Source organism: Equus quagga, chromosome 14 (genome assembly GCF_021613505.1).
Source record: "Equus quagga isolate Etosha38 chromosome 14, UCLA_HA_Equagga_1.0, whole genome shotgun sequence".
In the NCBI taxonomy this organism is placed as follows: Eukaryota; Metazoa; Chordata; class Mammalia; order Perissodactyla; family Equidae; genus Equus; species Equus quagga.
Window position 1 is genome coordinate 95,436,626 of NC_060280.1, and position 141,774 is coordinate 95,578,399.

Consider the following 141,774-nt stretch of genomic DNA (forward strand, 5'->3'; position numbering starts at 1 on the left):
CAAGTGCTAAGGACACATTATTAACACTTGTAACCGGCTTAGCGAGGGTGCCGGGGAAAAGTCTAACATTCACAGGTCACTTTCAGCTCCGAGTGCAGTGACAGGAGGAAAATGACCTTTTAAAGGAGATGATTTAGTCTGTTTCTCCCACTCTCCCGGGCACCCAACCTGCCGTGGCCACCAACTGTCAGGATGTGACATGTGCTAAGAAGGACCCGCAGATGGAACTGGAAGCCTTACGTGCTATTTCTCAAGGAGAGGGCAGTTTCTGGGAATTCAGTCCAGTTTCCTTTCAATATGGGGTGAAAATGGTGCTCCCAAGGCCTGGGGAACAAGATATTTACTGGGCAGAAACAGCCCAGACGTGCCCACCGCGTGCCGGCAGCGGAGCACAGCGTGGCAGCTCCTCTCGGAACCGACACAACCCAGGGACTGTCTGAGCCGCCAAGGACAGTTCCTGAAGGGCCACCCCACTAATCCTGCGATGCGTACACGCAGCAGCATCTCAGATGCGACTCCTAACGCGGCCCCACCACGTGAGAACAAAGGCAAAAAGAAGAGCTTCTCGAAGTGCAGAATCGTAAGACGGCAGATAGAACCGGGGGAACTGGAAGGACGGCCGGGCTGACGAAGCCTCGTAAGCACAGTTTTTCCTCTTCTGTGTTGGGAACAACCCAGTCCTTCCCTCCTGCGAGTTGTCCTGTGTGTGTCTCCTCCGCCTCCTCAGGGAACACTTCACTGCTGACTTCTGCTCACCCACGTGCGGAGGTTTGCCCCACACGAAGCAGTTCTCTGAGACACCAGCAGAGTGTCCTACACGTTAACTCAGTTCTGACACCATGTACCCGGAGATAGCGTCAGATCCCACAGGTAAGGGCTCAGGACCAGGAGGCCCCCAACCTCCCCAACACACACTTCAGAGGCCAGTCACGAGCCTAGGTTGTCACCTGTGCTTGTGACCAACGGGCTAAAGATCAGAGGTTCCAAGGACCCCTCCTTGGCTTTCATCAATTTGCTAGAGCAGCTCGCAGAACTCCGGGAAACATTACTTACGTGCAGCAGTTTATTAAAGGAAGTGATGAAGGATGCAGACACACATCCAGATGGAGGGCGTGGAGCTTCCATGCCCCGTCCAGGCTCAGCACCCTCCCTCCACCTCCACCCGTCACCAACCTGGAAGCTCCCTGAACCCACACTATTGGGATTTTTATAGCGGTTCATCATGTAGGCAAGATCGATCATTAACTCCATTTTGAGCCCTTCTCCCCTCTTAAGAGAATTGGGAGGGGCAGGGTCAGGGCTGTAAATTCCAAGCTTCGAATCATGGCTTGGTCTTTCTGGTGACCAGACCTCATTAGGGAGCCCACCCAGAGTCCCCACATTAGAACAAGACACTCGTGTCACCCGGGAAATTCCCACGGTGTCAGGAGCTGGGGAGACAACAACACGTATTTCCTACTATCTCATAAGCCTTTAAGCACAATTGGCTCTAAAGGTGACAAATTGTGCTCCAACTTGGAGACGAGGAAAGAGCATCCTTTAAAAAGTAAACTGGGCATGTCTACGGATGGCTAATTTTCAACAAGGGAGCCAAGCACACACAATGGAGAAAGGAGAGTCTCTTCAACAAACGGTGTTAGGAAAACTGGACAGCCACACGCAAAAGGATGAAAGTAGACCATTCTCTTACACCATGCACAAAAATTAACTCAGAATGGATTAAAGACTTGAATGCAAGACCTGAAACCATTACTTCTAGAAGAAAACACAGACAGCACTCTATGACATCCGTCTCAGCAGCATATTTTCAAGTGCCATGTCTGACTAAGCAAGGGAACCAATAGAAAAAATAAACAAATGGGACCACATCAAACTAAAAAGCTTCTGCACAGCAAAGGGAACCATCAACAAAATGAAAAGTCAACCTAACAATTGGGAGAAGATATTCGCAAATCATATGTCTGATAAGAGGTTAATCTCCAAAATATATAAAGAACTAATACACCACAACAACAAAAAAACTAACAACCCAATTAAAAAATGGGCAAAAGATCTGAATAGACATTCCACCAGAAAAGATATACAGATGGCCAACAGGCACATGCAAAGATGCTCAACATCACTAACTATCACAGAAATGCAATCAAAACTAAGATGAGATATCATTCACTCCCGTCAGAATGGCTATAATTAGCAAGACAGGAAAGAACAAGTGTTGGAGAGGATGTGGAGAGAAAGGAACCCTTGTACACTGCTGGTGGGAGTGCAAACTGGTGCAGCCGCTATGGAAAGCAGTATGGAGTATCCTCAGAAAATTAAGAACAGACCTGCTATATGATCCAGCTATTCCACTGCTGGGTATTTATCCAAAGAACTTGAAAATGCAAAGGCATAAAGATACACGCAGCCCTATGTTCATGCAGCATTATTCACAATAGCCAAGACGTGGAAGCTACGTAGCCGCCCATCAAGGGACGAATGGATAAAGAAGAGGTGGTATTTATACACCAGGGATACTACTCAGCCATAAGAAACGATGAAATCCGGCCATTTGTGACAACATGGATGGACCTTGAGGGTATTATGCTGAGTGAAATAAGGCAGAGGGAGAAAGTCAAATACTGTAGGCTCTCACTCACAAATAGAAGATAAAAACAACAACAAACAAACACATGGAGACAGAGATTGGATTGGTGGTCACCAGAGGGGAAGGCTGTGGGGGGAGAGCGAAAGGGGTGATCAGGCATACGGGTGTGGTGATGGATTCTAATTAGTCTTTTGTGATGATCATGATGTAACCTACAAAGAAATCGACATAGAATGAAGCACACCTGAAATGTATATGATGTTACAAACCAGTTACCTCAATTAAAACAATTAAATAATTATTTTTTAAAAAGTAAACTGGGGGGACAGCCCCACAGCACGGTGGTTAACAGAGTGTTCCACTTTGGCAGTCCAGGTTCACAGGTTCGGGTCCAAGGTGTGGACCTACCCACTGGTCAGCCATGCTGTGGCAGCATTCCACATATAACATAGAAGAAGACTGGCTCACAGTTAGCTAAGGGTTAATCTTCCTCAGCAAAAAAAAGAGGAAGATTGGCAACAGATGTTAACTCAGGGCGAATCTTCCTCAGCAAAAAAAAAAAAAAAAAAGTAAACTTGGTCTAAAATCCTTCCTGACTCTCCTGGTAGGCAGCGGCTTTTTATAAAATTCTTGGTATACTTCTCAGGTAAAACTTTTGTCAGGTGACAGTTCACAGAGAGGTGTGGTTGTATTAAATTATTTTCACAAACCTGCCTCCGTCAAAGGTGAACGTGTCATGTGTGAGTGAACTTTATAAAGGCTGCTGAGCTTTGAAAGTGGACAAATATGAGGAATAAATAATAATCAGTGTTAATTTATAAGATCTTATTCTAGCGGATGTGACATTTCTTTAAAGGCATAGGGAGCCCTTTCCAAACTCTCATCCCAATGGAGCAAATTCCGAGTGGACAGTTATCCCACCGCATGGCCGCTGGTGATGGACTCTCATCTTAAGTCAAGTCTCCATCTCGTCTTTCTCTTTATCACGGAAGCAGAAATTGCCCTGAGAAATTTCAATACTGGTGTTGGAACCTTATACATAATCCTCTGAGTTACTTTTTATGTTTCAAAGGTGAAAGTTCCTCCTTAGTAAATAGATATCTGCTTACACTTGTCTCTTGGTGGCGACAAGACATTTGCGGTCATAAGCTCCCTCACTGGCGTGTGGAGGAGGATATCAAGACACATCTGCCCAGTGACTGAGGACAAGTGCTGGTTCCTGTTGGAAGCACGGCTCTGCTGCACGCACCACGACGGGAGGAAAAGAGGCCTGCATTTGTCACTTTTGTCTTGTTGGAGACAATGAATTTAAGAAATCTGTCGTTATCTTCTACTCTGTTTTTAGCTGTTTGATCACTGACGTCTTGTAAATGGATCAACAGAAAACCACATTTCGGTCCGGCCTCTTTTCAGAGTCTTTCCAAGTATCCAAATGCATTCCTCGCCCTGGGCTCTTGGTAACGACAGACACAGAAATCTCTCCAACGCTGAACAGAGGTAGATGCTTGCTTTTTAAAATCATTAATAGAGGAAACTAACGGTGAAACTAATCAAGAAAAAATATTGTAACAGAAGGAAACATTTGCCTTTATTCACAGCTTACGTGATTGTGTGTCACACCCAAAACACGAGGAAGATAATCACAGAATCAGATTTTTACTAAGTTTCTAGAATGCAAACTCATGAGAATAAACCTCAAAGTATTCTCAATCATTAGAATCAACACTGAAAACTAAATTCCTAAAATAGCCTTTTTAAATTGCTATTAAAATTAATTTTCTTTAAGGCCTAAAATAGGTCTAATGAAGGATATCAAATGATTTAATGGAAATATTTCAAAAGGCCATGAAATGACACCAGAGTGCAGTAAGAAATGGAGAGCCGGCGCGTGTCCTCAGGAAGGAGACCTCGACGTCAGCTCTCCCAAAGAGGTCAGGAGTTGCAGGAAAATTCCATTAAATCTACAACAAAGCTTGCTTTGGGATTCGTTTTGAGTTTTTGTTTTGTTTTGTTTTGTTTGAATTTAAGAAAAAGGAGCTACCTGTAAAAACTGAAATGACACACAAATTCTAAGACTAGCTGACATTTCCTATAGAAGGAGATGGGAATTTCCCTAACAGACATCCAAGCTTTTTAAACTCCAAGGGTCAGGACAGGATGGCGACCAGAGGGACGGACAAGGACACCAATGGAGACAATGGACGCCCTGAAACAGGCCCCCGATGTTGGCACGTGGACCTGCCCCAGAGCATGCGCTGCCAGGCGGTGGAGAGATGGGGACACGGTGACACGTGGGGCAGTGACGACTGGTGATCTACAGGCGAATAAGGGACCGTTTTCCTGATCAACCTCACGGACAATAACCAGCTCGCTGCAGATTTAAGAGTGGGAGACGAGAGGAGGACACTGAGAAGAAGTGATAGGTAAATGAATTTATGACTTCAGAGTTGGGAGACTATTCTTATAGAAGAAAAAAACAGTCAGCTACAAGGAAGAGACTGAGAAAGCCGAGTCTGTTCAATTAAGAAGCGTCCATCTAAGTGCAGAGTAGAGTAGACAGAGAGATGATAAACCACAACCTGGGAGGAGATACTTGCAACACCTAGAAATGAAAAAGGATGACTGTCCAGACCATGGAAAGAAAACGTGAGAAATGAGCAAACACACAAATGAATGAGAGGTGAGAAAATATCTGAAATCCATCTGACAGAAGATGAACTGCCACCTGAGACATGCTCATCCCCAACGGGAATCAGTTCAGACCAATTTGGAACCCCAGGAGACCCCGTTTCACACACTCGAGATGGACAACTTAGTGAACTCCAAGTGCTGGAAATGACGCGGAATAAACACACGTGTGACAGTCAGACACTTGATCCCGACACTCCTTCACCAGCATTTCCTAGGAAACTGGGACTTACCCATAATCTACAACTCTGCAATTTTTCCCCAAGATGTGAAACACTGATGACCCATTTGCACTTGGAGATAAAAACAGAGATGCCTGCAGGCGCACTGCCAACAGAAGGAAAAAAACTTGAGACGAGCCAGGCCCTGCAAGGAGTGGAGTGGATGAGGAACCGGGTGAGCCCAGCCTCAGACGCCAGCACGTGTGACACACTGGGGCCGAGGAAGCACAGAGAAGCCTTCCGTGTGACATGGATGCTGTATCCTGGTGACATTCACTCCCTGCAAATTCAGCAGAGGCGGAACCACACAGAGCCCTGCTTGGTGACAGAGAACAGACGGAAAGCCACAAAGAGAAACACAAAGAAGCAGGACGGTGGTCACCCGGGGGGGCAGCACGCAAGGAGATGCCACCACCCAACCAAGAAAATCAAAACCTCACACCTTCACGTAACAGAACAAAAGTCCAAGCGCTCGGGCGCCCTGGGGTCACAGGGCGCAGACCCCGTCAAGGACACACCGGGAGGAGCAGCGCGGTGGGAGCCAGCGCAGGGCAGCACCTGCTCCACAGCGACAGGGACACGGAAGGCACGAGGTGGAACCTGGTCCTGAGCTGGGCGGGGTCCCCCTGCGGGGAGGTGGGCAGGCGGCCCCTCCCAGGGCAGGAGGGACAGAACCCGGGGCTGCGCTCAGGCCGGCTCCCTCCTCAGGGCGGACGCGCCCCTCCTCCCGGGCCTCCTTCTCAGCAAAGAGGAGCCGCTCCGAGCTCCCGCTCCGCCCCGTATAGACGCTCCTTTCACAGACCCTCTCACCAGCAGGGACCCCCGGGAGCCCGCCCCACGTCTGACCCTCACAGACTCACTCAGCGCGCAGCACACTCAGCTCCACCCACTCCATGCACGATGCCGCGCCGAACCCCAGGAAGCAGCCCCAGGGCCGCCCCACGCCCCCAGCACACCCGCAGGGGCATCTCCCCACCCTGCTCTGCGGCTCCTCTCAGCATCTGCAGCTCCTCCCGCCCTGCGTCTGGGGCTGGAGTCACCGCAGGGGGACATCCCGCTGCTCCCTCCGTCCCCTCCCACGCAGGCCCAGCTGTAGGCCAGCGTGTCCCCAGCCCAGGACATGCACCTGCTCCCAGCACCATGGGACTTTCAAATGGGACCGAGACCCCGTCCCAGTGTGTTGACAAATAAAAATGGCAAGCAATAGGATATATTGGAGTATACGAGGAAGCCATTTGGTATAAACCTAATTCGGCCTGACTTTGTTTTTTCCAAAAGGGCCTGACTGTGGCTGTTGACCACACGTTGTATATCTGCTTAGACATTTCCTGTGGCCAGAACAAAGGCCCTTGAGATAAAGGTGCAACTTCCCCCCACATTGGCATTTCCTTAGGGATAAGCATCTTTCCTTAGGCTAGGAACTGATTGCTGCACTCACCTTTGACCACCCAGCTCACCTGTGACCACCCAGCTGGAGACAACAGACCTGCCACCCTGCTGTGTTCACTGAGACAGAAGGCCTACCTGCTGTTTCCATCAATCGCTGCAATGACAGAGCAGTCTCGCGACTATTGTAAAAGGGACATTTCAATCCTATGTGAAACATCCTCTCTGGGGGTACATAACCACTCTGTGCACCCCACTTCTTTGGTGCCCTTTCTTCCTTTGAGAAGAAAGGCCCCGGGTTATAATCCTCAGACTTAAGCTCAGAATAAACTCACCCAAATTTTCATTTATAGATGAAAATATTTTCGTCGACAGTGTGAACGGGAACCGCAGAGTCACTGCTCCCCTGCGTCAAGCACAAAGCAGGGGAGGGAAACTCCGGGGCACTTTATGGTTTAAGTAACTGGTCACTGCTCATCCCTCTCAGAGAACAGACACGAGGTCACTATCGTCCTCATGACGACAAACTAAGTTAAGGAATCAGCACTCGACACGTCTTGGTCACAGATCACATGTCACAGAATCTGCATTAACCTCTGACGACCAGCTATTAACAGGAAGTGGGACAGGATCACAGTGTCACAAACTGCCCCCTGCATGGCAGTTTCTCTACGATTTTCATGAACCTCTTTACCCCGTGACTCCACCGCCCACAGGAAGGAGAGGAACGCATGCACTGTCCCCGCAGTTCTCCTGGAAGAGAGGACGCGCTCTGCACGGACACACTGTCCCCAGCGGTGTCTCTGGTTCAGTCTCAGAACAACACAAGTCAGCAGAACAAGGCAGAGACCTGACCCCTGACGCCCACATGACAAGGAAGAAAGGAGGGAAAACGGGTCCAGTCCCTTCACCGCTGCTGGAGCTGAGGCAGGAACGGGAGAAACTGTGGGTGCTGGAGGGTCACAGAGGCGGAGCCCAAGGGGTCAGGTGGCAACGCTGAATCCTCCCTGAGACATCGGAAAACATCCATCAAAGGTGAATGGAACCCCCCATCTAAGACACACAGACAAGTTGTAACTATGACACAGCCAGAGGGAGCCCTCTAAATCTGCATTCTGTGTCTGTTCAAGGATTAATCGATCCGCTCGTCCCCACCGACGAGCAGAACAAACTGCGTGTCGGCCACGCTGCTTCAGCCTCTCCTCCGCAGACGCCGCCCTGGGCCGCCCGCAGCCCGGGCCCGCAGACGGCCCCTCCGAGGACGGGCTGCGCTCGGGGACCTGCCATCAGCACCACACCCGGCCTCCCGCTCCGTCCGCTCCAGACAAACGCCGCCCAGCTCCTGCGGGTCCTCCGGCCACAGCGCCCCCTCCCGCGGAGCCCCTGCCCCGGGCGCGTCCCTCCTCCCGCCCCTGCGGTCCCTCTCCGGAAGGAAAGTGTGCTCACTGAGCTCGGATGCTTCGTCTCCACCGCCTGACCCCTGCGCACCATCGCCCCCTCCTTCCCAGACGCTCTCGGCCTCCGCGCGCCCCGCAGGCCCGACCCCCGCCCGTCGGAACGAGCGCTCAGATGCAGAAATGGAGTCACTTATGCTAAGCCACACGCCACCAAACTGAGACGACTGCAGTTTCTGCCTCTCCCAGGAATGCAATCTGAAACCAGTCAATCAGGAATTACCTGGCCAGCAGTAGCGAGGTCATCCGCCTGATGGACCTGACCTTGCCACAAATAATGCACTTTCTGCTAACATAACTTCCTTGTTCCCGCTCCCTTCTGCCTGCGAGAGCCTTTCATTTCCTACTGCTCCTCCAGGCTCCTTCCAGCTGCCCGATTCATGAATAAACATTCGTGGGAAAACACTCGTTGGAAAAAACCAATGTGATCTTTAAAATCTACGAGTTGAATTTGGTTTTTTAACAGGATTACAGCCTCTCCTTAACCCAGCAGGATTTGATTTTATCTGTCAGGTCCAAGTCCGGTCCCCCACCGGTCCGCCCCCAGCCCTGATCGCCCGCCCGGGGTCGTCCCGTCCCCCTCGGACCCCCGCCCGGCCAAAGACTCGGGTGGGACCCGGGACCCCCATGCGGCCGAGGGCGGGGACTCGGGTGGGACCCCCGTGGTAGCGGGGAGACCCGGGCCCTCGGCCGCTTCCAGCCGGTTCCGGTCGGTTCGAACCGGCCCGGCCCGCGTACTCACCATCTCCGCCCGCTCCGGACTCTCCGCGCGTCCTCCCCGCGGCCCCGGCAGGTGAGAGCCACCGGACGGGACACCTGGGGCCGCGCGGGGCAGGCGCGCGCGGGGCCGCGGCCGGAAGAGAGGAACGTCCACGCGGTTGCGAGCGCGCCCGCCCCCGGCTCTGATTGGACTGTTCTCCCGGACCCCGCGTGCTGATTGGACGGTGCTCCGGCCCCTTCACTGTCTTGGCCCCTTATTGGACAGTGCTCTTAGACCCTCCCCCCGACGCCCGTGATTGGACAGCGCCTCAGAGCCCGCACCCCTATCCTTTTATTGGCTCATTCCCTTCTGGGTCCCGCCCCAGAGCTCCTGATTGTTTCTCGTCACGGCCCCCCTTATTCCTGATTGGACAGCGTTCCAGTCCCTGTATCCTGAGTGATAGGCGGGGGCGGAGCTCACGTGGCTGAGCCGGGCGGAAGTGCTGTTTCTAGCTCTCAACCCTTCCCTGCCCGACCTCCTCTGTGGACCCGGACCGACCGGCTCGGGTCGTGGGCTCCGAGCGGAATGCGCTTCCAGCCGGACTGATCCGACGTCTGCCTGCAGCTCCGCGGCCCCGCCGGCGTCCTCCTGGACCGCGAAATCCCGACTCAGTTTATCCGCGGAGCGCCCCCTCTCCGGACCCTGGTCAGAGCAAGACGGCTTGGTGACCTCCGGGGTCAGGGGTCGGCCCGGGGACCAGGTCACCATAGATCTGTGCCCTTTGCAAAAGAGCAAAAACACTCAACAGTGAACGTCACCGCCTGCAGGGCAGGGCCCGGGTCAGTTTTGACGTGTGACCTTTGACACCGGCAGGCCCAGCCGCCCTTCCCTGCCCCCACCTTTGGGGCTGACCAAGGTTCACCAGGTCCCATTTCTTACCCAACCTGTCAGTCTTCCCTCCCGACGGGCCCTGCACTTTGGGTCGCCCCCCAATTCTGAGCAAGCCCGGAGATGCTGTCCAAGCCCCTGGTCCGCTTCTGCCGAGAATGGGCTGACCCCAGGAGGCCCCGTGCTGTCCAACCGTGTGATCCTGCAGCCAGCTCATCTGCCCGGTTTCCCCTGCTGCCCCCTTTACATAGAAACGAGAAGCCCTTTTCCGTCTGAGTCGAGATCTTGCACGTTGCTCAGATATGAGCCTTGTCCCTATTGCAAGAATCTTTGCGAATGAAGTTTCTCCGTATCTAAGGGTAGATTTGTTTTTTATTAGGCATGCTTTCAATCAAGAAACCTGCAGCTTCCTGAGAGCTTGGTGCCGGTGGGAAGTTGGAACACTAGCCCAGGGGCGGGAACTCTTGTCAGAACCACCACAACACGTGAGATGTGTTCGTGAAAATTCTCAGGTGTACAATTTACACTGAAAAGAAATTTATTTTAGGTCAGTTTTTGAGGATGTCCCTGGAGAACTTTGAAATGTAAAAGGCTATGATATCTCTAAGGCAACTGAATTCCTATTCAACCAATTCAAGAAAAAAACAGGAAAAGCTCATATGAATTTGGGATGGACCAGACAACTCTTAAAGCACCTACAGAATGGGCTAAAATGCCTAATGCATTGAATAGGCTGCCCATTTCAGAAAAATATTTCCAGAGGCTGGCCCCGTGGCCGAGTGGTTAAGTTCGCGCACTCCACTGCAGGCGGCCCAGTGTTTCATTGGTTCGAATCCTGGGCGCGGACATGGCACTGCTCATCAAACCACGCTGAGGCAGCGTCCCACATGCCACAACTAGAAGGACCCACAATGAAGACTATACAACTATGTACCGGGGGGCTTTGGGGAGAAAAAGGAAAAAAAGAAAATCTTTAAAAAGAAAAATATTTCCAGTTCGAGATGGGATTGGAAGTACTTTCTCCGATATTACGTGTCATTTTATGTATAAACAGTATTTTTAAAATTCATTTTTCTGGGTTGTATTTTATAAGTTTTAAAGATTGTGTTGCTGGTGGGACACAACACAACACTGGAGCAGTTGACAGGCAGATCTCTTTGTTACTTACAGCCCCAGACAAGGGAAAGATGCCAGGCTGGGCCACCGGGGGTTGCACCCAGGGCCAGGGTAACAGCAAGCTGCAGCTGTGTATGGTGTTGATTTCTGCATGGCAAGCAGAGTTGGGGTAAGCTGGCTTTGCGGGCTCCCAGGGGATCAGCTAATTTGAATCACTCTGGGCTTGGGGCGTAAGAGCTGTCCCGAGCTGTGTGGTACCCGGCCCAGGGGCTGTTGGGTGAAGGGGAATTGACAGTTTTTAGGCGGGACTTCAAACAGGCTCAAGACAGCACTTGTGAAATCTCATATTACAATTGGCCCCTTGATGTCTTGACATGAGTTTTGAGCTCAATTATTTGAGTGGCCCAAATAGCAGAGGAGAGCTCCAGAGAGGAGGGCGTGACTGGCCCTAAACAGCCTGAAAAAATTTCATTATGACACAAAAAGGAAAAAAATGAATGGAAGCACGACAGGACCCCGGAAACCGGCTGGTATCCAGGCTGCCACTAATTTGGTGTTAGCCAGGAGAATAAGTCAGTTTTGGCAGAGGCCTCTCGTAATATCGTGGTTAAATTATGGAGTGTGCTCAGGTGGGAGTTAAGTTTTTGATGACGAAGATTTCGTGATCCAGGCTTTTTGGGAGAGTGGCTACCTTATAGTATTGTTATTTCACGTACAAGAAGTATCAATCACATGGCAACACGTCCTTGACCGGTTATTAGCAAATCAAGGACCATTCCATTGTCACGACCGTTTATGCCAGGGTTGCTTGACCAAGGAGGCCTAAGATTTGTTGCACTTGAGAAATAGGAGGGATGAGAGTTTGGGGCATTTGCAGGTTGGCGTCAATGGTTTTCGCTTGTCGCATTAGGATCAGGGTCTCCGCGGCTGTTCCAGGAAGCCCCAAGTGCTGTCGAGTCCCGTATTGTAGGCATGAACCGACACTGAATATGCAGACGGACAGTGGCCAGGCCATGTGTAAAAAGAGAACTCTGACCCACAGCAACCAGCCCAAGAAAACAACCCATTATCTAGAGGAACCAGCCCGGGAAGCCAGCCTGCTATGCTCAGACCTCTATCTCAGGCACACAGTCCTGGAAGCCGAACGAGCTCTGGAACAATTGGCCCCAAATGGCCAGAACTTGATTAATAACTGATTCTTTTTTTTGTCTCTGCTTCCAACTTAGGACAAGCCACAGAAAGCTGAATGTCCCCCCAGCCAATGGCATAGGATGCCCCGCCTCCAGCTAGTTGCCTTCAGCCTCCAATCAGGGCATGAAAAGCCTTCCCTTTTTCCCACCATGTATCTTTCCCACTCTCCTGCCTGTCTTTGGGTCTCTGACAAATGTGAGTGACAGCGACCGACTCCGCTGCTCTAGCAAGCTCTGAATGAGTAGCCCCTGCTTGTTCTCACTTGGGTGGTCTTTGCTCATTTCCGCAGGGCCTGGCAAGTCGATGACGTGTGGCGGTGGGGGCAGAAGGACTAACTTTTCCATAAGCAGAAAGGCTGAGGCAGGCCTGAGCGCATGTGGTGTGTGGCTTGGAGGTGGTGGAAAGCGCCCCTTGGAGAGGGGATAAGTGCCATTTTTTGTCGGGTCACAATAGAGTCCTGTGCATTATCTTTAGATTGCAAAATAAGCAACTGGGAATTATCAAAGATCCAGAGTGGAGGAGGGCAGTGGGTTTTGTTGGGCAGATGGCAGGGGTGTGGGTTGTCCATTAGGTGGCTCATACGTGCTATGTGGTCACTTGTGATGAGGGGGCGCCCCAGTTACAGGGGAGGTGGCCGCCTGGAAGAGATCTTAATTTCCCAATAATTTTCATCTCGGGGAGAGAAATCACCTGGATAAATGTTTGGGGAGGGGTATGTGGGAGCAGGCTGATGGCAAATCCAACAGCTCTGAACAATCAGTGCCCCACAGCCCGGAGCCCGGCTCAGTGAAGCGTTGTGTATGTTGGATCTCATAAATATCCGCGGGGCTGGCAATGGGTTCGGATTTCATTTGCTGTGAAGAGCGAGCAGGTCAGGCTCTGTTAGGATAAGAGAGAGTGAGGTGTGGATGTGGATAATGAGGAAGGGGGAGGAGTGGTTTGAGCACTGGGCAGCTGACAGAATTCTGCTTGCCTAGGAGAGCATATAGCACGGGTGCTTGTGTCAGATGACCCTTTAGGTGGGGTACTGGCGGGCACCCGAATCTTGGTGGCATTGGGAAGGCATTGGACTTGGTCCCCATTGGGCTTAACATGGAATAAGGTAGAATCAGAGAAGGCAGCACTCATGATTTGACAAGTGTCACAAAGCAAGGTTGGGTGGCAGGGCTAGCCAACTGCAGTGTCTGGAAAATGACCCCAGTCTGATGGGTCCTACCTTGTAAAACAGAACTCAACGGTGAGATTAGTCGCTGGAGAGCTGAGGGTGTCTGGGGTCTCCCATGGGTGGCGAGACTTTCCCAGCTCTGGTGTAGTTCGGGCTCCCAGTGTATGGTTAGAAGGTGGCGTCTTGAGCTGGGGTCATGTCATCTGAGGCAATGTCATCTCCAGTGAGGTCTGGGGTTGGCGTGGTGTCATCTCCAGTGAGGTCTTGGACTTAGGCCACGTTGCCTGGGGCAATGTGGGGCTGGAATATCCTTTCCAAGTGGCTCCCCACTTGGGTGGATGTGCAGTACACTTCTGTGGCCTCTGCGATATTGTCATGAGGCTGAGCCGCTCGCAGAATCTGAAGGCAACATTGGGCCTAGGAGCTTGACTTGCAAATACCTTGAAATCAAGGTGCACAGCTAGCTAGGGTGACAGTGGCATCGTGAAACCACCATCCTTGGACCTGACTGGCCCAAGTCAAGCCCCAGGTAAGGGTGGCTGCGTCTAAAAGCTCCCAATGGTCCCGGGTTTTGCCCAGAAGGGTGATGAGCTGGTTCTGGTACAAAGAGATTTTAAATCACATGGTCTGCCTTGGATGTATGTTATTCATAGAGTGTCAGCTGGTTTGCCAGTTAAATACCTATGGCTGAGGCTGGAGCTCCAGCATTAGTCTATAAGGATTTAGTTAATAAGAACACATCAGTATTGGTTCATTATTTGTAACAAATGTACCAGACTAAGATATTAATCACAGGGGGAAACCAGATGTGGGATATATGGGAAATCTGTACTATCTGTACATTTTTTCCTGCATATCTAAAATCATTCTAAAACATAAAGTGAATGTTAAAAAAAAGTTATGACATTGTGATGCTATAACATGGATGAGCTTGGAAGACATTAGGCTGAGGGAGATAAGCCAGACAGAAAAGGACACACACTGCGTGGTCCACTCACAGGAGGTCCCCAGAGGAGCCACATCCACAGAGACAGAAAGTAGATGGGGGGGGCCAGGGGCTGGGGGAGGGGTGGGGAGTCAGTGTTTAATGTGGACATAGTTTCAGTTTGGGAAGATGAGAAAGTTCTGGAAATGGATGGAGGGGATGGTTGCATGACAGTGTGAGTGTACTTAACGCTACTGAGCTGTGCGCTTAAAATGATTCAGATGGTCAATTATATATCATGTTTTACCACAATAAAAACAAAAGTTATGACAAAATGAGACCAAATGTATCATGCATATTAACAAGTGTGAATTGGCCTAACTCACCATTAAGTAGGAAAAGGTTCTCAGTCTGGCTCAGAAAACAAGATGCACTTACAGACGGTAGGCAGAAGACACGTGTAAAATGAAGTGATTCAGGAGGCAAGAAGGAGCGAGAGGTACAAAGATGTATCAGGGAATTGAAAACAAAAATGAGAGGTGGGGTGGGTATAGTGATGTGAGAAAACATAAAATTCAAGACAAGACCATTGGATGAGATAATGAAGGACACTTGTTGATGCTAGAAGTCACAATTCAGGACAAAGATAAAACATTTATGAACAGGATATAGTTCATGGATCTATGGAACGCAACACCGTGACAAAAGACAATATGAATTTGTCTCAGGTGCCACATTCCAAAACACAGATTATAAATTAAGGCATAAAGAAAACATCCACAGTTTCCAGAAAGTAGAAATACTCTCAGATCACAATGCAAAAAATAAATATAAAAAATGAGAAATTGTGAACAAAAACAAAAACCAGAAAGGCCTTTCCACTTGGAAATGTAAAAACCTTCTGTTACACAAATCTTGGGTACAAAGGGAAGTAGAAACTGAAACACAAGAATTTATCCCAAGACACCCAGGAAACCACAGGTGTGGGCTTAGGAGAGACCCCTCTGGCGTGTTAACACGCGCGGGTGCAAAGGGAGTTTCAGCCATCGGCTCACTGAGCCCACTCGTGCTTCCAGACGAGCTCAGGCCTGGACACATACATCCTTTTCCCACTTTGCCAGTTTACAGTCCAGCGGATCAGACAACACCCAGCTGAGGACGCTCATCACGGGTCCTTGTTATGCGGTGGCCTCATAGTCTGGGGGCCACTGGCAAACCAGGCTCTTTTTCAAACTGAGAAGATTTTTCACCAGAAGGGAATGTGACCTTACGCTCAAGTTCCAGGTTTCTGGGCTATGATTTCCCTATCTGGGGTTCCAGAAACCCCATAGATCATCCTCCAACACACCATTTGTTCCGTCGTGTCATAAAACCCAAATGGAAGGGCAGTTGCACTGAAACATGAAGCTGTTTCAGATTTGCCCTTGTTGTGGTTCTCGGCCACACTCAAAATTGGCACTCGCATGTGTCACCTGCTATGAGTCCCAGATAGCAGGCCCAGATATGGTACGTGTGGCCTCCATAACCTGAAGCTCCCCACCAACTTTGGTGCTCCTTAATTTCAGTGAGCGGCACAAAGTGCAGTAATTTATCTCCCACGTGTCATCCTGTTCTTGGACAGCCCAACCCCTAGGAAACTCAGTAATGTGATAGGCTCATGAACTTTCGCTGCATTTCTCTTCCACTGTCCGACGCGTGTTTCCGTCCTCTATTTGGACAAAGGTAGGACTGTTGATCGAGCAGGAAGACAACACTGGAAAATACACCGAGGGGCCTGCCAAACAAAGGGAAATGAATCCTGACTGCATCTCCTGGCAGAACGGGTGGAAGGCATTTGCTAAGCGATAGATGCCCAGCAGATGCTGGAAACCTGGGCTGTCTGCACCAGTAAAGACACACACGTGGAATACAGCTGTGACGAACATCTCAGCCTCATCAAGACTCTGATATCCCAAACTCGCCAACAACCGAAGGTTGTAATGAAAGAGCAAGGTACTTCGACGGCAGTACACGCTAATCTCTGAAATTCCTCCAGGAGCTAGGTGTTCCTTTGGCTTTGCTATCTTAAGGAACAGTTCCAGAAGCATCCCCTTGACCTTTCCCCAACAATAGGCTTCAACAACCAAGTTAGGAAACCAAAATGGCTACTTTGCTAGTTAATACGTACATCTATTCCTACTATCCATCCTGGGCCTGAAGAGCTAACCTATTTTCATATCTTTATTAGGCACATGTTGTTTACAATTTTGTAGGTTTCTGAGCATAGCCTTTGCACATTTTAATGGATTTTTATATTTTGGTTTTGATGTATAACAGCTTTAAAAATATTAACGATACTGCCTTTTTCTCAATACTACTGACATTTCCCACTTGGTGTTTCTTTCACCTTGTATTATTATTTGCGACATTTTAACTTTTTAATTTTTCAAATCTAGTCATGATTTTATATACATTTTTTTCTTTGTCCTGACTTTCACTCACTAAGTATACAGGAATACGGATGTTTTCTTCAGCATTTTTATGTTGTCTTTTTTTTTTATGTTTAAATCTTTAGTCCATTGGGAATTTATTCGGATGTAGCAGAAAGGACGGCTGCAGATTGCAAAGCGTCACATATTTTATTATATTCTTGTGTCTGTTTAAACTCTCACGGGCGTATGTGTTCATTCCAGGATTTCTCAACATAAACACTATTGATATTAGGGGTCAGATAATTCCTTGTTCTGGGGCCACTTCAATTATTTGTACTCATTAATTATTTTAATTGGTGATCTGATCAGAAAGTTCTTCCCCCCACTTCGTTTCCAAGATTTGCCTGGCTATTCCTTGCACTACCTTTCAGAGATTCTTCCAGAGTGATCTTACCAAGAGGCACAAAGCTCCTGATGCAAATTTGGTTGGGAATTTCTCTAAATTTCACGGCTGTGTTTAGAGAGCCCTGCGTCTGCACGGAGTTGTCTTCAATCCAATAAGTTGTCTTCAATCCAATAAGTTGTTTATATGTCCATGAAGATGACACCTCGGGTCCCTTCATCAGGAAACACCTGTAATGGTTCTCACATGGATCCTGCACTTATGTTAATGCACATGATTTTATATGTTTTTATATAAAATGTATATTTTATATAAAATTTTATATATTTTTCCAGAAAGTGCCATTTTAGTTCAATAATACATTTTATGATGTCTATTGCATATACTTAATAACTAGTAAATTGACTGTCATCAGTTCTAACATTTTTACAGTTGTTTGGTGTTTAGTTTCTCAAGAAGGCAATGCTATCACCTCCAATCACATTTCCTTCTTCTGTCCTGTTCTTTCTATCGATCATTGCGTTTTTTTCACATGATCTTATAGATTAAGGCAATGAAGAACAATTGTTTGCTTGTTCCCTTCGGGGGAAGTCTTAGTGGCGCGGGTTCCTCTGCAGGTTCGGCTCTCAAACACCTTCTGGGAGCAGGAGCCTGGCCTAGCAGTCACTGTCTGAAATTGATCAGAGAAACTTTAGCACTTGAATGATAGTAATAATAATAGGGGCACTCCGAATGGTGCTTCAGTGAGGTCAGGGAGACAGACAACAAGCACCTACACGAGCTCATATAAAAACGATGAGTATAAATGCAGAGACTCCTATGAGAGCGATTAACAAAAGGAAAGAATGCGCCACAAACGGCGGAGGGAGGCAGAGCCCTTGAAACCAAGACCAAGGGGCAGAAGAGGAGGCGCCGATCGCGGGGGAGGGAGGAGGGACGAGTACCCTGCAGGGGAAAGGTCACTGATTTTGCCACTGATTAACTGGATCTGGGGTGGGGGGTTAGGAGGGTGGTGCCGGACCCACGCGGACCTGCGGCTGCAGAAGCTCGGGCAGGCGGGGGTGCCGCGTGCAGACACTGTAAACAAAATACCCGAGAGAAGGACAAAGTATAAACGGAAACATTGAGAGGAAAAATTCTGACCACACATTCAGATGATATAAATGAAATCTTAAAGAAGCAAATCTGAATCGGATCTAAGTGCTCTTAATTTTTTAAAAAAATCAACAGATTTTGGGCTGGCCCCGTGGCCGAGTGGTTAAGTTCGCGCGCTCCGCTGCAGGCGGCCCAGTGTTTCGTCGGTTCGAATCCTGGGCGCAGACATGGCACCGCTCGTCAGACCACGCTGAGGCAGCGTCCCACATGCCACAACTAGAGGAACCCACAACGAAGAATACACAACTATGTACCGGGGGGCTTTGGGGAGAAAAAGGAAAAAAAAAAAAAAAAAAAAAAATCAACAGATTTTGAGACCAAACTAGAAAAAATAGGTTTCCCCTGAAAATTCAGGCATGACGATTGCAATTTTCAGTGTCGGTGCGGAAACTCTAGAGGTCGCGGTCCGCAAAGCTCCAGGCCGAACCCTGACCTCGGAGGTCACCAGGCCCTCCTGACCCGCCATGTCTCATCTTGTCCCGGCTCCGCAGGAAGGGGCGTTCCGCGGGGAAACTGAGTCAGGACTTCCCGGTCCAGGGGGAGGACAAGGAGGGGCCGCCGAGGGAGGGGCAGACGCCGGGCTGGCCGGGCAAAACCCGCTTCTGCTCGGACCCCCAGCCGGGCGGGCCGGGCGGGCGGGTCCGAATCCGGGGAGGCGGAGCAGGTAAGGGCTGAGACCGAGAACCGGCACTTCCGCCCGGCTCGGCCGCGTGATGTCAGGCCCCGCCCATCACAAGGGCGTGCAGAGGGGCAAATTGCCCAATCAGCGGCGTCGAGGCCAATAGCCCTGCCCAGTCAGAGTCTCTGGGAGGGGGAGTGGCTGGACTACCGCCCAATCAAGACGTTGAGGGCTGCAGCGCCGTCCAATCAGGCCCGGGGGCGGGCGCGCTCGCAACCGCGTGGACGTCGCTCTCGTCCGGCCGCGTCCCCGCGCGCACCTGCCCCGCGCAGCTCCAGGTGTCCCATCCACGCCGCTGTCACCTGCCGGGGCCGCGGGGAGGACGCTCGGAGAGTCGGAGCGGGCGGAGATGGTGAGTGCGCGGGTCGGGCCGGGACCCGGAGCGGCTGGTTCGAACCGGCGGGAACCGGCCGCGGGCCTGGGTCTCCCCTCGACCCCCGGGGTCCCCGCCCTCGACTGCCGGGTGGGTCCAGGCATTGTGTCCCTGCTCCCGTGGGGGTCCCGGGTCCCCGCGGGTTTTTCCTTACTGCATAACTCACCTCGCTTCCTAGAAATAAAGCTTTAAAATGGGCGATGAAAAAAAAAAAAAGGAGATCACAATTTCTCATTGGTTTCTCGCAGCCGCAGGGGACAGGGTCTGGCACGCATCATGCACCCAAGATATCGTTCCTGAGCTGGGTGGATCTGGTGCCCCTGGGGCGGTTTCTCAAATGTGAAAAGCTGGGATTCGAATCAGCCTTTCAAGTACCAGGAATGAGTGGACATTTCCTGGAACCTGTCGGTGGGCTCGAGGGCGCATGTACATCCTTAGAGGACTGAGCTTTCCAGCACGTGGGCTTGGCCTGTCTCTCCACTAATTTCGATCTTCCCTCATTTCTTTCAATGTCGTATTGTTTTTGTCTTCAATGTTCTACAAAATCTTCCTTAGACTTATCTTAAAATTCTGCTACTGGTACGTAGGAGTACATTCATGTGGGAGCATGATTCTTGTCACTACTGTCCTTGTTAAGTGGAAGTAAGATTTTAGTTATTCATATATAAATTCTTTGAATTTTATATACAGAAGCTCACCTGCCAATAATGGTATTTCAGCTTTTTTCTTCTGCGATCATTTTGCCTTTCGTTTCTTTTTCTTCCCTTAATGACTCACCAGGACCTCCAGTTCCGTGTACAATGAGGTACGCCGTGTCTTGTCTTCCTGAGGAGAGAACTGTTTGACTATTTCAAAATTTTTCCTTTAACATTGCAGTAGGTATTTTTATGCACCGTCTTTCCCAGTCAGCCACGTTCCTTCTAGTTCTGGTGTATTAAATTTTGATTTCCGTTAATGATGGTAATATATCCGTCACTGTTCCGGATCTAAGAACATGAATTATGATTTTCTATTAATGTGGTAAAATGTATTAATTTGTGGATCAATTTTTAAACATTCTTGGAGTAAAATGAGCTTGGGTGACATTATGCACATTATTCATTACTCTATTAGGGTACTAATATTTTTTATAGAATTTTGCACTTGTATTTGTTAATGATATCATATTTCATTTTTTTTTTTCAGTTGTATGGTTCTGGGATGTGGGATTTTTTTCTTTCCTTTGTGTGAATATTTTAAAACACCTTTTTTCTTTAAAATATTTTAAACAACTGAATACTCTGGAAGTACTGAGAATTTAAAAATTTTGGATCATTCCACTTGCCTCGTGTTTAACCCCTAGAACATCCCTAATTATGCCTGCGTCTTCATTCGTAACTTTATTTGCGTGCGCATGCTTTGTTTTTCTTGAAGAAAACTGCGAAAGCTTTGTCAGTTTGATTAGTTTTCAAGAGATGTATTTTTCGCCTCATTTTTGTATTAATTTTGCCCTTCACATTTCTTCCTCCTTTCTTCATTTATGCTACTGCTCTCTTCCACACTCCTGAGTTCACCTTTAGCCCATCGATGGTGTTCTTTCCTTCTTTTCCCGGAGCAGACGGTGTTTCTGCCCTTGGCTGGGGACACTTTGATCCCAGTGTCTCCCAGCTGGGACATGGTGAAGCTGACTAGCAATGGAAACCTTTCCTGAGATTTGGTGAAATCATTCTGTTTCTTATTCTTAGAGCTGAAAAATGCAGTGGCATTTTTAAACCACCAGGCCAAGGTATCCAGTTGCAGTGTCACTCAGAGGGTTATTTTTCTGCTTGGGTTGACCCTGCGCCACTTCCATCTGCTCATTCTGTTTCTCATTCCAAATGCCTTCCCTGTCCTGTATTTTATTTACAGCACTGACATACCCCATCTACTGGATTATATTTCCTTTACCTATTGTCCTCCCCAATGAGAATTTAAGACTCACGTGATTCAGAATTTCTCTCTTAACTGCTGTATCTCTGTGGCTGCACACAGTAGGAACTATCATCTAAATAGATTTTTAGCACATGAAATGGGTCAGAGTTATGGGCAACGGAGAAGCAACTTGGCTGAGACAAAGGGCTTTGCCAGAAGAAGGAGCCCAAGGATGTGGGAAGTGAGGAGGATGTTTCGTTTTCTGGTTTCCACAGTCCTTAGCAGGGTCTGGATCTGCACTGTCCAGAACAGTAGCTCCAGGCCATGTGTGGCTGTTGAGCTCTTGAAATAGCTGTCAAAACCGAGTCGGGCTGTAGGTGTGAAATCCATACCAGATTTGTAGCACTTAGTATGATGTAAAAATATCTCAGTAATTATTTTATGTTCATTACTTATTGAAGTGATATTTGTATTTAGTGGACAAAATAAAACATACTATTAAAATTAACTTCAGGGGCCGGCCCTGTGGCTGAGTGGTTGGCTTTGCATGCTCTGCTTTGGCGGCCTGGGGTTTCACCGGTTCGGATCCTGGGCGCAGACATGGCACCATCACTCATCAGGCCATGCTGAGGCGGCATCCCACATGCCACAACTAGAAGGACCCACAACTAAAAATACATACAACTATGTACTGTGGGGCTTTGGGGAGAAAAACAAAAAATAAAATCTTTAAAAAGAAATTAATTAATTTTAATACTTTGAGTTTTTTAAAGTGGCTACAAGAAAATTCAAAATTAGGTATGTTGTCTGTATTGTCGTCCTATTTGGTGGCACTGCTCTAGATCAGAGGTTGGAAAATTACAGCCCACAGGCCAAAGCTGCTATCTATTTATGTATAAAGTTTTATTGACACACAGCCACGTCCATTCCTTTCTGTGTTGTCTGTGGCTGCTTTTGTGCTACAAAGGCAGAGCTGAGCACGCTGAGCACCTGAATGAAGACCACGTGGCCAGAAAAGCCTGGACAATGTCCTGTCTGACCTTTCTAGACAAAGCTTACTGACCTCTCTGGATCACGTCACTCATGTTGAAGACTCATCGCCATGACCAGACTGTAAGGTGTCTGTCTGTCCAGGAGCGAGGCTTTGAAGGAAAGCTGACTTAGAACATTCTAACTGGGTAACACTGAGTGTGTCATTAATTGACTCTGTCCTCTAAGTCTCCTCTGCTCTGTACTGACTGTAATGCTGTCAACTTAGGACATTTATTATGAGAAATAAATGAGCCAGTGTGTGCAAACTATTTCACACATCATGGGTGTTTGTCTTATTTTAAATAAATTTTTAATAAAAATAGCATTTTATTATTATTATTGTTGTGAGACTGTTAGGGGTTTTGGTGGCTTTAAAATGTCACCTGACACAGCAGTGGAGGAGTTGGTTGAATGCCTCTGGGGCTAGAAGTTTGTTGTGAGACGACACCAGATAGCAGTGTACCCAGCGTAATTAGAGATGCTCGAGGCAGCTGGCTTTACTACTCACCTTATGAGAAGAGCGGTCCAGTTCTGGAGCTTTCCAGTGCTGCAGCTGTTTGTTGTACAGGTTGCAGCACCTGCCTTTGGGTGTGGCAGCCTGTATTCCCACCTCTGCGTGTGGAAGCTGATGGAATGATGTACTTCTCAAAGGCCAGGCTTTCTGGGGACTGCAGGCCGTCAGAGCCATGCTCAGGAGCTGGGCAGTTATGCTGGTCTGCATGCCGAGGTGGGGCAGAAACGATTATTGTGTGTAGAGCCCCCAGGAGGCTGGTGATTAAGTCAGGGCCTCTGGATTTTCAAAGAGTGGGAGTACACGTTCTTTTGGAGGACGGTGCTGCCCGATCCTTTCATGCATTTTATGGTCTTGGCAATTCACAGCCAAGCCCTTCTGGACTTGAGTCAGTTCCCTTCTCCAGCGGGACTCATAACCACCTCTTCACAGGCAGGAAGGACCAGGGCACTCTTTTCTGGGCAAGACAAGGCTGTTCTGGCATCTTGTGACCTCAGTCTGTGTGTGTGTTGAGGGGGAGCTTTCACCCATAATTGGTGGTTCTCAGCACCCAGGCCCCTGAACGCAGGCATTGTGCTGAGGTCTGCAGTCTTACACTTCCTTTCTCTTGCCTGAGCTCCAATTTGTCAATACACTGTTTCTTGGAGAGGATGGAGGGAGAGAAAGAGTTGCTGTTTTATAGGAAAATAAGAGATAAGTAAACATCAATGCTTCTCACAAAGAATATTCGTATTTCACCAGGTGGACCTGCCCGTTTATAATGCATTGGAGCTCTTCAGGGAGGTATATCCATCCTCGTGCCTGGGGGGAAGATTGGGCATAACCAGGCCTCTTGAGAATCAAGTTGTGGGTGACGGGAAAGACAGGAGATGCTCCCAGGCCCTCAGCATGTTGTTATCCATTAACACCTCATCCAGGGCTTACCTTTGCTTCATGTCATGCTGAGGCCTGTCGTGAACAATAAAGGAGATGAAATAATTTTCCTCACATGGAATTGATGTTTTTCAAGAGGCAATAATTGTTTTATTTGTACAGACGGTCCCCAACTCATGATGATTCGACTTAGGGTTTTTCAACTTTACGATGGTGTGAAAATGTTATGCATGCAGTAGAAACCATACTTTGGATTTTGAATTTTGATCTTTTTGCAGGCTAGCAGTATGTGGTGCGATGCTCTCCTGCAATGCTGGATAGTGGCAGCTCTCAGTCAGCTCCGTGATCGTGAGAGTGAACAAGCGATACACTTAGAACCACTCTGTTTCTCACTTTTAGTACAGTGTTCAATAAATTACATGAGATGTTCAACACTTGATTATAAAATGGCCCTGTGTGAGATGATTTTGCCCAACTGTTGGCTAATGTAAGTGTTCTGAGCACATGTAAGGTGGGCTGGGCTAAGCTGTGATGTTCAGTAGGTTAGGTGTATTAAATGCATTTTTGACCTATATTTTCATCTTAACAATGGGTTTATCAGGATGTAATCCCCTTATAAGTTAAGGAAGATCTGTATAGTATTTCTTTCATTTCTCCAATGTATTGCGGACTGTCCTGGATGCTTCAGATGAAGAGGAGGAGTGGATGTTGTCACAAACTGTAGAGAGATGAGTTCATTGGAGATGTTGTTAAGTCTCTGAGGCTGGCTGGGATCACTGAGGAAGTGAGTGCTGAATAGGATAGAAGGGATGGGATCTGATGACTGAGCCCTGGATTGGATGGGAGTCGGCAGAACCATGTGTGAACTTGCTGTGAATCACATCCCAGTTCCTCAGTGCTGTCAGCCTACGTCTTCCTCTTGCACACGCTGGGGGAGAATGGTACTTTGTTGACCCAAAATTTGTTGGATGTTCTAGGACTCGCTGGTCTTTGAGGATGTGGCTGTGAACTTCACCTCGGAGGAGTGGGCTCTGCTGGATGGTGCTCAGAGGAACCTCTACAGAGACGTGATGCTGGAGACCTTCAGGAACCTGGCCTCAGTAGGTAAGGCTGGCTTCGTTCCTTCCCTTACTCTCTAGGGCACAAATATTCCTTAGCTACTGAGCTTGTTCTAAAAGTTGGGCTGAACAATGGGAATTTACTACTGACTAAGACAGACATGGGACATCACTATGGAGCATATGGTCTAATAGCTTTTTCATGTATGTATGAAACCTACTACTGTCTCTCTTAAATGCTTTGTCTTGTTAAGGGTTATAATTCTGTGCTTAAGAGGAACAGCCCCTATCAAGGAGCATTACATTTGGAAATATTAATTTAAAAACTCAATTACTCCTCTTCCTGAGGAAGTTGAATTTTGCTAGATACTCTTGCTTCCTTTTCTTGATTTTTCATCCATCCTCACAAATGTCCCTGTCCACATTGAAAGCCTTTCCATATTTCCTGTTTTAAAGTTAGTGTTCTGGCATGTGCATTTTGTCCGTTTCTTTCCCATGTTGCTTTCCTGATAACAGGGTGTTTATGTCACCATAAGGCTCAGTCTTCATGGAAGTATTTCCAGTAAATCACCCACCGTTTTGACCTTCTTGTCCTCATTATTGTTAAAGTCCTGAAACAGCCAAACTCCTCAAAGTCTTTTTGTGCCCAAGAGTGCATTCTTCCTTATGAAATCTGTAGACTTTTGGGATCACTATTTGAAAAAATATGTACATGTTCCCTACTTCTTTCCTTGTCTTCATCCCACCAGTTCTTTCCAAGGAAAGTAATTTTGTTACTATTTTTCATATTATGACGCTCAACGTAAAATCAATGGGTCAAATCTTCTACAGTGTTACGTTTGGGGAAGAAATATGAAGTGAACAGAATAGAGTAAGATTCAGAAGAAATGATTCCTGGTTCTTCATTTTAGGAGAAAACTGGAAATGCCATGGCGTCAAAGATCAGCACAAGAACCAGGGAACACACTTGAGGTGAGTCACAGACACGTGAGAGACAGCAGGTCTCAGGAGAGGACGAGAGCGCCACAACGTGGATATGTAAGTGTGTGCGTGTATGTGTACATATGAGACAGATATTAGGTATTCACAGAGAATTTTCACGAGACCATTTTATAAAAGTGATGCAGATGTTAACTGTTAGAGGCTCAGTTCAGTTGTAAACAGTTGTCAGGAAACAAAATCCCGTATATATAAAACACTGAAATGATGCCTGGGATTGAGCCCTCTGCCAGCATTCAGCTTACACCACTTGGACACAATTCTAACAGGGCAGAAGACATACCCATTCACTGAAAATGGTAACAATGTAATAATATTAATCATTAAAAGATATCGATGAATCACTAATAAATCATTGATAACATGATCCCTATTTTTAACAGATGTCACGTGGTAGAGATACCCTTGGAAACTAAGGAAAGTAATCAATGTGGAGAAACCAACCAGATTCCAAATCTTATTGTGCATAAGAGACTTTCTACTGGAGTAAAATGCGATGAATACAATAAATTTGAAAAAGCCATCCTGGATACTTCATCCCTGCAGAGTCCCATAGCATCGCCTCAACGTGGACAAAAACCCTATCAATGTAAGGAGTGTGGGAGAACTTTTCTCTGTTACTCATCCTTTAGGGCACACATGAGAGCTCACACTGAAGAGAAACCCTACGCATGTAAAGAGTGTGGAAAAGCCTTTATGTACTTCTCCAAACTCAGAGTCCATGTAAGAACTCACACTGGAGAGAAGCCGTATGAATGTGGAAAATGTGGGAAGACCTTCAGGTCTCCCTCAAACCTTTGGACACACAGAGAAACCCATACTGTGGAGAAACCTTACGCTTGTAAAGAATGTGAGAAATCCTTCCCTTCTTCGTCCTCTCTTAGGAAACATGCGAGGGTTCACAGCGCCGAGAAAGCCTACGAGTGTAAGGAATGTGGAAAAGCCTTCCTTCATTCTTTTTACCTGATCATACACGCAAGGATGCACACCGGAGAGAAAGCCTATAAATGTGCAGAATGTGGGAAGGCCTACAGTTGGCCCTCAGACCTTAGGATTCACGTGAGAACACACTCTGGAGAAAAGCCGTATGAGTGTAAACAATGTGGAAAATCCTTCAGTTCTCCCTCGTCCTTTAAGGGACACTTGCGAACTCACACTGGAGAGAAACCGTACGCGTGTAACCAATGTGGGAAAGCCTTCAGCAGTCCTTCCTACTTTAGAACACACGTACGGATTCACACTGGAGAGAAACCCTACGTATGTCAGCAGTGTGGGAAAGCTTTCAGTTGGTCCTCATCTTTTCGAGGACATTTGGGAACTCACAGCAGAGAGAAACCGCATGAATGTAAGGAGTGTGGGAAAGCCTTCAGTCGGCTCTCATCCTTACAGAGACATGTGAGAATACACACTGCGGAGAAACTGAATGTAAGCAGGGTGGGGAAGCCTTTGGTAGTCCCCTATACTTAAAGAAACACACGCGAACTCTCACAGGAGGAAACACTATGCCAGTAAGCAATGTTGGAAGGCCTTCACGCAGATGCCCTCACTTACTGTGCACAGCAAATCGTGTACCATTAGAAAATCTTTATAAAGGTCTTAAATACAGTCTTGGCCTTATTAGTGCCTTATTCTTAAAGTAGAGCCCTATTGCATTCTTTCTAGTTCTTTCTGAGAAAAACATCTAGGAGAGAATTTTCCTTTAAATATTACTTTGCCAAGGCTGCGCTAACAAAGTGCCACAAAGCTAGTGGCTTAAAAAACAAATTCATTCACTTCCACTTGTAGAGGCCAGAAGCTGGAAATCAAGGTGTCGTTAGGGTTGGTTCCTTCTGAGGGTTCTGAGGGAGCATCTGATCCATGCCACTCTACTAGCTTCTCTTGGTACCAGCAATGCTTGGTGCTCCTTGGCTTGTAGATGCATCCTTCCAGTTTCTGCCTCCATCTTTTTTTTTTTTTTTTAAAGATTGGCACCTGAGCTAACATCTGTTGCCAATCTTCTTTTTTTTCCTCCTTCTCCCCAAAGCCCACCATACATAGTTGTATGTTATAGTTGTGGTGCCTCTGGTTGTACTGTGTGGGATGCTGCCTCAGCGTGGCCTGATCAGTGGTGCCATGTCCGCACCCAACATCTGAACCAGTGAAAGCCTGGACCACTGAAGCAGAGGGCACAAACTTAACCACTTGGCCATGGGGTTGGCCCCTCTGCCTCCATCTTAACATCCCCTTCTCCTCCAAGTGTTTTATCCAGTTCTCCTATAAACACACTTGTCAGTGGATTCAGGGCCCACCCTAATCCAGGATGATCTCATCTCGAGATCCTGCTTCCAAATACCTTCCAACCTGTCATAGTCACAGGTTCTGAGTGGATATATCTTTCGGAGGGCTACCATTCTATCCACTACTTACCCTGTCAGCCAAATTACATACCTTTTTTTCTCATTATTTTAAAGATTGGCAACTGCGCTAACATCTGTTGCCACTCTCCTCCTCCTCTCCCCTCCTCCTGAAGCCTCCCAGTACATAGTTGTATATTCTAGTTGTGGGTCCTTCCACTTGTGCTATGTGGGCCACTGCCTCAGCATGGCTCAATGAGCGGTGCCATGTCGGCGCCCAGAATCCGAAGCCGCGAACCCACAGGTGAACCCAACCACTCAGCCACAGGGCTGGCCCCCAAGTTACATACATTTTGAGATATAGTATTTTAATTGTGAATTGCGTACATAAAAACTATTTAGGGGCTTGCCCGGTGGCACAGCGGTTAAGTGTGCATGTCTGCTTTGGTGGCCCGGGGTTCGCCAGTTCGGATCCTGGGTGCGAATGTGGCACCACTTAGCCAGCCATGCTGTGGTAGACATCCCATGTATAAAGTAGAGGAAGATGGGCACAGATGTGAGCTCAGGGCCAGTCTTCCTCAGCAAAAAGAGAAGGATTGGCAGCAGTTAGCTCAGGGCTAATCTTCCTCAAAAAAAAAAGTTTAAATTTACAGTTTCAGATCTTTTGGCCCCACTGATCTTCTGAAGTGTGTTTTAAAATATGTAACTGTTGGGATTTTAGATAGTTTTATTTATTTCTAATTTTCAGTATGTCATGAACATGTGGTTGTTATGATATTGGTACTTTGGTATCACTGGAATTTTATTTCTGGCCTAATGCTGCACATACTGGAATTTGTATACTTGACCTCTATCCTCTCTTTCCTCCGTTCTAAGAAAAACAGTATTTTTTAAATTCTCAGTCTTTGGTATCAAAAATGTCTGTTTGACATTTTTTTCTAGGTATTGGGCACAGTACTTCATTGTTCTGGCAGAAATTCCTCAGTGTAAAGCTGGTGAATGAGGACACTTCATCTGACTTTCCCCTTTTGCCCATTTCTGTCTATCCTAGCTCCTGGCTGGGAATCAGATACAAGGCTTTGAATTAGAAACAGAGACCTTGTTACTTGAATATATAAAAGCTAGAATAGCTGTGTTGTGCCAGATTGTGATGTGTTGATGTGGGTAAGCCTGGAAGTACATTTTATAGAATCTCTTCCCTAGATTGTTCCAGATTAGAGCTGGCCAGAAGCAAGCCTTGCATGAGATCAGGAAGGCAGAAATGAAGAATCCATCATACTTTGTTTTTGGAGCTCTCATACAGGCAGACAGGTGCATCAGGGCTCGACGGGCACCAATTCCCAGCAGATTTTCCTGCTTTCTGGGCCTATTGATCAAGAGTGTCCACAAACCAAACACCCAGTATTTAACTCTATTCTCTCAAAGTTGGTGCCTTCCACAGGCACCAACTCCAGTAGCCCTCCTGTCACTGGATCCCACTTCCATCCTCACATGTCCACAGTGGATTTTCTTGTCAGCTCCAACATGTCCACCCAGGCCACTGATGTATACTTTCTTGGCTGGTGGCCTCTGACACTCCGTGTTTTCTCCAGTTCTTACCATATTTGTGTTAGGCCTAGTGTAGGGAGCCTCTCTAATATTTCTAGTGGCCCTGACTCAACCCTGAAAGTTACAATTGTGGTGTCAGAAAACACGGAGGACTTTGTTTCCTGATTGCATATTGAGTGGTTGCATTTACCTTCTACTTTTGTTTCTAGATAATTCCATATGAGAAACAGGCACCTTGTAGATATATGAAGCAGACTGTGGGAATTTGGGGGTTATTCACAGCTGAATGCAATCTGTAAACAATAAACTTAATATGTGTTCAATTATTACAATTCTTATGTTTGCAAAATAAGCTACATGTTTTTCAGTTAAACATGAAGTTCTGTATATATTTCATAGAAAAATCCTAGTAAAACTGGTTTTATACTTGCTGTATACTTAAAACATTATCTTTCATGTACTGAGAGGATATGTTAAAATATTCAAAAACAATATGGATTGTCAAATTAATATTGTAATTTTGTCTTTTTAAACATATGTTCTGAGGTTGTAATACATAAATATTTTAATTTTTTAATTTAAATTTTCCTGTTCTTTTTTTTCTTTTTGGGAAAGGTTAGCCCTGAGCTAACATCCACTGCCAATCCTCCTCTTTTTTGCTGAGGAAGACTGGCCCTGAGCTAACATCCATGCCCATCTTCCTCTACTTTATTTGTGGGACGCCTACCATAGCATGGCTTGCTGAGTGGTGCCATGTCTGCACCCCGGAGCCGAACCAGTGAACCCTGGGCCACCAAAGTGGAACATGCGCACTTAACTGCTGCGCGACTGGGCTGAAACAATTCCCCCATTAAAACCACTTATCCATTCTTAAGAATAAAAGCTTGTATATTGGTTATGTCAGTGCCCACCAGCCAAAACCTAGAGAAACACACCTGCACTTGAACAAACCTGGGTTTGTTGACTTATTGCAGTGGGGAGTGGTGACCTCACAGCACGAGGAGCATGGGATGCCTGAGGAGTCGTGCTAGAAAGAACTAAGGGCAGTTAGACTTAGGTGATTCGGAGGCGGCATCAGGGAAGCAGGCTTTGCACAGGGTTGGCTGTTGTCACGAAGTGTGCCGAAGAGTGTTAATTCAGCAGCTTTGGGTGCTCAACCTCTGCCCTTTTCAAAGAAAGCAATGGTCCTTAACGCCTGGAAGATCAATTCTGAGTCCTTGGAATATTCTGCCTGGTAAGAGTGTTGTCTGCCTGAGGCCTTGGGCCACACTGTATGGTTTGACTAGTTTGTGCTAAGCACAACTTAGGATGCACACCTGTTATTGTATGGCTAAAGCCATGGGTGATGCTGGATCAGTCTGACCTCTCCTCTGAGAATGGGAGCTGGGGGCTGAGTAGCTGAGCTCAGTTATGGGACTGCTGCATGGCCACGTGACCCCCCACCCCCGCCACAAGATCCAGCAGACCAAGGCTCAGGTGAGCTGCTGTGACTGGCAATACTTCACAAGCTGTGGGTGCTGTCCGTGTGACTACTGAGAGCAGACAACTGGAAGCTCGTGCCTGATTTCTCCTGGGCTGTACCATGTACACCTTTTCCCTTCACTGACGTCAATATATATTCTTTCGCCATACTCATGAGTATAATGGCCCTTGTGAATCCGGTCAGTCCTCCCAGTGTATCATCAACCCTGAACGTGCTCTTGGGGACTTCTGACACAGGGAGCGAGTGTAACTGTATGAGTGGGAATTTTAATAGTCCTCTTCTGGAAGGCAGAAGGGAGTGGGACTAAAATTGACTTGTAAAGAAGCAGGAGTCCGTTTTAATAGCTAGACTAGGGGAATATTTAATCATTTTTGTGATTTGCATAATTTTCTTTTTACTCTATGTAATGACATGACTAGAGAGTGCTCTTATTTTTGCCTTGCTCCAAAATAATCACCCAGCGGCCTTGTCTGATGACAGTGTTGGGTAAACTTGTTTCTGTTCAACAGAACACCATGGCCCAGGAGTGAAGGCCGGGCCCGGTGGGTCCCAGTTCTCAAGGGCCGATTTTTTTTTCTCACTATGTAAACAATTGAGTATGCTTACTATATATCTGACACTGTCTTATTGTTTTACATAAATTAGCTCAGTTAACCCTCCAAAACTATAATGTAGACACTTGTACCTCCTTTGTGAGTTAACTGATGTCTACCGATTACAAAGCTAACAAGTGGTAAAGACAGGCTCACAATTCAAAATAAGCCCTTTGAGCTCAGAGACCATGTTCTCCACTTCGTGTTAAGTTTTGAACCTTTTCAATCTACCAGCCATTCTAAATTCAAAACAAAATCAGGCTCAAAACTACCCAAGGCATGCATGGTGGGCTCTCCACGTAGAGGCAGAAAACAAGTCCTTGCAGTTCTGGTGCATACATTTTTGTGGGAAAAGCAATGTAAAAAGAGGTGAAGGTTTTTTATGTAAAAAGTAGTGATTTGGTATAAAAATGGAAGTATGGTTCTTGGTGGAAAATAATCCATAACAAGGGAGACAACAGGGAAAGCAGGAGGGCGTAGTCTGTATTTTTTCTATGGAGGGTAGGGGCCTCAGTGAGTGAGGATGTTTCATTAATTTATATTTCCATCATCTACGATGTCTGAAGTGAACAACGTTACACGAACTGCTCAAGGGTGTTTGTGAACATAGTGTGGAGTGATACACAGTCCTGCATTCATGGAGTTAACCGAGTAAGGAGTCTCTATAAAAATAAAATCCTTGTCATGGTTCAGCTTTATTTTTGCAATAGTTAAAAGCTTTCAGTCACATGATGTGTATTTATGAATTGGAATGGGTTTCTGTCACCAGAGTCACACCATTTATTTTGGCCACAAAGAGCAACTGTTTATAAACCTTTTGAAAGAGCTGTAAATCGTGGTATATATTTGGCATTACCATCTTGCTACTACAGTCCAAATGACAGAACTTGTATCCTAAATCATAGAGTTGCCCCTAGTCTAAAAAAGGGCTATACGATCATCCGCACAGTTACACCCCAGCATGTGCCCTTTCCTGTAAGCAAAATGATAGCTACACAAGGTTTCAGTGATCTCCAGGTAGATGCAAGAAGAACTGTGGATGGTGAGTAAAAATTTCCTAGGAATAAGGAAAGTGAGCTGGGGTGTCATTTTGAGTATCATCCTAGTTTAGTATGAAAGAAGGTATATTTGGCATTCTCAAACATGGAACATTTTAATACTCTTATAGGAGAAGGTGGAAGATTTGTTTCGGTGATGTGTAAAGCTTTTCACAGGTGTTAATTCCATCTACCGAGTCTTCCAGTACATTTTAGGGTAAAGAAGAAATATAACATCTCTGCTTAAATAGCAAATGATGTCAAACTTCTGTCTATTTTTTCCAATATTAACGTTTTCATAACATTGCAGATGTTTTAATGTCATTCAATCATTGTTACCTCATTTGATCCCCACCTCCATCTCCACCAACCTCCAAAGAAGAAAATTAAGTACAGGGAGCACAGTTTGCATAAGCTCATGTAACTTATAATAGTAAAGGAATGTCAGTTTTGAAGACTTAATGTGTTTCATGAGCTACATTAGGCAGTGCAGAAATCTAAAACTTGGAACATCACTGAAAGGCAAGTATACTCAATTTTACAAATATGACATCAAACATCTATCTTCTATTATACGGCATTTTGGAAAAAGTTAAGGTCAGGGAGTCTAGAACGGATCAGGGTCTTGGGGGGGGGAAGGGCTTGACTATGGAGGGGCTGCGCTACTGATTCTTTGGGGGTGACGGGCTAGTCTGTATTACGATGGTTGGTACCATGGTACGCATTTGCGAAAACTCAAAGAACTACACCGAAAAGACGGAATTTTACTCTTATAAACAGTATTGCATATTCTTACATCAACTACAGAAAACCCACTCTTCATGCAAATCGAGAGGCAAACACCTGAACCTGGATTTTTATTTATTTTTATTTTTTTCCGATGTACATCATATTTTGAATTCTGTATACATTACATCATGTTCACCACCCAAACACTAATTATAGTGCATCCCCTCACATGTGAGCCTAATCACCCCTTTTGCCCTCCCCCCTCCCCCCTTCCCCAGTGGTAACCACCAGTCCAATCTCCAATGCTATGTGTTTGTTTTTTTTTGTGGTTTTTATCTTCTACTTATGAGTGAGATCACATGGTATTTGACTTTCTCCCTCTGACTTATTTCACTCAGCGTAATACCCTCAAGCTCCATCCATGTTGTCACAAATGGCCGGATTTTGTCATTTTTTATGGCTGAGTACTATTCCATTGTGTATAAATACCACATCTTCTTTATCCATTCGTCCCTTGATGGGCACCTAGGTTGCTTCCAAGTCTTGGCTATTGTAAATAAAGCTGCAATGAACATAGGGGTGCAAGTATCTTTATGCCTTTGTGTTTTCAAGTTCTTTGGACAAATACCCAGCAGTGGAATAGCTGGATTGAACCTGGATTTTTAGATAAGCAAAAACAATTCTTTCCACCTCCTTGAAAACCTTAGTGGCGATATAAGAGAGAGAGAATCTTGAGCCATCAGGCCTTTCTTGGAGCCCAGTAGGAAATAGGGACATGCCCTTACCTCAGAGACTTAGCCAGGGGACGGGAGTGGGCATCTGTCCTCCAAGGTCCTGGGGATCCAAGCTCTGGACACACTGCAGGTCTGAAACATGAAGGTGGACCCTGGTTTTCTCCAAGAGGGCCCTCCTGGGCAGGATCCTAATCTTTGGCCATTGCATCATAACCCATTTCAGCTCTCAAATTCTCATCCCAAGCCCAGTTCTGTGTCTTCTTGTTGGGATGCTTCATTAAGAGACCCGCTCTGTTCTCATCTTGGGAACATTTCCCTGGAGCAGCAGGAAGTGGCATTGAGGCCACAGGGAATAGGAAATGAGGGCAACCAGGCCTCGGGACAGTTACCCACACCCCTTGGGCAGAGGAACCGGCTCTGGCACCATTGGCTCAGCAGCACGTGCCCGGTCGCCACGCCCACATCACAATCTCACACTCCACCCACTGACGCACATGCGCACTCACAGCCCCTGTGTCCCAGCCAATTACATACATTTAATTTCCACATACAGCTCCCGACTCAGGGGCAGAGGTAAACTCTTGGCTCAGCAGACCCATGTTTGTGGCTGAGATGCTCTCAAAAAGTGGGGGTGAAGCTGCCTGGCTGGCTCGGCTCAGATCCACACGCAGAGAGGGGTGCACAAGTGGGACAATTACGATCACAAAGCCAGGTGGCAAGAAGCGGCAGCCTGTTGTCCAAAGATGCTTGGCAGAACCCAAGGGTCATAGGTCGAGGCTTTCACAGAGACACACAGCCCCAAGTGTGTGCAGCGAGGGAGGCCCCTGAGCTGCAGCCTTGGCCTGAGCAGCAGCCTGAAGCCTCCAAAAATGCGCTGCCTGGAAACGCTCGAGGGGGCTCCACTCGCTATTGCAATCTGACCGAGGCGCTCTGCTGCCATCTAGTGTGCCTATTGGTAACACACCCCCACACCCTAGAAAATGACAACCAAAGCAGCTGCTTTACAAGATTGGAAAAGACCACTCACAGCAGTTTTTAGAGTCCCAACCAAGAGAGTATCTTTGTCCTTTTACGGCCTGGTTTTGATTTTGTTTCAGACTAGATAAAGACCAGATTTACCGATGGTGAACTCCAAAGAACGCTTTTGCTAAAAGAGGGGAAAAAAGTTACTGTACTGTTTTATGTGTTAACACTGCCACTCGCTGTAAACTTCCCATCCACAGGATAAAAAGATAGGGTAGGCCCTGGAAAAACTGGGCTAAAAGAACACTCCAACTGGCTCGAGTGGGAGGTGGAGTGGAGAAGAGATGTCTATACCCAGCCCCAGCCAAAGAGCAGATTTGTTAGCAAAATAAACGTTTTAATCTGTAATTTTTGAGGTGATATTGTTATGCAGCAATAGATAGCATATTCCAGCATTAGATGACAAGCCTTTCCCTCCACCGCAGGGATAGACTGGCTACTATTGGATGGATTGGGTTCGGAATTTGAGATAGCTGTATTCGTAAAAATTGTGGTAAAATACACATAACATAAAATTTACCATCTTAACCATTTTTAAGTGTACAGTTCAAGGGCACTAAGTACATTCATGTGGCTGTGTAACTCTCACCACCATCCATCTCCAGAGCTCTTTTCATCTTGCAAAACTGAAACTATATACCCATTAAACTACAGCTCCCATCGTACCCCCTCCCTGCCCCACCACTGGCAACCACCACTCTACTTTCTGTCACTATGTACTCGTCTTTTTCATGTCTGGTTTATTTCACTGAGCATAATATTTGCAAGCTTCATCCACATTGTAGCAGGTGTCAGAATTTCCTTCCTTTTTCATTCTGATTAACATTCCATTGTATGCATATATCACATTTTGCTTATTCATTCATCCATCAGTGGCTACTTGGGTTGTTTCCACTTGTTGGGTACTCTGAATAACGCTGCTACAAGCATGGGTGTACAAAGATCTGAGTCCCTGCTTTCAATTCTTTTGGGTATATACTCAGAAGTGTAACTGCTGGATCATATGGTAATTCTATCTTTAACATCTGAGGTACTGCCATACTGGTTTCCATAGCAATTGTGCAATATTATATCCCCATGAACAGTGCACAAGTGTTCCAATTTCTCCACATTCTCACCAACACTTGCTATTTTCTGGGGGTTTTTTAATAGTAGCCACCCTAATGGGTGTGAAGGGGCTGAAACAGTTGTATCTTTAACCACTTTAAGAATCCTTTCTCCATCAACAAAATGAACACGTGACAAACAGAATGGGAGAAAATATTTGAAAGTCATGTATCTGATGGGTTAATATCAAAAATATATAAAGAACTCACACAACTCAATATGGAAAGAAAACTGTTTAAAAAATGGGCAGAAGGGGCCAGGCCCAGTGGCATAGTGGTTAAGTTTGCAGGGTCCGCTTAGGCAGCCTGGGGTTGGTAGGTTTGGATCCTGGGCGGGACCTAGCACCGCTGGTCAAGGCATGCTGAGGCAGCATCCCACATAGCACAACCAGAGGGACCTACAACTAGAATATACAACCATGTACTGGGGGGGTTGGGAGAGGAGAGAAGGAGGAGGGGGGAAGGCGGGAGGAAAGAGAGGAAGGAGGGGGAGGAGGGGGAGAAGGCGGAGGGAGGGGGAGGAAGGGGAGGGAGGGGAGGAAAAGAAGAATAAAATATTAGCAACAGAGGGTCGGCCGGTGGCTGAGTGGTTAAGTTCACCTGCTCTGCTATGGCAGCCCAGGGTTTTGTGGGTTCGGATCCCGGGCGCGGACATGGCACCACTCATCAGGCCTCGCTGAGGTGGCGTCCCACATGCCACAACTGGAAGGACCCACAACTAAAATATACAACTATATACTTGGGGGCTTTGGGGAGAAAAAAGCAGAAAAAAGAAAAAGATTGACAACAATTGTTAGCTCAGGTGCCAATCTTTAAAAAAAAAAAAAAAGGATTAGCAACAGACATTAGCTCACAGCCAATCTTCCTCACCAAAGAGCATTAAGGGGTGGGGGGGGGGGGGGGGGAGAATGAGTAGAAAAAAAAGGGTGGTGATGCTGGTCATTTGGATATGCCAAAGAGAAGCTGTGAAGTGCTTGGTTTAAGTGAAAGTTCTCGGCTTAATAAGGAAAGAAAAAAATCATATGCTCAGGTTGCAGGATCTACGGTAAAAACAAATCTATCTGTGAAACGGTGAAAAAGGAAAAAGAAATCCGTGTTAGTTTTGCTGCCAGACCTCAAATATGTATGTATAACAAAAAATAGTCTATCTAGGGTTGGGTACTAGCCCTGGCTTCAGGCATCCACTGGGGGGCTTGGACCCTATCCCCGGTGATAAGAGGGGACTCCTGTAAATTCTTATTAAAAGGCCAGGTTCACAGACACCCCCACCCCACCCTGGCTGCCTTTCCCATCTATCCGGACCCACAGGCTCACATCCACTTGGTCTGCCCAGACTGAACGATTATCCTCCCCATTCCAAACACTACAGGGTGCCCGTTTCCCCCAAAGGATCCTTCAGCGGACCTGCTTGGGGAGGGTCACCCTGCAGAACCCGCATCCTCACAAGGCCCGTGTGCACCCACCCTAGCCCCGCGTCTCCATGACAACCTGCGGGGGCGGCGGGGCATCACCCCGCTGTGATCCGAGCCTCAGGCCTGAGAGTCCGGGCCCCCCACGCTCCAGGCCGTCACCTGCTGGAAGGGGGGGGGTCCTCACTCCCTGACATCTCTTGGGGGTTTTATTCGATCCTTTGCTTCCCACCCGGAGCTCGGCCGCGAGGGGCATGCCGCCCGCTCCGCCGCCATGTTCTCCACTGCGGTCCCTCGGCCGCCATCGTCTCGGCTGCGCTCCTCTCGCTTCCTGGAATCCGCACCCCGTCAGCCCTCGGTGGGCTCCCACCATCGGCGCTGCGACCTTTACCGTCTGTCGTCGCAGGATCCCACGCAATCGCTGCACCCCTCCAGGGGAAAAAGTAGGCCTCTTCCGCTCTCCTGGCGACAGGCAGGCGACTTCCGGGGTTGACGAGCCAACCAGAAGCTGGTAAATAGGAGTGGGGGCGGGACAGTAGAGCGGGCTCCACAGCACTTCCGGTTCCTCCCGCAGATCTCCTGCGCATTCTCTGAATCTCTAAAGACCTTCCGTCTCAGCTTCCGCCACAGGAAGAACTCTCCGCAATAGGAACCTGCGCCTGCGCACTCCAGCGAATTCAGAACTCCCAGGTGTCTTCGCGGCACCAATGGGGGTGCGTCCGCGTTGCGTGCTGGGAGCGACCTGAGGAGCTGGATGCTAGGGTCTGAGGAGGCTTTTAGTCTAAACCACATTTCCCCGAGGACTTGAGATCCACTGAGTGGTTCGCACCTAGGAGGTGAGCGTGGTGGCAGCGGGGAGGGCTCTGGAGACCATACGTGGAGCTGGTGGGGTTTGGAAATGAGGAAGCCTGGGGTGTTGACGGCGCATGCGCGGCCCGGCGAGAAGCAGAGGCGGGAGACAGCGGGAACGTCGGTGTGACTGCGCGTGCGCACGGCAGAGGGCGCGTGGTTCTCCCCAGCACGTGGCACACGTGCTAGGTGTTGACACTGTGACAGATGAGAAATCGAGTTTGGCCAGGCGATAAGGTGCTGAGTTCATGTGCGGACGTGTTGCTCTGGATGAAGAATGTGGGTCGCTGTGTCACACGCCTTCCTCCTCGCTGTCTCGTCGCAGCCATGTGAAATTTCTGCAGAGAAATGACTGCTGGAAGGGCTCCAGCGTGCATCTGTAGTGAAGTTGTGCAGCAGTAAGGATGTGGAACTGGGTTAGACCCTGAGCTGGCAGGTAGTCTGGGCTGAGTGGCAGATGGTGTCAGTACAGGACATGGTGTCAATGCCCAAGAATTAGGAACTACCGCCACTTCCACTTCCCCCTGGAGGATCCCCTTGGGCCCTCTCTGGAATTCCTTTTAAGTTTGAAATCACAGCACTCCCAGGGTTCTGGCCCCAGACACATGGTGTAAACCTAGAGACACGATGCTCTCACTTCCCTCGGGTAAAGTGACTGAGGTGAGGGCGGGTGTGACCCTGGAGAGAGTTTCCTAACTTCAGACGGGGTTCCAGTACAGGCCTGCTGGGTCACGAGTCTTTGGGAGGTGGAAGTACAGTTGTTGCACACCTGAAAATCAAGGTTTGGGGGAGTGTAAGTTCTCTCTTAGTTCATAAGAGATTTTTCTGTGTTTTCTACTAATTCACTTTAAAATAGTAAAATTCACAATGGTGCTTGTAGTTCTGTGAGTTTTTATAAATGCATGCATGTACCACCATGATCAGGATACAGAACACTCCATCACTCCCAAGAAAACAACCTCCTAGGGCCCATTTGTAGACACATTGGCCACACTGTTAACCCGTGACCTCTCCTAGTTCCCTATACCTTTGCTTTTTTCCAGGGTGTCATGTAAATGTAGCCATCTTGTTTTACTATGTTTAAAATTTGATGCTATCTTTTGGAAATTGTGTGATTATACTTTTCCTCCAGAGTTGTTTTGAGATTTCAGTTTTGACAGTGCCCAGTACAGGTTGTGGCACATGTTAGGCCTTCAAAATAGAAGGATTCAATTATCATTATTGGGTGCATAAGCTTAGGCAGGACTCTGCTCCCACACTTAACCGTTGTCATCTGTACAGTGGGAAGGGCGTTGCGGAGCGGTGATCAAATGAGGTCATACTGATTATGACATGACACTGATCTCTGCTGTGCTATGAAAACAAGAGTTAACATGGAAAAACGGACAAAGATTGGACTTCATTTGCCCTGTAATTAAACACAGAGCTCTTTTATATTTTTCTCTTTCCAAATATGTGCTGGGAGTCTAAGCATGTGGAAACAATACCTGTGAAAAGCAAAATGGGCACTTGGGGATTTGTGCATCATTAAGACAAAAATTTAATATGTGGTGATGAATGTTAACTGGATTTACCATGGTGATCATTTCACAATATATACAAATATTGAATCATGTTGTACACCTGAAATGAATATAATGTTATATGACAATTACATCTCAATAAAAATGTAGAAGTTTACACCTTCTCCTATAAAAAGGCATTAAAATTTTCCCTATTTGAGTATATCTAATAAATTGGAATGTCACTCAAAATGATACCCCCTGTCTGCAGCTCACTTCACTTATTCCTTGGGTAGTTCCCCTTTTTCCATCCATAGCTCTTCTTGCTTCTACCAGGAAATCATAGCGAACTTGCATAGATATCTCTCTGCTCAAAGGAAAAGACTCATGAGAGCTAGAATGTGCAGATAACCACAAAGCTTCCTCCAACTGTGAGGAACTCAGTTTTCTGCAGAACAAACTTTGTCAGGCAAGGTTTGAGAATAGCAAAATGATAATGCCAAATATATAATGCAACTTCAAATTCTTTCACAAGGATGGTAAACACAAACCCCTACACAGTGGTGCAAATCAGTGTGAAGATTCTGGTCCCGGATACCAAAGTCCAGTCTCATAAACACATATGACATGCCCTAAAATTTTTAATCATTGCAAAAAATGGGCTAAACTATCACTTTATTTTTGTGGGGAATAATTACTGTTAACTCCATGAGCTGAGGATTGTTTCTGTATCACTATCCGTTGTTGACTAACACCCTTGAACAGTTCCAGAAATGATGTTTAAGGCATGTTAGATGGTATAAAAATACGTGAATGATGATATCCTTACTCACTGAGGCCCTGGTCCTTCATTCTGCCTTTCCTATGATCTCCCTTGTCATAGCTTCTATTTTACTACATTTCTGCTTTGGTATTCTCCAATAAAGATTAAAATTTTTGCTCATCGGGGCATTTTTATATCCTTACTAGACTTATTTAGTACTTAATTAAATTGGTAAAATAATTTTTACCATTATGAATGAATAAGAAGTTATATTGATAAAATTGTAACAATATAAGAAACAAAACTTACTAGAAAGAAAAATGCCTAAACTTGTGTGCACCTGGTAATATTGACTCAGCATAGTACTTAAATTCACAAGTTATAAAGTTGATTTGACAACTCATGGTTGCAATATTTTAATATATCTTTCCAGTAAATGAAAAATAGAAATTGACATTTGTTAGTATACAACTCATTTGAAAACACAGTCAATATATTTCTCAGAAACATTTTATATATATAGTATACTTTTTTGAAAACAGTTAATAGGCTATTTCTCAGAAACACAGCTTTTGTCCAACCAAAAAAATACACATTATGTTTAATCACACATAATCAAACTTAATAACTGAACACATACTGAGGAATTGTATTCAGCTCTGAGTAACAGAAAACCCACACAGTCTGCTCAGTATATCAGTAATGTGCTTATTTATCTCAGAGAAGGACTGGCCCAGGGAAGCCTGTCACAATGCAGCAGGGACACACAGTCTCATGTGTTCTTATGGCTGCACCATTACATCTGTTGTGGTGGAATCAGAAACACAGAAGCACTAGAAGTATTAAGAGAATGAGGTGTCCAGTATACAAATTAGACTGTATAAATATGGTAAGATCCAGAGAAAAGGGGAGTCAGAGCATCAGGTGAGATCAACAGCCGTGACATCCTAATCAGTGGTCTGGTGGACGGCATAGGAATTGCAGGAAAATGCAAAGTGGATGTCTGCCCATGGAGGTGCATTCAGATGGGAAAGCTGGTAGGGATGTCTGTGGAAGCCCATACCTCTCATAAAAGGGAAGTCAAGCCGTTGGTGTTTGTTTTGAGGATACTTTGAATCAGCAGGGCCAGCACTCAGGAAAATAGGCTGGAGGCTGATGTCCACAAAGTCCCCATGCAGGTGTCTCTCTCCCTGTGGAGTGGTGGCTTGATGAACTGAATAACTTCTTCTTCCAAATCTCACGCAACTTGAGTTATTACAGAATTCTATCATGGAACCCTATAGAGAAGGTATCCTGGGAAATGTAGTTGCTAGCCTTACCTACATTGATATAACAACAGAACCATCTCCACCTCTAGATTTCACTGTCTCTCTTAATTCAAACCTATCATCCAGTTGCCAGCCAGAAGCAAGACAAAGAACACACAGCAACAGATCAAAATAACAGTTCGTGCAAAACTACACTCTTTCAAGACTTGCATACTTACAAATTTCTGCCAACTTCCATTATTTACAAATTTGCAAGCCAGCAAAATGGAATAATGATCCTCTGGCCAAAAAGATAGCTGTTGATAACACATACTTTATGTAAGTATAAAGTGTTGACGTTAAAAATTGTAGGTTTTTTCAGTAAAATAGTAAGGTAGAATATACGTAATGGGTAAGTGATATCCAGTTCGGAACTCACTGGGCCAGTAAGAAAACCTCAACAAATACCAGTGTCTAATGGCTCCATACTTACAGGACAATTAAAAAAACATATAAAAAGTAAACCTAATGCATATTTAAGATACACTTCAAATCACCCAATGGGTACATCACACTTCAAAATGGAAAAAAAAAAAATTGAATTTAAGAGGGGAAAACTCATTATATATCAAAATTCATGTACTATAGACATATTTAGAGAATTCTTAGGAATTCTAATCTTAATGTCTACTTGAAAAAGAAATAAAAATTCATTAGCTATGGGCCCACTTTAAGGATGAGGTACTGATTAAGGCAATACCATATTTATAGCTTTTATAAAATTTCTGTCCTGGTGTGAATTTTCTAAACTGTTATACTTGAATTAATTTGCATCAGACTTGCCCACATTACTTATATTTACAGGTTTTCTTTCCACTATGGGTTCTCACATGACCTTGAAAGGATTTGGGACAACTGAAATCTTTCCCACATTTTTCACATTTATAAGGTTTCTCTCTAGTCTGCATTCTTACTGTTTGGGAAGGATGTGGGCCGGTTGAAGGCTTTCCCACATTGCTTACATTTATAGGTTTCTCTCCAGTGTGCTTTCTGACATGTTTGTGTAAGGATGAGGGCCAACCAAATGCTTTCCCACATTTTTCACATTTATAGGGTTTCTCTCTAGTCTGCATCCTTGCATTTTTGGAAGGATGGGGGTCAACTGAAGGCTTTCCCACATTGCTCACATTTATACATTTCTCTTCAGTATGCTTTTTGGCATGTTTGTGTAAAGATGAGGACCAACCAAACATTTTCCCACATTTTTCACATTTATAGCGTTTCTCTCCAGTCTGCATTCTTATGTTTTTGGAAGGATGTGGGCCAGTTGAAGGCTTTCCCACATTGCTTACATTTATAGGTTTCTCTTCAGTGTGCATTCTGACATGTTTGTGTAAGGATGAGGGCCAACCGAATGCTTTCGCACACTTTTCACATTTATAGGGTTTCTCTCCATTGTGAATTCTCACATGTCTTTGAAAGGATGTGAGCCAACAGTAGGCTTTCCCACACTGCTTACACTCATAGGGTTTCTCTCCAGTGTGCATTATCATATGTACTCGAAAGGACTTGGGACAACTGAAGCCTTTCCCACACTGCTTACACTCATAGGGTTTCCCTCCAGTGTGCATCATCACATGTACTCGAAAGGATTTAGGACAACTGAAGGCTTTCCCACATTCCTTACATTCATAGGGCTTCTCTCCAGTGTGACTCCTTATATGTCCAGTGAGGGAATGGGAACGAATAAATGTTTTCCCACAAAGTTCACACGCATAAGGTTTCTCTCCACTGTGAGTTTTCACGTGGTTTCTTAGGTATGAAGAACAACTGAAGGCTTTCCCACATTCCTCACATTGATAGAGTTTGCGTCCAGTGTGACTTCTTTTGTGCCTCTTAAGGGACGAACGATGCCTGAAGACTTTTCCACACTGACTGCATTCATACAGCTTTAGTCTAGTAGAAGTTTTTCTGTACAGTTTACGATTTCGAATATGACTGAACATTTCTCTATATTTATTACCTTTACTACTATCACAGAATCTCTCCACCATATGATTTCTGCTAAAAAAGGAGAAGCATGTTATTAATGGTTTATGTATTAATATTTATTAAGGAGTAGTAGGATACATTTTTACTACTTTTGTGTAAATGTAGATTTTCTGTCCTTTTTGAATTACTTCAAAGTGGAGTAGACTAAATACTCTGGAAGAAGGCTTGACCATAGCTCAGTACTACAACAGTGTTTCTCACATATGGGGTTTCCTGATAATTGTTTCCAACTGAATTATCTTTCAACCACTCAATGTCTAAGTCACATTAAGAAAAATAGTTGGGAGGAAAATTATCTGTCAATAAACAAATTTGGAGCTGGGTTTATGGGGTTGTTTTTAATTTCATGAAATACTGAGGTTCTCTCTGGGATTACTGATTTTTCTCCTGTCACTCACCTCAAATGTCTCCCCTGCTTGTTGTGCTTGTCTTCAATGCACTGGTCTTCCCAACTTTCTGTTAAAACGGAGGTCCAGGAATCATTTTTTGTGAACCTTGCTATTTTCTGTTCATTGGATAATTTTTCTTCAAAAATATCCCGCTGAGAAATGGACCCATTGGTTTTAAGTTGAATCTCATTATCTGAAACCAAAAAAGTGAACAAATCTCATGAGGAAGGCACTTGAGAACAAAGAAACACATTCAGGAGCTTAGCTGTTTCAGGACTTCATTATTAACAGGCACAAAAGGTGAAAATGGTAGGAAATGTAATATGCACAGAAAAACCATCACAAGGTTTCAAACAACAAAGCCCTCTGTGCTTGCAAAGCACCCATGGATATATACCCGCACTGATGACACTAAAGGACCATAAGTCTTTTAGACAGAAAGAAAAACACAGGTTAATAGGTAGATCTTTATTATCAGATAAAGTATTAGATTCTACATCCATGACAGCTGTGACAATGTCTGTCTTATTTGCCAATGGAGTTCCCTTCTATATTGCAAATATTGGAATAGGCTTGATGAGTGAGAAGTATTTATTCTCTAAATAACTAAGTGACAGAATGATGCCGTCCTTACCTACTGAGACCAAGTTTCTGAAGGTCTCCAGCATCACGTCTCTGTAGAGCTTCCTCTGAGCACCATCCAGCAAAGCCCACTCCTCCGGGGTGAAGTCCACAGCCACATCCTCAAAGACCAGCAAGTCCTAAAACAGACCACTTAGATGTAGGAGAATGGGTGACACTGACAACACAGGGGAATTGGACTCAACTCACAGGAAGTTCAAGTAAGCTCCTGTGGTCTCCCCACATGCACTCGGTGTCCACACTCGCTTCCTGTGTCAGTTTTAACAGCGCCACTAACTCACTGAACTTCTCTCTCTCTGCATTTCTACTGTGACCCTTCCTATCTGATTCCTTTCTCTTCACAAAGTCTGGAATAGTCCAGAACATGCTGGAGAAATAAGAGAAATGCTCTATAAGTGAAACAGATATTTCCATTTTATGACTACCAATTCCTTGTGACACGGCTCTTTCCTTACTGCCCACTCCCTCACTCAGCACTACACGAACCACAAGTTCAAACCTGGAGGAGGTTCTAATAAGAAAAAACACACTGGATGAGGTTCTAATGAGTAAAAACACACTGGACAAGATTCCAATACGAAAAAACACACTGAAGGACTAGGAGCTTTTCCTCCTTTTCCCCTTAACAACCATGAGAGGCGCAAGGGTCTGTGGAAACCCAACTTGCAAGGTGGGCCAGCTAACCTATGTTTTGATGTACTCCACGCCACCAGAATTAGATCCAGTTGGCTACCTGAAGACATCTTTCTGGAGAAATGTTAATTTTAACTTATATGTGTATTATTTATCATAGAATTGGTTGCTACTCTTCCTTCTTCCATGTCCCTTCAGTTGAGAGAGAAGAGGTATTGAGAAGGAGGAGAAAGGAAAAAGAAGACATGAGAACTTAGACCTTTCCATAATCCCCACATTCACGAACCTTAGTATTCCTGTGCACCAGTTTTGAGTACACACACACACACACACACACACACACACACGCACGCACTCACACTGAGGTTATAAGATGCCAGAACAGCTCTTTCCACCAGAAGCATAACAGAGTAATTACTATTGGTCTTCTTGACCTTGAGGAACAGGTTAAGAGTCCTTATAAAAGGGGCCTGAGAGAGATGCTTCATCTTTTCCACATGTGAGGACACAGTGAGAAGGCACCAGCTATGAACCAGGAAGAGGGCCCAAATAGAAAACGACCATGCTGGTCCCTTGATCTTGGGCTTCTCAGCTTCCAGAGCTGTGAGAAATAAATTTCTGCTGTTTATAAGCTGCTCTGTGGTATTTTGTTATAGCAGCCTGAATGGGCGAAGACACAGAGCCAGAGACTGGGATGACTGGAGCACAGTGAGATGGGGAGTAACAGTCAAGGACAGTGGAGAGTGACGGGAGGGGGCACATCATCTTGTGGGAACTAGTTGGCTTGACTCTGTGAGAAATGCAGAAGTACTTCAGGGTTTTGCACAGAGGAGTGATGTCATCTGATAGCTTTAATGATCCATCAGTTGCTTTGAGACGAGACTGTAGGAGGCAGATGTAGAGGCCAGGACACCTGTTAGGAGGGTAAAGCCATAACCAGCCTGGGTGGCCACAGATGAGTGTGCAGGGTAGACACAGGTAAGAGCTACAGAATCCTGATGGTCTGAAGTTGGGGCAAGACAGGAGAACTGAGGATGACTCTGATGATTTCATGCCAGAAACCTGGAATAAAGGAGTTTTCATCCACTGAGATGTAGGCCATACATGGATTATGTTCTTGGGAAGAGGATGGGGAACCAGCATAGGGCGTACTGAGATGCGGATGCGAACAAGACATCCAAGTGAATACATGTATAAAAGTTTGTAGAAGCACTGACAATAATGGCAAAAATTTGAAAACGCTCAAGTAGCCACTAGCAGTAGAGTTAATACACAGTAATAGGATATCCCTGCAAGTGAGGACAAGAGAGCAATGAAGGTGAATGAACTGTTTTTACTCCATGGAAGACCATGAACAAAAGAAACCTGACATAAAATAGTATACACACTGTGATTTCATTTGCATGCAAAATTAGGGTATCTTTAAGGATGCATACACAGGTGATAAAAGTATAAAGAAAAGCATGGATATTACCATCATATAATTCAAGATATTGGTTACTCCAGGAGAGTGAGGGGCCTGCCACTGGGAATCATTTCCAGTGGGGTGTCTGATGTCAAGCATCGTTCTAGATCTACGGCTGGGTTTTATTTCACAGGTGCTTATTTTTTATTATTTCTATGGACCGTATGTATGTCTTATGCACTTTTCTCCATATATGTTATACTTTACAATGAAACTCTACAGTCAATTAATATAATTTACCTAAAATCATCTTAAGAGTTATAGAAAGCCACTTTATAAAATTCAACAGAAATACATGAAAAAAAAACTCATAGAATTTGCGAACAGATGGTAATATGCACAGGCTGATAAAGGGCATACTGAAAAACACTCTTCAAAAAGGATCATATAAATCGTGTGAAGTCCATTGTTTCCTACCCAAAAAAGTACAGAACTAGCTTCCTATTGCCTTATTCTTAGTCAACATTATACTAAAGATCCAACCCAGTGCCAGCTAAAAATAAACAAATGTACAAGAATTACAAAAGAATCAAAGGTTATTGTTCTACATAGCACTAACAAATGTACCTGTAGGACCCAAACAGAACAAAATGAATGATAGAATAAGAATTTTAGCAAGATTCTAGAATAAAAACACAATATAAAAATGAAATTCATTGCCTTTCTATTTAATAACAAAAGTAAGTTGGAAAACTAATGTTAAAAATCTAACCCAGCTGCATGACAGTATGAGGAGCTCGGTGGATCTGCTCCCCAGTGAAACTGGTGAAAACTGCTTTAAAAACAACCCTTTAAAGCCTCTGGAAATAGTCCTAAGAGCATATTGTAAATGAAGAAACAGCTATTCAAGAAAATCTATGAAAACTCAGGAGGAAAAGTGAGAGTCTGTGGTATTGGAACCAAGACCACTCCCTCTCTCCCTGGATTTCCATTTCAGACTGCAGCCGCGAACACAGGCTCCCTGTCCCCAGAGCTCCCAGTCAGAGGAGGAAGAGGAGATCAGCATTTCCCATCCTGCCCCAGGTAGCTGTTACTGAGATGAAGTTCCACACGAGTGCAGTCAAGAGGTGGGGCCCCCCAACCCCCACTTGTGGAATGGAGGCTCTGTGGTGAGTAGGGGTGCAGAGAATACTGGGGACCCGATTGCTTCTGTTTTGCCTCATAAGGTGTGGGTTCCACACCCAAGAGAGGCAAACTGAGAAGAGCTCAAGCTACTCCCCTTTTCTCAGCTCCTAAAGCGGGGCTGTCACTCAGCTAAGAAGTGTTCCACTGCCCCATCCTGCTCCAGTGCCCAAAGACTTTGACTGGGGAAGAATCCAGCTGTAAGACAGATCGCTCCTAGTCTCTTCCCAAGGAACTAACTTCATTTGCAACAGAGCATGAAGAAGATCAAGCCTAAGGGTGCTCTCAGAAACAGAGGTGGTGGTGAAAGGCAACTGGAAGGAGATTCAAAATACAGGCAAAATTGTAATCCACCTTGTTTGCAGGAGAAAAACAGGGAAAGAGGCAGCTGGGAGGAGCCCTCCTAGCGTCTGAACAATTAACAAACTGACTTATGGAACTATGCCTTCAAAAGAGCCCAAAGTTGACTGGATTAGTCTATAGAGCAAGGAATGCACCAGGGCATGTTCAAAACAATAAAGGAATCAGCCTACAATTAGTGGAGCCTGACAGCTGCCGATGGTCAGGGGAAGAAAGGAAGAAAGCCCTGTCAACACTACTGCCATCCCAGGGTGTCTGTGGGCGTACACAGAGCGGTGCCTCCCTGAGGAGGAACATGAGAGACTGGACACTACAGGAGGTGGGGAGAGGAGTGACATAGACTGGGCTAAGATAATCCGGCCAGTCACCAAGCAAACGCGAATAAAAAAAACCCAGCAAGCCCCAGAGGAGAGGGGCCAGTACCCAAAGTTGCTACTGTATATTATCTATAATGTCCAGTTTCTAATAAAAACTACAAAGCATGCAAAGAAAAAGGAAATTATGACCCTTACAGCAGAAAAATAAGCAGGCAAGAGGAACTGTGAGAGTGAAGAGATGCTGCATTTAACAGAAAAAGCCTCCAAAGTAACCATTATAAATATTCCAAGAACTGAAAGAATGATTAAAGTAATGGAAGGTGTGACGACAATGACGCATCAAATAACATCAATAAAGAAAGAGAAGTTATTTCAAATGAACCAAATGAAAATTCTGGAGTTGAAAAGCACAATAACTGAAATTAAAAAGGGGGACTCGACAGCAGACCTGAACTTGTCCAAGAAAATACTACAAATTATATTATTCCATTCATGGGAAATGTCCAGAATAAGGAAATGTATAGCGACGTTCATGGTTATTTATGGCTCAGAGTGGGGAATGGAAAGTGATAGCTGAAGGGTATGAGGTTTCCTCTGAGGCGATGAAGATGCTCTAAAATTGACTGAAGTGATGGTTGCACGTATCTGAATAAACTGAAACCCACTGAATTGGACACTTTAAATTGGTGAATTGTATGATATGTGAATTACATCTTATCAAACTTTTTTTTTTTTAAAGATTTTATTTTTTCCTTTTTCTCCCCAAAGCCCCCCGGTACATAGTTGTGTATTCTTCGTTGTGGGTTCCTCTAGTTGTGGCATGTGGGACGCTGCCTCAGCGTGGTCTGATGAGCAGTGCCATGTCCGCGCCCAGGATTCGAACCGACGAAACACTGGGCCGCCTGCAGCGGAGCACGCGAACTTAACCACTCGGCCACGGGGCCAGCCCCTCATCAAACTTTTTTTAAAGCTAATACATAAGGAAGGATTCTAAGGAAGGCTATAAAAACATTCTAGTGGGGAAAAAACCTTAACTTTATCGGATAATATCAAAGCAAAATAAAATAAAGGGAAAGATGCCGTACATATGTTCTTAGAAAGAACTCAATGTCACTAAGATTTCAGCCCCCCCAAAAAGAAACCTCTAGTCTCTGTGAAATTACACTAAATCCCCAAACCTGATTTTCTACAAAAATCAGTCAAAACTATTTCTCCAAACCTAATAGGAAGAACGAATGTCCAAAAAAGACAAAATTTCCTGAAGAACAAGGTGGAGGCCTGCCTATCATACCACAAGTACTTTTAAACTATGCTAATCCAGGCTGTATGGTTTTAGCAGAAAGATAAAAAAAATAGACTAATGGAAACAAAATAATTCTGAACAGACCCCAGCTGGAACTTTGCTTAATGACAGAACAGCCATCGCAGGGCAGTGCAGAAATGATGGACACTTTAATACACGAGGCAGGGAGAAATTGGCATCAAATTGAGGAAAATGCATTTTATTCCCATCTATTTCATGGACAATAATCAATATATAGTAGATTTAAATATGAAAGACAAAACTGGAATACTGTCAGAAGTTACAGGCAGATATTTTATAACATAGAAATAGGGAGAATTTGCTCACATAAGAAAAAAAGAGTAGGCTATAAAGGATGAGATTGAGGATTTCAACATTATTAAAATCATGGGACTGAAAAGATAAGCCACAATTTGAGAGAAAGATATTTGCAATACATACAAATATAAAGGGATTAATTTGCAGAGTAAAAATGAATGATGAAACAAATTAATTTTAAAAAGAGGAAAATGAGGCAGAAGATCCAAGATGGAGCCGTGAGTAGTCCTCTTTGTTTCTCGCCCTTCGAGTCTACAATTATTTGGACACTTATCGCTTGACAAAGGATATCCAGACAGCATCTCAGGACGTCTGAGACACCCATGCGACTATACATCGGAAGGCGGATGGACTTTCCTCCGGGAGGATGTGGAAATAGGTGAAAACTCTCCGACCCCGACGGGCAGCCTAGTACCCGCAAGCGGCTTTCTTCCAACGGACGCCCCCAGAGGATCCACACACGTCTAGGGCAGGAGCGAGAACACAACAGAGGAGCGACGGTGGAAACAGGTGACCAGAACCCTACCTAAACCCCCCGAAATTACTCCTAAACGCAGAGGGAAACTTTGGAGTTGCACACCTGAGCCCGCTGGGAGAGTCTCTCCCCGCCATTGGCGGGGAGACCCAGCCTGGTGCTCGGGGCGCCCGGAGGGTCCCAGAGAGAGACACGGAGGGCACGGAGGTCTCCCAGCTGCCGTTGCCCGCCCCGTGGGACTAGGGATTGCCGGAGATCTCGGAGAGGACCGGGGCGGGGGGAACTTTCAAAGGCCGGTTCTGCGACCCGGAGGGGAAGTGCCGGAGCTCTGCCCAGGCAGCAGACAAAACTCTCTGTCTGCCGTTAGCAGAGGGGCCACGCTGAGCATTCACGGCTCCGGGAGAGGCCCGGAGAGAATCCCAGAGGGCGGGGCGACCCCCTAGCTGCCGTTGCCCGCCCCGTGAGGCTAGGGATTGCCGGAGATCTCGGAGAGGACTGGGGCTGGAGAGAGTTCCAGAGACCCAGCTTAGTAGCCTAGGGGGAAACCCTACAGGCTCACAGCAGCCTTAGGGAAAGCCTCTGCACAGCACCAGTAGAAGGCACCCAGCCGCCAGCCACAAGGCTGGAAGACCCCAGGGCAAAAGCAGCATAGCTAGGTGTACTAACCACAGACTGTAGAAGATGCCAATAGCTCTCCTGCGACCCATAGAGGACAAGTGAGATTTGGTGGGTGCCGACAGCAACGGAGTGACAAATATAAGTGATCCCACCCCTGGCCACTGGAAAAACCCATAACACCGTTGCAGACCCCAAGGAGAGAGCACATCTAGGTGGGCTGCAACAGTAGGCACCTGCAGCCTGAAGCCCCCCTGTGACGGCCCCCACGGCAGAGGAGGGAATCCAAAGGGCCACTGTGGCTACGAAGAGGGGCCCAGGCCCAGTTAGCAACTACGGACAGGGTTCCTGGTTGGTGAAGTATAAACAGCTGCTCCCCCCACCGCAGCAGCTGAAACAAGTGAAAGGAGCAACTAAACTCTATCTCCATGCGGAGGCACAAATCAACAACATCAAGCAATATGAAAAAATACATTAAATCTCCAGAACAGAAAGAAAGTAACAAATACACAGAAAACAATCCCAAAGAAAATGAGATACATAACCTAAATGATGATGACTTCAAAACAGCCATCATTAAGATTCTCAATGAGTTAAGAGAGAACTCTGACCGACAACTCAACGAGTTCAGGAGCTATGTCACAAAAGAGTTTGATACGATAAAGAAGAACCAAACAGAAATATTGGAAATGAAGAACACAATAGAGGAGATTAAGAAAAATCTAGATGCTCTGAACAGTAGGGCCGATAATATGGAGGAAAGAATTAGCAATTTGGAAGATGGCAATATAGAATTGTTGCAGGCAGAGGAGGAGAGAGAAGCAAGACTTAAAAGAAATGAAGAAACTCTCCGAGAATTATCAGACACAATTAGGAGATGCAACGTAAGGATTATAGGTATACCAGAGGGAGAAGAGAAGGAGAAAGGGGCAGAAAACCTATTCAAAGAAATAATGGCTGAGAACTTCCCAATTCTGGTGAGGGAGATGGATCTTCAGGTGACAGAAGCCAATAGATCTCCAAACTTTATCAATGCAAGAAGCCCAACTCCACGGCATATAGTAGTGAAGCTAGCAAAAGTCAACGACAAGGAGAAAATATTAAGGACAGCCAGGCAAAAGAAACTAACCTACAAAGGAACCCCCATCAGGCTATCAGCAGATTTCTCAGCAGAAACTTTACAGGCTAGAAGAGAGTGGAATGATATATTCAAAAATCTGAAGGACAAAAATCTACAGCCGAGAATTCTCTACCCAGCAAAAATATCCTTCAAATACGATGGAGAAATAAAAACTTTCCCAGATAAACAAAAATTAAGGGAGTTCATTGCCACAAAACCTCCTCTTCAGGAAATCCTCAGGAAAACCCTCATTCCTGAAAAATCCAAAAAAGGAAAGGGGCTACAAAACCAAGAGCAGAGGAGATAAGTAGAAGGACAACAACAGAGAGTAGCAGCTCTACATCAGAACAGATTAAACCATGGGACGAGAAGCAAAGGAAACTGAATAAAACCGGAAAACAAGACACAAAATGGGAGTGGTAGGCCCCCACGTCTCAATAATCACTCTAAATGTAAATGGATTGAACTCCCCAATCAAAAGACACAGAGTGGCAGGATGGATCAAAGAACAAGATCCAACAATATGCTGCCTCCAGGAAACACACCTCAGCCCCAAAGACAAACACAGACTCAGAGTGAAGGGATGGAGAACAATACTCCAAGCTAATAATGAACAAAAGAAAGCAGGTGTTGCTATACTAATATCAGACAAGGTAGACTTCAAAGCAAAACAGATAAAGAAAGATAAAGAGGGACAGTATATAATCATAAAAGGGACTCTCCACCAAGAAGACATAACACTTATAAATATATACGCACCCAACACAGGAGCACCAAAATTTGTAAAGCAACTCTTAACAGAACTAAAAGAAGACATCAACAACAATACAATAATAGTAGGGGACCTCAACACACCATTAACACCAATGGACAGAACATCCAGACAGAAAATCAACAAGGAAATAATAGAATTAAATGAAAAATTAGACCAGATGGACTTAATAGATATATATAGAACACTTCATCCAAAAACAGCAGGTTACACATTCTTCTCAAGTGCACATGGAACATTCTCAAGGATTGACCATATTTTGGGAACCAAAGCAAACATCAATAAATACAAGAGAGTTGAAATAATATCAAGCATCTTTTCTGATCATAACGCTATTAAACTAGAAATCAACTACAAGAAAAAAGCAGAGAAAGGTGCAAAAATGTGGAGACTAAACAACACGCTTCTCAACAAACAATGGGTCATTGAAGAAATTAAAGAAGAAATCAAATATTATCTGGAGACAATTGAAAATGAGAACACGACATACCAAATCATTTGGGATGCAGCAAAAGCAGTCCTAAGAGGGAAATTCATTGCAATACAGGCTCACCTCACTAAACAAGAAAAAGCTCACGTAAGCAACCTCAAACGACACCTAACAGAACTTGAAAAAGAAGAACAAACAAAGCCCAGGGTCAGTAGAAGGAGGGAAATAATAAAAATAAGAGCAGAAATAAACGATATTGAAACAAAAAAGACAATAGAAAGGATCAATGAAACAAAGAGTTGGTTCTTCGAAAGAATTAACAAAATTGACAAACCCCTAGCCAGACTCACCAAGAAAAGAAGAGAGAAATCGCAAATTAATAAAATCAGGAATGACAGAGGAGAAATCACAACAGATACCAATGAAATACAAGAGATCATAAGAGAATACTATGAAAAACTATATGCCAACAAATTGAACAACCTGGAAGAAATGGACAAATTCCTAGACTCCTACAATCTCCCCAAACTGAATCAGGAAGAAATGGAGAATCTGAATAGACCAATCACAAGTAAGGAAATAGAAACGGTAATCAAAAACCTCCCCAAAAACAAGAGTCCAGGACCAGACGGCTTCTCTGGAGAATTCTACCAAACATTCAAAGAAGACTTAATACCTATTCTCCTCAAACTGTTCCAGAAAATTGAGAAAGATGGAGAACTCCCTAACACATTCTATGAAGCCAACATCACTCTGATCCCCAAACCTGACAAGGACAACACAAAGAAGGAGAACTACAGGCCGATATCACTGATGAACATAGATGCAAAAATCCTCAACAAAATTTTGGCAAACCGATTACAGCAATACATCAAAAAGATTATACACCATGATCAAGTGGGATTTATACCAGGGACACAGGGATGGTTCAACATCCGCAAGTCAATCAACGTGATACACTACATCAACAAAATGAAAAACAAAAACCACAGGATCATCTCAATAGATGCAGAGAAAGCATTCGACAAGATCCAACACCCATTTATGATAAAAACCCTCAGTAAAATGGGTATAGAAGGAAAGTACCTCAACATAATAAAGGCCATATATGATAGACCCACAGCCAACATCATACTCAATGGACAAAAGCTGAAAGCCATCCCTCTGGGGACAGGAACAAGACAAGGGTGCCCACTTTCACCACTCCTATTCAACATAGTACTGGAGGTGCTGGCCAGAGCAATTCGGCAGGAAAAAGAAATAAAAGGAATCCAAATAGGTAACGAAGAAGTAAAACTCTCGTTGTTTGCAGACGACATGATCCTATACATAGAAAACCCCAAAGAATCCACAGAAAAACTATTAGAAATAATCAACAACTACAGCAAAGTAGCAGGGTATAAAATTAACGTGCATAAATCAGTAGCATTTCTATACACTAACAATAAACTAACAGAAAAAGAACTCAAGAACTCTATCCCATTCACAATCGCAACGAAAAGAATAAAATACCTTGGGATAAACTTAACCAAGGAAGTGAAGGATCTATACAATGAAAACTACAAGACTTTCTTGAAAGAAATAGGCGATGACATAAAGAGATGGAAAAACATTCCTTGCACATGGATTGGAAGAATAAACATAGTTAAAATGTCCATACTACCTAAAGCAATATACAGATTCAATGCTATCCCAATCAGAATCCCAAGAACATTCTTCACAGAAATTGAACAAACAATCCTAAAATTCATATGGGGGAACAAAAGACCGCGAATTGCTAAAGCAATCCTGAGCAAGAAAAACAAAGCCGGCGGAATCACAATCCCCGATTTCAAAACATACTACAAAGCTACAGTGATCAAAACAGCATGGTACTGGTACAAAAACAGGTCCACAGATCAATGGAACAGAATTGAAAGCCCAGAGATAAAACCACACATCTATGGACAGCTAATCTTCGACAAAGGAGCAGAGGGCCTACAATGGAGAAAAGAAAGTCTCTTCAACAAATGGTGCTGGGAAAACTGGACAGCCACATGCAAAAGATTGAAAATCGACCATTCTTTTTCACCACACACCAAAATAAACTCAAAATGGATCAAAGACCTAAAGATTAGGCCTGAGACAATAAGTCTTTTGGAAGAGAATATAGGCAGTACACTCTTTGACATCAGTTTCAAAAGAATCTTTTCAGACACTGTAACTCCTCAGTTGAGGGAAACAATAGAAAGAATAAACAAATGGGACTTCATCAGACTAAAGAGCTTCTTCAAGGCAAGGGAAAACAGAATTGAAACAAAAAAACAGCTCACTAATTGGGAAAAAATATTTACAAGCCACTTATCCGACAAAGGGTTAATCTCCATAATATACAAAGAACTCACACTGCTTAACAACAAAAAAACAAACAACCCGATCAAAAAATGGGCAGAGGACATGAACAGACATTTCTCAAAAGAAGATATGAATATGGCCAATAGACACATGAAAAGATGTTCATCATCGCTAATCATCAGGGAAATGCAAATCAAAACTACACTAAGATATCACCTTACCCCCGTTAGATTGGCAAAAACATCCAAAACCAAGAACGACAAATGTTGGAGAGGTTGTGGAGAAAGAGGAACCCTCATACACTGTTGGTGGGAATGCAAACTGGTACAGCCACTATGGAAAACAGTATGGAGATTTCTCAAAAAGTTAAAAATAGAAATACCCTATGACCCAGCCATCCCATTACTGGGTATCTATCCTAAGAACCTGATATCAGATATCTCAAGAGTCCGTTGCACCCCTATGTTCATCGCAGCATTATTTACAATAGCCAAGACGTGGAACCAGCCTACATGCCCAGAAACTGATGATTGGATAAGGAAGATGTGGTATATATACACAATGGAATACTACTCAGCCAAAAAAAAAGATGAAATTGGCCCATTCACAACAACGTGGATGGACCTCGAGGGCATTATGTTAAGCGAAATAAGTCAGTCAGAGAAAGACGAACTCTATATGACTCCACTCATAGGTGGAAATTAGTATATTGAGAAGGAGATCTGATCGGTGGTTACCAGGGAAAAGGGGGGGTGGGGGGAGGGTACGGAGGGGGAAGTGGTGTACCCACAACATGACTAACAAAAATGTACAACTGAAATCTCACAAGGTTGTAATCTATCATAACATTAATAAAAAAAAATAAAAAAAAGAGGAAAATGACCAAAACATATCACCAAAGATGAAAGACTACATATTAAAAAGAAATGCAGGGGCCGGCCCAGTGGCGCAGTGGTTAAGTGCGCACGTTCTGCTTCGGCAGCCAGGGGTTCACCGGTTCGGATCCCGGGTGTGGACATGGCACCGCTTGGCAAGCCATGCTGTGGCAGGCGTCCCACATATAAAGTGGAGGAAGATGGGCACGGATGTGAGCTCAGGGCCAGTCTTCCTCAGCAGAAAGAGGAGGATTGGCCACAGAGGTTAGCTGAGGGCTAATTTGCCTCAAAAAAAAAAAAAAAAGCAACCTCATTGGTATTGAGCAAATAGGAAAATAAAACCTCAAAGAGATCCCATTTCAAACCAAGAAAGGCAAACAAACCTAGACAATCCCATGTGTTGATGATCCTATGGAATAAATAAGCAGTGATGCACAGATGTTTGGAGAATCTATTGGTATACTCCCTTGGAATTTCCTAGTAAATCTAAACTTAGCCATGATCTAAAACCCAGCAATTTTTCTCCATTATGTGGAAAATTTACTGTGTATTTGCACTTGGACACTGAAACAAGAATCTAGGAGCAGCATTTTTCACAAGAGGAAAAACAGACTTGAAAAACCCAAACCCCGAAAGCAGTGGAGTGGAAGAATAAACTGGATGGTCTGCGGCCACAGACACCAGCATGTAAGCAGCAGACTGATGTAAAGACTCCTCAGAAAAGCCTGTTCACTGCAACTCCATGAGTAGTTACTTATTGAAAGTTCTGAAGAGTTAAAACTAAATAGAACACTGCTTAGTGGAAAATCCTAGATGGTAAAGGCATGAAAGTTAAACAAAGAAACAGTGATCATCAAGGTGGCAAGATGGTGGTGAGTTCAAGGAGGGGCACGTCAGGAGAGTGTAACAGCTACCCAAGACCCATTTATAAATCTAGATGGTGCGTCCGTGGATATTTACCTTGTTAGCTTTAAATCTTCCCATAAAACTTTTTACGCGTTCTGAACATGGTAGATTTCACAATAACAAGTAAAAGCTTCAGTTAAGGTTGGAAAATAATATGCTTTTTGTATGCTCGTTTATATGTAATGTGAAAATGGCAGTTTTGATTCATAGCCTTTGGTTGTGAAATATTAGAAACGGACCAAGTGACTATGCAGACAGAACTGACTGCATAAATTGATTGCATGAGAATCAAAGGCATCAAGTATTGATATGAAAAGATTGCAGGACTATCAATAGAACAAATAAGAAAAGCGTGTTGCCATGTGTACACTGTGTTACCTTTACTATAACAAAGGAAGAAAAACTAATAACATCTGCTGCCAATCCTCCTCTTTTTGCTGAGGAAGACTGGCCCTGAGCTCACATCTGTGCCCATCTTCCTCTACTTTATACGTGGGACGCCTACCACAGCATGGCTTGACAAGTGGTGCCGTGTCCGTACCTGGGATGATCTGAACCAGTGAACCCCAGGCCACCCAAGTGGAACGTGTGCACTTAACTGCTGCACCACCAGCCCGGCCCCTAAAATAATGTATTTTTAATTGCTTGTTTTTAGATAACCACTGATAGAATGCACAAGAAATTATTACACCTGGTTGTCTGAGGGTGGCTGTGGTAAGAGGACTGGAGTAGACCAGAATATGCTGGCACAGAGTCTTCTTAAGTTAAATTTTCAGTATTTTACAGATCTTTTTTTACCTTTGCATGCATTATATATTTTACATAAAGAGAAATATATACAAATCATATTTTGCTTTTTAATAATTTTGTTTGGTGAGGAAGATTGGCCCTGAGCTAACATCTGTTGCCAATCTTCCTCATTTTTGCTTGAGGAAGACTGTCCCTGAGCTAACATTGGTGCCCATCTTCCTCTATTTTGTATATGGGACGCTGCCACAGGATGGCTTGATGAGCAGTGTGTAGGTCCCAGGCCCAGGATCTGAACCCACAAACCCCAGGATGCCCAAAGCGTGTGAACCACTATGCCACTGGGCTGGCCCGCTTTTTATTAATTTTTATTTGGAAGGCGCTTTTCTATGCAGGAAACCATTTTAATATTTAATCTCCTGAACACTAAAGTTCATGAAAGTGCAAATCAAAAACTGAAATATCTCAAACCTCTTTATAACTGAGATGACAAGTGACAGCCGAGTCATTTGTTCTTCCACTCTGTCTCAAACTGGGGAGTATTGTCAAGAATGAGTAGAATATTTAATACATTAGGGGTTTGGGCCTAACCTATTAAATGTACTGTGATTTTCAAGAATTTACATATCCTTTTAGTTGTTTTCCTTGTATCAGTTAAAATAGGAATTGTCTTAGGAACTGAACAATCTTTTAAATTTCAAAATTCTCTAGAGACAATAACTAATGTAAAAAAAAAAATGTAGAAAGTGAAAAATGAACCTGAGAATTTAAATACACCCACCCCATATCTGGAAGATCTCTTGCCAAAAAAGGAAGAAAAATTCTGTGTGCTTCCAGAATTCTCTTGTCTTACATTTTCTCTCTCAATTCACTTACATTCACCTGTGGAAATTAATAAGAGAATCTTTAACTAAATTGGAGTCAGGAAGGCCTGTAGGAGGAGCTCTCACACCCTATCATGTGTCAATTAACATCATACAGGAAGAGACATACACTTTCATCTCCGACGGGAAGTGGAACTACTTTGCTACTGAAGGAAGATTTCTCTCCCCGCCTGGCAACAGCCCAGCCAATGAGAAGCCTCCACAGCTCAATGAACTCTGGGGCTCCACACATCGTCCTCACGCCTCCTCACAGGGTGGAAATGCTCCCTCTCCAGGCTTCAATTCTCACTATCGAGGAAACTCTCAGCTGGAATCTGTTTCAGCTTTTAGCCCAAAGAAATCCCCAAATTCATAAACTCTTTCTCCAGGAGATGGTCTCCAGAAGAGTCTTTCTCTAAGTCTGACCTTCATACACTTTCTCAGTTTTCCTAGTGCACCGCCTCTGTGCATGCCCAAGCGAAACCTACTATCTGGAGACAACCCTAAGACAACGAATGGCAAGCAGAACCTCCGAAAGGGCATCACCCCCAACACACACACTTTCCACTGCCCTGCAGCTTCTCTCGAAGCACACAGCTCCCCCCCCGGGATGGTGTGGGCACGCTGGGACCCAGGCAGAGGGAACAACCCTCAGGAAGAAACCACGTCCTTTTCTCTCTTTGCAGGCTCATGATTGGCCTTAGTTTGGTGTCCCTGGGCAAAGCCCCACCCCCAACTCCAGCTTATTCACTCCTGCTGAACCCCACTGATTTAAATGAAACAAACCCAGAGTTTGAAGAATCCAGCAAAATCACTGAAACCCAATGTTTACGGACAAAGGAGGGAAGAAAACTTTTCAGCGCATTTTGTAGCTCAGAGGAAAACTCACAAGTCTCTACTCCTTTCAGAAAATAAAGATGTCACTTTATTATTTTCATGGGAACAGAACGTTTTCTAAACCATTAATCATATTTCAACACTTCTAGGTGGCACAAGATTCAGGAGAGGATTTAGCATTAATCTCTGAAGCCCAGATAATATGAGACAGAACAGAATTATCCATTGTCAAAAACTCCCCACCCTGCCAGAGGAGAATAACTGACATTTTGGCGAGTCTTTGTAATTCACCGATTAATACATCAAACATTTTTTGTGTGGAAGTGTATTAATTCTTCTGCGGTCCATAATGGGAGAAAGGTTTTCTCTATTTCTCTCAGATTCTTTTTCCCAGTAGCATTCTCAGGGCTAAGCCCTGGAATTCCATTTGTCATCACCGAAGAGAAAACAACAGATGTGAGAAACTCAACCACACATGCTCCAGGAGAGAAAAAAGGCACAGAAGAGTTTTTCACAAATGGAATGTAAGATTAGAGCGATTTTTATTTCTGAAATTCACGTCTTTCTTGTTTCTTTGGGAATACATTATCTTCTTTTTCAAAGTCTATTAGTTGTGGATTTTATATTTACTGAAAAATTGGAGGCGTGAATAGCCAAATAAGTCTTTCCAAGGTGACAAATGCAGGGAGGGGCCGTGCTGAACTGGAACACTGACATAGATGACTCAAGGGTCAAGCGTGGCCATCCTACCACGTGGGACATCCACCCCCCGCCACCTGTTCACTGAAATGCTCCCTGAACAGCCTCCCAAAGGACACCGGCCCCTCCCCTCGCTGTGTCTCAAGTGCATTCTGCTTTGCAGGTTGTGGCACCACCTCACCAGCTGGGCTTTGTCTTTTGGGCTAGTTTCTCTCCCTCCGCTGTGAGAACCCGGGGAGCAGGAACCATTTCTGTCTGTTCCCCTCAATACCAGGGTCTGGTCAGCTGACAACTATGGTCCCTCCAGGGAATGAGAACTGGGGTGGGGGGAAAGAAACTCTCCGCAGTGCCAGGGGGTCGGTTAGGGACCCAAGACCTATCAAGAGACCCCTCCCAGCCCCGGGCACCCAAGCCCGTCTCCCCAGACTCCCCGCCCGCCCCGCAGGCTGTCCTCTGGGAGGAGCCGACCAGGGGCTGATATTCCCAGACACCCGAGAGGATGGCAGCTGTGCGCATCTGGGTCACTCCAGACGAGGCCGGGACAGGACGCGGGGACCCCCACCCCGCGGCGGAAGGCGGAGACTCGGGTGGGACCCCGGGGGACGTGGGGAGACCCGACCCCAAGCACTCACCATCTCCCGGTCCGATCCGGACTCTCCGGGCGTCCTACCTGCAGCCCTGCGGCCCAAGAAGATGAGAGCGACCTGGACGCAACACCTGCGACCGTGCAGGGCGGATGTGCAGGGCGGATGCTCCCCGGCACCGAGGAGGGCGGAGAACGGCGTCCACGCGGGCTGGGAGCGCTGCCCGCCCCCGGTCCTGATTGGACAGTGCTCCAGACACTCCTCCCCCCACCACGGCTCCTGATTGGACAGTGCTCCAGGCCCCGCCCCAGCTGTCCTAACTGGATGGTTAGGCAGCGCACCCCACTGCCGCTGATTGGACAGTTCCCACGACCGGAACACTCGTGGGGCTGACGTCTTCCGGTTGGCCAGACTAGGGGCGTTTGCGTCGAAGTGGAATGGGCTGTGGGTTCCCAGGGTGAACTCTGGAGTCTTCCCGCAGCTTGGCGGCGCCTCCTGCATCCAGATTCCGTTTCCGAAGGGAGCGATCGCCCTTGTCCAGAAAAGGAAGGGTGCCCAGGCTGGGCCGGAACAGGGCAGGATGGGAGGGCCTGGTGTCCTCCCGGGGTCAGGGGTGGCCTGGAGCCGCGAGGTCACCCATGGATCTGTGCTCTTTGTTTACGGACACATTTAACAGTGATGTCACCACGTGCAGTGCAGGGGCTGATACGTTTGATGTTTGACCGTTGATGGTGTTAAGGCCTCACGCATCCTTCCCCACCCCACTCATCTGGTGCTTCAGATCAAGAAACTCCAGCCTGCAGTTGCTGAGGGCCGGTGGGAAGTTTGAGCCCCCGCAGCCTGAGCCTGTGCACAGGAACTCTTCTCAGAAACACAAGTTATGAGATGTGTTCATTAAAATTGTCAGGTTCACGTTTTACACTGGAAGGAAATTTATTGTAGATCCATTTTTTAGTATATCCCTAGAGAACTCTGAAATGGAAAAGGCTGTGATAACCGGAAGGCAATTAAACTGAGAGAAGAAAATAACAAAAGCGTATATAAATTTGGAGTGGAGCCAGAAACATAATATACTTAACAGATGGGGTCAAAACTCCTGGTGCATTTAACATGCTTCCCTTTTCAGAGAATACTTTCCAGTTTAGGAGCCACTGGAAGTAAAAACTCTGATGTCACTTAATTTACTTACAAACAAAATAGAAAAAAATTCACGTTTTATAGTTGGCTAAAAGTATTGTCCACTTTCATAAAAAGTAGTGCTTAGAGGATTAGCATGTAGAAAAGAGGCTTTCCCTTCAAAATATATTACTCATTTGCTTTATAAAGTATTTAAAAATAAAATTTAGCTAATTATTTTTGTTACTTACTTAGAAGTGAGTGCCAAGTTTAAAAAAATCAGCCTGAGATTTAGAAGTCTGAAAACTCGCTACAAGCATGTCCTCTGACATTCATGTCCACTTGCCCCATGCCCCACTAAATCCAATTTTATTAGTTTTTTGTCCCTATGGTCAGTGTTGATGGAGAGAAGCATTTTCAACTATGTATTATTCTTTATTCCCTTTGACATACCAAGGTAACATGGTTTACACATTGATATACACTTTGATTTTTTTGCTCAGAAATAAATCCTGCAGTTCTTTTCACATCAGTAAGTGACTTCCTTAATTTTTATAAAGGTGAATGTAAGTTTTTGTAACCAGTTCTCTCTAAATAAACACTGGGCTCAGTCCCAATCTTTTTCTACTCAAATCCTGCTCAAATGAATATGAAAGTAAATTTAGGGGCAGGCCCGGTGGCACAGCAGTTAAGTGCACACGTTCCGCTTCAGCAGCCCAGGGCTCGCTGGTTCGGATCCCAGGTTCAGACATGGCCCCGCTTGGCAAGCCATGCTGTGGCAGGCGTCCCACGTATAAAGTAGGGGAAGATGGGCACGGATGTTAGCTCAGGGCCAGTCTTCCTCAGCAAAAAGAGGAGGATTGGCAGCAGATGTTAGCTCAGGGCTAATCTTCCTCAAAAAAAAAAAAAAAAAGGTAAATTTAAATGGACCCAGTATCAAAGACTTGAGAATCCCTTCCAAACTGAGACTGAAGTCAAAACTGGGCAGGCGGTTGAATAATATGGCAAAATAAATATTTTTAAATTGTAATTTTTTCATAAGCAAATAATTTACATTTTCGTAGTGAAGTATATCATACTTAGAAAAGAGTGCATAAAATGTTTTTATTTAAATATTAATATTGTATGAACTTTGTAGACCGAACACAAACAATACGAACAGACTTTGGGCAGATGATAGACCCCCAGAGCATCCACCTTGCTTCCATTTCCCTCCTACTCCCGGACGTGCCCACTGTGGGGAATCTTATGGGTAGTCTTCATAGCTTTACCGCCTATTATTTATCACTAAGTAGTGTTTCGTTTACCGTGCCTCTTTTGAGATTTTTACGAAAGGATGTTAATAAAATTATCCTTAACGTGGCCATCACTGGTTCCTTTACCTCAGTCCGTTTCACATATGCTGGTGTCAGGTCGTGGGCCACCCAGTTTACTCATCCATTCCCGTCTTTATGGTCTTTGGGCTGTTCCACCCAGTTTACTCATCCATTCCCGTCTTTATGGTCTTTGGGCTGTTTCAAGCTTATTTTTTGCTTTTGTGAAAAATGCTGCTCCTATCATTCCTGTTTTTTCAGTTTCCAAGTGCCAATGCATAACAAATTCTCTACATATTGGAGAAAAATTACTGAGTTGTAGACTATGGATAATTTCAAATTTACTGAAAATGCCAATGGAGTGTGAGTTTACCTTCCAAACATTTTTTGCATAAATTTACTCCACATGATTGACATTGGAATTGCTGAACTTATTGATTTTTGCCTATCTAGTAAGTGTGAAACAGGATTACCTAGTTATTATATATTACTTTCTACTAATTACTGATGATATTGAGCATTTTATATATTTCATCTCCTATGAAATATTTATCAGTCATTCTCTTGTAACTCATTTGCATGTTTGTTGGTTTCTTCTGATTTCTTTATATACTGTAGACATGACTCTTTTTCATTTGTAGGTATTGCAAACATTTTCTCCCAGACTGTGGTTTATCTTTGTACTCCCTTTATTCTACGATCCAATGGACTGTTCTCAGTTTCAAGAGTTGAATTTGTCACTCTCCCTTTGTAACATACTGTTGTTTCTTATATTAAAAAAAAAAAAACTCTTGCTATTCTGAAGTCATAAAAACACTTGCTGTAACTTCTCCTAAGAATGTTCTAGTTTCCTCCTTCACATGTCAATGTTCAGTAGGTTGATTATTATATGTGAAATTGACAGGAAGAAGATTCCTTATTCCTCTGTAGAAAACCACTTGTTACTGTCCATGTGTTAACGTCTCCATCATTTCTACCACTGTGCAGCAATGCCTGCTGCATCTTTTTGGTGAAATATGATGACATTTGTATTTTACAATATAGAAACATTTTTATCCCTATAACGAGCTCTACTCCTTAATAGGTATCTAATATATTGGGAATTCTACCATCCAATATTCCATTTATGATTTATTCTTCATTCAAAAATGAGTTTGGTGGTTCATTTATTATGATCACAGGGATGGGTTCGTGAACCTATACATGTGCCAAAACTTACATATCTGCATTTTATTTCAGTTATTACTCAACAAACCTAAGAATTTAGCTTGATTCCAACTTTTCTATTTCATGCAGCATCAAACTTATACAAACAACCAAAAATAATTGTGAAGCTTTCAAGTTTTTTCAGACACTGGAGAAATTTCATAATGCGATAATTATGCACCTCTTAAAGGGTAAATGCAACTCAACTGTAAATCTGAGCCTTTATATTTATAAAGACCTGAGACTGTACATCAGGTCTTTATATTTCATTACACATAGACTGGGAAACACCACAGCCACCCAGTGAAACACACACAGACGCTCAGACACTCCTGGCCGGACACAGGGACCACCACGTGGAACCTCCCAGGCATACTAATGTGGCCCCACAGACAGACCTGCAGAATCACCCACTTGGTCACTAGGAGAGACAGGGGGACACACCCTGAGAGATAATGGACGCAGAGGCAGTAGCTGACTCTCCCACAGACACACATTGCCCAGGCCCTCGGCACACCCCTACTCCCACCTGTTACTATCCATAGGAATTACCGCCATCCGCACAATGTACATTTTACTTATATCCCTTGTTTTTTTGAGTCCTAGAATGTCAGTTTCAAGGGAATAGTGACATTTTGCCTATTCTGTTCACTGCACAACCTGGAACATAATCTCTTACACAGGAGAACATCGAGAAATACTTACTGAGATGTCTGGGATCACAATACATGCATACAGAGGGTTTGTCCACAAATATCCCCATAGGGCCACATCCCCTGGAACTTCAGAGAATGAAGTGTTCTCATGCCCAACCGTTGTGGCAGAAGGACAGTCCCCAGCCCCCAAACAAAGGTCCTTCAGCCATTCTGGCAGGGGAGGTCCTTCCCGAGCCATCGCCGGCCATATAAGAACTAGAGAAGGGGGATCTTGAGCCCCCGAGTCAGGATCAGACACAAGAGGAATTATGCTCCAGCCCCTCCCAGTACTTTAGCATTCTTCCAGAAACGGGCCCTTCACTACCACACCCAGAATGCTCAGTTAGGGCATTATTGGTTGTCTGTCCCCTGCCCGGCCATCATGTCCTCCTCTGCGGTCACCTCCGACGCCATCATCTCCGCTGTGGTCTCACCTTCCCACCGTGGAAGCTCCGTTAGACCGTCAGGGCCCTCCCTGTCAGTCGCTGTTGCCCAAAAGTGGGAAGATGGGAAAGGATGAAGAGGATGTAGGCCTTAGAAGCTTGGCCCACCCGTCCAACCGCCACAAACACGCAGCAAACAGAACCCAGCCCACCGGAAGCTGGGATGGGGAAGAGGCGGGGCTTCCACCACTTCCGTTACACCTTGGGTAGGTACGCCTGCGCACTTCAGCAAGGCAGAAACTCCCGGACGTCTCCCCCGCACAGCTATTTTCAACGCAGGCCCCTGTTGCATGCTGGGAACAATCTGAGGGACGAAACGCCCGGCTGTCTGAGGGGCTTCTTTTCAGAACTACATTTCCCACAGGCCAATGGGAGGGGCTCAGTGCAGCGGCGGTGGGAGGGTGGAATGGGGGTGTTCCACCCAGAAAGAAATGCGCATGCGTCACAGTTGGCCATTCCCAAGACCCTCCCTGGAGTGGGCAGATGAGGAAGACGCTGAGATGCAGAATCTGGCGCGTGGTCGGCGTTTGAGGGGCTCAGAGCTTCAGACCTGAGAGTGTGGGGAAGTCGCGTCGGGTGACTGCGGAAGAGTGGGTATCAGTGACTACAGGCGTCTTTGTGACGTCACACGCGGTTTAAAGACTCTTGGGGTGTGTGATTGTGCTCGTGGGCGCTGGGCAGACGCATATGCGGCAGCGGGAGTTGGTCCAGGGCCACGTGTCCCCATGACATGGCTTCTGGCCCTGCTGCTTCGGAGCTCTCACCTCCCAGCCACGTGGGCTGCCACAGCGTTCCCAACGGCAGAAGGGGTGTCGGAACCCATAACGGCGTTTCCCACCAAGAAGGCCCGGGACTGGCCTGATGGGAAGTTTAGAGGTGGACACGTTCTCAAGACAGGCCCTGGAAAGACACGATGCCGATGCCCGAGGATTAGGACGCCTCCAGGCAGGGTCCCTCTTGGGGGACGACACCGGGGTCCACCTTTAGGTTTCAGAACCAGAGCGTTGCGAAAGGTCTGACCCAGAGAAGCTGGTGTCAAGTCACAGGTGGATTCCAGGAGACGTCTCGCTTCCCTCCAGGTAAGTGTGTGAGGTGCGTGTCCCAGAGGGTGTTTTCTAACTACTGACTCGCTTCCAGGAAGGGCCTGATGGGACACGGGTCCTTCCCAAGTCCAGTAATTCTTCCCAAGAAGGATCCCCGCGTGCTGGAAAGACCGCGTGTTGCACACGATACACCCAGGTTCAGGGGAGTTTGGAATTTCCTCTTCGCATATGAAAGCAGGTTTTTCGGCGGTTAATTCTGTTTTTATTGTACATATATCAACATCGTTATTTTAAGTGTAGTTCTATTAGTTTTCACAAATTCGTAATTGTACCACCACAATCAAGATACAGAACACTTGATCACCCCCAAAAAACGTTCATGGTGCCCATCTGTAGTCAACCCCCCTTCACCCCTAATCTGTTCTGAATCTATCTTTGCCTTTTCCCAAAGAACATCATGTAAATGGAACACTACGCTGTCTTTTGAGTCCTATGTGTAAATTTTGATGCCACATTTGTAAAATCATGTCTATTTACTTTGCAGTGCTAATCGGACTTTTAAAATTTTCGACAATGCCCAAGGCTGGTGGTGGCCCATGTTAGGCTTTCAATCTTAAAAAAAAAGAAATGGACTGGGGCTGCCGCATGGCCGAGTGGTTAAAGTTCTGTGCGCTCGGCTTCAGTGGCCTGGGTTCCTGGGTTCAGATCCCCAGTGCAGGCCTGCTCCACTGGCAGCCATGCGCTGGAGGCATCCCACATACAAAGTAGAGGGGGACTGGCAAGATGTTAGCTCAGGGTGAATCTTCCTCACACACACAAATAAATAACATAAATGGAGAGATTCCATAATTATTTTGAGCCACATGAGCTTAGAAAGGCTCTGTGCTCCCTTTGCTTAACTTTCTTCATTTGTATGATGAGAGGGATGACGGGGAGGGTGATCGAATGAGATTCTAATGACTATCCAGTCGCCTTGATTTCTACAGCACTAAGAAAACGGAGTTAACATGGGGAGAACGGACAAGGATTAGGCTTTATTTGTTCCTTAATTAAGCAAAATGCTGTTACATTTTTTTCACTTCCCAGCACGTACCGTGAATCCACAAATATGGAAATGATACCCGTGGAAAGTAAAATGAGGCTTTTGGACCTCGTGGATCATTAAAACAAAAAGCTGCCACCTTCTTCTCCTATAAAAGGCATTAAAATTTTTCCTGTTTGAGAATGTCAGGTATATCTATTTTTTACTAAATTGGGGTGATACTCAAAATGGTACCCTCTTGTGCAGCTCATCTCATTTATTCCTTAGATAACTGCTCCCGCCCACTATAACTCACCTTGCTTGGACCAGAAGATTACAATTGGCTTGAATTAATTCACTACGCTTATAAGAAAAGTCCATGATGGGGCAGAACTATGCAGATGACCATAACACTTTATCAAATTAGGTGCAAACCTATGGTTTTTTGGGGTACAAATTGTGTCAGTCTATCGTAGTAGCAAAAATATAATGTCAAATATAATATAATTTACCATTTTTTCACAAGAATGTTAAACACTTACACCCTATAGTCCGAATCACTGGAAAGGATCTGGTCCCAGATACCCATGTCCAGATTGATGGAAGCATATCACATGCCCTGAGACATTAACTACTACAAACATTAAGCTGAGCCATGCCTATACCTTTATTTTTATGAATAATCATTACTATTAACTCCATGAATGCAGCATTGTCTGTATCACTTCCCACTATCTACAAACACCCTTGAGCAGCTCCTAAAACAGTGCTCATTAAAGACAAATTATATGGTGGAAGTATAAATAAATTAATGATGACAGCTTCACCCAATGAGTTCCCTGTGTTCCACCGGAAAAATATACACCAGACTCCCTGCATTCTCAGTTATTTCCTTGGTCATAGTTTACTTTACTTCAAAAGCCTTATTTCCATCTTATAAGCCTAAGTTTACCATTTGTTAACCATTACTTTTTTTCCCACAAAAACATAAGCACCAGGACTGCAGTGACCTGTGTGTTTCATGCCTCTCCATTCAACATAATACAACATAGAGTACATTTGAGCATATTTTGAGCCTAGAGTGCACAGCATATAACAATGCTCAAAATTAGCATCAAGTAAATAGTATGGCCTCTGACAATAAGGGCTTGATTTGAAACCTGATTGCATTTATCTCTTGCTATCGTTGTGATCTCTGCAATTTATGTAGACATATACTTCTCAGTTAACTCATAAAAGGATATAATAAATTCCCTTCCTTATAGGATTTGCTGAGGATTCAATGGAATTATATATGTAAAATGACTCACTCCAAGAAAAACACTAAAACCAGTGTTTGATGAGTATTTCAGTATATACATAAGCAGCCCCAGACAATGCAGAATTAGCCTGCCAATCATTGCTAGGCCTAGTCTTCCACTGGTGAAAAGAAACAATTTCACACAACACCATCATTAGATAGTGCTACTCGGTGACCAGGATGGATCAAGACAAAAACAAGGGTGCTCTAAACAGATCTGTAAAAAGGCTAGGAAGAAAAAGGGGGTGGGGGAGCCGGCCCCAGTGGCCTAATCTTTAAGTTTGGCACGCTCCATTTTGGCAGTCAGGGTTCAGTTCCTGGGCATGGACCTAGACCACTTGTCAGTGGTCATGCTGTGGCAGCGACCCACATACAAAACAGAAAGACTGGCAACAGATGTTAGCTCAAGGCAAATCTTCCTCAGCAAAAAAAAAAAAAAAAAAAAAGTCCCAACAAGTCCCCTTTTCTTGCTAATACAACTGACTGTTGCTTCTTTGACAATTAGAATTATTGATACTCCATTCTTCTTGCCTTCTAGATAAAAACTATTAAGGTTACATTCAGTTCCTGATCGCATCCTATAGAGAGCAAACCTCAACTTCCTGAACACAACCCAAATCAACTAACACAAGCACAAATCATATTATAAGTCTTTTTGAACACTGATTTAACCCCAGTCATTAATGGTGTGTCGCTAGAACTTGGAACACTCAACATCTTTGACTACAGGTATGATATTGGTTGTCTTTTTCTAGAGGGTACTGACAAAGTCATTAAGTTTTTATTGTTATTAATGAATAAGAGGTTATCTTAATGACAAAAACTTGAAATACATAAAAATAAAGTCTACCTGAAAAAAATGCCTAAACTTGTATGAACCTGGTAATATTGACTAAGACTTTATAATGCTTAATTTGACAAAGTTACAAAAACCTTCAAAAACTGCTAACAAACTAAATCTAGCAAGATCTAAAAATGATTATACACCATTACCAAGAAGGACTTATCCTAGGAATGCAAGATTGGTTTACATTGAAAATTAATTAATGTAATACACCATATCAAAAGAATAGAGAAATTAATTAATGTACTATGCCATATCAACAGGTTATAAGAAACCACATGATAGTCTTAATCGACAAGGAAAAGCACATTTGATAAAAATCTAACACCCTTCATGATAAAACACCCAGCGAACTAAGACTAGAAGGGAACTTCCTCAACCTGATCAAGAAAAATCCCAAACTTAACATCATACCTAATGCTGGGAGACTGAACGATTTCTCCCTAACATCAGACACAAGACAAGTAAGTCTGCTTTTGCCACTTCTATTCATCACTATAATGGAGGTTTTAGCCAGGGAAGATAGGCAAGAAAGTAAAAGACATCAGATTAGAAAGGAAGAATTAAAACTATGTCTCGGGGCCGGCCCCGTGCCCGAGTGGTTAAGTTCGCGCACTCTGCTGCGCTGGCCCAGGGTTTCGCTGGTTTGGATCCTGGGTGCAGACATGGCACCGCTCGTCAGGCCATGGTGAGGCAGAGACCCACATGCCACAACTAGAAGGACCTGCAGCTAAGACATACAACTATGTACCAGGGGGCATTTGGGGAGATAAAACAGGGGGAAAAAAAAGATTGGCAACAGTTGTTAGCTCAGGTGCCAATCTTTAAAAAAAATAAAAAACAAAACTATGTCTCTTTGTGCATGGTATGATCTTATAGGTAGAAAATCTTGTACACCAAAGTAATTACAGTTGATAAACCACTTCAGCAAGGTTGCGGGGTACAAGATTGAAAAGCAAAAGTCAATTGTGTTTCTATACCCTTCTAAATCGCATAAACCAATGGAAAAGGATACTCTGGAAATAAACCCATATATTTAAAGTCAACTGATATTTTACAAAGGTGTCAAACTAATTCATGAAAGCAAGCATAGGGGCCGGCCCCGTGGCCGAGTGGTTAAGTTTGCACGCGCCACTTCAGTGGCCCAGGGTTTCGCTGGTTCGGATCCTGAGCGTGGACACGGCACTGCTTATCAGGCCACATTGAGGTGGCGTCCCACATGCCACAACTAGAAGGACCCACAACTGAAGTGTACAACTGTGTACTGGGGGGATTTAGGGAGAAAAAGCAGGGAAAAAAAAGAACATTGGTAACAGTTGTTAGCTCAGGTGCCAATCTTTAAGGGGAAAAAAACAAAAGAAAGTAAAGCCTTTTCAACAAATGGTGCTGTATCAAGCAGACATCCGTTTATGAAAACAAAACAAAGCAAAAAACTCTCACTCCCTTCCTCACACTATTCACAAAAATTAACTCAAGATTTATAATAGACCTAAATGTACGATAAAAACAATGAAACTTCCAGATAAAACAAAGAGAAGAATTTCTTTGTGACCTCGGTTAGGCAAAGATTTTTAACAGATAACACCAAAAGCAAGATGGAACAAAATTGATAAGTTGAGATTCATCCAAATTAAAAACTACTTTCCTAAAGACACCAATAGGAATATAAAAAGACAAGCCACAGGGCCCAAGAAAATATTCTCAAATCATATGTCTCACAAGACACTTGTGTCCAGAATGCATGAAGAACTTTGACAAAACCATAATGACAAAGGCCCCAGTAAAAAGTATGACCTTATTTGGAAATAGCGTCTTTACAGATGTGATCAGGTTAAGATGAGGTCACAATAGTGGGTCCTAATTCAATACGAATTGTGTCCTTTTAAGGAGAGAATGATGCCATGTGAGTCTGGACACACACGGAGGATGGCTAGTGATGACAGAGGCAGAGACTGGAGTGATGCAGCTCAAGCCAAGGAATGCCAAGGATTTAGGGCCCCCACCAGAGGCTAGGAAGTGGCAAGCAAGGATTCTATCCAGAGTCTCAGAGGGAGCATGGCCCTGCTAACACACTCATTTCAGCCATCTAGTCTCCGAAACTGAGAGAATAAATTTCAGCCACCTAGTTCAACAGTCCCGCCCCACACTCTGGAAATATATGCCTTCTTTTTCAAGTAACCCTTCACAAGAGTTTTAAATGCTCCAGGTAATGGTCATCAAGGTTACCTGCTTTACAAAAGGGTAAGTCACCTCCTTTTTGAGGTTTTTGAAGCTGATCCAGGAGCATAGTTGGAAGTAGCGTACAGGAGCTTTTTCAGGCACAGGTTTGCATCTGGAGGAAGTCCATCATAGCATGAGACCATCCAGAGACAAAGGCAAGGAGGGCAAGGGAACTCCCAAGGGAGAGGGGAACCAGAGAGACACTTAGGTGTTTAGATGACATCGCTCTGCAGCCCAGCGCAGAGGGAAGTCTGGATGAGAGAGCTCCAAAGGGTGGCAGCAGCCCGGGTCCTTTATAGCAACAGGGATTATCTTATTTATGGCTAGCAGCTGTTGGGCACAGTTTCACAGGGTATGAAAAGCAAGCAGCCTCTTAATAGCTAAAAACCTGCTTATTTGGGCAATGTTTAAAATAATTGGATCTGTAAGCATTTTAGGTTGGGGCCAGGGGGCTTTTGGGCCAATGGTTTGCCATAAAGAAAGAAACCACATGGGGCCAGTGTACAGAGGCCATCTTTGTCTCAAGTATATAACACCTAAAGATTATTTGTGCCTCTTGCTGGAAGTAACAAACAGTCTCTGAAATATTCTTATCAAATTATCAGAGGTGGATATGGTCACACCTCTCCTGCAAATATAGGAACAAAAGGAGATGCTGAATAACAGCATGGACATGCAATTAGAAAATCCATCCTATCAAAATATCTTTGTGATTTATTCAACAGTTACATTACAAAGGAAAACATATGATAATGTAACTATAGATTAAATAAATATAAATGAGATAAATTGAAATGTGTGGATCTTATTGGATCCCAAAACAAAAATCTAACGGCAAAAGTTTTAAAATTATGTAAAATTAAGGAAATTGGCCAATGCCTATCTATTTGAGTATATTAAGGAATAATTGTTCACTGTTAGGTATGACAGTGGCATTTTATGGTTATGTTAAGCGAATAGATACATTCCAAAATATTCAAGGATGAAATGATATGCGAAGAACTGCTTCAAAACTATCCAGAGGGACATGGGTGTGACAGAGAAGAAAACTGATGGAAGCCAAGGCAGGTAATGAGTATATGAGATTTTCTTAAACCATTCTCTCCACTTTTACAAAGTTTTAATTTTCCCAAAATGAAATACTTAAACAATGGAGACCTACTTATGAAAGAAATCTTATGTTCTCTATAATATGCCGTGTAATGCAGTCTCTTCCCTAACAGGATATTCAGATGGTGCGGTAGATTGCATTATCGATTCCAATTTTTCATCCCTGTGAAACAGACTAGCGATGTCCTCATGGTAGCAAGATTGCAATTCTTCTCCCCTTTCATTTTGAGCCACGTGACTTGCTTAAGTCAATGCTATGTGAGCAAATGTGATGGGAGAACCCCTGCAATGTGTTTGTGCATTTGGCTTTCCTCTATTCCTCAAGCGATCCATCATGAGGAACCTTCCTAAGGTGACTGCTCTCCATTCAGCTTCAGCCCCAGGATGGACATGCTTGGATGAGAGCCAGTCGGCGACCAGAATGGACTTGAAGACCCGCCCCTTGTAGCAACCTACCCAGGCCAACAGCTAGACCCGTGAGCATGAAAATAAACATATAAGCAAAGTCTGACTAATACAGTTTTTTACACAATTCCAATAAATTACAAAATTTACACAATTAACAAGTTAATGTCAGACAAAGCATGCCATTATTATTAAGTAGAAATGGTAGGTCCGAGAAGGAAGAAAATTTAGACTGACAAAGGATCAAGTAAATCTTCACGCAGGAATGCTTAGTGGGTGCTTGCATTTCCTCATGCTTTGCAAACAAGATTAGGTGAATCTGAAGTATTTGGAAACAAAATGTTACTGAAATAATGATACAAAATTAAACTGATTTTTCAAAGATTGAATGAATTCAAACTGAAATGTAAATTGTGTTTATACTCTTGCCGTGGAGCAGTCTGTCTCTGGCGTTCTAGAACTAACAACACGGCACTGGGTCAACCACATTACCTTATGTACACTTTGGAGAGTCATGTTGGTGTCATCTGTTCTATTACTTTAACGACAATTATCACAATCTAAAATATCTCATCAGACGACAATTATCATTCAAGAGTTTATCTGATGGAACCACTGTTGGTGTTAGAAAACTAGAGTAAAAGTCAATATATTTGGGAAAAAATTAGACGTGAGAAATTCTACAGAGAGGTCCACATTACTGCCAGCGTGTGCCATGCTGTTAATGTAGAAGTACGCCCTCTGTGAAATGTTGGGGCTCATGAAAACCTACTGAAAATGACTGCGAAGCCGTCTCTTTTTATATATTTTGTTAGAATTTAATATTACAATAACTATTTGCCTCTTCAAAGTTAAATATAAGCCATTTGTAAATCCGTATGGGCTTATTGTGTGTTTAAACGGGTCTCAGTACGCACCCAGGGGCAAACCCAGAGAGACAGACAAACACTACAGCCACTCAGTGAGACACACGGACAATCAGACACTCCTGCCAGGACACAGGAACCACCAGACACCTGAACTCTCCCAGACATACAAAATCACACAAACTTACTGGGACATATAGGTGGACACAGACACACAATTCAGACACATTGGCAAAGATGATGTCTCGAGAGAAACTAATACATTCCCAGAGACACAGCCCAGGCCCTCTGCAAACCTCCGCGCGCCACCCACAGCTCTATCTACTTACAGCTAAGCGACATCAGATGCACTGTGTACTTCTCTCTCTCCTCCTGGAAAGGGGACCTCACACTTCCCGAAGCTGCACGGTACAAACAGCCTCTCTCCAGAAGAACCACAGAGGGGATCCCGAGGAAGCAGCGTCAGGGGCCCGACGCGGCTGGGGTTAAGATACTCCAGCCCCCCACGCTGCTTTAGGATTCTTCCAGAAACGCACTCATCACGACTTTGATCCTGTGTCACTTCGCTTTTCCGATTGAAAGCTCAGTGAGGGCAGCCACGACGTCATCTCATCGGCTGGCAGCCACCGTGTCCTGCCCTGCGGTCCCCTCGGCAGCCCGCTGCTCTGCTGGCCCCACGTGCCCGCAGACCCCGCTCTGTCCGCCTCGGCGGCCCCAAAGTCCTCACGGAGACCCGAGGGTGGACGCCTCGGGAGCCCGGGCCACAGAGACGGCTCCTGCAGGACCCAGGGGAGGACAGGAAGCTGAGGAGAGAGCCGCACAGCCAGGCCTCCACCTTTCCCCGCGCATCCTCTTCTCTGAGGCTCCGCCCACCCGCGTGCGCCTGCGTACTTCCCCGCAGGCCCAGAGCGCAGGCGTCCCCGGGCACGTTTCCTCACCGGGCGCGTTGCATGCCGGGAGGAGTCTGAGGGCGGGGCTCCGAGCGTCTGCGGGTCTCCCTTCGAGATCTCCATTTCCCACAGGCCACCGGGGCTGAGACCGCGCAGAGAGCAGGCGTCGGTAGAAGTGCGCATGCACGGCGGCGGGGTGGCTCTGGGGACCCGGATGGGCCGTGGGGAGGAGGCGGGAGCTGAGGTGAGGCGTTGGGCCTGTTAAGTCCTGAGGCCCGGGCGGGCGGTCGAGACAGCGCGGGGCGGCGGAGGGAGGGCGAGTGGGCGGGAGTGCGCGTGCGCGCCCACACGAAGGCGGTGGCGGGAGGTCCCTTTGTGACGTCCCTGGAGGTCTGAGACTGGCGGGCGCGACTGGGCTGGGGGCCTGAGCTGATGCTCTGCTTCTGTCACCTCCCAGCCCGCTGGGCACGGCCCGCCACAGTGCTCCCCCAGCGGAGCGTGGACCCCTAAGGACGTCTCCCGGCGCGAAGGCACAGGATGGGCCGGATGCCGCTGTAGAGCCGGGGGCCCTCGCGACAGGCCCCGGGAAGTCCCGATGCTGATGCCAAGGCCTAGGATGCCCCCCCAGGCAGCCTCCTTGGGCAGGACTGTGGGGGCACCTGTATGTTTAAGGCCACATCTTCCCCAAAGATCCGACTGCAGGGCCCTGGCGTAAACTCGAAGGCGGATCCTAGGAGCCCTGCCCCGTCCCTCCAGGTCTGCGTGGCCCTGGGGGCGTTTCCTAACCTCAGGCCGGGTTCCGAAAGAGGTGTTTGGCCAGGAGTCCTTCATCCCCAGTCCTTTACTTCTTGAGCATCCCAAGATGGTGCGGGGAAGTATTCAAGGTTCAGGAGTTTGAATTTCCCCTTAGCAGATGAAAGCTTTCTTCGTTGATTTTCTATTATTTTTCATATACGTGCAGTAAATCCACTATTTTAAGTGTAGTTCGATGACTTCCCATACGGACGTAATTATACCAACACAATCAAGATAAAGAACACTCCGTCACCCAGGAAAGAACACAGGTGCCCATTTTTTCTAAAATCCCCCAGCCCTAGCCACTGATCTGTTCGTTTCCTGTACCCTTGTCTTTTTCACGTTCCATAAAAGGAAGGCCATTCAGCCTTAGGACTCTTTTGGCAAAATTCAATGCCGTAGTTCTAAAATTCAGAAATTACCCTTGTTTTCCAGTGTTCTGGGTTTCCAGTGGTTCCCAGGAAAGATCACGCACAGATCAAGCCTTCACACCTGACATCCCGTCTTTATGAGCTACGTGAGTTTGAGCACCTTTGCGCTCCCTGCGTTTAACATCTTCACCTGCATGATGAGGGAATGATGAGGGGGTGTAAAATGAGATACAAAGGACTGTCAAATCACGTTAAACTGTGGCATTTTATGAAAACATGTTAGCATGCAAAAAATGGAGAAAGACTAGATATCATCTGCTCTTAAATAAAACACCGAGGTGTTACATTTTGTCCTTTTCCTGGCGGAAGTCTACAGAGATGGATTTGAGAACTGTGAAAAGTAAAATGGGTGTTTGGAGCTCTGTGGATCATTAAAACAAAAAGCTTCCAGCTTTTCCTATAAAACATTAAAATTTCTCCTGTTTGAGGATGTCAAAAACAACTTCTTTTCTACTACATGTTACTCAGATGATCCTTTATGTTCTGGAGCTCAGCTCCAAACCACAGAAGTGATTAACATTCCCCTCTCTCAGTAATATCACTGACTGCGACTGCGTTGACCAGTTTTAGCTCAGCTCAATTATTTCTGCCTTCTAAAATCACTGACACAAGCCAAAATTTGAAAATATATCCTTTTAAACACTCTGATACACCCCACAGTCCTTTGTGTGTTCATTCAAATTGCTGTAACCTAACACACGAAATTTTCTTTGATTTACCAGCGTGATCTTGGTGAGTTTTGGCTAGAGTGCAGTGACAAAACCATTATTTAAGCTTTTATTATTAACAATGAATAAGCAATCCATTTAATAACAAATGTTCATGTAATAAAAAAAAATTTACATGCAGAAAAATACCTTGTGTACACCAGGTAATATTGATTCAGAATGTATAATGCTAAAAGTACAGTTGATTTGAAGTCCATAATTGCAATGGAATACTTTAATATATTCTTGCAAATGAAAAAGAGAATAACATTTGCTAGTGTTATGGGTTGAATTATGTCCCCCAAAAATCCACGTTGAAGTTCTAACCCCGTACTTCAGAATGTGACCTTATTTGGAAATAGGGTTGTTGCAGATGTAATTAAGATGAGGCCCTGACCCAGTATGTGTGATCTCCTTATAAAAAGAATGCCATATGAAGGACAGACATGCACCCAGGGAGAAGGTCATGTGAAGATGACAGTTATGCTTGCCACCAGCCAACCAACTACCAGAAGCTAGGAGAAGGCAGGCACAGACCCTTCCCTCGCACTTTCAGAGGAAGCGTGGTCCAGCCAGTACCTTCATTTTGGACTGCAATTTGTGAGACAAAAACTTCTGTTGTCCTACGTCACCCAGTTGTGGTACTTTGTTACAGCAGTCCTAGAAAACTAATACTATACAAGTGATTTAAAAGCGGTAAATGAGATATCTCTAAGAAATGTCTACAGGTGATTTTCTTTGAAAATAAAATACACAGAGTTTTTACTGACACATAATCAAACATAATAATTATACCCTTATCAAGGAAGGGCATTCAGCTCTGAGTAACAGAAATCTCCCAAAGTCTAATATTTGAGGAAGATGTTTGTTCTCACATAGAAAGCCTAGGTCAGCAGACTTCAAAATGCAGTGGATCAGCAAAGGTCCATGGGGTGGTTTGTTTTGCTGCAACGCTGTAGCTTTTGTGGTGGAATCAGGATCAGAGCCATTAGAAGTATTGAGAACAAAGAGTTCACTATACAAATTAGTCCTCGTAAGAGACCTTAACATCTAGAGAAGAGGGGAAACATAGCATTAGAGATCACTGACCGGGAGTCTGAATTAGTGGTCTGCAGGACACGTTAGGGTTTGTAGAAAAATCCAAATTGTCAGTGCCTGACACCCAAGTGGATCCTAGATACTGAGCTCATGGAGGCATTTGTGGAAAGTTATGCTTCCAAGAGAAATGGAAATCAATCATTTGGCATTTCTTTTGAGGGTACGCTTGATTGGCAGGGCTGAAAATCAGAAAAATAGGCTAAAAGCTGGTGTCCAAGAAGCCCCTATGCATCTGTCACATGCTAATGTGGCTCCAAAAACTTAGTTACAGCTTCTTCAGTTCTGCCTTCGAAACCTCATGCCAATTTAGGGTACTGGCGAATTCAAACATGGAATCATAAAGGGAAGGGATTCTGGGAAACGTAGTTCCCAACACTAGCAATGTTGACATAACACGATCCAAGAGAACTAGCTCAAACTCTGTCTCAGGGTCACATCACAAGTATCTCCTAAGTAAAAGCCTACTGTTCAATTCCCAATCACAAGCAAGGGCAAACAGCAATGGGGAAAAGTTGAAAATAACAATTCACATGAGACTATACGCTTTGAACAACTCTGCATAATTACACATTTCGGCCAACTATTTATAAGGAAAATGGAATAAGGCTCCTCTGCCCAAAAATAAATAACAACTCTTGATAAGTGGAAAATATATATGGGTGATATCCAGTGAGAAAATCCCAACCAATACCAAAGTATCATGGTGCCAATAACCTCTTCTTAAAGAACAATTTAAAGAACTAAGACATTAAGACTATTTACATATTGAAAATACACTTCAAATCACCCATAAGTCCAACAAACTGTAAAGGTAAGTTTTATTTACTGAAATGTAAGAAAAAATAATACCTGCAAAGTTTATGTACTATAGTTGTAATACTTGGAGCGTTATCTTTCACCTAAAGGTTTCTTTGCAAAAGAACTGGAAATATGCTCCCTGTGGGTCCATTTTATTGATCAAGTACTCATAAAGGCAATACCATATCTATAACTTTTATAAGATTTCTCTCCTGGTGTGAATTTTCTGAAGTGCTGTGCATGAATTCATCTGCAGGAGAATTCCCCACATTACACATGTAGTGTTTTTCTGTAGTGTGTATCCTCACATGTCTTCTTAAGGATGAGGAACAACTGAAGGCTTTGCCACATTGCTTGCATTCATAAGGTTTCTCTCCAGTGTGCATTCTCATATGTATTGGTAAAGATGACGGCCATTTGAAGACTTTCCCACATTCCTTACATTCATAGGGTTTCTCTGCAGAGTGGGTTCTTACATGCTGCTGCAATAGTTCGGGCCAACTGAAAGCTTTCCCGCACTGCTTGCATTCATAGAGTTTCTCTGCAGTGTGCCTCCTCATGTGTTTTTGTAAGGATATGTGGCAATAGAAAGCTTTCCCACATAGCTTACATTCATACGATTTGTCTCCAGGATGCATTCTCACATGTTCTCGAAAGCAAGCAGACAGATTGAAGGCTTTCCCACACTGTTTACATTCGTAGGGTTTCTCTCGTGTGTGTGTCCTCATATGTTTCCGTAAGGATATGGGCCAGTTGAAAGTTTTTCCACACTGACTGCACTCATAAGGTTTCTCTCCAGTGTGCACTCTCATATGTCCCCTAAAAGATGAGGGATGGCTGAAGGCTTTCCCACACTGGTTACACTCATAGGGTTTCTCTCCACCATGAGTCCTTTCATGTCTTCGAAAAGACTGGGGATAGATGAAGGTTTTCCCACATTGTTTGCATTCGTAGGGCTTTTCTCCAGTGTGAATCCTTTCATGTCTTCGAAAGGACTGTAGATAAATGAAGGTTTTCCCACACTGTTTACATTCATAGGGTTTCTCACCAGTGTGTGCTATCATGTGCCTTCGAAAAGCTGAGGAATAACTGAAGGCTTCGCCACATTCCTTACATTTGTGTGGTGTCTCCCCTGTGTGTGAAATCATGTGTCTTCGAAAAGTGGAGGAATAACTGAAGGCTTCACCACATTCCTTACATTTATAGGGCTTCTCTCCAGTGTGTGTTATCATGTGCCTTCGAAAAGTTGAGGAGTAACTGAAGGCTTTCCCACACTCCTTACATTTATATGGCTTCTCTCCAGTGTGAGTCCTCACATGACTAGTCAGACTTGAAAAGTCAATGAAGGCTTTCCCACACTGCTGACATTCATAGGTTTTCTCAGCAGTGTGAATCCTTATATGCCGATTGAGAGAAGAAGTACGAGGAAAAGTCTTTCCACATAATTTACACGCATAGGGTCTCTCTCCATTGTGGGTTCTCACGTGCGATCTGAGGTGGGAACGGCAGCTGTAGGTCTGCCCACATTCCTGACATTGATATGGTTTGTGTCCAGTGTGAATGGCGACGTGACTCCTGAGGGATGAATGATGCACGAAGCCTTTTCCATATGCACTACATTCGTACCGTTTTACTCCAGCAAGAGTGTTCTGGTAAAGATGATGATTTGGAGTCTGACTGAAGCCTTCCCCACACTGGTCATTACTTTCACAGAGTCTCTCCACCACAAGATTTCTGTTAAAAACAAGAAGTATGTTATCAATGATTTGATTAATAATGATTTATTATTTATTAGTAAGTATTAGGATTACATTTTTCACCAGTTTCAGTGAATGGGTAGGTTTTATACCCTATCTGACTTGTTTTAAAGTGGAATGAACTGAATATTATGGAAGGGAGCTCAACCACAGCCATTACTGAAACAATGTTCCTTAAACATGAGCTTTCTTCCTAATTGTTTTCAACTGAATTGTTTCTAACACTCAACATCGATGTCACTTTTTTTTTTTCCTTCTTCTCCACAAAGCCCCCCAGTACATAGCTGTATAATCTAGTTGTGAGTGCCTCTGGCTGCACTAAGTGGGACGCTGCCCCAGCATGGCCCGATGAGCGGTGCCATGTCCATGCCCAGGATCCGAACTGGTGAAAGCCCAGGCCACTGAAGCGGAGTGCAAACCCAGCCACTCGGCCATGGGGCCAGGCCCCTCAATGTCACATTTTAAGGAGAATTTTTTTTGTGTGAAAAACAATCTGATCTAGGCTTATGTGGGTTTTTTGTTTGTTTGCTTTTTAAATTTCAGGACAAACTAAGATTCTCTCCTGGAATGCTGCTTTCTCTTGTGAGTGCAACTCACCTCAGGTGTTTCCCCTGGTTTGTGCGCTGATCTTCAATGCTAAGTTCTTCGCAAACTTTTCCTAAGATGGAGGCCCAGGAATCATTTCTGGTGAACTTTGCTATTTTATGTTCCTTGGATATTTTATTTCCATAATTATCCTGCTGAGAAACTGACCCATTGGCCTTAAACTGAGTTTCATCATCTGAAAGCAAAAGGAAAACAAATCTTACAAGAAAAAGGTACCCGTTAGCCAAAAGACACTGAGGACTTTAGCTGTGTCAGGACTTCATCAAAAACAAGTACGAGGGGTCAAATGGTAAGCAATTTAATAAACGCAGTAAAATTCTCACAAGGTTACATAAACAAACCTCAATGGGCCTCCTAATAACCAATGAAACACATTCACCAGTGACAGTAAGAGAGCTTTCTTTACAGAAAGAAAAACCAAGTTTAATACATAGATTCTTCTTCTCATGGAGAAACAGACTCCAGCTCTATGATGGCTGTGACCACATCTGTCCTATTAATTAATGTGTTCCCTTTCCACACTCCAAATCTTGGAACAGCTTGATATGCAAGCTATGCTTGTTCTCTAAATGACTAAGTGAAGGAATGAGTCATCCTTACCCACTGAGGCCAGGTTTCTGAAGTTTTCCAGCATCACGTCTCTGTAGAGCTCTCTCTGAGCAGAATCCAGCAGAGCCCACTCCTCCACGGTGAAGTCCACAGCCACGTCCTCAAAGACCACTGAGTCCTGAAACAGCCAACACGTGCAGGAGGATGCGAGAGATTCGCAGCACTCAGCAACTGGACTCACTTCACCGGAAGTTCCAACACGATTCTGTGTCACCCAACACCCACTCCATGACTCGGTCATCAGACCTCTTACTCTACGTCCACACTCACGTCCTCAAAGGTTTAACAGCACCACTAACACACTGATTGTATCTCTACATTTTTACTGTGCCCACTTCAAGTCCTGTTCTTCTCTGTGCAAAGGGCTCAGACCACATTGGAGGATTCGAAGACATGCTACACGCATGAAACAAATATTTGCATTTTAAGACCCACCAATCCCTTATGACACAAACTACTTCAGCTCCTTCCAGTGGCGCACCACATCCCTCAGCCCTACATGAAGCACAAGGTCACACCTGGATGAGGTTTTCAGGGAATAAAAGCACAGTGAAGGACTTGGAACTGTTCCTTCTCACCAAACACGAGAGGCCAACAGCCTGCTGGAAGCCAACTTGCAGCAAAGGCCAAGCAGTCATATTGTCTTAAAGAACTTCTGGCTGTAAATAGGTCCAACTGGTGGAATGAAAAATTTCTTTTAAAGAATATTAATTTTACCTTATTTGTGTAATACTGGGCACAGGCTTAATTTCTACTCTTCCTCTCTGTGCATCTTCATGAAGTTGGAGCTCAGGAAAGAGGAAAGAGAAACGGGAACCTAGGCCTCCATACATTCCACACACTCCTGAGTCTGAGTGCTGCTGCCCACCAGTTCTGAGGACTCTCTCACACTCACTCACTCACACACACACACACACACGCACACATACAGAGTGAGGTTATATGATGCCAAAATGGCCCCTTCCACCAGAGCCATCAAAGAGAACTCTTGCTGAATTTGAGTATAAGGTTAAGAGCCCAACTTTGCTAAGGCGTTAACTGAAGACAAAAACATCCAACAGTGAATTTGCACTTGATTATAAAATACATAAAGGATTCGGCAGTTCCTTCCTACAAAGGAAACACTCCACATCTCAAACTCCAGGAGAAAGTGATTCCCCACAAACCATCCTGGAGGCTGCCCTCTCAGCGTCTCTCAGCTGCACGTCCCTCCTCCGTTGGGCACGTGAGCATGTCAGGCCAACCCCTAAGCTTATGATCTGCATGCCTCCCTTAAGCCCTGGTCTTTTAAAAAGACCATCAATGCACTGACACCCATGAGCAGGGACAGAGCAAATACTCTCATGCACAATTCTGGTGCCAGCATTTACCTATTCGACAAGCAGCAGAAGAGGAATAACCCTATTGTTGCTAAAGGAGCGACAGGAGTGTCCCGAGTCAGCTGAACTGCTGTCAGTCCCGTTATCTGTAGTGTTTCCTCTAATACAGTCCCCTCACCTAGTGGGCAGAAAACGAGCTGACCGTGCAGGCCTTAACTTAGCCTTAGAGACGAGCACTGGAAGGCTGGCCTCCGGGAACTGGGATTTCGGGAGCTTTCACACCACCCTAACTGAAGTGACTCGCTGAACGTGCAGCCTCGCTGTGAATGCCGCACCTGCGTTCCTCCTAGGAGTCTGGAGTCCCGGCACCTGCGAGGCAGCGGGTGCTCACAGGATCCGCTGTCGATGAAATGCTGGCCACTGTGTCTCTAATGAGCTCCCGGCAGATGATTTTACATGTTGTCACAACTCGCAGCTGGTATCAGGGACATTCTGTGCGGCTCCCGTGGGAGGGGACTCTTGGAAAGCATACACATGGTTTCCCTCAGATTTCTCCCCCGCCGCCTTTTCCCTCTGCCGATCTGGCTCTAACAAAGCGTAGTGGATTTGGTATACGCTTGTAATTTGGTAAAAGCTAGAGGGGTCACCCTAATAAGTAGAGAGAAAAAGTGTCCTTACAGGAGGAAAACGCCTTGTGGAGACAGAGACACACAGGCCAGACGGCCACGTGAAGAGGGAGGCAGAGACTGGAATTATGCTGCCACAAGCACAGGAAGGCCTGGGGCTCCCCGAAGCTGAGAGACAAGGAAGGGTCCCAGAGCCCCCGAGGGCTCCAAGGGCGCGGGACGCTGCCAACACCTTGATTTCCGCTCCCAGCCTCCAGAATGGTGAGAGGATGAATTTGTGAGCCACTCGCATTGTGGTCCTTGGTTACGGCAGCCCTAGGAAACGGATCCAGGGTGAGAGTGAATTTGCAGTGAGGAACAAAGAGGGGAAGGGGTTTTTCTACTTAAAATGGTTTTGTTCTGCGGCTGTTGCACCAGCATGTATCATAAAAACTGATGCAAAATGGCACGTGCTTGTAATCTGATAAATACTAGAGGGACCGTCCCCATCAGGACAGAGAAACAGTGTCTGCGAGACACGACCTCCTTGCTTTCTGCCACAGCACATGGCTGGAGTTTAAACTCTAAGCTTTAGAAAAAACCAGATTACGTCTCCACCTCTGATAATTTTTTACTATGAAGTTTACCCACTGGAGGTTCAAAAAAAGAAGGAAACAAAATGGAAAAACAGGCAAGCTCTAAATAGAGATTTACTTTTGGAATTTTAGGTAGAAGTTTCCAGATGGCTCACGAGCTCTTAGGAAAGCCTATTTCTGATGACCTCGAGGCCGCCGGCTGCCCAGCAGTCTAAGCCATCTTCGGAGCTGGACTCAAGGGCACAGAGGACAGCAGGGCTTACCACAGGTGGCACACAGCAGCGTCTCAGCTTTCTGCTGTGAGGAAGCCCCCAGCATTTTCCAGAATTCTGAGTCCGCAGATCCTAACTACCTGAACTTGACTGCAAGCTCAAACCCGAGAGGATCCAGGGGGCCGCTGCGGCCTCAGTGTGCACCGTGCCGCCCTGAGCAGGCATCAGCTCCACCAAAAGGACTCGACTCAGGGGACACAGGCATGCTGCGCTTTATTGCACTTTGCAGATACTGCATTTCATACAAGATCCTCCACCAGCAAAACAATTACAACTCGCTGAAGACTCAGATGATGGTCAGCATTTTGCAGCAATAAAGTATTTTTTAATTAAGGTGTATACATTGTTTTTTTAGACATAATGCTATCGCACATTTAACAGACAACAGTATGGTGTAAGCATAACTCTTATATGCAGTGGAAGCCAAAAAATTCGTGTGACTCCCTTTACTGCATGGTCAGGAACTGAACCCATAATCCCGGAGGCCTGCCGGCCCTGCAGATTTACAGACTTCTCTGTGAGGCCCTAAACTCTGGAACCTTCCCAGGTGCTGCTGGCCTGTCTAGGTCACATGCAGCTGCCCACGAGGAAGGCCTGTGTTCTGATGGGACCTTCTGCAATCGTGCTGCTCATTCTGGAATGGTTACTATCCACACAGATGGCCTCCGGACGGCGGCCACACCGGGGAGGTGGACGAATAGCACCGCAGATTACAAAACCGAAAGTGCCCGCCTCAGGCAGTCCTGATATGAGGATGGGACTGAACTACTCGGGCTGCACAGAGAACTCTGAGACCGGAGGGCCCCAGGGAGGCCCCAGTGGGGGCCCTGTTGGCCAGGCTGTCTGACTAACGCCTGTCCTGCTGGGGGGCCCCCAACAACTGTAAACTGGGTCTCGGGGGCCACAAGTGCCCTGTGCGATTCCATTTCTCGGGTGTGCGTCCTGTCAGCACACGGCCTTACCCCCGGAAGCCACTCAGCTCAGCTGCAGGCTCCTGGCCCAGGCTGTGCTCTGCGGGAATGAACTGAGGCCAGGCAAAAAGAATACAGAAACAACCAAAAGGCAGAGAACACAGAAGCTTGAGGGAGAAGCCCCCTGGCTACCAGGGTTTACCTGAACTGGTAAGTCCGGGACCCCCAAAGGACAGAACGGATCCCAGTACCGCAGGATGGTGTCGCCCCACTGCCCAGGGTCCCACTGAGAATAAACCTGCTGTGAAGGTGCCCTGTCCAAGGGCCCAGGGCCTGAGCGCGCAGAAAGGGTCCACCGAGCAGGCCTGAGGGTCCTCTCCTTAGTCAGGCCTGCCGGCAAGCTGCCTCAGCTGGCGCAGGGGAACCTGGACTCCGGGAGCTCCCACCCCCTGACGGCAGTGGCTCCCTCTGCCTTTTTGGGCAAATAATCTGGTTTACGCAGAAGAGCGGTTTTCCTTCCAGAAGGCTGGAATCTCGGCTCGCTGAGGCAGAGGGTGTCCACACAACCAGCCCCGGTACCCGCGTCTCTCATCAGCCTCCCGGGTAGACAACACTTCTCACGTTGTCACGGCTGGCTGCTGGGGAATGAAGCGCGTCCCATGTGATTTCACTGGAGGGGACCTCCGAATCCTGCTCCTGTCTGCTCAGGACTCGTCCCAGGGCCCCCTCCCCTCTGCTAACGTCACTCTACTCTTGCACTGTAGTAGTCACAGCTGTGACTGCAACCACAGGCGGAACCCAGGAGTCCTCCCAGTGAATCCGTGAACCTGGGGGTTGGCTTGGAGACTGCTACAGACCGACGGTTGTGTCCCCAAAGTTCATGTTCACACCTAAGCCCCAGCGTGATGGTATCAGGAGCTGGGGCCTGTGGGAGGGCACTAGGTCATGAGGGCAGAGGCCGCGTGATGGGACTAGAGTCACTGTAACAGAGACGCCGGAGAGCTCCCTGCCCCTTCCCCCACGTGAGGACACGGCGAGAAGACGGCGTCTACTGACCAGGAAGCGGCCTCACGAGACACCGAATCTGCCGGCAGCCTGGTCCTGGACTCACCAACCTCCAGCACGGTGAGGCATAAACTTCTGCTGTTTAGAAGCCCCCGTCTCCAGGATTTTTGCTTTAGCAGCCCCCGCCGACGAACACAGGGACCCCCAGCACACCTCCTGAAACCATCGCACAGCTGAACCCCCTGTGCAACACTAACTTTTACAATGTGCCACTGAGCATCCATTACATGAGAAAGACTTTGCAGAGAGCTTCGTACACATTAGCTCAAATATTCTAACGATAACTGCAAAGCAGACGTCAAAACTGGTTCACAGCAGAGGAATGCAGACAGTCGGCAATGTCACGCCAACTCCTGACACCTGCCCTTCTTCCACATCCACCTTCCAGCTGGTTCCCTGTAGTGACTTATTCCCCAGTGTGATAAGGAGATAAGCTCATGGTTGCCGGGCACGATGGAGAGTGGCCGCCAGGAACCTCCGACTCCACTCTGACATGCTCACGCTCCTTCTCCCGGCCAAGCCCTGCATCTCACGAGAGACTGCTCGCCAGAAGGATCTCACCTCTGGCTCTGCCATCTCGTCAAATCTATTCAGCTTCCGGCTACACAGGTCCTAGGATGACAGGCATTGGGGCTACAGACTGAACAAAACAAAAACTCTGAACACGTGGGTCTGAAACTCTTTCAGCGGAAAACAATAAATACGCAAAGCCAATATAAGTCCTAAGGAAGATGTGTCACAGCGAGGGGATCAGGAAGGAGACAGACATATTTACACATGTGCGTACGTATTTATCCATATTGATAGACAGATAGGAATGACTGGTTGCAGGGCAGAGGAAAAGAAAACAGGAAAATAACCATTTGAGACAACAGTGCAAATTGATAACTAAATTGCTTAAAAAATATATATATGTCTACACAGCTAACAATATACATATACACACACACACACACACACGTATCTTCACGGAATTGAACATGCTGCAGAGTAAGGGGGCCTGCCGTGGGGATTCACTGCCAGTGGGGTGTCTGGCGTGAAAGCTTATTCAACACTTAGGGCTGAACTTCATTTCACAGAGGATTATTTTTTAGCATTTCTGTCAAGTGTACATATGGCATATGCATTTTCCTGCACTGATGTTATATTATACAATAGAAAACTCCAAAATCAATCAATATGATTTACCTGTACTCATCTTAAGTGCTGCCTAAAACTATTTTATAACTCTCAGCACACGCACAGAAAAGACTCACCACTGGGACGAGAAGGTAACGTGCACAACCTGATAAGCAAACGCTGATACGAGGCTGCTCAAAAAAGAACAAAAAACATAGAAATGGCATGAAGTTCACTGTTTTCTCCAAAACAATTGCGTACAAACGAAGTACGCCTAGTACCTCGCTTAGTCCACATTATCCTAGAGAGCCAATCCAGAACCACCAGAAAATAAACAAATGTACAAGAAATGGAAAAGAAAAACACGTGTCTTAGTGCGTAACTCTAACAACTGTACCTGTAGGACACCAACAGAACACAAGGATAATCACAGAATAAGATTGTTAACAAGATTCCAGGATAAAAATGCAGTATACAAAGAAATTCCATTACCTTTCTAATTAAAAATGACAGCAAGTTGGGAAAATTCATCTTGAAAAGATAACACATATCATGGTAAAAACCAAATTAGTACTAAATAATTCTAATGAAGGCTATAAAAAGAAGTGAACGGAAAAATTAAAAAGTCTAAGGATGGTAACAAAATGAAATCAAAGGAAAGACAGCACACGTTCTTAAAAAGAACTCGGCGTTACCAAGACAGCAACCCTCCCAAGAGAGATCTCTGATCTTCAAAAAATTCCACTGAATTCCCAAACCAGGTATGTTTCTTCGGACTGGACAAATACTAATTTTACATTCCTAATAAGAACAGATGTCCGAAACAGCCAGAATGTTCTGAAGAACCGGGGCGGGGGAGAGCTTGCCTATCACACAGCAAGGACTTTAAAGCAACAGGCGCTGTTGCTGTGATCCTGACGTGATGGACAGCTGGACTGGACGACTAGATCCCGGACAGGAACAAAGCCGTGTAGGACGAAACTTCATCGCAACAGGGCAGCCGCTGCAGAGCAGGGGCAGAAATGACAGGCACTTCAATAGACGGGACGGCGAGAGACTCTTGTCTAAATAAGAAAGAAGCCTGTACTCCCACCGCTTCCATGGACAATAATCAATTTATTGTGGGTTAAAGCAAAGTGTATTACAGACAATAGCAAACAGTATTACCTACTGTCACAGATTCCCCACGCTGCCAAGGAAAATAACTGGTATCTTGGTGAATCTTTATAATTCACCAATTCACCTGCCACACTTCGTGGGAACGTCTTCATTTCTCTAGAGCCACAGTGAAAGGGAGAGTTTCTCTATTTCTTTGACATCCTTTTCCCCAGGAGGATTTTCAAGGCTAAACCCTGGAATTCCATGTGTTATCAAAGAAATAGACCTGAGAAACTCACTACCCCATGGGAGGCATTTAAAAATGCATGCTTGAACGGACTGTAACACACATTTTTCCTGAAATTCGTCCCTCTAGAAATATTTTATCTTCTGTTTCCCCACTCTATTAATTAACTGTTTTTACATTGGCTGAAAAACTGAGGTTCAATGAGTGAACACAGCTTTTCGAGGGGACAAACCCAGGGAGGGGCGGTGCTGAACTGCAACAGACAAATGGCCGTCCTCCCACGTGGACCCTCGCCCATCGCTCACTGGAGCGCCCAGAACAAAGGCCACCGGCTCCTGTCCCCGCCGGGTCTCAAGTGCGTTTGGCTCTGGGGCTGGGGCGCCACCTCCCCGGGTGGGCGGTCCTTGTCCTGCGGGCTGGTTCTCTCCCTCCACCGGGAGAACCCGGGGGCCAGGAATCATTTCTTTTCCCCTCAAACCAGCGTCCGGGGAGCTGACAGCTAACCATCCAGGCCGTAACCGGGGCGGGGGGTCAATTAGGGACCGAAGACGGTTCAGGAGCCCCTCCCGGCCCAGGGCCCCCAAGTCGGTCTCCCCAGACTCCCCGCCCGCCCCCCAAGGCCCCGACCCGGGGCTGAGAGTCCCAGATCCCCGGACGGATGGCAGCTGTGCGCATCTGGGTCACCGCAGGCGGGGACGGGACGCCGGGACCCACCCCGCGGCCGAGGGCGGGGACTCGGGGGGTCCCGGGGGGCGAGGGGAGACCCAGTCCCGCGGCCGGTTCCCGCCGGTTCGAACCAGCCGCTCCGCGTCTCGGCCCGGCCCGCGCACTCACCATCTCCGCCCGCTCCGACTCTCCGCGCGTCCTCCCCGCGGCCCCGGCAGGTGACAGCGACGGGACGGGACACCTGGGGCCGCGCGGGGCAGGTGCGCGCGGGGACGCGGCGGGACGAGAGCGACGTCCACGCGGATACGAGCACGCCCGCCCCTGGGCCTGATTGGACGGGGCTCTGGGCCCCCGCGTCCTGATTGGATAGTACTCCTGACTCTGACGTCTTGATTGGGTGGTGCTCCGGGCACTCCCACTCCAAGGCTCCCTGATTGGACAGTTTCCCGAGACCCGCCCCTGGCACCCCTGAGTGGACAGTTCTCTGGGTCACGCTCGTGCGTCCCTGATTGTTTCCCGGGCCACGCCCCTCTCATCCCTGATTGGACAGTTCTCCCAGACCCGCGTCTCCCGCAGCCTGAGTGACAGGCCGCTGGGACTCACGTGGGTCCCGGCCGCTGCCCGCAGCGGTGGCCCCTCCTCGTCCTCCTCCTGGGCCAGGATGTTCTGACTCAGTTTACCTGCTGAGCGACCCTAGTCTGAAGCCGAGACAGGACAGGACGGGAGGGCCTGGTGACCTCCGATGTCAGGGGGCCGATGTCACCGTGGATGTGTGCCCTTTGTTTAAGAACAGAGGCAACAGTGACGTCACCGCGGGCAAGGCGGGGTCCGGCTCCGTTTTGACGTGTGACCCTTGACACCAGAAGCCCCTCCTTCCTCCCCGCCCCGACGTTGGGGCTTGAGGTCAGCCGACCACCGCCCTGGGTCCTTTAGCTCTGGGAATGCGACCCCGCGGCCCCAGCCTGCGCGCAGAACAACCACTGGACAGACACGTGTGTACTAAAATCCTCAGGGGTACACTTTACACGGCGAGGAAATTCACGTCAGATCAGGCTTTTAGTGTCTCCCCAGAGAATTCTGAAAATGAAAAGCCCCTGTATCCCACAAAGGTATGAACGTACCTGATTCTACTGAAAATGCATACTTAAAAATGCTTAAGATGGTAACGTTTCTCAGGATTTTGCCACAATATTTTTTAAAAAGTTTTATTTTTTAAAAAGAGTATTATATCCCTAAGGCAATTGAATTCCTGTTTGAACTGATATAAAACAACAACAAGCTTATATAAATGTGGGATGGACTGGAAAACTCTTAATACACTTAATAGACGGGGGTGAAAAACCTAATGCATTTAATATGCCTGCTCCTTTTAGAAAACATTCTCTCCCAAGAGATTAAGGGGACGTCCAAACTCATATCACTTGTCATTTTATTTACAAACAGAATTTTAAAAATTTACTTTTTACGGCTTGCCGAAAGATTCTAGGCTTTCATAAAAATTAGTGTTTAGAGGATTAACACATAAAAAAGCAGATTTGGGTTAAAAATAAATTACTCATTGGATTTATAAACCACTAAAAATAAAATACGGTTATATGCATTTTTTTGGTTTAATATGAATAATGAATGCCAAGTTTTAAAAAATCAGCATGGAATTTGGAACTCTGCCTTAAGACTGGTGCTGGCAGGTACCCCCAGCACAGCTGTCTGCTTGCCGTAATGTGTTCAGACAGAGACCCCGTGGGCAACGCTCCTGAAGAACAAGTCATTTCATGCATTAGGGTGAAAAATGAGGCCGGTCTCTGAATTCTTCAAAAGATACTCATCGCCACAGGGGAGAAAAGCAACAAGTAGGACAATCTGAGGGAAAAGAAGTGTGACTCAAGATATTTAGACGATGCTGGGATGTCATTCATGTCTAGAGGTAACAAAGACAGTCTCAAACACGCAACGAGTGACAGGGAAAGGAAGGAGCAAATTCTTCTCCCGTCTTCCTCCTCCAGCCTCCCACCCTCCCTGCAAAGACTTGTGAGCAGGGCCCAACGGGAAGCCGCTGGCAAAGCAGAAAGGTGGTTTACGGCATTTCCAGCAAAGGATGAAAGGGTAGGGGTGGGCAGCGGAGTGACAGCCCCCATAAAGGCGTGTACATCCTCATCAGCGGAACCTGTGACTATGTCACCTTACAAGGCAAAGGGACTCTGCAGATGGGCTAAGTCGAGGCCCTTGGGATGGGGGTGACCCTGGATTCCCGGGGCCCAGGGTCAGCCCAGGGTCCTGAGCAGAGGGAGGCGGGAGGGTCAGAGGCCGAGATGGAGACGCTGCGCTGCTGGCCCTGCGGATGGAGGAAGGGGCCCCGAGCACAGGACGCGGCGCCTCTGGAAGCTGGAGGAGGCGGGACACGCTCCTCCCCTGGGGCCTCCGGGGGGACCCGCCCTGCCCGCCCTGGGTTTAGGACTCCCAACCTCCAGAAGTGTTACAAGAATAAATTGGTGGTTTCAAGTCAGTAAATCTGTGGCAATGTGTTACCGCAGTCCCGGGGAACTCACACAGTGGGTCTGGAGCGAAGATACCATTGCTTGGTGAGGGGCACAAATAATTCCTGTTCCCATCCCACCTCGCATGAGATAATTCTGAGCTTTCCACGTGCTCCTTCAGCATGGCTCTGCTCCTACTATCATACATCTCGACAGTTTTTCAGAGAACATCTTTGCGTCTTTCTGTTTGAAATACAGTCGTGTCACTTAACGGGGATGCGTTCTGAGAAATGCATTGTTAGCTGATTTTGTCATTATGCAAAGATCATAGAGTGTATTTACAGGAAATAGCCTGCTACACACCTAGTGTCTAGGATACTAGTCTTACGGGACCACCATCATGCATGCGGTCCACTGTGGACTGAAACATCGCTATGCGGCACGCGCCTCTCTAGCTCTTCGGGACTGAGGATGTTCTGACCGGAAATTTTATCCCAAAACATTTGGAAAATAGCAGAACGTTAGATTTCTGCATTCCTCATGAAGGCATATATTAATAATAACCACAACATAGGGAGAGGGGGGACACTTAAAACTACTATGAAACATTTCAATCATACAGAACAGGCAGGAAATAACATCTTGAATACTCATACATCTACCACTAAGCTTTCCTAAATTCTATCGGTTTACTATATCTATCAGATTTTTTCTTTTTTTTTTTTGAGGAAGATTAGCCCTAAGCTAACATCTGCTGCCAATCCTCCTCTTTTTGCTGAGGAAGACTGGCCCTGAGCTCACATCCGTGCCCATCTTCCTCTACTTTATATGTGGGATGCCCGCCACAGCATGGCGTGCCAAGCGGTGCCATGTCCACACCCGGGATCTGAAGTGGTGAACCCCAGGCCGAGGAGAAGCGGAACGTGCGCACTTAACCGCTGAGCCACCGGGCCAGCCCCCAGATTTCTTGAAAGAAAGAAAATATTATAGATAGAGTTGAAATGTCTTGTGTGTCACCTCCAGGATCCCATTCCCCTCCATCTCCTCCCAGGGGGAAACCATAATCACAAGCTTGTGTTTATTATTGCCATGCCAGACATACAGATCCATAAACTGTATATAACATTATTGTCCCAGTTTTCAAATTTTATAGAAATGCCATTATGGTATACATACTCTGCTTTTGACTTCTCCATCCCTCAAAAATGGCTTAATGTTGATAAATCACAATATATGTTTAATTATAATGTTTACTGTAACAAAATAAAATGCCAAAGAAATTAAAACAGGAAATACACCTTCTAAAATTACCAGAAATATACTCCTCCAATACAAATAAAAGATAAGGTTTCAAAAATGACATAAAATACATTAGCAGAACTAAAGTCAACATCATTTATCACAGCAATAATTGGCATAAATGTATTCATTTAAAAAAAAAAAAGAATCCTAAAATAAAATCCAACTATATGGTAAAGATGAGACACAGGAGATTTAAAAAGTTGAAATTCAAAGGAGGTGAAAATTTATACCAGAAACAAACAGATTACTTTTGTTTAAAAAGCAGAGGTGGGGGCCGGCCTGGTGGCGCAGCGGTTAAGTTTGCACATTCTGCTTCGGCGGCCCGGGATTCGCCGGTTTGGATCCTGGGTGCAGACATGGCACCTCTTGGCAAGCCATGCTGTGGTAGGCGTCCCACATATAAAGTAGAGGAAGATGGGCACGGATGTTAGCTCAGGGCCAGTCTTCCTCAGCAAAAAAGAGGATTGGCAGCAGATGTTAGCTCAGGGCTAATCTTCCTCAAAAAAAAAAAAAAATCCAGAGGTGGAAAGTAGACAAAAAGATCACTTCAAAATGATACACGGTATAATTCACAATGAAATGCTGTCACAAAATAGTTACCCCAAGACAAGTGCTGGCGTGGGACCTGGAATATGGTATGCACCCAAAAAATGTTGATGGTGATGATGCCGATGCATATCAGGGCTCTTGCTCCCTACTCTGGCAAGTACATCTCACACTTGGGACTTTTCCCAGGCCACCAAAGGTCGCTCCACCGCTGCCTGTCCCAAGTTCTACCCACCATCTTGGTACACATAAGCCTCCCTGACTGGTTGATGAAACTCGAGATCCCTTGAGGTTGTTTTTTAGTCACAGTCAGAGTGATTATAGCATAACCAAACAAAACAGAAAAATGCAGAAAATCACAAATAACCAGATAACCCTGACGAATAAACTCTGTTCACGTCTCCACACCTCTGTCTGGCCTTTGTCCATTTACGTGGATATTTTGACTTCACTTGATAGAACTGCACATTCCAGTTTGCACTCTTTCTTTTTCACCGCGCAGCCAAGGCACTTTCCATCTTCGCGTACGCCCTGCGTTTCCACTGTAGTGCGCGAGACGAGTCAGAACCTAGCTAAGCGACCAACAGGGACGGACGGATTAAGTAAAATATTGAAACAGGACATTGAAACGAAAATATTGATTTTTGAAACAAAAAGTGCAAACAGAATGCCTTTTGTTTCAACCACTAAATTCATGTGATAATTCTCAGCAAAACCCCATTCCACGTTTGTGTTCGCATTTCCCGATCTTTTCCTAGAGGATGGCGCTCATCGGGTACCGCTCAATGGCAATTTCCCCCATTAAAAGGCCCTTCTCAGATCTGGGCCTCAGTGCTTTCCTTCGAGAGCGTGGCATAAACCTACTGCTTTTCCAGAAGTACACCAGAATGAAGTCTAATCATATTTATGTGGTAGAGCGCTAAAAGATGCTTTCCGGGGGAGCGAGCAAGCTCTAAAATCCAATAAGGTGGCTGCTCTGATAGAAAGCTTTCCCACAATCAATCATTTTGTAGGTCTTCTGACTAGTGTGAGTTTTCTGATGGGTGACAAGGGACGAGCTCTGGCTGAACGCTTTTCCGCATTCGTTACAGCTATACGGCTTCTCTCCAGTGTGCGTCCTCTCGTGCCTAACCAGGGAGGACCTCTGGCTGAAGGCTCTCCCACACTGACGACAGTCATAGGGGTTCTCGCCCGTGTGAGTTCGCTCGTGCTGGTTAAGAGACGACCGGTCGCTGAAGGCCTTTCCACACTCGTGACACTCGTAGGGCTTCTCGCCCGTGTGCGTCCTCCTGTGTAAGATCAGGTAAGAACTCTGGCAGAAGGATTTCCCGCAGTCTTCGCATTTATAGGGCTTCTCCCCCGTGTGGATCCTCTGATGTTGGGTAAGAGACGAGATCCTGTTGAAAGCTTTCCCACACTCACTGCACGCGTACGGCTTCTCTCCCGTGTGAGTCCTCAGATGTCGGGTGAGGGTGGAGCTGTGCGTGAAGGCCCTCCCACACTCCTGACACTCGTACGGTCTCTCGCCCGTATGAATTCTCTGGTGCTCACTCAGAGAATGCCTCCGGTTGAACACTTTCCCACACTGGCGACATTCAAAGGGCTTCTCCACTGTGTTAATTTTGTTGTGTATCGTAAGAGCCATGCCGCGATTAAATGATTTCCCACTTTCCTCGTATGCCGACGTTTTCTCCCCTCTTTGAGTTCTTTTGTGTTGAACGATGGGACCATTTTGGCCGAGGTCTTTTCCACATTCGTTACTTTCACAGGATCTCCGGTCTGTATATCCCCTCTGAGGATGGTTTAAGAATGGATCAGCTACCAGATTCTCAATATCTAGGTCACAGTTTTGGAAATGTTTTCCTACAGAACCTCCCTGGGATAAAACAGGGTCTGAGCTCCGATTATAGTTTTCCCCAAATTCGTACTGCGCAGTAGCGCTCTCCTGAGCAAATGCCTTCACGTGGATGTACGCCATTCGCCTCAAAAGCCTCTGGGGGTCTTCCTGATTCTCCTCAAGTCGACCACATCCCCAGCCTTCTCTGGGGAGCTTTATGATGTTCATACCACCAGGCGGTTCTTCCCGCCAAACCACCTTCTTGTAAATTGACTCATGGTTTTCCGGTCTGTTCTCCCAACCTGAAATAAATTGAGGGGGGAATAAAAGGAATGAAACTTCTAACTTAAGAATGGTGGGACAAAAGTATTTCCAATGTATACAAGGCACATGTGAATTCATTTGCAAATATCAGCTTTCAGCATGGAATAAGGATAGGAAAAGAGAGATGGATCAGTATGCTGGTGTGCCGAGGAGAGGATGCAGCCGAAGAAGTTTGACGACGATGGGAAATGGGAAAAAACATAAATGTAGAAGGAACCACTCTACAAATAGGGGAATAAGAATGGCAGAGAGATGGGGGCCGGCCCAGTGGCGTAGTGATTAAGTTCACGCACTCCACTTGTCGGCCCAGGATTCAAGGGTTCAGATCCCAGGCACGGACCTATGCACCACTCATCAAGCTGTGGCAGTGTCCCACATACAAAATAGAGGAAGACTAGCACAGATATCAGCTCCGCAACAATCTTCCTCAATCAAAAAGAGGAAGATTGGCAACAGATGTTAGCTCAATGCCAATCTTCCTCACCAAAAAAAAAAAGAAGAAGAAGAAGAAGGAAATGGGATGTTCTTTTCTCTGCACCCAAAGAGAGGGAGTAGAAGCAAGTACATAAAAGGAGAAGTTGCTGGAGGATGAACTGAAGGCATCTGGGAAAGTGCCACCAAGGACCTCGGCTTTCTCCTTATACAATTGGTGCCTCTGTGGAGAAATCTCTGACCAACAGTCCCCATGACGCTGCTCCCATCCCAATGGCTCATATCTGCCTACTTCTCACCTGGACAAGAAGCTTGGGGAATCCCTTTTTCTCCCATCCACATGGCTTCTCCTTGTTCCAAGTGGAAAGATACCACTGGTTGAAAGAGTGAATATGCAGTCCACGGAGAGAGAGGGGTGACTCGAGAGGTTTGTACTGGGGAAGAGGTACCATCCTCAGCACCTGATTCAGGAATCAGGTTCTTCAAGTCTTCTGAGAGAGAAAAAGTACACTGGAGTGGTAGCACACTGACCAAGCTAAAGATTTTATTTTCCTAATTAAAAAATTGTGGATCTTACATTTTCCCCAAAGAAGACATACAAACGGCCAATGATGCTCGACATCATTACTCATTAGGGAAAGGCAAATCAAAGCCCCAGTGAGATGCCACTTCACACCTATTAGGGTGGCTAGAATTTTTTTAAAAAGCAAAAAGAAAATAAGCATTGGAGAGGATGTGGAGAAACTGGAACCCTTGTGCACGGCTGGTGGGAATGTAAAATGGAGCAGCCGCTGTGGAAAACAGTTGGAAGTTCCTGAAAAGTTAAACATAGAATGACCATACGATCCAGCAATCCCACTTCCAGGTATAGACCCCAAAGAATTGCAAACAGGGTCCCAAAAAGATGTTTGCACACCTGTGTTCACAGCAGCATGATTCACAATTGCCAAAAGGTGGAAGCAACCCGAGTGTCCATCAACAGGGGAATGGATGAACACAATTCGGTCCATCCACACACTGGAATATTAGGCAGCCTTAAAGAGGAAGGAGATCCTGCCACCTGCTCCAACGTGGATGGACCTGAGGACGTGATGCTCAGTGACATGAACCAGACACAGAAGGACACACACTGTGTGGTCCACTCACAGGAGGTCCCCAGAGGAGCCACATCCACAGAGACAGAAAGTGGACGGGGGGCCAGGGGCTGGGGGAGGGGTGGGAGTCAGTGTTTCATGGGGACAGAGTTTCAGTTTGAGGTGATGAAAAGGTTTTGAAATGATGCTGCTGGTTGTACAACACTGTGAATGTAATTAATGCCACCAAATTGCACACTTACAAATGGTTAAAAAAGGCAAATTTTATGTTATATATACTTTATCATGATAAAAAAATGTTTTTTAATTACAGCTCTTCTCCTGGGCAGAGAGAGTCCAAATGCCCAGACTCTGTCCCCACCAGGAATCAGCGATGCCATCTACGCCCTAGCTAAGATCAGCATTTCACCAGGAGCTCCAGCTATCACAGACCGAAGAAATCAGGTTATTCACTGTGTTGGAGAAAGCAGCAGACCGTGAGCCCCATGGGGGCAGGGACCATGCCGTCTTGTTCACCCACAAACCCCCACTTCCTACCATCACTCTTGACACCCAGCGCATGCTATGAAGCGTGAACTGAGCAGCACAGGAAGGACGGCGCCGGCCTTACCCAGGGAGGCCAGGTTCCTGCAGGTCTCCAGCATGACCTCTCTGTAGAGTGTCCTCTGAGCCGGGGCCAGCAGCTCCCACTCTTCCTGCGAGAAGTCTACGGCCACATCCTGGAAGGTCACCAGCTCCTAAAAGGCCACATGGGTTCTGCTCAAGAAGGGCCACCCCACCCACGCTCGCAGGAGGGGGCTGAGGGTGGTGGCACCGGGCACTTCAGACAGAGCAGGGAGCACGTTCAGAAGTCAGATGCCACTAGCACCTGGGGGGGTACCTGTCATCGGCTTACTGTCAGAGGATGTCCAGACCCTGGGCCCGCCGTAAACACAGCAAGGACGCCTGCACACAGGTCTGACGGGATTTCGCCCATTTCTTCTTGAACTGGTGATTCTAACTTTTGGATCTGTGAGTATGACACTCGCACTTGGGAACCTCCCCCAGCTGACACTGAAAATTGATAGACCCGCGGCTCTGCCATTGCACGGTCATGAGATGGATGGCAGGTCTCTTACTGACCCTTCTGGGGTCTGGCCTCACGTTTAATGGAGAGGAGATCTCAACCTCACAGGGTTGGAGCGAGGGCTAATGAGTTCACGTCGGCCACGGCACCCGCCACTGATCCGGTCAGAGAACCGAGAAGCCGCAGCCAGCATCCATGTGACCAGGGGGGTCATCGTCCCCGACTTGAGCTCAGTGGGGACTGGTTCTCGGCCGCCATGACTCGGAGGGGCATGTCAGAAGGCACAGATGGAGTAACAGGCGGGATCTGCCACTCCACCCCCGACTCGCTGAAATGTGGCGAGAGCATCCTTTGGGATCAGGCAGGCGGAGGGGGCGTGTGGATGTTTGCTGCCTGGCCGGCTCCTGCAGCATCCTCGTTCTGAACCAGAGGCCAGGCTGCTGTCTGTCACGAGGGCTGAAAGTTACCCACGGAATCTGAAAATGACAGATCCACTCCAGGGGAACGGGCCTGCCAGGTCCCCCCCCCCCCCCCCCCCCCCCCCCGCCCGCTGGTTTGGGCCAGCCTGGCTGAAGTGAGGGTTTTTTTTTTTAAATAAAAGCTCATTTCTGGTGATGCCTTTGGTCTCTTTCCCCTCCCCTCAGGAGGAGAAAGGGCTGGAACATTCCCAAAGGTGAGCTTTGAGGTGGACCAAAAATATTCAACGTTTCTGTCGCTCATTCCTTCCAGCGGGAGAACAGGTTAAATTAGTTCCCAAATTTTAGACGAAGCAGAAAAAAACAGCCTTTCTCCAGCCAGCTGCAGCTGCGGCTCCTCCTCCTCTGCCCCCGCATTCCAGCTGGTTCTTCCCAGAGGTTTCAGGTTAACCCTATGATTGCTAAGCTCGCTGCAAGGGTTTGAGTAACTTCGCAGTTAAAAGAAAAAGGCACAAAAATGACGGCTTTGTATTTTGTGACAATTACATATGGATGTATAGTAAAAAGTTAGCATGAAATATTATTGTTTTTCTATTTATTAAATATAATAATATACTCACATTATTATAATATATAATTATATTAAAATTATTATTATGCAAATATATTATTATAATTTCACAATAGAGAGATCATCTCAATCAAGGAAAGCTGGGGGAAAAAAGTCCTAGTGGGACACAGCTTCTTTGCTTTTTGCTGTCCTGCTGGGCAGGTTAAAATGTAGACTCTTTAAATATTAAAAACCAAACAGGGGCCAGCCCGGTGGTGCAGTGGTTAAGTGCGCATGTTCCGCTTCAGCGGCTCGGGGTTCACGGGTTCGGATCCCGGGTGCGGACATGGCACCGCTTGGCAAACGCCATGCTGTGGTAGGCGTCCCATGTGTAAAGTAGAGGAAGATGGGCACGGATGTTAGCTCAGGGCCAGTCTTCCTCAGCAAAAAAAAAGGGGAGGATTGGCAGCAGTTAGCTCAGGGCTAATCTTCCTCAAAAAACAAACAAAGAAACAAGTCTCCACAGCTCGTGATTTTTCCTGCGGTCCGTCTCTATGTGGACGCTGAGACAGACAAGGGCCCAGCGGTCTGGCCTTGAGGCGTCTCTGCTTTGCTGCCGGGAAGACAAGCTGCGGGCTCCCTCTGGAATCGTGCACTCACAGATCTTCTCTGCCTGCACGGGCGCCGGGCTGAGACCTGACTGTCCCCCAGGCTCACCTGGAAGCTGGTCCAGGTGCAATGACCAGGGCTTTGACTTGGGGACCACTGCAGATCCAGGGGCCCTAACCATGACAACATCATGGATGCTGGCTGAAATGTCCACAGAAAAGGGCTGGACCATCTGGAACCGAACAGTCGATCAGCTCTATATTTCTGACGCAGAGACCAACTGCCTTCCGAAACTTGCGGCTGCCACCCAAAGCCTCGAGGTAGGGGGGTGGGACCCCGTCACCCACTTCTGACGCATCTGATGTCCCAAGTATCTGATGGCTGCCTCTGCTTCGCTCAGCTTTCTCCTGATACACACACCTTACCGAGGAAAGCAGTTTCACTATTAAACACAGTCGTCTCCAGCCTTAAAAAGGAAGGAGATCCTGACACCTGCTCCCACGTGGAGGGACCTGGAGGACGTGATGCTCAGTGACGTGAGCCAGACACAGAAGGACACACACTGTGTGGTCCACTCACAGGAGGTCCCCAGAGGAGCCACATCCACAGAGACAGAAAGTGGATGGGGGGCCAGGGGCTGGGGGAGGGGTGGGAGTCAGTGTTTCCTGGGGACAGAGCTGCAGTTTGGGGAGATGGAAAGTTCTGGAGACGGATGGAGGGGATGGTGGCACAGCAACGTGAATGTGCTTCATGCCGCTGAGCTGGGCACTGAAAAACGGTTACGATGGTACATTTTATGTTACGTGTATTTCACCACAATTTAAAAAAAATTTAAGTAAAGAGGATGGCACCTTCCGGGGTGGCCCCTCTGGCTCTAGCGGCGAAAGTGTGGGGTCTCAGGCTGCGTGGATGCCCCAAGCCCTAGGAAGGAGGCACAGCTCCCCTGTCTGGAGAGATGCCTGCTGGATGCAGTGGGCGTCTTTGCTACACTTACGAGAAGCGTGAGGACCTGGACGCAGACGCTCACAGGGAGGTCCCCCTAGGCCCCGGCATAGCAAGGGGGCTGCCTTCCCTCTGGACACATGGACGCCTCCTGGGGGAGGAGGAAGTCCCCACTCACCTGGGGCCAGGGGGGCAGGTGCTCAGCCATCCTCTCCTCTCGGAGGGGAAGAAGCAGGTTTCTGGGCAGGCAGAGCTGTGGGGGAAGAAAGGCCGAGTGAAGAACAGACCCAGGTCGGTCCCCAAGCCCGGAATCTGGCCTGGCGACCCCTCCAACTGCCCGAGGTGACTCTCACACACAGATCGTGGTCAACGGCCGCCAGGACAGAGGCCAGGAGTCTTAATGGCTCCAATTCATGGATGAAGACACTGACGGTCTTGGAAGCAACCAATTCAGCTGAGTTTACAAAGTGCACGAGTTCTATCGTGAAGCACCCGTGCTAGGGTCCTGGGGCCACGAAACAAAGGACCACACACAAGGGCCTTAAAACAACAGAAACTTGTCCTCTCTGTTCTGGAGGCCAGATGTCTGAGGCCAAAGTGTTGCAGGGCCGCGCACCCTCTGGAGGCTCCAGGAAGGAGGGTCCTTCCTGCCTCTTTCAGCTTCCAGGGGCTCCAGGCATCCCTGGGCTTATGGTCATGTCATCACCCGTCACTGCCTCATCATCACGTGGCCGTCTTCTCTCTCTGTCCCTCTTCTTCTTATAAGGACACCAGTCCCTGGATTAGGGCCCACCCTACGCCACGGTGACCTCATCCTAATTTAAACCAGTTATCTCCGCAAAGACCCCATTTCCAAATAAGGTCAAGTTTTGAGGTTCTGGGCGGATGCGAATTTGGGGTATACCATTCAACCCAGTCTGACCTCCCAGAAGCAAACTCTGGAAGGCTCTGTCCTGATGCCGGCAGGTGGCCCACCCCCTCGCCCGTCTCAGGGTCACCCCTCCCTCCCCACAGCGGGTCCCCAGACTCCGCCTCTCCTGGACTCCTCTCTTTTCTGCTGGACTCCTCTGCCAAACCCCGCCGGCACGGCAGCAGGAAGGATGGAGACGGGTCTGTCCCCACCCACAATCCTGGCTCCATGTCCCCTAGATTTGGGTGTCACCGTGGAAGCAAAGAAAGGAGAGTTGACCCAGGGTGGCGAGCCCATCAGTGGCTGTTACCGGAACGCGTCAGCTTGAAATGACGGCAGGGCAGCGGGCGTTTATTGAGTGCCTTCTGTGTGCGAGGCTCGGTGTGTGAGGTCCCACCTGTTCGTCCTCACCGTGAGAAGCAGGAACACGTGCCCCTTAGGCCTGGGGGGGGATTCTGAGCTCCCCACACACCCACGGGGCCCCCTGCTCTTCCGGGGGATCGGGGCTGTGTCCATTCTGACGCCTCTGCACAGTGACAGGCCTTTCTCCTGGACCAACTTCAGTCGGGCCCTCGGAGCCCTCGTCTCAGCTGGGCCTCAACCTCCGGGCTTCCCAGGGCCTCTGTGCATCACTCAGTCTTAGCAAGAACCCTGCTAAGTCACGTTAGCCAGAACCCCCCGCCCTCCCTGGTATATGATCGCCCTGGACATTTGATTAGACCCCTCACCCCCACCCAGGCCAGGTCGGATGGCCGGCCTGTCTGCAGCGGGAATCAGGCCAGGTGGGTGAGGCTCAAAGGAGAAGCAGGACATTTGCACAGCCCCAAGGAACGCCCCCACGATATTTATTAATTACCATCACGGTTTTCAGATATGTCTGTACAGTCGTCAGTATTTCTCCTTCCGGGAGGCGGCGCAAACGTCCCTCCCCTTCAGCGTGGGCCGACTGACCCGCTTCCAACAAACAGAGCACAAAAAGGGAGAAAGAGTGACTTCCGGGTGGGGAAGCTCCACAGACCCCACCTTCACCAGGTGATCGAGGTTCGGATCACCGGGGATGAGGGGTGGGCATCAGGGACCCTGGACATGACACGAGGAGGACGCCTCGTCCCTGGGGTGTCTTCCCCCAAAATCACGACACGACGTCAGACACACCCCACCTGCAGGCAGGCCGTTCTACCGAAGCCCAGCCCGGAGCTCTCGAGTGTCAAGGCCATGGACCACAAGGAAAGTCTGAGGAAGCATCACAGACGGGGGCAGACAAGGACTACACGTCACATGGGATCCCGGATGGGGTCCGGGGCCAGAAAAAGGACATGAGCGGAAAATCGGGGGAAATCTGAATAAAGTTTGCGTCTAGCTAATAGCGCAGAAGCAATGTTAATGTCTTAGTGGGTTTTTTAAAAAAAATTGTATTGTGGTGACAACACCTGACACGAGCTCCATCCTTGGAACAAATGTAAGCGTACAATGCAGTGTCGTATTGACTGTAGGCGCAACGTTGTCCTACCTCCCTGGACTCGTGCATCCTGCTAAACCGAAACTTTACACCTGTCGATGAAGAACGCCCCGCTCCCCTCCCCCAGCCGCTGGGAAGCACATTCCGGCTAATGCCTCAGTTTTAATAAACGTTCCACGATAAGATATTAACATTAGCGGATGCGTTCCACCAGGGCGGTGTCACCCCTGAGATGGTGCAAATCTGTTCTTAGAGGGGTGGGGAAGAGGAAAAACAGAGTTCTTTTTATATATAAAGCACAGCTCTCCATATAGCGCATAAGCTGATATACAGCATGTCTGTCTGTCGTTACGGCCTCAATCGTGTCCCTCCAGGGTTCCTACGCTGACGCCCTAATCCCCAGGACCTCAGAACGTGACTATATTTGGAGACAGGGCCTTTGAAGAGGTAAAATGAGGTCCTTAGGGTGGGCCCTAATCTGATCTGGCTCGGGTCCTTTAAGAGGAAGAGATGAAGACACAGACACACACAGAGGGACGACCACGTGAGGACACAGGGAGACAGCGGCCGCCCACGCGGCAGGGAGAGAGGCCTCAGGGGGAACCAGCCCTGCCGACACCTGGACCCCAGACTCCAGCCTCCAGCGCCAGGAGAGAACCAAGGTCTGTGGTTTAAGCTGTCCACCTGTGGGGCTTTATGGCAGCCCCGGTGAATTAACACATCCTTGGTGTTAAAACGTCATGGGGGAGATGGCGTCCATATCGGCGTGCTCTGGCTGTGTGAGACGCCACCACGGGGGAAGCTGGCGATGCATCCATGAGACTCTATCCTGTTTTTGCAACATCTCATGAGTCTACACTTAATTAAAAATTAAAAGTTAAAAAAAAAAGGTAGCCCCGCCCCCAGTAAAGAATTTCATGGAAAAGGGTAATTAAGAAAAACGTGTCTACAAAGGCTCCTTGGGGGTGATAATGGGGAAAAAAAAAAAGAGAGAGAGAGAGAACAGTGCCAGAGGGAGCTGGGGAAAGGGACACAGGAAGGCTCCGGGCCACCTCGGCAATTCTTCTGTGATCTAAAATGATTTCTAAACAAAAAGTTCACTTAAAGAAGAGACATTTCTCCAAATGGCCGATAAGCACATGAAAGGATGCTAGACTTCAGGAGTCGTTAGGAAATGCAAATCAAACCCACAGTGGGACAGCAGCTTACCCCAGCCAGGATGGCTAAAACCAAAAAGACAGACAATAACAAGTGCTGACAAGGACGCGGAGAAACCAGAGCCCCGTGCACGGCCGGCGGGAATGGAAAACGGTGCAGCCACTGTGGAGAACAATCGAGAGGTCTCTCAAAAGGTTAAACATCGTTTCCATCTGACCCAGCAACGCCACTCCGAGGTGTCCACTCGGAAGAAATGAGAATACACGTCCACACAAAACCTGTTCACAAACATTCACGGCAGCATTATCACAATCGCCAAAAGGTGCAAACAACCCCAGTGCCCATCAGCGTCCAACAATGTGTCCATCCGCACAGTGGAATATGACTCAGCCATGAAAAGGAACGAAGCGCTGACACACGCTACGACGTGGATGGACCTTGAAGACGTCATGCTAAGTGCAGGAAGGCAGACACAAAAGGCCACATATTGTAGGATTCCATTTATACGATGTCCCCCAAAAAGATATGTTCAAGTCCTAACCTCCAGACCCTGTGAATAGGACGTTATTTGGAAATAGAGTCTTTGCAGATGGAATTAGTTAAGATGAGGTCATACCGGAGTAGAGTGAACCCTAATGCAATATGACTGGTGTCCTTTAAAAAAAGGGACACAGACACACAGGGAGAAGGCCACACGACAATGGAGGCAGAGATGGTGGTGATGCAGCTACAAGTCAAGGGGCACCACGGGTTGACAGTCACCACCAGAAGCTGGGAGAGGCAGGAAGTGTCCTCCCTGAAGCCTTCGCTGGGGAACTCGGCCCTGATACACTTTGATCTCGGATTTCGGGCCTCCAGAACTGGGAGAGAATAAAATTCTGTTGTTTTAAACCCCTAGTCTGTGGTAGCCCGTTACGGCGGCCCCAGGACACTTGTACGAACACTGAAGGCACAGAGAGGCCACGCTCCTTGCCCACCCCGTAGCCTGGGTGCCAAAGGGATTCTCTGCAAGTGCCCGGGGGGTTGACAACCCTGCCCCCACACTGCCTGGGGTTCCCTCTCTGCTCTTAGGACTTTAAATTGCAGTTCATGGCCATGGGTCCGAGACCCAGTCTAGGGCCTTCCTGGCTCTTCCAGAGCCATGCTCTCCCACCCATCCTCCTCCCTCAGCGGTGGATGTCAGCCACCCCTTTAGGCCCCCTCACCCACCCAGGCCTGCGGCACCTGCCTCAGGATCCTCCCTCTCAATGCTCAAACCACCAAAATTCACCCTTTTTTCACAAGAAAGGCCCGATGGGGACTTCCTCGCAGGGAAAATGGAATCAACTCCAGGGAAGGGGGGAGGCCAGTGGGCTTGGTGCTGGGACATTGGGAGAACGGCCAGCTCCTCCCTCATTCCTTGGCAGGTGTGCCTGGGCATGAATGCAGGGGACCCGTATAGCTCCTGGCTAGAATCACATTGCTAAAGTGTAAGCCAGGGTCTCCCCATCGCACTCTGGACACTGGGCCGGGTTGTCTCTGGGGGCCGTCCTGGGGGTTGTAGGGGGATGAGCAGCATCCCTGGGCCCACCCACTGATACCAGGAGCATCCCCATTGTGACAGCCACAGATGTCCCCGACACCGCCCAGTGTCGCCTGGGGGAGGGAAGCAGAATCGCCCAGGTGAGACCCCCTGGCCAGCCCAAGAAGGAGCCCGAGTGGGTCTCCATTCAGAAGTCCAGGCGTTCCAGCCCCTCTGCCTTTACCAGCAAACGGCTTTGCCCCATTCTCCTTTCAGATGCCTGGGAGCTCTATTCCGCACAGAACAGGTTTGCTCCCGCGGGTCTCTCATCCAGGGGCTTTCCCACAGGGTAAAGGTCACACTTTGTCATTCTGGGTGCTGGGCGGCCGTGGCAAGCTGCTCGGCCTCTCTGACTCTCCTGTTGCATCCAGAGTGACAGGTGGCGCAAACCCGCAGGGGAACGCCCAAGGCCACCCCCCACCCCGCCCCCCGCCCGGGCCCCCGCCCCCGCCCCCTGTCCACCTAACGTCCCCGCCGGGGCCAGGCTCGGGGTGGCGCCGCGGCCCGGACCAGGGGGTCCCCAGCGCTCCGGCCCCAGGTGTGGAGGCAGGTGGCACTCAGGGCGCAGCGCTGGGGCGCCACCGGGTCCTGCCGGGGTCCGCCGCTGCAGAGGTGCTCCGTGCACCCCGTTTTGGGGACCCCCCCCACCTCCGGCTCGGCCCCACCGCGGCCGGAGCAGACGCCCCTCGCCCGGGCCCCGCATTAACTCACGCCGCCGCCGCCGCCCCGGACGCGCGCCCAGGACGGCTCGGCATTGCGCCTGCGCACCCCGAGGCCGCGAACTACAAGTCCCAGAAGGCGCCGGGAGCCGGACTGAGTTCCTGATTCAAGGGGGAGGGGAGGGGGATGCGAGTTGAGCCACAGCGCCCTCTCAGGGCGGGCGGTGTCTCTGCAGGACTTTAATGTGTCCGGCGGCTGCGCACATCCTCCGACCCAAGAGCCCACACGCGCTCCCGAGGCAGTTCTGGCGCATGCGCGGCCTGTCCAAGGAGGGAAATCTATTCAGTACGGTGTCTGAGAGAGAAATATTTGCCATTAAAATAATTATTACTGCTATTTGTTAACAAATTATATAAATATATAACCCATTATATACTTAGTAAAATTGTTTTAATAATATTTATTATTAATATGTTGACATTAATATTCCATTAAAATAAAACTACTACAATTAATATATTGATATGGTATAAATAACATATTCTTACTATACTATAATGTATAATATGATAATTAAATATAATTATCTTTGTAATGCCATCACATTGGGCATTAGAATTTCAACATACAAATTGGGGGGGACACAAAACATTCAGCCCACAGCAGATTCATCCTGCATATCCATAAGAGAACAGAGCCTTTATCGGAGAACAACTCTACACTATTTAAACTCACCACAAGGTCTAATTAAATTAATCTAATGTCTCATCTTTCTACTTAAGTAATTGTCTTTAGTCCTTGTCTCCTTTACTCATTGATGGAGAGCAAACCTGCGATTCCAAATGTGGATAAATGTGAAATTACGCAGTGATTCAAAGTTAATTGAATATTTTGAACTTTTAAATCACATTTGGTGTGCACAGCTTCATTGAAGGCCATGTGGTGTCCTATGCCTCAGAAATGTGCTGTTTTGGGGGTCGGCTCTGTGGCCGAGTGGTTAAGTTCGCGCGCTCCGCTGCAGGCAGCCAGTGTTTCGTTGGTTCGAATCCTGGGCGCGGACATGGCAGTGCTCATCGAGCCACGCTGAGGCAGCGTCCCACATGCCACAGCTAGAAGGATTCACAACGAAGAATATACAACTATGTACGGGGGCGGGGAGGGGCTTTGGGGAGAAAAAGGAAAAAAGTAAAATCTTAAAAAAAAAAAAGAAATGTACTGTTTTGGTAATGACCATATCAACTGTCTTTTCGTCATCTGTCTTTCATTCAGCGGATAAATGGCGTTCTGCGTAGCTTTTATCAAATCGGAGACCCTGATTTTTTCTAACCCTCTTTGGATGCATCATTCTGGGGCAATTCCTTTAGGTGATGGATAAAACATTCAAGATCGTTTGTTTGATTGCAGTTTGCAACAAGGAACAGGATGCCCAGCTCAAATTACCTTCATAAGGAGGAAATTTTTTATCGCTTAACAAAAAACGGAGAGAAGTCGTGGTCCCAGGGTCATTTGTTTCAAGCGTTCATCAACACCATCCATGCGACAAGTTCATCCGGTCTGTCGTCCATCTCGGCGACTTGGTGAGGTCACGTGGGGGGAGCCCACTAAAAATGGGTCATATTACAGGGGACCTCTCCAACACTTTGGGCTGGAGACACAGGTGTTATCATCAGATCCACGTTATAACAGGGGAAGTGGGCACAGAGAGGCCTCACTGGGAGCGACTAGCAGATTTCTGTGTGTCCTAGCGCGGCCCAGCATCAGCACAGACAGCCTTCACGCCCGAGGTTTCCTTTGCCATCTTCTGGTCCAGTAACGCGCTGTCCCATACAGTGGGCGCTATTGCATCTTGAAAGGTAGCTATTCCACGCTGAGATACGCTGTGAGTGTTATAAAATGGATACCAGATTCTCAAGACTTTGTTCGAAAAAAAAGACTATAAAATATCTCATGAAGAGCTTTTTCTATCAATGACATATTGAAATAATATTTTGGATACATTGGGTTAAATAAAATATATTATTAACATTAATTTCACCTGTTTCCTTTTACATGGCTACTGGAAGATTTAAAACAACACACGGCCTATATTGTATTTTTTCTGGACTGGTGTAGGAGAGCAAGACACCTGTCATCCATCTTAGAATGGCTTCCATCCGGGGACCTTCTCTTAGCGTGAGCCTTGAATGGCTACATGTGGGAAGGTTTTGCCACCCGCTGGACACACCCAGTACTGCTGTCTGCCTCCTCTATTCACTGATTCTGCAAGTCTTGATTGGATCCCTCCTAGGGGCTGCCAATGGGCTCGGTGGGAGAGTGAGCTCTGAATATGCATGTCCAAAGGAAGAGCCAGTGCAAAGGCCCTGGGATATTTCCAAAACCCTTTCCTCTTCCTTTTCTTGCTGAGGCCTGGGGAAGCGGGACAGAGAGCTTCTGTAACTGCATTGGACAGTGGAGGAAACTGAGGCCCAGAAAGATGGCGGCCAAGACTACTCAGCCCTCCTTCTCTCCCCTTCTTCGGCTCGAGCTAACTGTGCTTCCCATGGCGAACAGACTTCCCTCCTCATGTCTTGCTGAAACTGCCCCACAGTGGCCACTGGGGACATCCCTGTCACTGAATCAGTCTCATGCACAGACCCCGCCACTGAGGAGCTGACATTGCCCAGTTCCGGCCAACGCTGAGTCAGCAGATGCCTCATGGGTGGTGCTTCTGGGAAAGCGATGGTTTTCCTGATTTTTCTTTTTTTAAAAAAAAGGAGAGACAAATCTGGCACGTGCATGTTGCCTGTGTCCTTCCATCCTCCTCCTCCCTGGAATGCGGCTGCAATACCGGAATGCAACCATGAGGACAAACGCCACCCAGAGCTGGGGCGTTGGCACCACCAGCCCATCTTGAGATCTCTTGCTATTTGACGGGAAAAATGCTCTCAATTCTTTTGGGTATATATTCAGAAGTGGAATTGCTAGGTCTTATGGTAATTCTATGTTTAACTTTTGGGCGAACCTATAAATGAGTCTTTTCGCCTGATCTTGAACTTCATAGAAATGTAAGCCTATGGTACCTACTCTTTTTGGTCCAGCTTCTTTCGCCTAATGTCGTCTGTGAGATTCATCTGTGTTGACAGCCCAGCGGAGATGAGTTCCATTACTGCTGTGTAGACTTCCATTGTATAAACAGAACAGTATCTTTGGTAGATGTGGCCAGAGTTTTGCAAAATGGTGGCACCGATTTACATTCCTGCCAGGAGTGTATAATTATTCCCTTAGCACATAGTCTTGTCTAGTTTTAGACATCCCGGTGGATGTGTAGGAGTATTCCATTGTGGGGTTTCTTGGGGTTTTTTTGTTTTTGTTTTTGAGGAAGATTAGCCCTGAGCTAACATCCTCCACCAATTCTCCTCTTTTTTGCTGAGGAAGATTGGCCCTGAGTTAACATCCGTGCCCATCTTCCTCTATTTTATATGTGGGATGCCTGCCACGGCATGGCTTGACAAGCAGTGCATAGGTCCACGCCCTGGATCCGAACTGGCGAACCCCAGGCCGCCAAAGTGGAACACGTGAACTTAACTGCCGCGCTACCGGGCCAGCCCCTCCGCTGTGGTTTTAATTTTCATTTCTCTAACGACAGCTGATGTTGAATACCACTTTATATGGCTGTTGGCAGTGTGGTCTGGTTCTTTGGTGAAGCATCTTTTGCCCGTTAAAAAAGGTCTTTTTCTTATTGGCGTGTCTGGTGTTTTTCTAAGCGTCAAGGCGGCGAGTCCTTTGCTGGTGAATATTTCAAAAATCTTCTCCACCCTCTGGCTTGCATTTTCTCTCTTAATATTTGGGTGAAAGCAGGTTCTTAATGTTTACAAGTCCGGTCTGGCCATCTTCTTTCAACGTTGACTGCTCCTTGTTCCTCACTTAAAGGAAGAAAACGTTGCCAACTTCCAGGGTCTTGAGGACCGTCCTCTTCATGTTTCTAAAAGCTTTAGGGTTTTGCTTTTCACATTTGGATTTGTGACCCATTTAAATTAATTTTTGTGGATGGCGTGAGGTAGGGATCAGAGATCGATATTCTCCATTGACAGGTCCATTTGCTGAAGAGGTCGTCCTTCCCCACCAATCTGTGCTGATGCCTCTGGTGCAGATCAGGGGGTCTTTCACGTGGGGCCTGTTTCTGGGCGCCTCTTTGTTTTCCTCCATCGGTAAACCCATCCATCCTTGTGCCAGAACCAAACTTTCTTAATTACTGTAGCTTTACGAAATTCTTGATGTCTAACAGTGTACGTACTCCAAATTCATGTTCTTCTTCAAGATTGCCTTGGCTCTCCTAGGTTATTTGCATTTTAATACAAATTTTAGAATCACCTAGTCGGTTCCTACAAAAAAAAAAAAAAAAAAGTCCGCAGGGATTTTAATTGGCATTGTGCTAAATCTGTAGATCCACTTGGGTGGGAACAGGACCTATGAACCTTCCACCTCCGTGGACATGTTACATCCCTCTGTTCACTCAGGTCATCTCTCATTTCCCTCCACAATATTTTGAGTTCCCGTGTAGAGCAGTTGTATATCCTACGTCCAACTTATTGCTGGGTGTCTGATGCTATTATAAATGGTGTCTTCTAAACACGTAAATACTTCCTTTTCCAAGTACTGACTGCTAGTATATCGAAATGGGTAAGAGGGGCCGGCCCCGTGGCCGAGTGGTTAAGTTGGCGTGCTCCGCTTCAGCGGCCCGGGGTTTCTCCGGTTTGGATCCTGGGCACGGACATGGCACCGCTCGTCAGGCCATGCTGAGGTGGCGTCCCACATGCTACAACTAGAGGGACCCACAGCTAAAAATATACAACTATATACCGGGGGGGCTTTGGGGAGAAGAATAAAGAAAAAAGAAGAAGATTGGCAACAGTTATTAGCTCAGGAGCCAAACTTAAAAAAAAAGAAACGGGTAAGAGATGCCAAGACTTCGCCAAAGGCATGTGGATGGCAAACAGGCACAGGAAAAGAGGCTCAACATCCTTAGGGAAAAGCAAAGTCAACCCGCAAGGAGATGTCACGTCGCACCTCTTAGAAAAGCTATAATCCACTTCTAGGTGTTTCCCCCAGAAAGATGAAACCAGGAACCAGCCTAGAGCCGATCAATCAATGAAGAGGCCGTCCTGGGTGGTTTCATTTATATAAAATTTTAGAAAGTTCACAGCATCGATAGTGACAGAAGCAGATGAACGGATGTGCGGGGAGGGTGGTGGGAGGGACTGCACAGGCCCCGGGGGACTTCGGGGTGGTGAGCACGTCGTGGGCAAGTCCTGCCTCTCTCCCTCCCCTGCCCCGTCTCCTGTGGCTACAGGGACGTGAGGACCGCTAGGTTCCCCCCAGGCAAGAACCTTGGGTCTGGACCTCCACTCAGGACCAGCACAGGGTTGCAGGTGACAAATGGCCACTCAGAGTGACTCAAGCAGAAAAGGGCATGCAATGGCTCCTAAGTGCGAAGTCTGGGGGGCTGGGACCGGGTGCACAGACGGTGTCCTGGGGAGGCGGCCCTTGCAGCTCTGGTGTCCTCGGGGCTGCCTCTTCGAGAGGCTGCATTTGCCCAACTGCTTATATTCTCCAAGTTTCAAGTCTGCACGGTTTCAGCAAGACACAGGCCTGTCAGCACCAGCCCCAGTTGGGCTCTTTGTCCATCCGTGAGCTGGCCTCTGGCCGGGGAGATGGCCCACACTGCCTGCCTTAACCAGGGGCCCACGACCTTTGAGACAGAGCTGACCCCAGCTTCATGGGCTGCAGGGGGCTGCACGGAGCGCCCACAGGAGCTTGGTGGGGTGTGAACATGGGAGCATGGCACTGGCCTGTGGCACTGTGCCTGGAGCCACGGTGAGCTGGGTGACCCTCCTGGCCCAGGCCGTGCTGGAAGCTCTCCCCACGGCCCCACCACCCGACAGTCCAACCCTGGGACTTGAACCCAGTCCCCCGCCGGCCAGCCCAGGCTGGAGCCGCTCCCCGGGCCGTCCAGCAACGTCTGCATTGAACTCAAGTTTAGGAGACGACGTTGCTTATTCCCGGGCCAAGAGAGAGGCGTCCTCGCCAGTGAGGCCCCACGCGGACCACCTCTTGCCAGGTTGCTGCTGGATGAGGACACCGGGAAGGAGTGGACACTTGCCTTGATCCGAAGATGCCCAGCCTGTGACAAGCCCGTGGGGAGGCAGCCAAACCCAAGCCTTCTGTGAGGAGTCCTACGATGTCCCCTGGCACCATGGGCCCCTTCGGGGGTGGCGAGTGGGGCTGCTGGAGGCCGCCAGCTAGAGAGGCCCCACGGCTCTTCCCAGAGTCTCGTGTGTGACGGGGCTCCTCGAGATCCTGGCTGAAGTTTCCAGACGGCAAGAGCAGCCGTGAAGCCTGGGGTGCGGGCAGGGATGGGAAGCCGCGGGCCAACTTCTCAGGCCCGACCCAGCCGGAGGCGGCCCGCCAGGGTGCACAGGGGCCCCCTTTAGTGTCCAGGTCTCATCAAAATCCAACAAGCAAGTCTGTACGGAAATGTTACAAGGATGGCAGAACACACAGGCTCCATTCTTGTTTTTATTTCCCTTTTTCCCTCGTAGGGGCGAGGCAGGGGTTGGCGCGGATCCTGACTCCAGGCTGTCCTTGGAGTCCTGTGGGAACCCCGGGAGGGGACGGGGCAGAGGAGCAGACACTGCGCGGCACCGGGGCCTCCTGGAGCGCCCGCAGGTTCCCAGCCCCAGGCCCCCGGCCCCTGGTGACAGGTGCCAGCTGTGCTGCTGCTCCAGGGGTCAGAGCCGTCACTTCAGCCTCAGGGACCAACCACCTACAGGTCCCAGAGCGGCTGGGAGAAACACGGACACTTCCGGTGAGGCCTCCCTCAAGCGCACCGCGGCTGTCCTGGATGCACCCAGCAGCCACGCTCTCTGCTGGCATCCTGACCTGCCCGCGTGGGGACCCTGCGGCCCACGAGCCTGAGGTCTGTGGCTCCACCTCCCACTGCCCCCAACTGTCTAGCACACAACTGGGGGTGCTGACCCCACGGCTGGACTTTGCATGGGGACCAGAGGGAGGCCATGCGGGCGCTCAGTGCAGGAGAAGGCGAGGAGAGCCCCCAGCCCCCTGACACGGCACCTCCATCCATTAGGAGGTGCCCAGATGGCTGCCTGGGTGTGGTCTCTGCTGTATATTTTTTTCCCTCTTTTGAGACCCAGGTAATTCAAGCATAAGCCACAGCTGCCTCGAATCCCGCTATCAACTTCCGCCTCTTGGCACAGCCCTCCCGGCCACAGGGCGCCCACCAGCTCTGGACAAGTGACCGGCCAACAACACTCACCCCCCTGCCCCAGTTTAAAAGGTACAGAAGTGGGTGCAGGAAGCTGAGCAAGCCCCCATGAGGCTCCACAGCTGGACTGGCCCAGGGCTGGTGAGGATGGATGGTCAGGGGCAGACAGATTGTCCCCAGGGAGGTGCAGCCAGTCACCTGAGCCTGGGGGAGATGGGTCAGGGCGCTGTCTGGTCCCTCACTCCACTGACCCTTTGCAGGGACGAAGGACGCGAGGGGAGGACGCAGGGGCAGGAGGCAGGCTCTGGAGGAGCTCAAAGGCCAGGGAAGAAGACACGGGGCGGTCTGGACCAAACGAGCCAGGGGTACAGCCACCCGCCTGCTCAAGTGAAGGACCAAAAAATACCACCAAGGTCTTTCTGAAGACTCGCCAGAGGCCCTGGGAGGCCGCTCTCCCACAGCCCAGACTTTGCCACGCTGCCAACAGCCTCACGGCCAGAGGGAGCCGAGCCCTGAGCGGGAGGACAGGGCCACGTCTGCCTCTGGTCTTCAGGGTCACGTGGACAAGAAAGGTCACGGCCGGGCTCCAACAGCTGTGCTCATTAATCAGAAACCAGCCCCTGTCAAAGCCCTCCCAGAGCCTCCGGCCCGGAGCCAGGAGGCCTGCCCGGTGACTCACATCCGGGCCGAGGGCGGGCGGCTGTCGCGTCCTGGTCGCCGGTGCGCAGGCTTCTCGGAGGAGCTGGGCCTGCCCTACATGGGTCAGTGCGGCACTGGGGGCAGGCGGGGGATGTCCCCAGACACGTGCTAGGTGGGAGGCTGGCAGGAAACAAACCTCTCTGGGTGAGCGATCCCAGCACCCCAGCCCCACAGCCCACGGCCCCTGGCTGCAGTCGCTCCGACAGCTCAGCCGTCTCCCAGCGACCCAAGTGTGTCACAGTCCAGAATGTTCCAGCGCACAGAGAGTAGCCTTCAACTGCCCAGCGTTTCCAGCAGGAGGGCTGACCGCCAAGTTTAGGGCTTAACAGAAACCAAACAACTGGATCCCAAGTGTGACAACCAATGTCCGCTATTCTGTGCAGGAGGATGGGCGTGAGACACAGGCCAGGAGCCCCTCTTTTCTTTCTTTCTTTTTTAATGCCTGCATTTGAAAGAGGTGCCATCCCTTGACCAGGAGAACTCCCCAGGAAGGGGCTGCATTGGCGCCGCCTGGGGCAGGCCCTGAGCGGGCCCGGGAGCCCGCAGCCGCCTGGAGGACGAGGTCGTTCTGGCCCAGGCCGGCCACTGAGCGGGGCTGCAGAGACCACACGTGGGAACGAACAGGCAGAGCCAGCAGCCCGCTCCTCGCCCGGCTGCCCTGTGTCCCGGCGGGAGCCTGGCGGGGCCGAGTCCCCTAGTCCAGGGCCGGCAGGAGGCCCATGTGTCAGCAGGCCGGGGACTCGCTGCCCTCCACCTGCAGCCCTTTGCTCAGGAGGAAGGCGTCCTGCTTGGGGTCGCGACCCAGGAAGAGCTTCAACATGGCGCTGGCGTCCTGAGAGCCGCCGGGTCTGAGGATGCAGCTTCTGTAGTCCATGCCGACCTGCCGAGGGGCATAGGGGCGGGGCTGGGCGCGGGTCTTCACGCCCCTCCATACCGGTCCTTGCTCATCCCCTCCCCGCTCCAGGCAGGCCCGCAGGTGCCTGCATCAGCACCAGGAGGGCTCGTGCGTGCAGACACCAAGCACAGGGGTCTCCCAGCAGGCATGAGCGCGTGTGCACGCAACTGTGCACGACTGCTCGTGTGCAGGAGCCCCCTCCTCCAGAAACTTCCCGGGGGCCTTCGCCTGCACAGAGGTCGAAGCCCCAGGCTGAGCCTCGGGCCCAGGAGGGTCCCCGGTGGAGCGGAGGGCAGCCCAGCCCCGGCACCCCGAGAAGACGGGCAGGTGCCCCTTCTGCCTGGGCGCACACTCAGGCCCGAGGCCAAGGACGGCTGTTTGGTCCTGGGCCGCAGGGAGCACGCTCACAGGTCACCCACCTGCTCCGCACGCTGGCCCCTCCCGTTGGGCCAGGGCCCCTCACCTTGCCGTTCAGGACACCCTCCTGCTTGAAGCGCGTGTGGAACATGTCCATGGAGTACACCTCGCTCCACAGGTAGCCGTAGTACTGCGCGTCGTAGCCGCCTGCCAGGTGGCCGAAGGTCGCGGGCATGTTGGTCCCTGGGACAGACCGGGGAGGCTCTCACTGCAGCCCCGTCGGGACCCCCAGCCCCCTCAGCACCCCTTCCCTGGAGAGGGGCCCTCAAGGCAGCCTGTAGGAGACCCCCCGCCTGGAAGAGGGGGGCCTGACATGTCTGGAAAGCAGGGCCAGGCAATTGGCGGAAGGAGAGAAGTGAATCTTTGCCCACTATCTGCCGAAGCTCGAAAGGGTTCGCACCAAAGCATTTAACGATGTCAGCTGCCATGCACCGAGGCTCGACACCGGGAGGGCACAGGGCAAGTCAAGGCTCGTCCACGCAATGGAGAGCATGCGCAGGCTAAAGCGCCTTTTGACTGCTTATGAGATAGTAAATCAACACACCACCACCTCCATTAAAATCCCAATTATCTTCACCCATGTGTCCGTGGGTCAAGCGTTTGAGCCGACGTGTGTATACATATGCACGCACGCACGCTCGGAAGGACATGCACCCAGACCTTATCTACTCATTATCTCCAGGGCACGAAAGCACCTGTCTGCTCCGCGCCTTCCAGGCTTTCTAGAGAGCAACGTGCAGGAGGGTGCCCGCGGGAGGAGTGAGGGTGTGGAGACGATGGCAGCGGCCCGCAGTGCGAGCAGAAGGCGAGTGGGTGGGTAAGGACGGACCCTCGGGTGCCGACAGCTGCCCCCACTCTCCCGGCGGCAGCACACGCCCAGGGATGCAGAGCAGAAACGAGGCCAGAGGCCACCTGCTTCCCTCCAGGCCTCAGCCGAAGCCCAGACTGGCCCGACCCCCCTGACCCGTTATCAGATCTTTCTGACCCGGGATGGCCGAGACCCCGAACTCTAAGCAGGGCATGGCTCTCGAGCGGCTACCTGGCGTGGCTGGGACCCCAAGGATCTCCTGGCAGAGGCGGGCGTACTCCTCGGCTGGGTCTGCGGCCGTCTGCGTGTGCAGGGCCTGGTCCACCTTGGCCAGGACGATCTGGCGCAAGTTGAAGAGGCCTGGGCGGGAGGAAGGAGACGGGGGGCTGGCTCTGTGCCCGCCCTGGCCGCTGTGGCCCAGGCGGGGCAGAAACCCCCGAGGGCACACGCGGGCCTGGCTGGGTGCCACAGGAGGACCAGGGACGCCCCTCCCTTCCCGGGCCTCGGGGTCTGGAGAACGGGGACTGGGCGGGAGGGCGGTCCCCGAGCAGAGGGCCCCCGGCGGGGTGCAGCGCGCACCTGTGTTGGCCTGCCGGGACTTGATGAGCTTCTCGAGCAGCTCCGGGGGGATGGCGCTGCCCGTCCGGTAGTGCTGGGACATCCTGAGCAGCGGCTCCTTCTCCCATACCCAGTTCTCCAGCATCTGCGAAGGCGCCTCCACGAAGTCGCGCTCCACGTGCGTGCCGCTGAACATGGCGAACTCCGCCTGCGGGGACGGGGCAGGGCTGCAGGAGGGCCCCGACCCCGCCGGCCCGTGCCCTCCGCCTGGCCTTCCCTGGGCGCCCTCCTGAGCGCAGCTCGGCAGGCGGGTCACATGCTGGGCTGCCTCCCCCCGACCTGGAAGCCTGGCTGCCGATGGGGACAGTTGAGGCTCCCGATGGGGACAGTTCAGGCTCCCGGAGCAGCCCAGCACACAGGGAGGCGGAGAGCAGCCTGTCCTGCTGGTCACCCACGTCCCGCTCTCCCATCCACGAGGCCAACGCTCTCAACAGACCCTGCACCCAAACGGCAGAGGCCTGGAAACACTGAATCTGGACGGTACACTGTGTTCTCTCCACTTCTGAGTGGCTGAGATTTTTCTGGAAAAACACAGCGCCAGACCCAGTCCAGCTAGAACCCAGGTCTGGCGGCTGATTGGTCACACAAGCCGCCGAGGGGTCCTGGGCAGGTTCCTTCAAGGGCCGGAGGGAGGCAGGGAAAGCGGGAGAGGACGCGGGGGCCCTCCTTGGATTCCGTATTTGTGAACCTGTGACACGCTGAACTTTATTTGCAACCCCGACTCGACCCCTGCAGAGCCTGCCAGGTCATTCGATGCACCGCCTTGGGGGTTGAGCTCTGACTGTGACAAGTCTCCTTTGCATGATCTGCTGAGTGCCCCATTCTTTGCATTTTTGCGGACGACTTTGCTGTTTCAAATGGCCCCTAAATGTCGTGCTCAAGTGCTGCCCGGCATTCCCGGTGTGAAGGCTGAGATGTGCCCCAGGAGGAAGCACGTGTGCCATGAGCTTGGATGGGGGTGAGCCACGGGCTGCTGGCCCAGAGTCCGTGTTAATGAACCAACAGCGCGTGTTAAGTGAGGCGTCTTCAAACAGAATCACACGTGACACAAGATGACGTACTGATCGGCTGATGACAATGTCGTGGCCTGACACCCACAGGAACCTAGCCCTGCGCCCCCCAGGAACAGGGGCTCCATATTTACGCGAGCTTTAGGGAACAGAACTGCCATGAAGAAGGGGAGTCAGACGTGTGTGTCAGGAAGGACCTGAAGGAGCTGAGGGAGCTGTGAGGGTCGCTGGAGGAAGAATGTTCCAGATATGAGAAATCATCCATGAGTGGATTGTGCAGAGAGAGACAGGAAATAGCAAGAGGGGACGCACATGCCCCGGGTGCTGCAGAGACGGTGGCTTTGCCGTGGGGACTGTTGGCGGGCGAGCAGGTGACCCTCACACCACAGACATCACAGACAACATCAACTCACAATGGACAACAGGCCAACTCGAAGAGCTAAACCTATAAAACTTCTAGAAAAAACAATAAGGAGAAAGTCTTAGTGCTTTGGGTGAGCAAACGATTTCTTCAACAGAACATAAAAAAGGGCAAACTGATAGGCCGGCCCAGTGGCACAGCGGTTAAGTGCGCATGTTCCACTTCCGCGGCCCGGGGTTCGCCAGTTCGGATCCCGGGTGCGGACATGGCACCGCTTGTCAAGCCATGCTGTGGCAGGCGTCCCACGTATAAAATAGAGGAAGATTGGCATGGATGTGAGCTCAGGGCCAGTCTTCCTCAGCAAAAAGAGGAGGATTGGCAGCACATGTTAGCTCAGGGCTAATCTTCCTCAAAAAAAACCCAAAAAACAAAAAAAGGCAAACTGAAAGAAAAAAGCTTAATAGACTGAACTTCACCAAAGTCAAATCTTCTGCTTATCTAAAGATAAGTAGTCCATCCACACGCTGGAATATTACGCAGCCGTGAAGAGGAGCGAGGCCCTGACACAGCCACACGTGGACGGACCTGCACACATGACGCTCAGGGAGAGAAGCAGACACAGAAGGACACACGGTGTGTGACCCCATTGACGGGAAACGTCCAGAACAGGCAGATCCATAGACAGCGGGCTCGTGGGGGCCAGGGGCTGGGAGTGGGGCAGGGAGGGTAGAGGGAGGGGTGGTGAATGAAAACATTCCAAAACTGGACAGCGGTGATGCACAATTTGGAGAACTGACTAAAAATCACGGAGCGCCCCGTTCCCACACACTCCGGTTCAGCCCCTAAGAACACTCCTGCTCAGGAGAAAGCACTGACTACGTGAGAGGCAGAGAGCGAATGCACTTGGACAGCTGGGGTCCTGGGGCACGGACACCAGGCTGGGGGCCCAGAAAACCCGGGGTGAGCCCTGTGCTTGCTGCTGAGGGCCCATTTGGGGCAATCACTTCAACTCTCTGAGCCTCCGGGCTTCCAGCAAGAGCCCAGCACCCCGACCTCCTCGCGGGGCCCGGGGGAGCTCACCGGATCCGGAGCCTTCTCCGGTTTTCATTGCCAGCTTTCGCTGGACCGTTCCAGCCACACTTCTTCATGTCAGCTGACGGGATGGGGCCTGAGGCGCCAAGCACCGTCCCAAGCAAGTCACACACGTGCACCATTTTCCCTAATCCTCCCAGCAGCTCTGAGCGCTGCCACGGGCTCAGATGCGCCCCCCGCACATTCCCGTGCTGAAGCTGTGACCCCAGGACCTCAGAAGGTGACAGCATCTGAGGACTGGGTCATTAAAAAGACGGAAACCAAGTCACATGGGTGGGCCCACCGTGGCTGTGGGACTTTGTGATGGAAACTGATACAAAAGGGTGTCACCCCATCTGTGGTGACGTCAGATGGAGGATCCGACAGGGGGGACCTGCCTCTGGCCCCTGCACCCACCTGAGAGCAGAGCTGGTGCATCACGTGCCCGAACTCGTGGAAGTAGGTCTCCACCTCGTCGTGCTGCAGCAGCGAGGGGGCGTCGGGGGTGGGCTTGGTGAAGTTGGCCACCATGGCCGCGATGGCGATCTGGCGGCTGCCGTCCTCCCGCAGGCAGCCGGGCTGCAGGCCGAAGCAGGCTGCGTGCCCGTACTTGCCTTCCCTGCAGAGGGGGCAGGGTCAGGCTCCGCCGGGGGGCTGCTCCGCCCACAGCCTGGCCCCAGAACGGTCCCCAGTGCTGCCACTCGCTGACTCTGCGTCCCTCGGGCAACCCGTCTGCCCACTGGGGCGAGTGGACACACTGAGCGGCTTAACTTCCTTCTCAGCAGAGAAGCGAGCACCCAGGGGCAGGGCTCCTGCCACCTGGCCCACCCACCTCCCCTGAACGGTGCCCCCGGCGCCCCTCAGCCCGGCCCTGTCCAGCTCGCACCCACCGCGGGTAGAGATCCAGGTAGAACTTGCCGATGACCTGCCCGGAGCCTGCGTCCCTCACGGAGTACAGCTTCACGTCCTCATGCCACACGGTGGCGCTCTCCTCCAGGTCAAAGGTCAGGCCCAGCAGCTCCTGGTAGATGCCCAGCAGCCCCCGCGTGACCACCTGCATGGGGAAGTACTCCTTGAGCAGGTTCTGGTCCACACTGTAGCGCGTCTCCTCCACCTGGTTCATGTAGTAGCGCATGTCCCAGGCGTTGATCTGCCCGTCGAACTCCAGGCCGCGCTGCTCGCACTCGGCCTTCTTCAGCTCCAGGATCACCGCCCGCTCCTGCTCCCCGAGGGGCTTCAGCTTCTGGGCCAGCTCATCTGGGGGGCGGGGGGAGAGGCGCGGCTACCTCCCTGTGACGGGCTCCCCACGCCGCCCAGCTCCCCCCACCCCGGCCGCCCCCGACACGCCCAGGGTTCCAGCCCGCGGGCCTCGGCTTTCTCAGGCGTCACGAGGAGCAGGGGACAGCTGGACGGGGGGACACGTATCCAGGGCCTCACGCCAGGGCCCCAACTCAGCTGTCAGATTAGGGTCCCTCAAGACCAAAGAAAAGGGTCAGGGGAGGCAGCTAGGCTCCCACCTCAAGGGCCTCAGAGGCAGCATCATGTTGCGGTCAAGGACAGCCCCGAACCCCACTCCCGGAATGCGGGGTGGGAGGCTGGGGGAGGCCAGGGGTTACCTAAGAAAGTGGCCACCACCTGGCTGGTCTTCGCCATGTTCATCTCCAGCACGTAGTCGGCGTGCGTGCTGAATCCCAGGAGGCTGGACTTCTGCGCCCGCAGGGCCACCAGCTCCCTGAGGATCGCGCAGTTCTCCTGGAATGACAAACGACCAGCTCTGTGGGCGCCGGGCGCCGCTGCCTCCCCACCGAGGGCTCCCGGGCCAGCCTCCCCGCTCTGTGGGGCTCAGCAGCTGCAGGGGCTGCCCGGGCCCCCTGGTGGGCACATCTGAGAACATGCGGACTCAGCCAGCTGCGTCTGGCCTTCCTTCCCTTTCCTGTCGGCCCGGATTTCTAGGCACTTGGTCCTGTCGTAACACGTAGTCTTCAAAAGCCCTCAGGTCCCTTCCAGAACCATGAACGGCTCTAAGGCTGTGCGTGGAGGCAATGCGAGGCCTGGTGCTCTGGGAGAGGCCCTGGGGGCGCTGTGAACCTGCGCGCTCCCCACTGCGCAGGGGTACAAGGGCCTGGTCGCGTCTCTGCCAGTACTTGAGGGGTCGACCCAGCCAACCAAGCTCATGGACCGACACAAAACGAAACACCTCTGATTCATTCACAAGGAGAAACAGAGGCCAGGGCAGAATGGAACAGAACTCCCGCCAGCCCGATCCATCCGCAGGAAACCAAGTTACAAGTGAGAAGGTGAGCAGAGACCCTCACATAGGAGGGGGCTCGGGCTGGCGGCCAGCAGGGCTGTCTCCACAGCGCCGGTCCACACGCCAGGACCCTGGGACCCAGAACTCCATCTGCCCCGCGCTCTGCCTCGGTCGGGTCTGGGGGCCAGGATGGGAGGATGAGGTGATGCCAACCACCCCCCAGTCCTGATCAGCCTGCATCCTGCCACCTCGGGGCCTCCTCAGTATCACTTCACTGCTGACGTCCAGTGGGACCCGAACTGCTGCCGCCTCATCACTGAGCCACCCACCTCCACAGGAGGGCACCTGTGGGCGCTGCCTTCTCCAGGGCCACATCTCAAATTCTGCGGTGGGGGAGCCCCCACGTTACCTTCAGACCAACGTGGTCTGTCATCAGCCCAAGAAAGTGCAGAGAGCCAGACCTCAGGTTTTTCCTGCCGCCCCACAAGGGAATGGCTCAGACCTCCCGCTGGTGGCTCGTCGTTGCCGGCCACACGAGCACCAGGCGCGTCCACAGGGAGGGGAAGGGCACCCTCCCACAGCCCCACCTGTTCGAGATGCTCCATGGGAGAAGCGCGGACAGAGGCCACAGGGCCACATGTCGGGGTGTGGACACGAGCACAAGCGCCATATGGGAACGGACGCCTGGGCACAGAGGCCACGCCCAGGGCTGAGCTGGAGGCCCGGGGCACGGCACGAGACGCAGAGCAGCAAAGGGCACTTGTGCAAACCCAGGCTCGAGTCCGGGCAGCGCCACCGAAGAGAGGGCGCTCTCAAGTGAAGGCGCACGGGGACAGCTGAGGAAGAGGGCATCGTGATGTATGCAGAGCAAGTGCCCACCAGAGCAGGACGAGCTCAGGAAAGAGGCCTCAGACACTGTTGCGGCCGGGGACAGAGCCAGACCCATATGGAAACCTCCACAGGGCAGACCAAGCTCACTGAGGGGGCCTCTGCCCGTCACGACAGCTGGCCTGGCCGACACGGGTGACGCTCTGCGGGCCCAGTGGCACCGGCCACCCAGGACAGGTCGGCGAAGGGGCAGGCGTGCCCCGGCGCTGCCTCTCACCTCCTTGCAGCGACAGTTGAAGGCCGCCTCCACCTTCCTCCGGGTCTCGGGCACGTGGCACTTCTTCAGGAGTGGGAAGTAATGCGGGTACTTGAGGGTGACCTTCAGCTTCTCACCCCCGGCCTTTTCCAGCGAGTTCAGAAAGTCCTCGGGGAGCCCTCCTGTGGGGACACCGTTGGGGGCTGTGAAGGACCACCGAGCTGCTGGGACGGTGCACAGACGTGGCAGGGGAGCAGGCCTGCTCCTTCGGGAGGCCGGCGCGGGAGTCAGTGGGGGCAGCAGCACCAGGCCGGCCTCCCCTCGGAGCTCTGTGACTCCAGCCCGCGCCTTTCCTGCTCCGCCCCAGAGGGAAGACGTCGAGGACGCGCCCCCTTGGAATCGCGCTGCCGCCCCATGAGGACTCCCCCAGGAAGGCAAGGCCACACCCGGCCTGATGCGGGCTTTCAGGGGCCGCAGCCTCCTCCTGTGGCCGTTCTCTGTAAGTGGCACCAATGGGAGACAGAACCCGCCGTGTCCCATGTGTCCCCCCCGGGCAGCGTCTCCGCCCCGTCCCCGGGCCCACAGTGCTGTGACAGTTCCCGCCTGGTCTCCTGCACCGGCACCATCCTGCTGAGACAGAGATCCAGGGACACTGCCTCTTTCAGGGGCTCCCGCCTCACAGCTTAGGAGACGCCATGGCCACACCTCACGCCCTGGCTGCGCCCTGGCCCATGGCCCCCCAGAGGCCTGCTGGCCCGGGACCCTCCCCCCAGTACAGTGAGCAGGGATGAGCTGGGTTAGGGTGCAGTGATGGACGGGGCACCACTGGGGAGGTCCTGAGCGGCCGGGCTCAGCCCTGGGGGCGTGGGAGGCGACGGAGGCCTTGAGGATTCCTGCGAGGCTGCGGCTCGGGGCGGGCCCCACGGCAGGCAAAGCTTCTGTCCTTCCCGGCTGGGCTCCGGCACTTGCGCAGGCCTGACAAACGTCTGCTGGGCGAGTGAACTGCGCCAAGCCCAGCTGAGGACATCGAGCTGGTGTCCGTGGACCCAGGGCCCAACAGGCAGCACAAAACAGGCCAGAGAGCTGCCCTCGCGCCGGAACAGGGCCCCTGCCCTCCTAGGATCGTGAGAGCCCCAAATACCCTCTCAATGGCTTTCTCCCTGCTGGAGACAGCGGTGAAAACGCGGACAGGGTGACACCAGACAAGCCGGGGGTACCGTGCTGGAACTGACAGCATCAACATGCGCTCAGGGCGTGTGCGTGCGTGCGCCTGCGTGGACCGTATCTATTTCTTGTCTGCCAAGAAACACCAGCCACCAGCAGCAGCGAGCACACCAGCATCCAGATCTTAGTTTCTAAGCATCAGGCCCGGGCCCAGGTGGGCAAAGGACGAAATGAGCCCGGGGCATCCTGTGTCAAAAAGAGGGTGCTCAAAGGATAACGGACACGTCAAGCCTGAAGGGACTCCTTGAAGTCACACTGGGACAATCTGAGCATTAAAACACAGGATGACAGCACGGACTCTACCTCAGGGAACAAGCTAGGATCCGCAAGCCCACCGATACAGACACAGATCATCGGTGAGCAGGCGGAGGGGATGTCCTGACCTCAGGAGAGAGGACGTGCACGGAGGACGCTGTCCTTAGAGCATCATGCAGGGACGCCTCGGCTAGTGGGCAAAACGTGACGAGCAGCGGCCTCAGAGCACCGCTGGAAAAATCACTGACCACGAAGGGAAAGTGGCAATGCTATAGTGGGCACACACGGTGGAGGGTTAGGTTCAGCAAGCGGTGCAGACTCAGGAAAAGAGAAAAGGGGACAGAGAAACAGCCTCCGCATTTCGGTAACATAACACCAAGAATCCCTTTCGCAATCGGGAGAAAATAAACAAACGCCACGCTCTTGCTCAGCTGGACCTGCGACAGGGCCAGACCCTGCCAGGCAGGCCGGACACGTCCTGGCCTGGCCACCAACCCCGCCCCCAAGGGACAGCGTCTGAGGCCAGCCTGAGACAGCAGGGCCCCCCAGACTGTGCAAATAGGTGGGTGAGAGGGCTTGTCTGCTCATTCCAGAGGCCCCGGGCCCCCTTTGCCCAGGAAACACAGCCCTAAATGTCGCTGTCCTTGCCCAGGAAACACTGTCCTTAAATGTCAGGAGCCACAGGGTGGGACTGAATGAGAACAAAGGGCAGCGAAGTTTGGTGGCAAGTGGCCCATAAGCACTTGTTGAGGAAAATTGTGTCTGTGGGCACGTCTGTGATCGAGCCCCCCCGTGGAGGCCTCGGGCAACGAGGTCCCTGCGTCACGGGCCACGTCGGGTGGGGGCAGACGCTGCCGGAATACAGGCTCCACTCTCACGTAACCTTACACTCCACCGCAGTGGACAGGATGGGTCAGAAGACCCAGGGTCACCTGAGTCCCCTGGCAGAGCCCTGAGGCTGCGGCACCACAGCTGGCCCGGCGTTTTCACAACTGTCAATGCCAGGAAAGATGGAAACACATTTTCGAAAGGCTGAGGAACCGTTCGACAGGAAAGAGCCTGAAGGGACACGAAGACTGGACGGCATGAGTGCTCCCCGGCTGGACCCGGTTGAGGAAAGAGTCCAGGGAGCGTGGTCGGGACGGCTGGGCAGGGACACCTGCATTCGCAACACTGCTGTCTGCTGCTCGGTCTCCCGAGCGTGAACCGCAGGAGGTGACATGGGAGGACGTCGCCATTCTCGGTGATGTGTCGTGAGGCCTACAGACAACTTCTGGAGGGTTCAGAAGCCACACCTACATGGGGATCCACACAGAGGAGGGCAGGAGCAGTGGCCAGGGCCCAGTCTAAGTGAGGCACACGGGTTCTCCGTTGTGCTATCATCACCAATTTCCTACGGGCGTGAAACATTTGAAATAAAGCATTTGGGGAAGAGAGGGAGAGAAGAGAGTGGAAACTAGAAAGGAGGGCCAGGCCCCACCCCCTCACAATTCCCACACACAGTAGGTCAGAACAGGACCCTGTCAGTCCCCTTCACTTTGTAAAACTAAGAAGATGAGCATCACAGAGAGCGGCAGGTGGGCGGGGCCTGGCTCTCAGAGGGCACCCCCGGCTAACCTGGAGAGGCTGAGACCGGTGGGCTCCTGCCGCTGCCCTGGGTGCTTCCTGGCCAGGAGGAATCTTGGTAGGCAGACCACGGCCCTCCCCAAGGAAGGATCTAGAAGCTCAGGTTCCAAACCACTGAGGGGGGTGGTATTAGATCCAAACGCATGGGCCTCCCACCATCCTCAACCTCAGAAGCCCGCGGGAGGAGGCGGAGGCCCCCATGGGTCCCAGAAGTGCCTCCTACCCAGCTCGTCCCGCGTGAAGGGCAGGAAGGTCGTGTCCTCGTTCAGGTTCTTATTAAAGTCGATGCACAGGAGGCTCAGCTTCTTCTTGATGTTCTTGATTTTCTGAAGGAGAGAAGAGCCGTGAGAGGAGGCGGCGGTGGGGGGACGAGCAAGAGGAGGGGGGACGGGGACAGAAACAGAGGCTGCCAGACGCAAACACAAAGGCCTGAGACTGGTTCGCGGCGGCGTGAACTGAAACTGAATTTCTGTCCTTTCAGGGTCAAGCTGGATTTTAGAGGCAGTGGAAAATGGACCGGATTCTAACTGGGTGGGGGCCCAGGTCCTGAGGCTTTGACGCCTCGGCCTCGCTGACCTGGAGGGACAGCCCCTCCTTCCCAGGGGTGCCAATCGCTAGAGACAGGAAACCTGCCCGAGCGCGGGGAACGCAGACCCCGCCTACGAGCCGCAGGAACCAGGCAGGCGCAGCCCTCCCAGCGCCGGGGCCAGGACGCGCAGGGGATGCCACCTGGGACATTACAACAAGAAATGTATGTCGGGTCTTTGTCCCCACTCCTGGTGCACTAAAACCCTTAGAATTTCTTAAGCGATAAGAAAAAACTGAAGTAGCTCCTGAGCGACAAAGGCGAGGCAGCACCTTGTTCTCCTGAAGAGCCCGTCAACCACGCCTGAGTGTACGCAGACGCAGGGACTTCTGGAAAGCACCGAAGAATGGGGACTGGTGGGGGCAACCAGCCACACCTAGAGGACAGTGGCTACGTCAGCTGCTCTGGGAGGGGAGCAGGGCCGGAGGCTGCATCCAATCTGTCATGCCAACGTTATGAGGCTGCCATGAAAACCCCAACCAGGGGATGGGGGGCCAGGCGGAGGCGCGGGGAGGCCGAGGGGCCATCTGGCTGTTTCTGAGTTGCATCTTTTAAACAGTAATCTAGCAAGTAAACTGGTTTCCTGAGTCCTGCGAGCCGCTCTAGCAAATTAAATGAACCCGAGGGGGTCGTGGGAACCCCGATTTACAGCCAACTGGACAGAAGCACAGGTGACAACCTGGACTTTCGATTGGCATCTGAAATGAGCACAGTCTCATGGGACTGAGCCCTTAACCTGGGGGACTGATGCCATCTCTGGGTAGACAGTGTCAGAACTGAGTTAAATCATAGGTCAGAGTCACCTATGTGGGAACCCCACACGTGTGGGGTCAGAAGGGAAGCCATGGGGCCGGCCAGTGGGCAAGTGGTTAAGTTCTCGAGCTCCGCTGTGGCGGCCCAGGGTTTTGCTGGTTCGGATCCTGGGCGCGGACATGGCACTGCTCATCAGGCCATGCTGAGGCGGCGTCCCACATGCCACAACTAGAAGGACCCACAACTAGAATATACAACTATGTACTGGTGGAATTTGGGGAGAAAAAGCAGAAAGGAAAAAAAAAAAGATGGACAACAGTTGTTAGCTCAGGTGCCAATGTTTAAAAAAAAAAGAAGGGAAGCCGTGTTGTTGCAGGGCACTGAGACTACAGCAGGCCCACGGGGAAGTGACTTCTTCCTTAACACCTCCGCACCAAAGCCACGGGGAGGACCGAACGAAGTGCGATGTGCGACCGTGCAGAAGCGGGGGCAGAGGGACCATCCTTCCCGGGGTTCAGGCCTGAGGCCAGGCCCCCAGACGGGCACAGGAACGTGAGGGCCCCCCGCGCCCCCGAGAGCCGGGCCCTTACCTCCTGAGTCTCCGCAGGCAGGTGCAGGCCGTTCCTCCTGCCCAGCTTGATCAGGCGCTCCAGGTACCGCGAGGCCTCTGGCCGCAGCGAGTCCTTCTGAACTTTTTCCTAGAAGAAGAAAATCCAAGTCCTGTTCACACGAAATACCGTGACGCTGCCAAACGCTGGCAAGGCAGCAAGAAAACGGACCTCTCGGATGTCAGGGGAGGGAATGTGAAATGGCGCGGCCGCTCTGGAGAGCACGTTGGCAGTTTCTGAAAAAGCAAAATGTGCCACTGCCACACGACTCAGCAAGCACACGTGGGCGTTTATCCAAGAGAAACGAAGACTTCGGTCCACACAAAACCTGCACAGGGAGGCTCCCTTATGGGAACAGCCCCAAACTGGAACCAGCCCAGAGGGCCTCGGACAGGCGAGCGGTCACCCAGGAACGGGGCGCTGTGTCAAGGTCAGTGTCCCGGTTGTGATACCGACTTTAGTTTTGCAAAATGTTACAGTGGGGAGAAATGGGCAGAGTGTAGACGGGACCTTACTGAATCATTTCTTACAAGGCATGTGAAGCTACAGTTGTCTCAGAAATTTCAAATAAGAGAAACGCTGCTTGTGCTTTTCACAGGCCACCTGCCTATGTCGCCCCAAGGCACGCGGTGCGTTTTCCTGATCCTGAGGGAGACATGGCAGCAGAAAGCTCTAAGAGAATGAGCAAGAAGCGACAGGAGAAGGGCCTCTGGTCCACCTCTGCGGTCCCTCCGACGTCAGCAGCAAAGGTTCCGGGCCGGTGTGCCGCGAGGAGCGTCGACCGAGGCAGGTCACCCTGCGTGTGTCAGTCGACCCCCCTCATCACCCACAGGAGACAGGACGTCATCCCTAAGTCACGCCCAGTGGGGCCGGGAAGGTGAAACGACATGGCAGACGTGGCAAAGGAGGAAGGAGGCCCAGGTGTTCCAGACCTTTCTCTCGTGCTTCTGCATTTGCCTCTGTCGTTGTCTTAGGTTTTTCATTATGGTGAGACAGACACAACGTGACGCTGACACCTTAGCCGTTCTGCAGCGCACAGCCCAGGAGCGTTAATCCACTGGCAGCGCTGTGCAGCCACCCACCACCCACCCAGTCTCTTCGGCTTTCCGCCTCTGGCACTCGAGGAAGCAGGGTGATGGGTCTGAAGAGGCTCCGAGCAGCAGGTGCCCGTGGGGAGACCGCTGTGCCCCGGGTTCTCTAGCTCCAGCGTGCTGGGGCTGCGTCCCCAGGGGCCGAGTGGACGCTGCGCCCTCACCGCCCCCTCACCTGCAGCCAGACGATCCTCTGGTACACGTCCTGCCGCATGCTCATCTCCACGTCAAACTCCGACAGCTTCTTGTCCGCCTCCGTGCTGGCCGTCCGGATGGCCTTGGAGGGGGAAACGTGCTGGGGGAAGTCGAGGATATTCCTCTGGACTGAAACCGGAGACAATGGGAGACGGGGTGAAAACGGGCCCCGATGGACACCGGCAAGCGCCTGCCTCACTCCCTGGGCGTGGAACTCATCGGGTTTCCCGATTCACTCAGCGAACACTCCCCACGCAGGGCCCCGGGGTCAAGAGATGGGCGCTGGTATCCACGTCCTCAGGGACCGCACAGGCCAGAGAGAAACAGGCTCAATCATGACACTCCAAGGCAAGAAGGACCGTAACAGAGAAGGATGACAAGCCCAGGAGAGGCCAAAGGGACGAGATTCTAGAAAAGGAGCCACGGCTGCTGATGACCATATTTTAAATTCATAAACGAAGTCAAAGTTTACAGAGCACGTCCACACTTCATTGAACAGAGGCGGTGTGGTGGCTGTGAGGGCATAAGCTTGAACAGAGTGACCACACGACCCAACAACCCCACTCCTTGGTGTCTGCCCAGAGAAATGACGTCCGTCCACCCAGGACATCACAGCACCCATGCACATCACAGCAGCGTGGTTTGTAATAACCAAATAGTGGACACAACGCAAATGTCCATCATGGAATCATGGATCCACACATGTCCATCCACACGCTGGAGCACGATGCAGCCATGAAAAGAAGCGAGGCCCTGACACAGCCGCACGTGGATGGACCTTGAACACACGACGCTCAGGAAGAGAAGCAGACACAGAAGGACACATGGTGTGTGACCCCATGGACGTGAAACGTCCAGAACAGGCAGATCCACAGACAGAGAGCAGGCTCGTGGGGGCCAGGGGCTGGGGAGTGACTGCTGACGGGGACAGGGGTTTCTTTGGGGGAGAGGGAATGTTCTGGAATTAGTGGTGATAGTTGGACAACAGTGTGAGTATACTAAAAACCACTAAAAGGTACGCTTTAAATGGGCAGATTATATGGTGTGTGTATTAAATCTCAATAGTGTGGCTGAAAAAAAAACATATACTTTGCATCACGGAGAACTGAATTTACACCACGGTTTGGTCACTTCCGCAGTCCTTGGCCGTCCCCAGGTCTGGGTGCACTTGGCTGCCCCACAGGGATCTCTGTAAAGGTGGCGACAGGACTGCCCGCCCGGCTGACTCCCATGGAGCACGTAGGGCTGCAGGACGGCCCGACACTGGCTGCCCGAGAGGTGACAGTGACCAGGACAGGACAGCTTCTGTGCGTCTGGGCTGACAAGCCACCGCGACGGCACTGAGTCAAACAGCTAAACAGTATGGAGAGGGAACGGGGGCGCGGGAAGGGGCTCCCGGGGGAAGAGCTCGTCTGTGACCGGCAGGAGGAAAGGACTCCAGGCTGCATCTGAAGCCCGGAGACGGGCGAGCATGAGAAGGGCAAGGAGGCCGCGAGGCCGGACACGACGGCCCGGCGGCGGGTGAGAGGGGACAGACAGCAGGGCTCTGAGAGCCACCTTGAGGACTCTGGCCTCCAGCGAGGGGGCCGTGGAAAGGCACTGAATGGCTGGCCAAGGGGGTACCAAGATTCAGTTTTAGTTTCTTTAAAATGACTCAGCCTCCCGGGTGGGGACAGAAATAAAAGGCCGAAGGGGCAGGGGTGGAGACCAAGTAATGCCGGCGGGACCGCACCTGTAAGTGGGAACTGGCACTCCTCAATCCTCAGAGGCTCCCGTGAGACGAGATGGGGAGACTGAGGCCCATCCTGAGGCCGGAGGGGTGGGAGGCAAAGCCAGGCCTGCAGGCTCTCGACCTGCTTCCCGTGTGGCCCTCACCCCGCGGCCCACAGCGCACCAAGCCACTCAGCAGCAGCAACCATCTGGTGTCTGAGCAGCGCAGCTGGGGGTCGGCACACCCGACATGGTGGGGCCTCAGGGACACGCGAGAACCCCGAGCTGGAATTCAGCGATTCCTGATGCGGCCTCGAAAAACAACTTCTGCTAGAGACCCAGGGGCAGGGGTTTCCTGGGCTCGGGGTCCAGACTCTGGGTCTTTCATCCCCACACTGTCAGCCGCTACAGAGGGGGCTCCGGGAAGCGGGCTTTGTATCTGTTTCCCGAGCACCTCGCTGCTCAAAAAGGAGCAGGAGTGAAGGAGCCAGCCAGGTGGTGACGAGGACACCAGGCGGCATCAGGTTACCCTAAGGCAGGGAAGGACGACAACCCAGGACGAAGGGGCCAAGTTCAGTCGCTCAGAGAGCAAACACCCCCGGGACACGGGAGGGCTGAGCAGGGCTTCAGCTTCAGGGCCAACACCTGAGTTGGCTCCTGGAGGTGTCCTGTTAGACACGTGCAGTCTCGGCCCTCAGATGACACAGCCCTTGGGGACTGAGTGTGCCAGGCGGCGCAGTGGCGTAGGACCTTCAGGGACTTGCCAGCCAGCACCTGCCACATGCCTGTACCCCGTCAGCACCTTACCCAGCACGGCCCCGGGGAGCAGGGGCCTCACCACGAGCTGGTCCAGGAGCTCACGGCCCGAGCCACCCCTGGCTCCCCGCTGGAGCCTCGCGCGGACTCACCCGTGTAGGACACCTCCACGTCAGCCAGCGCCTTGAGCGTGCTCTCGTAGGACACGTCCTCGAACGCCTGCGCGCCCACCTGGTCGTACACCCGCTTGGTCTGCTCGATGAGCTCCGCCGTGCGCTCCCCGATCTGCTGGGCGCTCAGGTCCCATCGCAGGTAGTTCACCACGGAGCACGCGGCCGCCGTGGCCAGGCCGTCTCCCGCACAGGCTGGACAGAGGAGACAGAAGCCCGCACCCCGCACGTCTGCTTGGAGCCCGGAATTAGGGGCAGTCACTGGGGGTGGAGGGACAGGAGAGGACCACCGCTTCCCCGGGCAGATGGGCGAGGCCCACGGGCGTGGTGGGGACAACAGGCTGAGCAGTCTTCTAGAGCAGAAGGTGACTCTGCCCACCAGGGGACGTTCGTGGTTGTCACAACTGGGGAGTGAAGCTACTGCCTCAAGTGGGTGGGGCCAGGGATGCTGCTCCACACCCCCCAGTGCCAGGACAGTCCCCAAGAGAGTGACCCGGCCCCAGTGTCAGCAGTGCCGGGGTGACATTTGGTGTACACGTGCCTTTCACTGAAACAGTCACTGTGTAATGACAGGGTGCTGCCCCCGAGCTCCTCGGATGTGACACGTGACACGCATACTGTGTTACGGTCCTAAAGCTGGGGAAATCCTGACTCTGAAACACCCCTGGCCCAGGAGTTTCTGGGTGAGGCGGTGGTCTTACCAACAGCCAGCCCTTCCCAGCTTCCCCGTGGGCTGCAGGATAAGCTGCTTGCTTTCGTGCCCTCGCTGAGCCCTCCGACGGCCCTGGACTCTGCGTCCCGGGCTGGCCCCATCTTCCAGACGGGGATGCTGAGATGAGGAGAGCTCAGGGCTCTTGCCAGGACCCCGCAGCCAGCAGGGCAGAGGCGGGCTTCATGCCGCAGTCTGACCCCGGCTCCTCCGCGGTGCGCCAGGGTGCTGCCCTCACAGCCACCTTTGTCCGCCTGCACCTCTGGCGGGCAGGGCTTCCTGTCCCCTTTCCAGGGCTCACCCCACACTAAGAACTGAAGTCCAAACCCCTCTCAGAGTCCACACCACCGGTCAGCAAACCTATTTTTGTACAGCCCCCGAGGTACGAGATCTCCAATGAGACCGAGACGGGGCATGGCCGGCCCAGCCTAAACCACCCAATTTGCTGACCCCTGGTCTACAACACTCCGCACGGCGGGTTTGGCCGGCTGGTTTGCCAACTTCTCTGTGCCCAGTCACACCGCCTTTCTTCCAGAAGTCTCCCGGGTCTTCCCAAAGGTTGCCCCCTCTGCCCTGAGTCCCCACTCTGCCAGTCTTCCTTGCTACCTCCCTTTCTGAGAGGGGCCCCCGGCGGCATTCCTGCAGCACCTGGAGATCTCCTGAATTCCTCACCGAGTTAACGAATGGAGGCCTCGCGTTCCCCGCGCTGGGTGCAGAATGTGGAATAAGGAGAAGTGGCTGCCCCAGGGAACACCCACCTGTGCCTCACTCTCCCCTTCTGGCACGGCAGGAGTGAGCAGGGCCACAGCGGTCCTGGACTCCCCCCTTTTGTGAACACAGGGTGGGGGGGGTGTCTTTGGAGGTGCTGCGGGCTCAGACCTACATTTGGTGTCTCTAGAGCAGAGTTTTTCAACAGCATTATCAACATTTGGGGCTGGATCACTCTCTGGGGGGCCATCCTGGGCGCTGTGGGGGGTTGAGCAGCATCCCCTGGCCCCCACTCGATGCCAGGAACTCTCCCAGTGTGACAGCCACAGGTGTCCCCAGACATCACGCAGCGTTCCCTGGGGGGTGGGGGGGTGGCAGGGGCACAATCACCCCAGCCGAGGAACCCTGATATAAACTAAGTGGGAAAAAGAAAGACTCTTAACTCAATACAGGTCAGATTTTCCAGCCAAATGACTTTGCTGCAAAATCTTTCCGTTTACAGATTATTTTGGGTTTCAGAACTACGGACAAAGGACTGTGGGTCTCCATTAAATTTGATGGTCAAGAAAGGCTGCAAGAATGCTCAGGAAACATGGGGCATCAGCGCAAGCTGGAATTATCAGAAAAACCTCCCCCAGGAGCTAGGATTTGAAAACCTTAAGCAGACGCACTCCTTCTGGGATATTTACGGGTTGCAACCTATGTGCGAGGTCTCTGAGCTGACAGCCCTGCTGCAAACAAGGCTGACAACATTCCTGCCTTCCTGAGGCCCGAATAACCCTAATTATGATTATTGTCATGAACACAATTATCGTCAACATCCTTGCAACCGGATGGAAAAAGAACCAGGGGAGGACAGGCAGGCAAGAGAAAATTCCAGGAGGCAGCTGGCGACAACCCGGGCGGTTTTCTAAAGATCAGGACACGGGTCACATCACTCCCCCCAATAAAACCCTTCTATAGCGCCCCTTTGCCCTTAAAATAAAAGAGACCCCAAACTGTGTTCTAGCCAAAACGACTGGGTGCTCTCCAAACCCGTTACCCGTCTTCCTGTCTCCCTGCCACCTTTGCCCTCACGGTTCCCGCCAGCTGGGACGTTCCTGCCCTAGGTCTTGGCAGTACAGCTGCTTCGCTGAAATGCCACCTCTTCCGGGAAGCCCTCCAGGACCGCCCTCTCTAAGGAAGCGCTACCAGCCCTAGCAGCAACCACTCTCTACAGCCCTCGCCGGCCTCTTTGCCCGCTGAACGTCTGTCTCCGGCTCTAGAACTCCGCCCAGAACTTTCGGTTTCCCCCAGAGTCCACCCTAGGGCCAGACCCGTCCTTAGCAGGAGATACCCAGAGTTTGTTGAATGAATGAAGCGCTGGAAAAGCTGGTTCATTCACTCGTTCTGCCACCGACGGGGCGGGATCCCGGGCTCGCCGATGCCCCCCCCCACCTCCCCGGCCCCGGTCGCTCGAGGGTCACCGGGCTCCGCTCTTAGGCCCAGGTCGCGACCGAGAGGCACGAGGGTGCGGGGCGCCCGGGTCTGGGGAGCGGGCACCGCACCAAGGGGCAGCCGGTACCTGCGGGGGGCTTCATGGCGGGCGGTCGTGCCCCGGGGGACGCCTTCCTCCACCTGGTCCGCAACCGACCGCCTGAGTCCTCTCAGTGGCCACCGCCGTCCACACCGAGCTGCCCGCCGCCCGCCGCCCGCTCGCCCACTCGCCCACTCGCCCACTGAACGCTGGGAGGGCGCGTGCGCCGGAGGCCAGGGCGCATGCGCGCCCAGGCTCCGCCCACAACCGGAAGCGGCTCGGCTCGGCACTAACGCGCTCTGCGCACGCGCCGGGACACGCCCTGCCCATCATTGGCTCTCGGCCGCAAGAGGGCGGAGCCTTTGGGAGGCAGGGGAGGGGCGTTTCCATGGAAACATAAAACACACACACGCACGCACACACACACACACACACACACACCACCCCCACCCCCGCTGGCGCCTCAGAGCTTCCTATAATTTTCCGCTCATTCTGCCCGTACTCTGCCTGGGCTTCTAGCTCCCGTATGAATTTGTACTTCCATCCTTTCTACCTTATAATCGTGCATTGGGCTAGTTTGGCAAGTTTTCGGGCGTTTTTTGGCTTTTTGTAGATTATGGCATTCCTAGCATCCTGCCCATCTTCCAGGATCTAATGAATAGAGAAGATGCGTCACATATGTCAACGGAATCCGGTTAATCAGTTAAATTAAACACACACACAAAAAAACCCAGAAACGTAAGCAATTGCGTATCACGGAGAAAGCTTCAGTAAACGGATCCAGGACTGCAAACAACAGGTGTTTGGGACCTATACCTAGTGTTGTCAGTTAAAACAAAGTTTTGCGTCTAAGACACCTGGAAAAAAATATTTTACTGGATTAAACTGGCTGAAACACCCACCTCCTTTATTTCTGCAAGAGAAATTAAAATAACCCAGGGCGTTAAAAGTGCACGCGTTTTAAACAGGATAAAAATGAATTGGGAGAAGACTTCGGGCAGCTTTAACAGAAATAGTAGTCATTTCTCAGTCATTCTACGGAATTTCTCATCACTCAGTCTATTAAGCACACCAAGCTTAATCCTACCTAGTCCCTCACTTTTGCTGTTCTCTGTACCGCCAGTGCTTTTTTCCTCCTCCTCTAAGTCCACATTTGAAAGAGAGGTCCTTCACCATCCAGCCAACTACCTCCCCAGTCACAATCACAACACCCCATTCTTTGTTCATAGCGCTTGCCATTTAGCGAGATTTTTTAATGTACTAGTTTACTAATTTATAGTCTGTTTACCCCAATATAAGGTAATGAGAGCAGACACTTTGCTGTTCTTTATAGTTGGTTTGCAACAAATATTTGGTGAATGACTATTAGGCACCTGCTGTAAACAAATATCTCTGTACTCCTTCACGTCTCGCGGATGGAATGAACGAAAGAATGCATTTGTGGGTGAATGGGTGGGTGAATAAATGAACAAGGATGGCTGGTCGATAACAGTTGCTCCCATTCACAGAGCGCCTGTGATGCTCTCTGGGCGCCAGATGCCCAGACGCAGCTGCACCACGTGGCCGGCGGGGCAGCACGTGGCCGGCTGAGCATACCTGCAGAAGTCCGCCACTGTCCCACCATGCACCGCTCCATTCCCCGCTCTAGAGGACGAGTCAGGCCTGATTTCCGGCCTCCTTTCGGGCGCAGAGGTCAGTTGCCCTAACGACCAGCTCGTCCCGCCTCTAAATTACGTCACTTCCCCCCGCGCCCGCCACACTAATCGACGCGCCTGCGCAGAAGGAGAGCCAACAGGGGCCGGCTCCTTCTGCGCAGGCGTCGCGCCCGGGGGGCGGGACCGGGCGGCTCCGCGGTGCGCAGGCGCTGCCGTCGGTGGGTCGGGGTTCGGCTACCGGAGAGGTGAGTGGGGGGCTCGGAGCCGAGCCGGGCGGGCCTGGGGTCCGGGGCTCGAGACTCCCGGGGCTCCGGGGTCCGTCACAGGGCGTCTTTCTGGGGTTGGAGTCCCTGCGATCCGTGGGGTGCTGTGAGTGGGCGGCGTGGAGGGGAAACTGAGGCCAGACGGTGTCGGGCAGGCCCTCGGCGGCCCTGATCTCCCTCTCCCGGACCCCGGGCCCGGGAAACGCTGGTTCGCAGGCCCGCGGGGGACAGCGGGAGGTAAAAGCGCCCCACACGTCGTGAGCCCTCGCTGGGTGTCCGCTGCTGCCCGGAAACACGGCCCCTTTGAATCGTGGAGGTCCCGTCCGTGGGGCTCAGGTCGGGACCCCTGTCCCAGCGCCGCCGCTCTCTACCTGGCTGACCTTGGCCGGCCTCTTGACTTCTCCGAGCCTCAGTTTCCCCCTCTGTAAAACGGGTGTCGTCACGGTCCCTGCCTCAGGCGGTTCTTGGGGGGGCTTAGAGCCGCGGGGCCCAGCGCGAAGTGCGAGCTCCAAGGGGTCAGCCATTGTTCAGTCTTATTTCACCCTTAGGGTTTTCTGCATATTGTGCTAAAGGTGGGAGGGATCCGGGCTGAGGGCCAGCTCCACCACCGCTCGCTGGCTGTGTGAGCTTGGACGAGTCAGTTCTCTCTGGGGCGCACTTTCTTCCTACAGTAGGATCAGTAGAAGTATCTGGCACCTAGGGCCATTGTGAGGTTAAATACACGTACAACATTCTTTAATCAGGTTCCTGGTGCTTGTAGAGAATGGCTCGTTTTGTTTTTAGATGCCAGAAAAGGTGGATGCACTGTGCCATCTCCTAAGTTCAATGATGTTCTCCTTTCTTCTGCTTCTGTAGCTGATTATTTGTTTTGTCTGCTTTTCCTCTCCCCAGACCAGTGGTTTTGTCCCCCCAGGGGACATTGGATGATGTCTGGGGACATTCGTGGTTGTCACACTGGGGGTGCTCCTGGCATCGAGTGGGTGGGGGCCAGGGATGCTGCTCTACCCCGCACAGTGCCCAGGACGGCCCCACACAGAGAATATTCTGGCCCCTGTGTCCACAGTCCCGAAATTAAACCCTACCCTAGACCAGTGATTCTTTGCCAGCAAGGGCTCCACGGCGGGGGCGGGGGGGGGGTGTGAACCCCCAAGAAGTCATGCGCAAGGTTTTGTGTGGGTGCCCATTTTTGTGTGGGGAGGAAAGGGTACTTTGGAGTTTAGGTCTGGAATCAGACTGCCTGGGCTCCAAACTGCTGATTTGTATCTTAGCCAGGTGACCTTGGGTGGCACCCCCGTCTTTCTGAGCCTGTTTTTTCTTCTTTAGAATCGAGGTTAGGTTAAACAACGCAGGGTCTCAGCAAACCGTGGTCAGGGGCCCAAATCCAGCTGCTGCCGGTATTTGTAAACAAAGTGTTGTGGGAACCCAGCTGGGCCTGTGTCGCACAGCCCTGAAACTGTGGCTGCTTTTGCGCGGCTAGAGTAGGGCAGAGGAGTTGCCACAGAGACCCTGTCGCCTGAGAAGCTGAAGGCACTTATTCTGGCCCTTGTTGGAAAATGTTTGCTGACCCCTGAAATACTCCCATTGCACGTATAACACTCAGCTCAGGGGCTGCAAAGTTCTCAGCACTCCAAGGATTTCACCTGATGAGTGACTCTGAATGGGGGTTAGCTCTGCCCCCCATTCTGTAGTCTTACTTTATCCTACTTTTTTTTTGGGAGGACCCAGCGCTGACCCTGGTGGGCAATGCTCAGGGAGGGTTGGAGGAATAAAGGGAATTGTCGACAGGTAAGCAGCACACAGGGTTTGTTGAGGAAACCAGGACTCAAAGAGGAGTGGCCTCCCCAAGGAACTTGGGCCTGTGGCTCTGACTGTGACCTAACGTTTTCCCGGGTCTGTACGGGTCAGACGCCCCCAAGTGCTGAGGCTCAGAGGGAAGATGCTCTGTCTGACGGCTCACAGTGCAGTGGGGGAAGACAGGCCAGGACAGGGTTGGGGCGCCCGTTAGCAGATGCTGGGCAAAAGGCAGGACTAATACTTGGGCTTTGCTGGGAAAAGAGGGTGTCCCCGCTCTGGCCGAGGAGGCAACCGTGCAGCTTGGCATCGAGGGGAGGGAAAGATTTCCCAGAGCGGTCAGAGGAAAGATGAGTATTGAGTTTGAGTGTAGCACAGAGGGTTTAGTGAGGGGCCTCACGGGCACACTTGTGAAGTTTCAGGGAGCTATCAAGGTGTCTTAAGTGTGTGGGACATCCTGGCGGCATCTTAGAACAGGGCTGCACTGTGGGGAATGGATGGGTGACCCAGCTGGAACCCGAGCTCTATCCCTTGGGACCACCCTTTCCTAGGGACGTGAGGTGTCGTAGGTTGGGGGAGAGGAGCAGAGCGCCAGCTTACACACACTGGTGTCTGTGATAAGAGCTGTGAGGGGCCGGCCCCGTGGCCGAGTGGTTGAGGTCACGTGCTCAGCTTCGGTGGCCCAGGGTTTCGCCAGTTCGGATTCTGGGCGTGGTCACAGCACGGCTCATCAAGCCATGCTGAGGTAGCGTCCCACATGCCACAACCAGAGGGACCTACAATTAGAATATACGACTATGTAGTGGGGGCTTTAGGAAGAAGAAGCAAAAAAAAAAAAAAAGCTGTGGCTGCAGGATGGCTTCAGGATTAGGCAGAAAGTGGGTCCTTCTCCTTCCTGGGGTTTGGCGGGCTGGTCACTCATTGTCGTAAGTTGTGCCATTTTTTCCCTTTGAGTGATCAGTTTTGGGCAGGATAGTAAAAAGAGGCTGAACTTTTTAAAATTTGAATGATACAATGAAAAGGTGAACTGAGAACTGGAAGGGGTTCTGAAGACCACAGAGGAAGTGGCCCCGGGACGCCCCCCTACTCTCAGTGGCCGGCGTCAGTCCGGCCTCCCCAGGCTCCCTCGTGCCGCCTGCGCCTTTAGACCAGCGCCCGGCGGTGCTCTCCGAGAGCTCATAACGCCCTCACTGTTCAGAAAGAGGAGGCCTTTGAGACTTTTGTCCAGCAGCCAGAGCCCTACAATCCGTGAT

General features: G+C 49.2%; 7 protein-coding genes across 17 annotated transcripts in view; 2 read left to right on the forward strand and 5 right to left on the reverse strand.

Moving 5' to 3' along the window:
- Positions 1–9,300, reverse strand: part of LOC124252566 (zinc finger protein 77-like) — a 16,977-nt gene extending 7,677 nt beyond the window's left edge. Inside the window, exon 1 of one of the 2 annotated variants that reach the window (XM_046686229.1) lies at positions 9,079–9,300. In XM_046686229.1, coding sequence (XP_046542185.1) covers positions 9,079–9,081 — 3 coding nt within the window. In that variant the 5' untranslated portion in view covers positions 9,082–9,300. Of the gene's footprint in view, positions 1–7,217; positions 8,841–9,078 lie in introns of those variants that run through there. The other variant, XM_046686227.1, reaches the window with a different exon arrangement.
- A 9,910-nt stretch (positions 9,301–19,210) lies between these two features.
- Positions 19,211–27,701, forward strand: LOC124252569 (zinc finger protein 14-like). Its single transcript, XM_046686234.1, has 4 exons — positions 19,211–19,321; positions 24,626–24,752; positions 25,618–25,678; positions 26,089–27,701. Exons 1-4 carry the CDS (start codon positions 19,319–19,321, stop codon positions 27,170–27,172), a joined length of 1,275 nt encoding a protein of 424 aa, XP_046542190.1. The 5' UTR covers positions 19,211–19,318; the 3' UTR covers positions 27,173–27,701.
- Positions 27,702–41,258: 13,557 nt separating this feature from the next.
- Positions 41,259–62,068, reverse strand: LOC124252570 (zinc finger protein 556-like). The gene is made up of 4 exons (XM_046686235.1): positions 61,968–62,068; positions 45,137–45,263; positions 44,512–44,695; positions 41,259–42,378 (listed from the first exon to the last, which is right to left on the reverse strand). Exons 1-4 carry the CDS (start codon positions 61,968–61,970, stop codon positions 42,324–42,326), a joined length of 369 nt encoding a protein of 122 aa, XP_046542191.1. The 5' UTR covers positions 61,971–62,068; the 3' UTR covers positions 41,259–42,323.
- A 16,312-nt stretch (positions 62,069–78,380) lies between these two features.
- Positions 78,381–91,394, reverse strand: ZNF555 (zinc finger protein 555). 5 transcript variants are annotated; one of them, XM_046686215.1, is made up of 5 exons: positions 91,259–91,387; positions 85,190–85,452; positions 83,184–83,310; positions 82,575–82,758; positions 78,381–81,954 (listed from the first exon to the last, which is right to left on the reverse strand). In XM_046686215.1, exons 2-5 carry the CDS (start codon positions 85,427–85,429, stop codon positions 80,388–80,390), a joined length of 2,118 nt encoding a protein of 705 aa, XP_046542171.1. In that variant the 5' UTR covers positions 85,430–85,452; positions 91,259–91,387; the 3' UTR covers positions 78,381–80,387. The 5 variants fall into 5 exon arrangements, with proteins under 5 accessions (XP_046542171.1, XP_046542172.1, XP_046542174.1 ...); XM_046686216.1 differs by lacking the exon at positions 91,259–91,387 and adding an exon at positions 87,394–88,893; XM_046686218.1 differs by lacking the exon at positions 85,190–85,452 and having other exon boundaries at positions 91,259–91,394.
- A 3,909-nt stretch (positions 91,395–95,303) lies between these two features.
- On the reverse strand, positions 95,304–108,501 carry LOC124252564 (zinc finger protein 554-like). 5 transcript variants are annotated; one of them, XM_046686224.1, is made up of 5 exons: positions 108,482–108,501; positions 102,861–102,935; positions 99,710–99,836; positions 98,305–98,496; positions 95,304–97,551 (listed from the first exon to the last, which is right to left on the reverse strand). In XM_046686224.1, exons 2-5 carry the CDS (start codon positions 102,888–102,890, stop codon positions 96,365–96,367), a joined length of 1,536 nt encoding a protein of 511 aa, XP_046542180.1. In that variant the 5' UTR covers positions 102,891–102,935; positions 108,482–108,501; the 3' UTR covers positions 95,304–96,364. The 5 variants fall into 5 exon arrangements, with proteins under 5 accessions (XP_046542180.1, XP_046542179.1, XP_046542181.1 ...); XM_046686223.1 differs by lacking the exon at positions 108,482–108,501 and adding an exon at positions 107,955–108,171; XM_046686225.1 differs by lacking the exons at positions 102,861–102,935; positions 108,482–108,501 and adding an exon at positions 100,243–100,672.
- A 6,204-nt stretch (positions 108,502–114,705) lies between these two features.
- On the reverse strand, positions 114,706–137,018 carry THOP1 (thimet oligopeptidase 1). The gene is made up of 13 exons (XM_046686106.1): positions 136,861–137,018; positions 133,862–134,074; positions 131,224–131,372; positions 129,940–130,047; positions 128,234–128,336; positions 124,927–125,087; positions 123,187–123,322; positions 122,461–122,827; positions 121,988–122,189; positions 119,090–119,276; positions 118,742–118,870; positions 117,749–117,885; positions 114,706–117,270 (listed from the first exon to the last, which is right to left on the reverse strand). The coding sequence occupies exons 1-13, from the start codon at positions 136,874–136,876 to the stop codon at positions 117,115–117,117; spliced, it is 2,064 nt and encodes a 687-aa protein (XP_046542062.1). The 5' UTR covers positions 136,877–137,018; the 3' UTR covers positions 114,706–117,114.
- A 1,600-nt stretch (positions 137,019–138,618) lies between these two features.
- Positions 138,619–141,774, forward strand: part of SGTA (small glutamine rich tetratricopeptide repeat co-chaperone alpha) — a 17,607-nt gene continuing 14,451 nt past the window's right edge. For both annotated transcript variants that reach the window (XM_046638001.1, XM_046638002.1), the window contains exon 1: positions 138,619–138,712. The gene's annotated coding sequence lies outside the window, so the exon portion shown is untranslated. The remainder of the gene's footprint in view (positions 138,713–141,774) is intronic.

Coding starts and splice junctions, on each gene's coding strand:
- LOC124252570 (XM_046686235.1), bottom strand. Junction 44,696..45,136: donor CAGAAACTTGGTCTCAGTAG/GTAAGGACGGCA, acceptor TTTTGGTTTCAG/ATAATGAGATTCAACTTAAA. Junction 42,379..44,511: donor AAGCAGGGGAGACATTTGAG/GTGAGTGACAGG, acceptor TGTTATCAACAG/CTATCTTTTTGGCCAGAGGA.
- LOC124252569 (XM_046686234.1), top strand. Junction 24,753..25,617: donor CAGGAACCTGGCCTCAGTAG/GTAAGGCTGGCT, acceptor TCTTCATTTTAG/GAGAAAACTGGAAATGCCAT. Junction 25,679..26,088: donor AACCAGGGAACACACTTGAG/GTGAGTCACAGA, acceptor TATTTTTAACAG/ATGTCACGTGGTAGAGATAC.
- ZNF555 (XM_046686215.1), bottom strand. CDS start 85,429: ATGCGAGTGGCTCACAAATTCATCCTCTCACCATTCTGGAGGCTGGGA. Junction 83,311..85,189: donor CCACAAGGCGTTTTCCTCCT/GTAAGGACACTT, acceptor TGGCTGTTTCAG/GACTCAGTGGTCTTTGAGGA. Junction 81,955..82,574: donor AACCAGGGGAAACACCTGAG/GTGAGTTGCACT, acceptor TGTTTTTAACAG/AAATCTTGTGGTGGAGAGAC.
- THOP1 (XM_046686106.1), bottom strand. Junction 130,048..131,223: donor AGAGGATCGTCTGGCTGCAG/GTGAGGGGGCGG, acceptor TTCTTCTTCTAG/GAAAAAGTTCAGAAGGACTC. Junction 117,271..117,748: donor AGGGTGTCCTGAACGGCAAG/GTGAGGGGCCCT, acceptor GCCCCTCGGCAG/GTCGGCATGGACTACAGAAG.
- LOC124252564 (XM_046686221.1), bottom strand. CDS start 100,183: ATGGCAGAGCCGCGGGTCTATCAATTTTCAGTGTCAGCTGGGGGAGGT. Junction 98,497..99,709: donor CAGGAACCTGGCCTCCCTGG/GTAAGGCCGGCG, acceptor TTTCTCTCTCAG/AAGACTTGAAGAACCTGATT. Junction 97,552..98,304: donor TCCCCAAGCTTCTTGTCCAG/GTGAGAAGTAGG, acceptor AATTTATTTCAG/GTTGGGAGAACAGACCGGAA.